General features: G+C 46.8%; 1 protein-coding gene across 1 annotated transcript; it reads left to right on the forward strand.

Annotated features, from left to right (window-relative positions):
- Positions 1-24,397: 24,397 nt before the first annotated feature.
- LOC309392724 (vomeronasal type-2 receptor 1-like) lies at positions 24,398-103,710 on the forward strand (the record flags this gene model as incomplete). Its single annotated transcript, XM_081954151.1, has 5 exons — positions 24,398-24,454; positions 27,344-27,432; positions 85,610-85,898; positions 93,772-94,566; positions 103,390-103,710. The coding sequence occupies 5 exons, from the start codon at positions 24,398-24,400 to the stop codon at positions 103,636-103,638; spliced, it is 1,479 nt and encodes a 492-aa protein (XP_081810277.1). The 3' UTR covers positions 103,639-103,710.
- Positions 103,711-144,179: the final 40,469 nt, after the last annotated feature.

Raw genomic sequence — 144,179 nt, forward strand, 5'->3', positions numbered from 1 at the left:
ACGTGTGTTGACAGGGGAGCAGAGTTCGACCCGGAGGCCACTCACATGTGGAGTGCCACAGGGATCGGTGCTCTCGCCCCTCCTGTTCAACACATATATGAAACCGCTGGGCGAGATCATCCGTGGTTTTGGAGTGGGATATCATCTGTATGCTGATGATACTCAGCTATACATTTCCACTCCGAACCACCCCAATGAGGCCGTCGAAATGATGTCCCGGTGCCTGGAGGCCGTACGGGTCTGGATGGATGGCAACCGACTAAAACTCAACCCTTCCAAGACGGAGTGGCTGTGGCTTCCGGCCTCCCGGTTCAACCAGGTGCTTCCATCTCTGGCCATCGGGGGCGTCCAACTAGCCCCCATGGAACAGGTGCGCAATTTGGGCGTCCTCCTGGATACCCGGCTGTCCATGGATAACCATGTAACAGCCGTGGCAAGGGGGGCGTTCCATCAGGTTCGCCTGATGCGCCAATTGCGCCCCTTATTGGACCGGGATGCCCTACGCACAGTCACCCATGCGCTAGTGACGTCTCGCCTGGATTACTGCAATGCTCTCTACATGGGGCTTCCCTTGAGATGCACTCGGAGACTACAGTTGGTCCAGAACGCGGCCGCGCGGGTGATTATGGGGAGGACCAGATACTCCCCTGTAACACCTCTCCTGCGCGAGCTGCACTGGCTGCCTGTGGTCTACCGAGTGCGTTTCAAGGTTTTGATTATGATCTTTAAAGCGCTCCATGGCACAGGGCCTAGTTATATGCAGGATCGCATCCTGCCCCACACATCCCTACGACCAATTCGCTCACACAGAGAGGGACTTCTCCGGGTGCCGTCCGCCAAACAGTGTCGGGGGGCGACACCCAGGAGCAGAGCCTTCTCTGTGATGGGCCCAGCCCTATGGAATGACCTCCCCCGTGACATCAGGATTACTTCCGATCTCCGCTCCTTCCGTGTACAGCTGAAGACCCACCTCTTTCAATTATCCGGCCTGGCTCAATCGCAATCGTAATTTTCCCATTCCTCCAAACTGTTTTTTAAATTGTTCTTAAATATTAATTTTATTGGGTTTTTTACAATTGGGGTATTTTAAAGTAGATTTTTAACTGTCTATTGATGTAATTTGTTTCCTCCTCCGTGTATATGTATATGTGTTGTGTATGTATGTACGTTTGGTGTTGTTATGTATTTTATGTTATATGCTCCATTGTACGCCGCCCCGAGTCCTACTTGGAAAGGGAGCGGCTAATAAATCCAAATTTATTATTTATTATTATTATTATTTTTCTTTTTAATAACAAATACAGGTGTGTTATAAGGGCTGGTGGATGGTTCAATATGGCCTAATTGCAATTGTTCATCCACCAGTGCATGAAGGGCCTGTAATTTCTCAATGGGAAGAGGCCATTGATCAATCCAAATAGGGGTGTTAGTTTTTAGCGAAAGCTTAAGAGAAAATAATGACATGATGTTAAGGAATATTCAAGGTAGCATTAAGTTGAGAAAGCAAGTCACGTCCCCAAAGATTAATAAACAAAGGTAAGACGTAAGGTTTAATGTAAGCAGTAAGAGAGGAATGAGAAGTAGATGCAAAAAGCCACTTGGTGCTAACCTTGGCCGATTGGGCTCCGCCCACACCTTGCACTGAAGGAGAATCAGTCAAAGGCCAGGAGGAGGGCCATTCGGATTGTTGGATGACAGAGACGTCAGCTCCAGTATCCACCAGTCCTGTAAAAGGACGTCCATTAAGAGAGACAGTAAGCAAAGGCTTATTAGGCTGGACAGGTTGATGTAAAGCATAAACTGAAGAAGTATCAGAAGAAGGCAGAATTAAAAGAGTTGCAACTATAGTATCAGCCGCTAGGTGGAAGCATCGGTCTCCGATGCCAGCGAGAGAAATGTTTTTTAAAGAGGAGGAGTCATAAAGAAAAGGAGCAGCAACCACACCTTCAAGGATGAGGGTGGAGTTAGGCATGAGCAAAAGTGGTTGGGAAGGCGGAAGTGGAGTCAATAAAGTAACTGACAGTGGGAGAGTAAAAACTGAGCCAGGATCATCATAAGTAAAAGCTTCTGAAAGTGCCACCGGATAGGCGGTGGGTAAAGAAAGCATGTCAGGGGACGAAGCATGCACCAAAGAGTGCCGAGAGGCAATAGACAAAATAGGAGGATCAGCCTTTGGAGTGGGGTTGGCTGAGAACCCCGAAATTAGTTTCCCGAGGGAGGGGTCTCAGGAGGGGGATTAGTACGGCATTGCGAAGCCCAATGAAAACCTTTGCGACAGCGAGGGCAGATGGTTTTAGGCTTCACCGTAGGGGTGGGAGGGGGACCCCGAGAACCCCTAGGTTGGCCTCCACCGCCAGGGAAACGGCACTGACTTTTAAAATGACCAGGCTTTCCGCAATTATGGCAGTTGCCTGGGCGGGAGAGAGCAAGTGTGTCAGATACCGTAGCAGCGGGCGGGGGAGGGATAGCAGCAGAAATGGAGGAGGAAATAGCCGCTGCAAGAGCCCCCATTTTATGAGACGTTGTTCCTATGACACGACAAAGTTGCAAGAACTCAGCGATAGTGACTCCAGGTTTATTAGCAACAGTTTGTAAAACTTTCTGACAATCCTCATTTGCATTAGAATAAGCCAATTTAACCAAAAGTTCTTTCCTTGCAGCCTCATTGTCAATTTGTCTTTCTAAGGCAGTCTGCAAGCGATTAATAAAGGAAGAATATGATTCATTAGATTCTTGCATAATTTTCAAAAAAGCCTGAGTGGCTTCAGTGGACGAGTCATCTACTCGTTTTAAAGCATTCATAGCAAGTAAATGAATCAAGGCAAAGGCACGCCGAGGGCAATTTTGTTGCTGAACAAGGGTAGAAAATGCGCCTGTGCCTTTAAGATGGTCAGCAGTAACTTGAGGCGGAAGACCTTTGAGGACTTCAGCGTCAGCTAGTTTTTCATATTCAGACAGCCAAACAACATATTGAGCAGGATTCATCAGCATAGAGAACAGAGTTTTCCAGTCATACAAAAGCATTACAGAAGTTGCAGAAACGAGAGAGTCTAACAAACCTTGAGTGTAGCGAGACTGTAAGCCATAAGCGGAAACTGCTTCTTTTAGATTTTTTAAAACACGCAGTTCTATGTTGGAATGAACAGGAGGACCGGGAGCACCCGGGGCAAACGTGAGGGGATAGGCAGCAGGGAATTCAGAAGAGTCAAGGGAAAAGGAGGGGGAGCGAACAAGGGAAGAGATGTGACCGCCCTGGGAAGAAGAAGGGTGGGAGGAAGAGGGGGGGGGGAACGGGCAGGAGAAAGAGAAGGGGGGGAAAGAGGGCAATCGGGAGCCGTAGGAGGAAGATAGGGAGGGGGAGGATCAGCAGTTGCAGGAACAGACAAAGAAACTGTGTCAGAAGAGAAAGAGGAGGGGGGGATGTAGCAGGAGGGAGGGAATCTTTGGGATAGACGATCTCAAGGGCAGACATAACAGCGCGCCAGGAAGAGATAACGCCAAAGGGGGCGCGCGGAGAAGAATGGAGATAAGTGCCAAGGCGTTCCCATGTGGAACGTTTAAGAGTTCCGGATTCAGGGTAAGCCGGGCAGTGGCGATAGACATAAAAAAGGAGTTGATCGATATCAGATTTAGAAAGAGGGTAGACAGTGGTGTCGTTGAGTTTCTGCAGACTATTGGCTTGCTTGATTAGAAGGGAAAGCTCAAGCCTATGAGAGGCGTGAGCCTTTGAGAGAGAAGTGCCCATACTTACGAAGCGCTTGCCCGTCAGGTGCGTAAGATGAGAATCAAGGCGCCGAACACGTGGACACGGGACTCGGCGTGAGACAGCCGAAGGCAATTCGGCACGTCGGGGTCACCAGTTGTGATTGTGCGGCTGGCTGCCACACGGTGACGACCTCGTCTGCTTTTGGGACCCTCGTGAGGGTGCACCTGAGCTAGGCTTGTGGACCCCCGAAGGGGTGAGAACCCTCGTTAGGGTGAGCCTAAGCTAGGTGGGTCTGGCTCTGCTAAGGAAGCACGAACACCAAGGTGTGTAAAAACGCACCAACCAGCTCAGCAGGATGCCAAAAGAACCCCTACTGGCTGATTGAGACGGTATTTATTAAGGCATACAAGAAGGGTTTTCGTAATACAACACACGATTACATGATTGGTTAAAACCTGTTGCAGGGCAAAACTTAAGCAGGCTAGAAGCTTTCCATAGGATGTGGTTTTCTCTCATGCCCGGAGTTCTCCGGACAGGCTTTGTGGTTTAGCGTTTCTGCGTAAATAGCAGGTGCTTTTAGCTTGACAAAGGATGTGGTATTTATGTCGTTAGGCATGTTAGCTACACCGATATGCATCCATTAATCTTACGTCCTTTGGAGAAGGAATCGAGAGAAGGAGGGGAACCATCTCAACAGATCTGGCCAATTTAATTACTCAGGGAATTAATGGTTCCAAAGAGTAGATACCATGGCATTTAATTAGCACTGCTAATTGGAAAATGCTGTATTCTTTTCAAAATAAATTCCTGTATTTGTGGGTTTGTAACTAGCCTGGTGGAATTCCACCTTTCTTCCGTCCCCATTGCACGGGGGTCTGTGTGCAGCTGGACAGGCAGCTAAGCCTCCCTATTCTCCTCCAATGAAAGGGAGCCTGGCATGGATCTGGATGCTGTATTGGGAGAAGAGGGCAGGTGAAACTGAGGAAATCAAATAGAAAGACGAGATAGGCAGCATTAACTGACAGCCAGCAAAGAAGCAGCTGGAACCTCTCCAGCGATGCTCTGTGTGAGGGAGGGAGGCCGTCTCCGGATGACCAGGGGTCTCAGTCACAACGGCTGCTTCCGTCTTCTCCAAAGGCTGACAGAAAATGGAGTCTGGCTTTAGACCTTATGGTTAGGCTTATCTGCCCCCGGCCACTAGGTGGGGCTAGAGCAACAACAGCACAATAGTTACTGTATTTTTCAGAATATAAGACGCACCTTTTTCCCTCAAAAAAGAGGCTGAAAATCTGGGTTATACATCGAATACAGCATTTTTTGCCTCCCGAAGCCCCGCCCCCTTCACCAAAATGGCCGTCCATACCCTTATGTAGGCTTTCAGAGAGCTCCTGGGGGCTGGGAGGACAGTAATAAGCAAAAAATGGACCATGTTTGCCCCCCCCCAACCCCCAGCAGCACTCTATAAGCCTACATAAGTTTTGTCATTTTTTTTTGAGAAAAAACAGGCTTGTTTTTTCAAACAATGGGCCATTTTTAGCTCATTTTTGCCCCTCCCCCAACTACAAGCACTCTGCAAGCCCCTCCCCCCAAGGCTATTCATGACTTTTTAAAGGGGGGGGCATTTTCACAAAAATGGACTGTTTTGGGGAGGTTTGCAGAGTGTAAAAGCTTTTCCCCCCCTCTTGGAAAGCTCTTTAACTGGTTGATGAGAATTACATTGATCAAGTGCTTTGCCAGCAGAAACAAAGTCTTAGGTACTGCAGATTGTCAGCGAATTCCTTCTCTAGCACATGGATAAATACATCTACCTACCTACCTACTCTCTCTATCCCCCTCCCTACTGTATTTCTCCCTCTATCTCTTTTTATTTCTATCTCTCTCTATCCCTTTATCTACTTCCCTACCTACCTACTCTCTCTCTCTCCCTACCTACCTACTGTATTTCTCTCTCTATCTCTTTTTATTTCTCTCTCTCTCTCTATCCCTCTACCTACTACTGTATTTCTCTATCTCTATATCTCTCTCTATTTTTCTCTCTCTCTCTATCCCTTTATCTACCTCCCTAGCTCCCTAACTACTCTCTCTCTCCCTACCTACCTACTGTATTTCTCTCTCTTTCTCTCCCTCTACCTACCTACCTACTTTTTTAAAAAAAAATGCCTCTTCAAAACCTTGGTGCATCTTATACTCTGGTGCATCTTATACTCCGAAAAATATGGTACATGTTGTGGCATGACAACCTTTATAAATTAGGAGGAGACCCTGAGACCATCTAGCCCAACCCCTCCTCTCTGCAGGAATCCCACTTCAAGCTTCTCTGACTGATGGCTGCTCAGTCTTTGCTCTCAGACAATCCATGAAGAGGAGACTGAACATCTCTGCTTCACTGGCTCAGCTCTAAAACAGCTCATCCTTTTATGATATTTTTTTTCTCTCATTCAGTTAAAATCTCCTCTCTTGTAACTGAATTCACTTTTTCCATGTCTGACACTCTGGAATAAGAGTGAGCAGATCTTACACTCGTGTGTAACAGAGTCAGTTATTGGAAGAGGGTTTTATCCAGTGGTGGGATTCAAATCTTTTTACTACTGGTTCTGTGCGCATGACTTGGTGGTCTTGTGACTGGGTGGGTGTGGCTTGGTGGGCATGTGACTGGGTGGGCATGGCTTGGAGGTCATGTGATTGGGTGGGCGTGGCTTGGAGGTCATGTAACTGGGTGGGCGTGGCTTGGAGGTCATGTGATTGGGTGGGTATGGCTTGGAGATCATGTGATTGGGTGGACATGGCTTGGTGGTCATGTAGCTGGGTGGGCGTGGCTTGGTGGTCATGTGACTGGGTGGGCATGGTTTGGAGGTCATGTGATTGGGTGGGCATGGCTTGCTGGTCATGTAACTGGGTGGGCATGGCTTGCTGGTCATGTGACTGGGTGGGCATGGCTTGGAGGTCATGTGATTGTGTGGGTGTGGCTTGGTGGTCATGTAATTGGGTGGGCGTGGCTTGATGGTCATGTGATTGGGAGGGTGTAGCCAATTTAACATCACTCATGTCAAGGGGTGTCTTGCCTGGCCTCTCCTTGCATCAACAAGGTACAATTTCCCTGTCTATTTATTTACTACTAATGAACATCCAAAATACACAATTGAATCCTATGTATAAATGCCATATGTGCCTCATATTACATAGTTTAGTGTGTGTATAGGCACAGAAAAAGATACATTATCTACTTTATACACTGTATGTGTATGTACACACACACACACACACACACACACACAAACCTCTCTTCTAAAACTATACACATTCAACCTCACTTATTGCCTTTGGAAAAACACACCCTGAGTTCACTTTCTGGCACACATTTAACTTTAATTTCTGCACATTAGAACATTACACAGGCCTTCAGATGTTCTTCCCTAGCCTGCACATGACTGTTAGAGCCAGGAGATGTCATGGATTGAGAAAAATGTGGCATGTTAGCACGGCTATGGAAAATTCCAACTCTGGAAGTACATCCTCTGTAAGTTCACCCAGTTGAAAGTTCATGATCTCTCCCCACACCCACAAATCCATCACATGTTCCAATCATCATCTTCCACGCTGGCATGTACACCCATCTTCTTCCGGCCAGGTGTCAAGATGCGAAGACAAAAGATGACCTTGGCTTCTACAAAAGAATGTCAACAATCCATTCTACAATCCTACTCCTTTCTATTCCCCCCTCCCAACTACTACACTATTGAAACAGCATAGAAAATTATAAGAAAGTGTGGCAGGCCAAAGATCCTAAAAAGAACATAACTACAGGCCTGACCCCACCTGAAATAAAAACTCATTTGGATGAAACCGGCCATTACATACAAACACACTCTTTCTCTCTCTCTCTCTCTCTCTCTCCCTCCCTCCCTCCCTCCCTCTTCCAATCATCTCTGTGCCTCACCTCATTGTTTGCTTTTAGCGGCAGGCCGATAGCCAAAGTCCTTTCCAAGTGTGCTCTGGGGATCCCCCCCTCCCAAAAAACCCCAGGTTGCTTCTGGAGGGGGCAGGCAGATGGGCAGCATTCCCCCCTCCCTGGGCGCCTGCAGCCTCGGATCCTGCAGCAACTCCCGGCCCTTGCACAGCAAAGGCAATGAACAACTTCTCACTCGCCCGAAGATTTTCTTTAGTGTGGAAGGGCCCAGAGTTGCTCCAAGGCTGCAGGCACCCAGGGAGGGGGTGGGTGGGGGAATGCTGTCCGTCTTCCCTCTCCCAAAGCAACCTCGGAGGTTTTCAGCTCCTCTGCAGAGACATTTTTTTAAAGAAACCCCCCCAAAAGCCACAAGATCCGGAGCTGCCAGTCTCCAGTAAAATGTGCATCTTGTCGCCTGGCCAAGCCCATCCCCTGCCCCACCTGCCACCCCCAAATTGCACCTCATTGTGAGCATCTCTCAGCCATTGTGTGCAGGGAAAAACCTTGCACAGTAAAGAAAAACTTCCCAAGAGTTCGAGAAATTGTTAATTACCTCACACTCACGAGAAGGTTTTCTTTACTGTGCAAGGTTTTTCCCTGCACACAACGGCTGAGAGATGCCTGCAGTGGGGTGCAATTTGGGCCCACCCCTCACCCCAAGGCAAGGCCCATAAACTCAATAAGACTCAATAAGCAAGGGGTTGCTTCCTCGACCGGCTCCACCGAAGATCCCCTTCATCCTTTTTGAGTTGGTCTGCTTTGCGCCCGGTGAACAATTGACCCAAACCGCTCCTGCCAAGTGGCGTCCCCCAACTCCCCGTGCCCGACCGTTAAGCCAACCAATGGTTATGCAACCGGAGCAAACTGGGCGCAAAGCTGGGTTGACAATGAGCCTCCGAGGTCTCCCTCCTGCCTGCTTGCCCAGCGCTCGCTCAGCTGCACCCTCTGATACCACGGCTGGATGCAGCCACTCACCTGTGACTGGAAAGCGAGGTCGGCCACCGCCTTCTTATCCAGGACTTGCTCAGAGACCTCCTACCCTCCTGCTCCCCCCCAAGCCTCCCCCCCAACATCCCTCACACCTGGGCACAGACACTCACCGGTTCTTTCTTCTTCTGTTTCCAAACTAAGCCCCGGTTGGTTGGTTGGTTGGTTGGTTGGTTGGTTGGTTAAAGTGCGCTTGGATCCGAAAGCTCCATCACTGGAGGCTTTTAAGAGGGAGAACTTTTCAGCTGCCAGCTGGCACAGAAAGCTCTCAGCCATGACCAGCACTGCTGTGGCTCCCGCCAGCTGGGTGGAGAAAAGAGCAGGTGGCGGCTGCTGCCTCAGTCTGGCACGAGCTGAGGGCCTGGTCTCCCAGCTTTCGGCCATGCCTCCATGTCGTTTTTGGGCGTGCAACACGCGTGAGATCCTAGCTGCAGTTTACTCATGAGCAACAATGGCCAGGAGAGGCAGGGAGAAAGGCCAATGGGGCTCACGAGTAAACTGAGGTTTCTAAGTGGGATCGAGCCAGGGGTGGGTTCTGGCTACTGCTACTGCCGGTTGCTCTGCGCATGCCCAGAGGCCAAAAACAATATGGCCTAGAGAACCGGTTCAGGGGTGTGGCCAGCCTGGGGTGCTGCTGGTTCCAGTGACCCAGGCCACCAGGTTACTACCATTTCAGCCAAACTGGTCCAAACAGGTAGGAACCCACCTCTGATCTGGAGATGTTTTCCATCAGGATTACAAGGGAGAAGATTAGCCTGACATATTTCTTCTTGATCAACCCATGATTTCTGGGAATCAACCTGTTGTTTTCAAAGAGTTTATAGATTATCTTTTTTTCTCTGTTCATTTTATTTGTTATCTGCTCTAAAATATTCCCTATAATTGACCAACTTTGTCTATTATATTTTCTCTATAGTTTGATAATTTTTTCTCAAACTTTTTCATTCACTTTTGATGATTATGGCAGTATTTGTATCCTATTTAACCATATTTGGAGATGAGATAATTGTAGAAGAAAGATTCAATGTGGGATTAGAAACAAAGATTTCTGTTTTTCATATTCCTGGATGTTCCCATTCTAGTTTCATCCCTTTCTGGAGAAGAATGAATTTTGGAATATTTCTCACAGAAAACTGTACTTGGACCAAAATGGAGAGATAACAGCAGATCTGGGCATTTTGGGCTTCTTGGTTCTCCCCAAAGAGGATGTCAAGAGAGAGACTCTGGCGGATTTTATAGGACAGAGACTTATTTTCAACCAAGATGCTCTTTCAGGGCTAAAGTTGCTCAATAAGGTGGGATAAATTTTGGTGTTTTTTGTCTATTTTCCAAAGCCTGAGGTCCCATTTCAAGTGGGCAAAGCCTAGAGTCTCCAGGTTGGTTGGCCTTCCATGCCAGTTGGTATCATCTAATGGAAGTTCTTCAACAGACAGGACCTAAGTGAAGGGGCTTTGCCATGTTTTATGGAAACCTTTCAAGATCGTATTGGTCAGAGGTTTCTTTCTTCATCACAGTTTTATTCTATCTTAAAAAAATCTAATGGAATAAAAGTTTCCTAAAATGTTTATAGTAAACTTTATTCTCAGTTTTAATATGAATATATCATCATACTTAAATCTTTTTTTCAATTCCATCCCTCTAGACTATTAAGTAGAAAAGTACCTTATTGCAATGTTAAATTCCAAAAGGAAAAGGGAGGAACTAAATGAAGAATCTGCCAGTTGTTATACCTCCTTCCTCTGTTTAGAAGTAGTCAGAGGTTTCATATTTACCTCAGTGAAGACCAGAGGCTACTTGTCTCAGACTTCCGGTTCTGGCTGCGGATCGCGGGCAAGTTTTGCTCGCCCCGTGCACTCCTGGTGGGCTCCCCACTGATCCGGGGGGCACAGGACGCCCTGGAGGGGCTCCTGCTGAGGGGACGGTGTAGCGGGGGACCCCCTGTGTCGGCGGCAGTTGGGGGGCTCCCCGCATCGCCCTAGGCACCGGGAGGCGAGAGGGGAGGCACCGCGGCGTCTTCGCGATGAGGCAGCTGGAAGAAAGCAAGATTTGAAGGACACAGCTGCTGTGCAGTGAGGTGGAAACTTCCCCCCGTTCCCCTGTTCGACTGAAGGAAAAATAAATTGCCAGCTCTTTAGAATTAACTTTCAACTTGATTTGGAGAAGTGTGATTGGAGGGAGGGGGATTTCCCCCCCTTGGACAAGCGGCTTTAAACGGTTTTGCTCTCTGCTCCCAGAGGAGGAGGAAGGGGGAAAGCCATGCAACGAAATCACGCTCATAGCAAAGGCAGATTTTGGACTGCAATTGTGTAAATGAGGTGATGATCTGAAAACTTTGAAAACTTTTGGTCTTTGCCTTCTGATCCCGGAGCTGGCAGGGCAAGATGGCACTCTTCCGTCGTCTTCATAGACACTGAAACTTGACTCCACCCATAGAAGCTTCAGGCATCTTTTCTTTGTCTCCGTGACACTCAGATAAATCTCTTGCTACATTTTACTCTGCTTGGAACAAAGGACTTTATTGCTTTATTGCCAGGAGCTGAATCCAGAAAAGGTTCCTATCTGCTTGGACTCCCTGCCTCGTAACCTCTCTTGGCGGTTTTCCTCCCTAATTGTTTCCTCTCTGTACTGACATTGTTATCTCTTTGCTTATTACAATGCCACCCAAAAGACCACCCCCGGGGAAGCCGGGATTTGCTGTCTCCACCCCAACATTTTCAGCGTCCAGCCCCAGTGGACAACAGACTTTAACTTCTTTGCTCCAGCCCAAGCCTTCTGAGGTGGACTTTCAGCAGATGTTCCAACAACTCTTAAAGGGGCAGGAGGATTTAAAAAACCAACTAAAGGAGATGAATGAGCAGCTTAGAGAGAACCAAGACCGGGCGATTAAAAACTTACAGAGTGGTTGAGGCTGATGATGAAGATCTAAGGGACATTATGACAAACTTATTGGCTGAATACATTAAAAAAGACAAACAACAGATGGGGTGGGACATAGACCTGGTTTATAGAGTAAACTCAGCATGTGCCAGAACACACAATGTTCCAAGGGAGGTACATATTAAACTTCTCAGAAAGACCACAAGAGATGAGATTCTGAGTGCACAAAGGGGGCAAGTACTAAAATACCAAGATAGAGAAATAGCCATTCTGAAACAGATCCCTAAGAAAGTGAGAGATAAAAGAAAAAACTATTCGCTATTAGCGAAGAAATTATACCAGAAGGGGGTGTGGTTTCGATGGCTGATGCCAGAAGGTATGCTAATATTCTGGGAGGACACGAGAGTTAGAATCAATACAACCACAGAGGCTCAGGCCTTCATGGAAAAAAATAAAGTCCTCTTAGATAAATCTTATGACACTGTACAGGACATACAGAACACGGGAGGTGCTGGAGCTCTGCTGGAGGGGGGAGAAGGGGCAACATCGAGAAAACTCAGATCACAAAAATGAATAAGAAAAGAGTCCTAACATCTTTTCTTTGGCATTCCTTGTTTTTCTGCTCAGTCCCTGCCTCAGTCCAAATGTGTGGAAAGTTGTCATCCTGGATTTGTCAAGAGGACTCGAGAAGGAGAGTCAGTTTGCTGCTACGACTGCGTTCCTTGTCCGGAGGGAACTTTCTCCACTCAGGAAGGTGGGTGAGACTGGAGGAAAGGAAGTGGAACTGATTCATTACATACATGAAATAATAAAGTTTGGTTCTGAACATCACACAGGAAATTATTCGGGTCCCAATTCTTCTCTCACTTTCATAGACCATTAAACAAAAATTGATTTTTTAAAAAAGTCTTATACTTCTTACCGTCTCTCACTAGAGATACTAATAAATGTATTCTAGACAATATCTCTTCGTATCACTTGTTGTCCAAATAAGGTATTTCCTGAAAGGTAAAAGGAGAGAATAGTAAGGGAATATGGTTTTTTTTCTCAGATGCAGGGAAATGCACCAAGTGTCCGGATGACAAATATCCAAATGAGGACAGAATCCAATGTATCCCCAAAGTTATAACTTTCCTGTCTTATGAAGAACATCTGGGCATCATCCTGGTCTCTTTTGCCCTGCTCTTGTTCCTAACTACAGGCCTTGTTTTAATCATCTTCACTAAATACCGAGAAACTCCCATTGTCAAAGCCAACAACCGGGATCTCTCCTACATCCTCCTGGTCTCCCTCCTGCTTTGCTTCTTGTCTTCTACTCTCTTCATTGGTCAACCAAGGAAAGCCACCTGCCTTCTCCGACAAACCGTCTTCAGCATCATCTTCTCAGTTGCCGTTTCTTCTCTCTTGGCCAAAACCATCATGGTGGTGCTGGCTTTCCTGGCCACAAAACCAGGAAACCGAGTGAAGAGATGGTTGGGGAAGAGCTTGGCCAACTCCATCATCCTTTCTTCTTCTGCAGTCCAAATTTTCATCTGCTCCATCTGGCTGGGAGCTTCTCCCCCCTTCCCTGACTCTGACCTCCACTCCCAGCATGGAGAGATCATCCTGCAATGCAACGAAGGGTCTGTTGTCATGTTCTACGTCACCCTCAGCTACATGGGCTTCCTGGCTGCCATTTGTTTCACGGTGGCTTTCCTGGCCAGGAATCTGCCTGGGGCCTTCAACGAAGCCAAGCTGATCACCTTCAGCATGCTGGTCTTTTGCAGTGTCTGGGTGACTTTTGTGCCCACCTACCTGAGCACCAAAGGCAAATACATGGTGGCTGTGCAGGTCTTCTCCATTGTGGCCTCCAGTGCTGGTCTGTTGGGCTGCATCTTCATCCCCAAGTGCTACATTATACTTCTGAGGCCAGACCTGAACACAAAGGAGCATCTCACAGCCAGAACAAATGTAAAAACATGAGAAAAAACACCATGATATTTAAGAATGGTATAATGTCCATTTATTTGAATGAATACCTGAATTATTTCCACTTAGATAATATGCAGGAATTAAAGAACATATCTACATGTTTCAAAATGGGAAATTGTTGAAGGATTCTAATTCTTATAACTGCCTTCCTTTTGACCTCAATAAATCTTGCTAAAGAGAACTCTGTGAAAGTCATTCAGAGGAATTTGTTGTTCACCAACTGCCAATGAATTTGACACCTTTTAAAAAACGTGTTTTTTTTAAAAAAAATGATTCCTATGGACAGCACTAAAAGTGTATGTGTGAGAGAATGAATAGGAAAAGTGGTAAGATAGATTCTATGGGAGCCAAGCTCCAACTACCATGTTGGTAGTTGGTAGCTGTTTAGATCGGATGGGAGGCCAGCGAGGGTCATGCGAGAGCCGTGGGAGAGAGGAGTGAAGCCGAGATGCCGGGGGCCGCTGGAGGCCACTGGAGGCCGTTAGAATATCAGCAGGACAAGAGGCAGAGGGTGAGGGTCTATGCCTGAGCTTTCCCGGCTTCTTTACCCTGCCCTTCGCTGCTAATATGTCCCCACCGCTGAACTGGGATCTCCGTCTTACTGCCTTCACGAACTGCTTCCTGGCTCCTACTGTGGACGTTCATTTTCTCCCCTCTTTCTTATGGGAGCCCTGACTTATAAACTTATACCAGCACTGCAATACCCTATTATGAGCTAAACCCTGTTACAGCCGAAAGATCACGATTTACCTGAGGTCAGACCTGCTACAACTGCGAGAGTCCCCCCTCTCGCAGGTATGCCCCCCTGCCCTTTCCAGGGCCCACCTTGATGATGGGTTCATTAACCCAGAGAGGTGGAGGAAGCGGGGAATTAGGGGGTTTTTAGTTAAATGTTTTTTAAATATTTTAGGGGGTTCCAGGGTGGGGGGGGAGGGCTATACAGGCCAGGAGTGTGGTTAGAGCCAGGCGAACAGGTGTGGTCAGGAGGGAAGTGAGCGGAGCGGGGGAGGTGAGGGAAAATAACATTCCTATAGAGGGCTCTGTGATACCTACAGTTGTAGGGAGGGGCAGGTTCGAGGACAGTCGAAGAACGTGTAGTCGGTTGGGAGACAGTGGTCGTTGGACACGCCCGGTCATTTGTACCAACCCCCGCATTCTAGGTGGTCAGGTTCTACAGAGCCAGGGCCTCAGGCTGATGTTGTGTAATGCGAGGTCCGTGATTAACAAGGCCCCCCTCATTAACGATCTGATTTCAGAGGGGGAGCCGGACCTCGCGGGAATAACGGAAACCTGGTTGGGCAATGAGGGTGGTTTGCCCCTCGTGGAAATGTGCCCACCAGGCTACCGTGTATTCCACCAGCTACGGGCCCAGGGCAGGGGTGGTGGGGTAGTGGTAATTATATGGGAGAATCTGGAACCGAGAGAATTCACTGTGCCGCAGATATCCAGGTGTGAGTCTCTGGGTGTGAGATGAGGCCCAGGGAGACAGCTGGGCCTGCTGATTGTGCACTTGGCTCCTCGCTATACATCAGTGGCCCTGCCCGAACTCCTCGAGCGGATCACTGAGATGGCGGTTGAGACCCCTAAACTTTTAGTTATGAGGGATTTCAACCTGCCGTCGATGGGAGAAGCATCCGAGGCAGTTCGGGAGTTCATGGCTTCCATGGCAGCCATGGATCTGACTCAAGTAATTCAGGGCCCCACGCACGAGGGAGGCCACACACTGGATCTTGTGTTTGTCTCCGACCAGTGGACGAGTGATCTAGGAGTAGGGGATCTAGCCATCACGCCCCTGTCATGGTCAGATCACTCACTTCTCCGGCTCGATTTCCCTGGTGCTACGCCCCCGCCGCGGGGAGGTGGAACCAGATTGTCCTAGATGGTTCCGCCCCAGGCGTCTGATGGAACCGGATAGGTTCCAGATGGAGCTTGGGCCACTTCCTGTGGACCTGACCCACTCCCGGATGGAGGACTTGGTGGCTGCATGGAACAGTGCGGCCGCCGGGGCCTTAGACCGGGTTGCGCCTTTGTGGCCTCTCCGGTGGCAACGAACCGCCTGGCTCCCTGGTTTAACGAGGAGCTAAGGGCGATGAAACGCCACAAGAGATGCCTAGAGAGCAGATGGAGATCCTCTCGCTCCGAATTTGACCGAACACAGGTAAGAACCTACTTAAAGACTTACCTTGTGGCATTAAGAGTGGCCAAACGTCGATATTGTGCCGCTCTTATTCTGTCCGCAGAGAACCGCCCTGCCGCCCTGTTTCAGGTGACCTGCTCCCTCTTGTCACAGAGGCAGAGGGAGCCCCCTTTGCAGGGCAGGGCTGAGGAATTTGGGGAATACCTGCAGGATAAAATCTCTCAAATCCGGTGGGAATGGGCTCCCTTCAGTGTTCCAGGGGGGACGTCCGAGGCGAGTCTTGAGAGACCATGCTGGGAGGAGTTTGACTCTGTTGCCACCAAGGATTTGGACAGGCTGCGTGGGCGACTGCGAGCCACCAAGTGTTTATTGGACCCGTGTCCCTCCTGGCTTGTACTGGCATCCTGGGAGGTTACACGAGGCTGGCTATTGGGACTTGTGAACGCTTCATTGAGTGAGGGTTTCCTGCCAGCTGCCTTGAAAGAGGCGGTTGTGAGGCCCTTGCTCAAGAAGCCTTCTCTGGACCCAATGGAGCTAGCAAATTATCGTCCTGTCTCCAACCTTCCTTTTTTAACGAAGGTTGTAGAGAGTGTGGTGGCTCAGCAGTTCCCACGTCACCTGGAGGAATCTGATTATCTAGACCCATGCCAGTCTGGCTTCCGACCCGGGCACAGCACAGAGACGGCCTTGGTCGCGTTGGTGGATGATCTCTGGAGGGCCAGAGATAGGGGTTGTTCCTCTATCCTGCTCCTATTAGACCTCTCAGCGGCTTTCGATACCATCAACCATGGTATCCTACTGCACCGGCTGGAGGGGTTGGGGGTAGGAGGCACCGTGTTGCGGTGGTTCTGCCCCTACCTCTCCGACTGGACGCAATGTGTGTTGGCAGGGGATCAGAGGTCGACCCTGAGGCCGCTCACTTGTGGGGTGCCACAGGGGTCGGTCCTCTCACCTCTCCTGTTCAACACATATATGAAGCCGCTGGGCGAGATCATCCGTGGTTTTGGGGTGGGATACCATCTGTACGCTGATGATACACAGCTGTACATTTCCACCCCAAACTACCCCAACGAGGCCATCGAAGTGATGTCCCGGTGTTTGGAAGCCGTACGGGTCTGAATGGGAGACAACAGACTCAGACTCAACCCCTCCAAGACGGAGTGGCTGTGGCTACCGGCCCCCCGGTTCAACCAGTGTATTCCATCGCTGGCCATCGGGGGCGAGCAACTGGCCCCCGTGGAGCAGGCGCGCAATTTGGGCGTCCTCCTAGACGCCCGGCTGTCTATGGAAGACCATGTGGCAGCCGTGGCAAGGGGGGCGTTCCACCAGGTTCACCTGGTGCGCCAATTGCGCCCCCTATTGGACCGGGATGCCCTCCGCACAGTCACTCACGTGCTGGTGACGTCCCGCCTGGACTACTGTAATGCTCTCTACATGGGGCTCCCCTTGAGATGCACCCGGAGACTGCAACTGGTCCAGAATGCGGCCGCGCGGGCAATCATGGGGAGAACGATGTTCTCCCATATAACACCTCTCCTGCGCGAGCTGCACTGGCTCCCTGTGGTCTACTGGGTGCGCTTCAAGGTGTTAGTTACCATCTTTAAAGCGCTCCATGGCACAGGACCTAGCTATTTGCGGGATCGAATTCTGCCCCATACATCCCTGCTACCAATTCGCTCTCACAGAGAGGGACTCCCCCGGGTGCCGTCCACCAGGCAGTGTCAGAGGGCGGCGCCCAGGAGTAGGGCCTTCTCTGTGATGGGCCCAGCCATCTGGAATGACCTCCCCCCAGACATCAGGATAACGACTGATCTCCGCTCCTTCCGCACGAAACTCAAGACCCACCTGTTCCAACTAGCCGGCCTGGCTTAACTAGAACTTTCTAACCTCCCTGGCAATTTTAATTATGGTATATGTAAATTTTGGGGTTTTAAACTATTTTAACTGTTTTAACTTATTGCTATTTATTTTAACCTAGTGGCTTTTTATTTGAATCCTATTTGTTAAACACTGATGTCACCTCCTCCATGCCACATCTGTATATCTGTTTTGATTGTACGTCGCCCCGAGTCCCTTTGCGGAGAGGGGGCGACTGATAAGTCAAATAAATAAAATAAATAAATAAATAAATATTTGATAATCTCCATGAGAACCATTGGCCATCCCACCAAGCCAGAGAAGGTGGCGGCCTCCAGGTCCTCTTGCTTAGATGTTCTCATCCAAGGAGACCTACTTAGTTCACCTTTCCCATAGCTGCTCCTGTCCTGTGAAAGAGGCTTTTCCATGAGATCCACCATCCTGTCTCCATCCTGTTTTTTGGGTGATAAGCACAGCAGAAACACCCGGTTCTTTTCCCCAGTGCATGGGCCAGGTTGAGACTGGAGTCCAGAAGATGTGGGTGGAGAAACCCCATAGGAGGGTCAGACTGCATCCTGAGGAGATTGGGCTCCTTGTAGCTACACCAGGTGAATAGTTGTAAGCAGGAGATCAGGTGTGTCTCAAACTCCATCAGAGGAAAGAAAGAGGGTCTCCCTCTCTACAAGGTGGGAAGCCCAGCAGTGCAACCCTTGAAGGCCTGATCTGGGGGGTTCCCCTCAGTCATCTCAGGCTGCTTCCAGCCCCAGAAGCCCTAGAAATAAGCCCTTCAGAAGGACTTTGCTCCCGGCTCCCAGGAAGCGAGCAGAAGGGAGAGAAAAGGGGACATTCTAATTATGGGATCCTGAACGTCTTTGAATATAAATTAGAATGGACTATGAGGCAATAAAGGTAGTCCTCCACTTATGACCACAATTTCTGTTGCTAAGCAAGTTCTGTTTCATTTTACAACCTTTTTGCCACAGTTGCTAAGCAAATAAGTGCAGTCGTTAAGTAAATCAAGTGGTCGTTAAGCAAATCTCCATGACTCTAATGTATGGCAGCTGTCATAAATGCATGCCAGTTCCCAAGTGCCAGAGTTTTCATCACGTGACCACGGGGTGCTGCAGCCGTCATAGGTGTGAAAATTCATCCTGAGTCATTTTTCTCAGTGTTGTTGTAACTTCAGTCACTAAATAAATCACTGTAAGTCGAGGACAACCTGTTGTTCTCAGGGCAGTTTTTGACAATGAGGCTCCTGCCCTTAAGATTCAATCAGAATAGAGCTGGAAGGGACTTTGGAGGTCATCTAGCCCAACCCACTGCTCAAGCAGAAGACCCCAGGCCATTCCATCCAAAGGACTGTCCTTCAGTGAGTCACAGCCAATTTTCCGACCTCTTGTGCCCCAGATGGTAAAGAAACCACTGCAGTTGCGGAAGGAACCCTGAGATCCTTAAGGGAAACAGGCATCTCCCATCGACTCCGTTTTTTGGGAGCGGCTGGGAAAGTGGCCAGTGGAGGCCACACGAGTGAAAGACGGCAACTCTGGCAAATACATGTTGGTTGCCAAGGCCCAAAGGTTGATCATGAGACTGTGAGAACGTTGCGATGGCCGTAACTATGAGGACCTTTTTCAGGTTGTGATGATGGTTGTGGGGGATCCGGTTCCAGCATCATCTGTTTTATTAATGGAAGACCTGCCATCTGGTCCTATTTTGGCATCGGAGATTTCTGCACACTCCGCCAAGGACCACGTCATCGCCTAAGTGCTCAACTGGGTGTGGAGGGGGTGGCCAAGGGGGCCAGTCAGCACAGTGTCCCTTCCCTTCCACAACATGAGTTCTCCGCCCAAGGGGGCTGCCTACTCTGGGGGGGGGGGTTGTGTGGTGGTACCCCAGAGGCTGCGGTGGCCAGTTTTGGCAGCTCTTCCTCTAGGCCAGCAGGCATCATGCGGATGAAGGCACTTGCCCGCAGTTATGCCTGGTGGCCCAACTTAGACAAGGGCATCACTGATTGGGTCGCATCTTGTCAGCCTTGCCAAGAGTCAAGGCCAGCCCCCTTCCACCCCAGCACGTGAGTGGGAAGCACCCAAGACACCTTGGTCGAGGGTGCATATTGACTTTACGGGGCCTTTTCACGGACAGACTTTTATGGTGGTTGTGGATGCCTACTCAAAGTGGCTTGAGGTGGGACTCATGACATCGACCACCTTGGATGCCATGATCAGGGCCCTTAATAGGCTATTTGCGACTCACAGACTGCCAGATGTCCTCATTTCAGACAACGGGCCACAGCTGACATCAAGGCAGTTCAAGCTCTTCCTGGTGGGTCACGGCATTCAACATGCCCTGATTGCACCATTTCATCCTGCTAGCAACGGGCAGGCTGAGCGGATGGTCCAATCAACAAAGGAAGCACTGGCAAGCATGGGCCTGGGGGATTGGCAAGCACGGATAACTGAGTACTTCCTGGTCCAACATGTCACACCAAGCTCCACCACTAATAGGAGTTCGGCCAAACTCTTAATGGGTTGCCGCCTGCAGACCGACTTGGACCGGCTGCACATGGACTATTCCTCAGACAACTTCTGCAGACTTGACCAACCAGCTCCGGTCATTCTCACTGGGTGACTTTGTCTATGCCCACAACTATGCCGGGGGCCCTTACTGGATTCCTGCATGTGTAGTGGAAATTATTGGGCTGTGTTTCTACAGGGTGGCACTCAAAGATGGCAGGTTGTGGTGCCACCGCATCGACCAACTGCATGGCTGCCTCAGAACCTCTGTCTGTCGCTAGCCAGAAGGGACTCCGCCACCAGAAATAACAGTACCGACAAGGGACTGTGGTGAATGACAGATGCCTGCTGACTCAGTTCCTCTTGTGTTGGAAGCACCAGGGACCGAGCCCTTGCTGCCGCCACAAGCTATACCTGAAGCAGCCACTCCGCCTAGTCTAGGCTCTGGAGCTAGTGGTCTTGAGATGGAACCTCGTAGGTTGGGACGGACACATCACCGCCCTGCCTACCTAAAAGACTACATATGTTGTTATTTTAATCACCATAATGCTCCATCTTGGTGGGAAGGGGTGTTATGTATTGTATATAGTTGTCAGCTGAAGTTCTCTGTCTGGTCCTCTGTTGGAGCGGGAAAATACTCTCTCCTGATTGGCTGTTTGGCTGAGCAGTTTCCTATAAAATGAGCGGTGTCAGCCAGGGAGTTCAGTTGCTTCACAGTAAATAAAGAGCTGTTAGATGTCACTCAAGCCTGGCCTCCCTTCAATCGCTCAGAACTTATCAATGGCCAAATCTGGCCTTAGATTCTACCTCAAGTTTATCTTTTCCAATAAACAATCGAGTCGGAAGTTCATTTAAGAGCACTTTATTACCTTGATAAAGTGTGTTCTCCCTATGAAAAGGAGGAACCTCCAGAAATGGATTTCACTTGCTTTTATAGTTTGTACCACCAAAAACTTCAAAGCAAAACTTGATTGGTTTAAAAATACCGTATTCTTCCATCTATAAGACGCACCCCCCCCCAAATGGGTGGAAATGTGTTCTGACCCCTCCCCTTCCTCCGTTGCCCACACAGAACACACACTCTGGAACAGTACAAGGGAACAAGGTTTATTGCACAAACCAACAGAAGGTTCCGTGGCAGCAAGCCACCAAGACAAAACTCACAAGAACAGAACACAAAAGCAGCTATCCAGCTTGCTAGAATTCCAGACTAGAACTTCTGGCATAAGTCTTCTGTTGACTGCTGCAAAGGGCGTATGCACAGTCAACCCTTTTTATAACCTGGAAAGGAGCCTCCTGGTGGCCGACCAGACTCTCGGATCCCTGCTCAGCGTCCGAACCCTGTCCAGGGTCCCCCATCTCCTCTGGAGCTGACTCGTAGGGACACTCACTCTCGGAGTCTGGTGGCAGCGGCAACAGCACCTGCTGGGCCACAACACTATCCCTCACCGCAGGGCCCTTCCCCCGGGCCTGACGCTCGGGATGCGGTCGTGAGGGAAATTGTACATGATAGGCCCGCACCAAAGCTGGAGCATGCACAGCCGTCACATCGGTCCAGGTCCCCCCGTCCAAGTCCTCGTCCGCCCAGTCGACCAAATACTGGAACCGACCCTTGAGCCATCTCGAGTCACGGATCCGGGTCACTCTGTGCGATGGTTGTGTGTGCACCTCACGCGACGATGGCAGGGGTGAAGAGGGACGTCGGAAAGGACAATCCAACCGCTCAGGGATCAGGAGGGAGTGATGGAACACCGGGTGTACTCGCATCGAGCGCGGGAGGGTCAGGCGATAAGCCACCGGGTTGATAACGGCCTCCACAGGGAACGGCCCAAGATACTGGTGGTCTAACTTCCTCGTAGGCCGATGGGACGGAAGATGCCACGTGGACAGCCACACGCGATCCCCCACAGCCAATTCCGGCACCGCACGGCGAGACCTGTCCACCACCCGCTTGTAATCCTCCTTCGCCTGATTCAAATAGCGGCGCACCATCTGGTGAACCGCCTGAAGCTCAGAGAGGAAATCCTGCGCTGCGGGTACCGGAGAGTCCACAGGGGTGAGAGGGAAAAAACGAGGGTGGTACCTTACGTTCGCCATGAAAGGCGTCGTCCGTGTGGAGGTGTGCTGCGAGTTGTTAAACACAAATTCCGCCACGGCTAGGTACTCCGCCCAATTGTTCTGCTGCTGGTTCACGAAGCAGCGCAGATATTGTTCCAGAATCCCAATCACCTTTGCCGTCTCCCCATCGGTTTCGGGATGGTGCACCAAGGATAAACACACTTGGACGTCAAGAGTGGCCATCAGCCCTTTCCAGAACTGGGCCGTAAATTGTGTACCATGATCGGAGATGACCCGGTCAGGTAGGCCGTGCAGCCGGAACACGTGCTGGATGAACATGCGGGCGGTGGCGCAGGCTGTCGGCAATCTCCGGCAGGGGATGAAATGCACCATCTTGGTGAGCATGTCCACCACCACCAGGACCGTAGTGAAACCGGACAACGGAAGCAGTTCCATCAAGAAGTCCATGGACACAGCTCCCCAGGGTCTGTCCGGGCTCGGCAATGGCTGTAGCAAGCCTGGAGGAGCTCCCGTTGCTGATTTGGCCTGTCGACACTACACACACGACGTGACGTACGTCTGCACAGCGTGTCGCAGGCGAGGCCACCAAAAAGTATGGGAAACCAGGAGCAAGGTTTTCAACAGGCCAAAATGTCCTGCTGCTGGAGTGTCATGACATTGGGAGAGAACCAATCCATGGAGCAGTCCTGCAGGCACGTAGAGCCGATCCCGATACCTCAAAAGGTCCTTGTCAAAGGTCCACGGGGATGTCGGCCCTACCTCTGCCCGCCGTTGTTCCACCCACTTGTCGTTCCGCTGTGCATCCCGTATCAAAGACCGTAAATCCACGGATTCTTGGATTGCAGCAAAGGACTCGACGGGTAGGACCGTCCGGGGGGGGGGGAAGTGAATCTGCAGGGTCTGAGTACTCCGGCTTTCTAGACAGGGCATCCGCCCTTTGGTTCAAGGCACTAGGGATATACGTGACCTTGAAATGGAACCGGGCAAAAAAATAGAGACCACCGGATCTGGCGTTGATTCAGCTTACGCGCTGTTGTCAAAAACTCCAAATTCCAATGGTCCATCCGGACTTCGACCTGATGCCTGGCCCCCTCCAGGTGATGTCGCCAGGCTTCGAATGCCGCCTTGATAGCCAGCAACTCCTTCTCCCAGATGGTATAGTTGTGCTCGGAAGGATTGAGTTTCTGAGAGTAATAAGCGCAAGGAAAAAGGGTACCATCAGGGGCGTGAGCCTGCAATAACACCGCCCCCACCGCGATGTCAGACGCATCTGCCTCAACTACAAAGGGGCGATGGGGATCAGGGTGTTTCAAGATCGGCTCCTTTGTAAAAGCGCGCTTCAAGGCCACGAACGCTTGTTGTTCCATGGACCCCCAGTGAAATGACACTTTCTTTTGTAGGAGCCGAGTGAGGGGCGCGGTCAAGAAATCAAAGCCGGGGATGAAGGACCGGTAATAGTTGGCAAACCCAAGGAGTCTCTGAACGTCTTTCATCCTTCGAGGAGATTGCCAACTTCGTAACGCCTCCACCTTGCCTGGCTCCATCGCAATTCCTTCAGGGGATATACGGTGCCCCAGGAACTCGATGGTGGTCGGCCAGAACTGACACTTCTCCAGCTTGGCAAATAAGTGATGCTCTCGAAGTCGCTGCAGGACCTGACGCAAGTGATGTTGATGATCCTTCCGAGACGTGGAGTAGATCAAGATGTCGTCCAGGTAAATGACGACAAACTGATCCAAAAAGTCCCGAAAGATATCATTCATAAAATGTTGGAAGACAGCTGGGGCATTGGTCAACCCGAATGGCATGACTGTGTACTCGAAATGTCTGTATCGGGTGCCAAAGGCTGTCTTCCATTCGTCCCCCACCCTGACTCGGACCAGATTGTAAGCCCCATGCAAGTCCAGTTTTGTAAACACTGCTGCCTCCCAGAGCCGCTCCAATAACTCGGGAATCAGAGGCAGCGGGTAGCGATTACGGATCGTGATGGCATTCAAGCGCCGGTAATCGCAGCAAAGTCTTAGATCCCCGGTCTTCTTTTTGACGAACAAAACCGGGGCACACAAGGGCGAAGACGAAGGCCGGATAAAACCCCGGGCAAGGTTCTTGTCAATGAAGTCCCGCAATGCAGCCAACTCCGGTTCAGACATGGAGTATAAGCGGCCCATCGGGAGTTTCGCATCAGGTACCAGGTCAATGGGACAGTCGTAAGGCCAGTGCAGTGGCAGTTGATCCACCTCCTGTTCGCTAAAAGCATCCGCGAACTCCGCTAAATCCGGCGGCACTGTCACCTCGGCCGAACTGGGCACCTGAGCCGCACAAACATGACGGGTGTGGTCGACGCATTGCAAAGACGGGAACAAGATGCGGTTCTGCGACCAGTAGATCTGGGGTCGTGCGCCCGCAGCCAAGCCAAGCCCAAAACCACAGGGAAATGCAGACCCGAAGCCATGTAAAATTGGATGGCCTCCTCATGCTCCCCGAGGATCAGGCACAAAGGCTGCGTGGCGTTCTTGATGGGCCCAGACAGAAGCACCCGACCGTCAATGGTCTCCACTCGCCTCGGAGGGTCTACTGGACACAGAGGGACGTCGTATTTTGTAGCAAACGCTGCATCCATAAAGTTTGTGGTAGCCCCGGAATCGACCAAGGCATGGGCTGGAATTCCCTGAGGACTACCTGACAAGAGAATGTGCGCTGCTAAAATCATATGCCATGGAGGCCCCTCCGCCTCTGTTCTGGCCTGTGCCCGACCCGAAGTCTTCCTCAGATCGGGCTTCCCCCGTTTCCCGATACGGAGGTTCGTCGTTGAGGGGAGGCCATAGACCGTGCAGCCCCTCTACCTCCCTTCTTGGGGCAAACCATAGCCAGATGTCCCGGATCCCCACAGTAAAAACACAACCCCCCTGCACGCCGTCTATCCATCTCCGTGCGTGACAAGCGGGGTCTGGCTGCACCCAACTCCATGGGCTCCTCCTGTGTGACAGGAGTCTCCTGTGGAACTGGCACTCTCGTAACCTCCCAGGACACTCGGCGAGGCCTCCGCCTCTGCAGCCGGCCATTAATCCGGAGGCATAAATGAACCAACGCATCAAATGTTGGAGGCCTGTCCACTCTCACCAGCTCGTCCTGCAGTTCATCTGACAGGCCGTCCTGAAAAGCATCCATAAGGGCTGGCTCATTCTACTCAGAGTCCTGACTGAGCAGCCGGAACTCGCTAACGTAGTCCAGTAAAGAACCACGCCCTTGGTGCAACTCTTTCAGGAGTCTGGAGGCTGTTTCTCCCTTGATGGGATCCTCAAACGTCAGCCGAAGATGAGTACAAAAGCCCTGAAAGTCGTTCAGCAGGGGGCTCGGCTGAGACAGCAAAGGAGTAGCCCACCTCACTGCTGTGTCTGAGAGCAAGCTAATAATAAATCCCACCTTCGTCTGGTCGGTGGGAAAGTCCTCCGCTCTCAAGCCGATAACAACCAGCATTGGCCCAGGAACGCCGAGAAAAGTTTTGGACTGACATCAAACTTATCCGGCATGGCCACTGGGAATTTCCTCCATTGCTGCTGGGGGGGTGGGGGGTTGACAGGAGCAGACAGCTGTGCAACTTGCGCTGTTAACAAGGCAAGTTGCTGTGCGAAGAGGGCATTCTCCGCCTGGAGTTGCTCCATTATTGCTGAATGGAGGTTCATTTGGGGCAGCAGTCAAACTGTTCTGACCCCCCTTCCTCCATTGCCCACACAGAACACACACTCCGGAACAGTACAAGGGAACAAGGTTTATTGCACAAACCAACAGAAGGTTCCATGGCAGCAAGCCACCAAGACAAAACCCACAAGAACAGAACACAAAAGCAGCTATCCAGCTTGCTAGAATTCCAGACTAGAACTTCTGGCATAAGTCTTCTGTTGACTTCTGCAAAGGGCGTATGCACAATCAACCCTTTTTATAACCTGGAAAGGAGCCTCCCAAACAGCAGCTGAGAGCTCTTACCGCTGGTAATTACGCCCACGCTCCTTATGTCTATGGGCTCTGCGGTAACGAGCATCCAGAAACTCCCTGCTGAGTTCTGACTCACTGTCTCGTGACTCCTCCCCGCTGCTCCAAGGCATGGCATTGGGAGCCCCCCTCCTCTGGCTCTCACCGCTGCTCCATGCCTCAGGCACCTCCTGGTGGCCGACCAGACTCTCGGATCCCTGCTCAGCGTCCGAACCCAGTCCAGGGTCCCCATCTCCTCTGGAGCTGACTCGTAGGGACCCTCACTCTCGGAGTCTGGTGGCAGCGGCAACGGCACCTGCTGGGCCACAACAAAATGTCTGTGCGTCTTATAGAGTGAATGTTGCTGAAGCCCTGCTCACCTGCCAGCCCCCACCGTTTGGACTCTGCCTCCCAGCAATTTGCCTCCTTGCAGCAAACAGCAAACAGCCTGGTCAGCTTCAGCACAGACTGATTTAGCACCAGCAGCTGATTGGTGGTTGGATCAGCCTCCCGAAATACCACTGTTCCAGGCTGCGGGGATCATTGTCGCCCATCACTGCCGTTGCAGCCTATCACTGCAACAGCCTATTGCCGCCTCCATGCACCCCATTTTCGGCCTCCATGTGTCATGTTTTTGGCCTCCGCACGCCCCATTTTCAGCCGCTGTGCATCCCATTTTTGGCCTGTTACAGGCAGCGAATCACTGCCGCCTGGAAGGAGGCTGATCCAACTGCCAATCGGCTGCTTCTGCTAAATCACACTGTGCTGAAGCTGACCAGCTCCCAGGCTGTTTGCTGGGAGGCAGAAGCAGATTCTTTTTCCTTGTTTTCCTCCCCAAAAGCTAGGGGTGTCTTAGTCAGGAGAGCCTTATAGTGCGAAAAATACGGTAATCATCTGTTCAATTACATCATAGGAATTACAGCATTTCCATAGAAAAGAGAATTGTATTCTGAATAAAGTAAAGGAACCATTTGAAAAGGGAAAACATCAAAATGGGGTTGGGAAAAATACATCCTCAGCGCTTCCCAAGGTTGGGCTGGACTATTTTCTTCTTTCACAGAGACTTGAGAACAGCTAAAAACGAAACTGTTGTCTACAATATATTGAATGCTCCCCTGCCAGTCCTGGTTCCCGAAAGAGAGGCTTTTTCTTGAAGGTTATGTGAAATGATCACCAATACAATTGAAAAAGCAAATTTAAAATACAAGAAAACAGTATTACAATAGCCACATTTCAAGTATTACAAAGTCCTTCCTCTGTGGCCCTCAGGTTACATCTGTTCTCTGTCGCTATCCTTTTAGTTGCAGCTGGGATCTCCGATGCAGATGGCTGTGAAAGATGGGAAGGAGAAGAAGCCGTTACGTTTTGGCACTGCCCCGATGCCTCCTGGGTAAGTCCCAGGCAGGCAGGCAAGACAAACAAAGCTTTCCCCAGCACTTGTTTGTGGGGTTTTAGAAGCAACTCACTCTGGGTGAGGTTAGGATGGTCCCTGGGTAGAAATTCTCTGTGTATAAAGCACCACAGAAGAAACAGAGTACAATCACCATGTGCTTTACTTCTCAATTATCTAACTGTAACAGGAAACAGGAAACTTAGAACAAAAGAGCATAGAGTGTACACCATAGTTCCAAACTTCTAAACACTTTACTGGCTAAATACTACTGTAGTTGTTGAATAAAAATACATTCCAGCAATGCCTTTGGAGGCATCCAGATCATGGTTGTCCCAAAGGTGCTCCGCCCCCCCCCCACCAAGAGGCAACTGGACTTTCTGGTTTTTCTGTGAAGACACTTCACTTCTCATCCAAGAAGCTTCTTCAACTCTGACTGGATGGTGGGGAATGGAAGGATTGATACTTATACTAATCCTTCCATTCCCCACCATCTAGTCAGAGCTGAAGAAGCTTCTTGGATAAAAAGCAAAACATCTTCAAAGAAAAATCAGAAAGTCCAGTTGCCTCTTGGGGGGGGGGGAGCATCTTTGGGATTCCAACAATGAGTTCCAACATCCCCCACTGATGGAAAAGATTCCCCTCTGGGACTAAGTCAGTGTTCCTCAACCTTCACCACTTTAAGATGGGTGGACATCAACTCCCAGAATTCTCTAGGCAGCATAGAGGTAGTCCTGAACTTACGACCACAACTGAGCCCCAAATTTCTGTTGCTAAGCAAGACAGTTGTTAAGCAAAGTCAATGGGGAAGCCAGATTTGCTTAACCACCTTGTTAATAACTTATTAATTGCAATGATTCACTTAACAACAACCGTGCAATAGACATTTAATAAATAATAAATATATAAACGGAGGCGAGAAAAGTTCCAAAATGGAGCAAAACTCACTTAACATTCAATAACATAAATTTCAGGCTCAATTGTAGTCGTGAGTAGAGGATTACCTCTAAAGAATTATCGGTTTTCCTAGGGAGCTGAAAAACCTGGTCATGACAGAGAGAAAAAAGGTGGATTCAAGTGCTTCTCATTCAGTGACTGCAATCGATCCAATGACTAAGTTATTAAATAAAATACATTAAGGGATAAAGAGAGGCTGCAAAGATTACTAATTGCTCTGGTCTCCTATGGAATAGAATAGGATAGAATAGGATAGGAATAGGAATAGAATAAATAGAATAGAATAAGGAATAGAGAATAGAATAGGATAGGATAGAATCTGAGTCAACTACTGTGTGTGCCTGCGTGATTACCCCCACCATTTTCCATCAACCCACTAGAAAAAATCCATCAAAATCCATCAAACATCTATTTAATTCGTCTGCCTACTTACACCATAGACTGCCTCCCAGCCTCCATCTTTTTTACCGTCTTCCTACTGTCTTCTCATCATCCCTTTATTTACCATCTGATGCGGAACCTGGCCTGCTGACTCATTTTAACATCCATGGCACCCTGGCCCTGGTTGCATCGCTCCCAGCATATATTTGAGATCGGATCTGCTCCAGCTGCGGGAGTCCCCCCTCTCGTAGATATGGCCCTTCGCCCTCTCAAGGGCCCACCTTAATGACGGGTTTGTTAACCCCGAGAGGTGGAGGAAGCGAAGACTCAGGGGTTTTTTAACCAAATGCTTTTTATCTTTTTTAGGGGGTTCCAGGGTGGGTGGGAGGGATCAGGCCAGGAGGAGGACTGTAGCCAGGCGAACAGGTGAGGTCAAGGAGGAAGTGAGCGGAGTGTGGAGGGGGAGGGAAAATGACATTCCTATAGAGGGTTGTTTTATTCCAACGGTCGTGGGGAGGGGTGGATGCGATGACCGAACAAAATCCCGTAGTCTGTTGGGAGACCGTGGCTGTTGGACACGCCCGGTCGCTTGTACCAACCCTCGCAGCTTAGGTGGTCAGGACCTACAGAGCCAGGGCCTGAGGCTGATGCTTTGCAATGCAAGGTCCGTTGTTAACAAGGCCCCCCTCATTAATGAGTTGATCTCAGAGGGGGAGCCGGACCTTGCAGGGATAACGGAGACCTGGCTGGGCCACGAGGGTGGTTTGCCCCTCGTGGAGATGTGCCCGCCAGGTTACCGTGCATTTCATCAGCCGCGGGCCCAGGGTAAGGGTGGCGGGGTGGCGTTAATTATACGGGAGAGTCTGGAACCGAGGGAGTTCACTGTGCCACAGATCTCCGGGTGTGAGTCCCTTGGTGTGAAATGGGGCCCAGGGAGGCAGTTGGGCTTGCTGATTGTATACTTGGCTCCTCGCTATGCATCAGCGGCCCTGCCCGAGCTCCTCGAGCTCATCGCAGAGACAGCAGTTGATACCCCCAAACTTGTGGTTATGGGGGATTTCAATCTGCCGTCGACGGGTGAAGCTTCCGAGGTGGCTCGGGAGTTCATAGCTTCCATGACAGCCATGGACCTGTCCCAATTAATTCAGGGCCCCACACACGAGGGTGGACACACACTGGATCTTGTTTTTGTATCTGGACAGTGGACGAGTGATCTGGGAATAGGGGATATAGTTATCACACCCCTGTCATGGTCAGACCACTCTTCTCTCCAGCTCGACTTCCCCCGCGCTACCCCCCACCGTGGGGAGGTGGAACCTGATTGTCCCAGATGGTTCCGCCCCAAGCGACTGATGGAACCGGATAGGTTCCAGACGGAGCTTGGGCCACTTCCTGTAGCCTTGACCCGCTCCCGGACGGAGGACCTAGTGGCCACTTGGAATAAGGCGGCTGCGGGGGCCTTGGACAGGGTAGCGCCTTTGCGGCCTCTCTTGCGGCAACGAACCACCCTGGCTCCTTGGTTTACCGAGGAGCTGAGGGTGATGAAACGCCACAAGAGATGCCTAGAAAGCAGGTGGAGGTCCTCACGCTCCGAATCTGACCGAACACAGGTAAGAGCCTATTTATGGACCTATCTTGTGGCTCTAAGAGCGGCCAAACGTAGACACTGTGCCGCTCTTATTGCATCCGCGGATAACCGCCCTGCCGCCCTGTTTCGGGTGACCCGCTCTCACTTATTTCAGAGGTCGCGGGAAGCCCCGTTACAGGGTAGAGCAGAGGAGTTTGGGGAATATCTGCAGGACAAAATCGATCAGATCCAAAGTGGATGGGCCCCCTTCAGTGGACCAGGGGAGACGTCGGAAGCAAGTCTTGAGACACCATGCTGGGAGGAGTTTGACTCTGTTGCCCCCGAGGACTTGGACAGGTTACGTGGGTGACTGCGAGCCACCTCATGTTTACTGGACCCGTGTCCCTCCTGGCTTGTACTGGCATCCTGGGAGGTTACACGAGGCTGGCTCCTGGGTCTGGTGAACGCTTCACTGGAGGAGGGGTCCTTGCCGACCGCCTTGAAAGAGGCGGTGGTGAGGCCCCTGCTCAAGAGGCCTTCCCTGGATCCGGAGGAACTAGCTAATTACCGTCCTGTCTCCAACCTTCCCTTTTTAGCGAAGGTTGTAGAGAGTGTGGTGGCGCAACAGTTCCCACGTCACCTGGAGGAAGCAGTCTATCTTGACCCGCGCCAGTCCGGCTTTCGACCCGGTCACAGCACGGAGACGGCCTTGGTTGCGTTGGTAGATGATCTATGGAGGGCCAGAGATAGGGGTTGTTCCTCTATCCTGGTCCTATTAGATCTATCAGCGGCTTTCGATACCATCGACCATGGTATCTTATTGCGCCGGCTGGAAGAGATGGGCGTGGGGGGCACCGTTCTGCGGTGGTTCCGCTCCTATCTCTCTGACCGGACGCAGTGTGTGTTGGCAGGGGAGCAGAGGTCGACCCTGAGGCCACTCACTTGTGGGGTGCCTCAGGGTTCGGTCCTCTCGCCCCTCCTGTTCAACGCACACATGAAGCCGCTGGGTGAGATCATCCGTGGTTTTGGGGTTGGATACCATCTGTACGCTGATGATACACAGCTGTACATTTCCACCCCAAACCACCCCAACGAGGCCGTCGAAATGTTGCCCCGGTGTTTGGAAGCCGTGCGGGTCTGGATGTGGGACAACAGACTTAAACTCAACCCTTCCAAGACTGAGTGGCTGTGGCTACAGGCGCCCCAATTTAACCAGTTGACGCCATCACTGGCCATAGGGGGCGAATTATTGCCCCCCGTGGAACGGGCGCGCAATCTGGGCGTCCTCCTTGATGCCCGGCTGTCGATGGATGATCATCTGACAGCCGTGGTGAGGGGGGCGTTCTACCAGGTTCGCCTGGTGCGCCAATTGCACCCTCTATTGGATCGGGACGCCCTATGCACAGTCACTCATGCGCTGGTGACGTCTCGCCTGGACTACTGCAATGCTCTCTACATGGGGCTCCCCTTGAGATGCACCCGAAGACTACAGCTAGTTCAGAATGCGGCTGCGCGGGTTATCATGGGAGGATCAAGATACTCCCATATAACACCTTTCCTGCGCGAGCTGCACTGGCTGCCTGTGGTTTTTCGGGTGCGTTTCAAGGTGTTGGTTACTATCTTCAAAGCGCTCCATGGCATGGGACCTAGTTACCTGCAGGACCGCATCTCACCTCATACATCTCTACGACCTATCCGCTCTCACAGAGAGGGACTCCTCCAGGTGCCATCCGCCAAGCAGTGCCAGCGGGTGGCGCCTAGGAGTAGAGCCTTCTCTGTGATGGGCCCAACCCTCTGGAATGACCTCCCTCCCGATATTAGAACGACTAATGACCTCCACTCCTTCCGACAGAAGCTCAAGACTCACCTGTTCCGACTAGCTGGCTTAGCCGATTGATAGTTCCTTCTTCCACCTCCTGGCAAACATTTTATTGGGGAATTTTTTAAGGGAATTTTAATTGTATTTGTATTTTAACTAGAATTGTACAGTATATTTTTTACCTCCTCCGTCTACGTTTATGTCTACGTCTACGTCTACGTTCATGTCTATGTATTTGTATATGGTTTTAACATGACTGTACACTGCCCCGAGTCCTGCCTAGGAAAGGGTGCGGTCTAGAAATAAAAGTTTATTATTATTATTATTATTATTATTATTATTATTATTATTATTAGGAATAGGAATAGGAATAGGAATAGGAATAGGAATAGGAATAGGAATAAGAATAGAATAAATAAGTAGGAATATGAATATGAATATGAATATGAATATAGAATAGAATAGAATAGAATAGAATAGAATAGAATAGAATAGAATAGAAAATATGGACTGGATCAAACTGGACTGGAGCGGAGCAGAAGAGAAGAGAAGAGAAGAGAAGAGAAGAGAAGAGAGAATTCTTTATTGGCCAAGTGTGATTGGACAGACAAGGAATTTGTCTTCAGTGCATAAGCTCTCATTGTACATAAAAAAAAGAAGTGATCAATCATGATCATAGTCACCATAAAAATAGAAACATCAATTTCTTCTGTGCCGTGTGCATGTGTGTTTGTGTGTTTTGCCCTCACTGGGTGGAGAGGGGTTGAACAGGTTTGTTCTTCTTAGCTGTTTTTCTTTCCACATTGTTAAAAAATATTACAGGTATTTATCAATTTACAAGAGTTCATTTAGCGACCATTCAAAGTTACAACGGGATTGAAAAAACTGACTTATGATCATTTTTCACGCTTGTGACCGCTGCAGCATCCCTGTGGCCACATGATCAAAATTCGGATGCTTGGCAACGGGTTAATATTTATGACGGTTGCCGTGTCCTGGGGTCATGTGATCCCCTTTTGCCGCCACCTGACAAGCAGAGCCGATGGGGAACCCTTATCCACTTAACAACCGTATTACTAACTTAACAACCTCAGTGATTCACTTAACAACTGCAGGAAGAACGGTCGTAAATGGGGCAAAACTCACTGAATAAACATCTCGGTTAGTTACATAACGTTTGGGTTCAATAGCGGTCGTAAGTCGAGGACTACCTGTACACACCATTGATCATAATGGTATTTAGCCCGAAATCTGTGCAATGAAATATATTTCGATCTCGTCCGGTCGTTCTTTGGCTCTCCGTCTCCCCTTTCCCACCCCTGGTTCTCCGTCCATAGATACCGCCATTGCAGCAAAGGCCTCGGCCTCGTCCCCCGCAGGGCCTCCCAGGATCCTGGCAGGGAAATGGGAACGGCGCCTCCTTCTGGCAACTCAGCCTGGCTGCAGGCCCACCAAAGCACCTGGGGCATTTTCTGGGCAACAGAGTTTGGCCCGAAGCAATTCCCTCTGTTGCCATGGCCACAAGGGGTCCACTAAAAAGGGAAAGGAGAAATGAAACGGGGAGGATGAACACCTGGAGGCATCAGTTCCTCCTAAGGAGCCCTGGCTCCTTCCCGCTGCTAAATCCCAAAGCATTCAAGGTAGATTGCTGCTCAACCTGGAGGCTCAGCCACCTCAGATGATCAATCTCCCATGTTTTTTTTTTAAAGACTCTTTTCTGGGCCTGGCTGGTCTAAAGAAAGGAGGGATTCGGGTGACATGATAGCCGTATTCCAGTATTTGAGGGGCTGCCACAAAGGAAGAGGGGGGGGGGTCAAATTATTCTCCAAAGCACCGGAGGGCAGGACAAGAAACAATGGATGGAAACTAAACAAAGAGGAAAAACAACCTAGAATTAAGGGGAAACTTCCTGACAGTGAGGACAATTAACCAGTGGAACATCTGGCCACCAGAAGTTGGGGCTGCTCCATCACTGGAGGTTTCTGAGAAGAGACTAGACAGTCACTTGTCTTGAGATGGTACATAGGTTCTCCTGCTTGAGCAGGGGGTTGGACTAGAAGACCTCCAAGGTCCCCTCCGGCTCTATTCTATTCTATTCTAGTCTAATCTAGTCTAGTCTATTCTAGTCTAGCCTCGTCTATTTTGGAAACCTTTGAATCCCAGCTTGAAGCCGTCTGACAGCTAGGAAAGCTTTCATCCAGGAAATTACCCCGGTGGAAATTGTGGCTGAAGGATTCTGTGCTCCCACTGTGTCAACTTTGATCACATCTGCAGGAGGAGAGATTATTTTGAGTTCTTGTTCAGAGAACTCCTGTTCAGTCGTGTCCAACACCTGTAGGCCATTGCTTTCCATGGTGCCCTGAGAAGCCCCGACTGTTGGGTCAGATTGATGTTATCAAGCCAACCTGTTCTTTGCTTCCCCTTCAGCTTCTTCCACTAACCATTCCTAGCACCACTGACTTTTCCAGTGAATTTGCATGCATGACGTGGCCAAATGGCTAAATGACATGTGCCTGAAACATGTGAAGAACGGTTGCAGGGATTGGGTATGGCTTGTTTAGAGAAGGCCCTGGAGTGACATGATAGCGGTCTTCCAGTATTTGAGGGGCTGTCACAAGGAAAGGGGGGGGGGGTTTCCAAAGTAGACAGGATTAGAAGCAATGGGTGGAAACTAATCAAGGAGAGAAGGAACCTAGAATTAAGGAGAAATTTCCTGACAGTGAGGACAATTAACCAGTGGAACAGCTTGCCACCAGAAGTTACGGGTGCTCCATCACTGGAGGTTTTCAAGGAGAGATTGGACAGCCAACTGTCTGAAATGGTGCAGGGTCTCCTGTTTGAGCAAGGGGGTTGGACTAGAAGATCTCTGAGGTCCCTTCTAATTCTCTTGTTGCTCTTCCACCTCTGCATTGGGGGGGGAGGAAGATTACCTTTCAGGCCACAGGTGTGCCTCATGGACAGAGCTCCCCACCCTGCTGGGAAGGAAAGGTTTGGTAACACAGAGACAAGGAAAGGATAAGGAGAGGGAAGGGAAGGCTATGGAATTCTCCCTTAAGGAAGAAGACTGGCAGGGTAAATAGAAACACCTGGGATGCTCTGCCTTACCACTCTGACAGGTGGCTCTGGCAGGGCCCCTTTCCCTCCTTTGGGGCTGTTCTGGATGGAGCAGATGAAGACAAGGGGAGAAGACAAAAGGGAGACACCACAGGGATCCCGGCAGGCATCTTAGGAAGTCTGGCAAAACAGGTGCTCCGGCCGTCCTGCCTCCTCGCTTCTTCCCACCTGATTCCTGCCTATTTGTGTTGTTTGGGTCAATGGTGCAGAGCCCTGTGACCCCCCCTCCGTCCTTGCTAGAGGTGTGGCAGGGGGGCTGCCCTCCTCCCCACACAGACCTCCCACCCTTAGGATGCCCTAACTGAGCGGTTGCTGGATGGCTGCAGGGGAGCCAAGCCTCTAGCAAGGGGTGGGAGATTCCCCTCAGCTGGCCTCCTGCCCCCTCCGTCAGCTCTCTTGGATTCGGGGGGCTTTGTAGCGCCCACCACATGGGGGTCCTGATGCTGTTGCTCTTGCTAAGTAGCCCGGGGTTTCTTTGGCTCTTGATTGGCCTCATTTTTCTCTCTTGCCAAGGCAATGTTGAAAGGATGGCAATAACTTTGAGGCTGGGACCTAGAATGCTTTTCCTCTCAGAAATGGGATTATTAGATTATTGTTTGGCTAATCACATTTTGATTAGAAAACCCACAAGGGATAAAAAAATAAGGGAACGGGAAGTCCTCCACTAACGATCGCAATTGAGCCCAAAATTTCTGTTGCTAGGTGACACTGCAATGATGCAATGACGGTATTTGGGGAGGGCGAACCAGGAGTGGGAATGCGGAGACGGAGAGCCAAAGAAAGATCGGACGAGATATGAAAATTTTAATTGCACACATTTCAGGCTAAATATCCTTAGGATCAATGGTGTGTTCAGGTAAATAAATTGTGGACTTCCGAGCACAATTAAGCCCAAAATTTATGTAAATAACCGAGATGTTTGTTAAGCGGGTGCTGCCCCATTTACAACCTTTCTTGCCGCAGTTGTTAAGTGAATCATTGCAGTTGTTAAGTGAATACTATGGTTGTTAAGAGAATCTGGCTTCCACATTGACTTTGCTTGCCAGAAGGTTGCAAAAGGGGATCGATCATCTTAGCCCGGGACGCTGTGACCGTCATAAATATGAATCAGTTGCCAAGTGTCCTAATTTCGATCATGTCATTAGTCTCTTTTTCTCAGTGCCATTGTAACTTTGATTGGTCACTAAATGAAGTGTCGTAAGTCGGGGACCACCTGTACTATTGATACATTATAAGATTCCCTACCTGTAGGATAAGCTATTTTTCCTTGCCAAGGAGGACTATGCTTAGATAATGGGATGCCCATAGTTTCTTCTCTTCTATGCCAAGAATTCCTTCTGTCTTAATTAGCATGTGGTCTCTCTCTTTGTGGACTCTTAAGTAACCTTATGACTTCTTTTTTTTTTTTCATTCACGTCCTAAATCAACAAATGACACTTTGGCCAACCTTGTGCTGCAACTGCCAAAAAAGCCCACACAGTCCTAGGCTGCATTAACAGAAGCTCAAGGTCACAAGAGGTGCTAATACCGCTCTATAAGGCCTTGGTAGGAACCCACTTGGAATCCTGCATCCAGTTTTGGTCGCCACCATGAAAAAAAGATGTTGAGACTCTAGAAAGAGGGCAGAGAAGAGCAACAAAGAGGATTAGGGGGATGGAGACATACTAAGAGCGATTGCAGGAATTGGGTATGTCTGGTCCAGTGAAAAGAAGGACTAAGGGGGATCTGATAAACAGTCTTCCAATATTTGAGGGGCTGCCCCAAAGAAGAGGGGGTCCACCTATTCTCCAAAGCACCAGAAGGCAGGAAAAAGAAGCAAAGGGTGGAAACTAATCAAAGAGAGAAGCAACCTAGAACTAAGGAGGAATTTCCTGACAGTTAGAAGAATTAAGTAATGAAATGACACCAGAGGTTGTGGATGCCCCAACACTGGAGGTCTTTAAGAAGAGATTGGAGAGCGACTATTCTGAAATGGTGGAGGGTTCTCTGCTTGAGCAGGGGGTTGGACTAGACGACCTCCAAGGTCCCTTCCAAGGCTCTTGTTCTGCGATTCGGTTATTCTGTTTAGCTTATATAACTGACTTTCTGTTCTATCCAGGTAAACTTTCCTTTCTACTTTCCTTTGATGAGTTAAACTACAACAAATTGTAACTTTTGACTTCCGGGTTCCCTCTTTGTAGGACAGAATCTTTTTGAACCGGAACATTCCCAGTAAATCAAATTGACCAAATGCTATGGATTGGGGCATGAGAGCGTTCAATGCCGCCTATTCATCCAGGTCCAAGGAGGAAGAGGAGGAGGAGGAATAAGGGGGGGGGGCACATCCAGGTTTCTAGCAAGAGGCACCCATGGAAAGTCTTCTGCTTTCCAACCACAGAGATTGTGGGTGGATCAGGAGTCAGCCTGAGGTTTCAGAATGGCTTCTGGTTGCCACTCGGATCCCTTTGCAAATTCCATTTTAAGCAGGTAAAAAAGCTTTGATGAACCAGACCAAGATCAGTCCAAAATCCACACTGACACCCCCCACCCCAAGATGCCTCTGGTCTGCCCACAAGCAGGCGGGAGGGACGTATCACTTGGCCAATATGGAACCAGGTAGGGGAGGTATTCAGCCAGTTCCCACGGGTTCCCTAAAACTGCTTGTTAATTGTATGAGCAGTTCGGCCAACCGGCTGAATTGCCTCGGTGTGCCCCCCCCCACCTCCCTCCTGAGGCTTCCTCGAACTTCGGGTTAGCATCATCAGTCTCTGGGCAGAGTCTCCCTTGACTTCCCCCAGTGCAGGAGAGCGTTCCAAGCAGAGAAGAAGCCCCAGTTGGTTCTTCAGGCCAAGATCCCCCGTCCCACTTTCCCCACCTCTCCCTTCCTCCGCAGAACTGGCTCTCCTCCTTCAGCTGAAGCCCCAAGGGACTCTGCCCGGAGACCGATGACGCTCAAGCAGGGAGAATTCTCATTGGTGCTGCCTCTAGTTCTGGCCCGGCCCTCCCACCTCCAAAATCCGAGACAAATGCTCCACCCCCTTCCAGATGCCTCCTCAGGGGTTGGGAGCATCAGGCCGGGGAGATACACACACACACTGCCAAGCCCAGAACGGGCCTTTTAGACGACGCAATGCCTGAGAAACGCGGAATGTGCAGAGAAATGCAGACTAAAACCAGTGAATCGCATTTTCCCAGGATCCAATGAAGCTCCAGCGGACCAATAGGAATTCTCGCTACTGTAGCGTCATCAGTCTCCGGGCAGAGTCTCCCTTGACTTCACCTGATGGAAGAGAGAGTTCTGTGCTGAGAGAAAAGAGAGGGAGGGGGAATATGTTCAGTCTTGGGGGAGGGGGCCCCCAGCTCAAGGGGGTTCATGACATCCCTTCCTTTTGCCCCCCCCCCTCCAGCATGGAGTGGGGCTGCAGTGGATGAGTGAAAGGGAGGTGCAGCCCCACAGCCAGCGGGAACTTGGGGTCTGTCTGTCTCTCTCTCTCCCCCCCCCCCCCCCCGAGTCCCCTGGCACACTGGGTGGCAAGTCAAGGGAAGGGAGGGGAAGAATCTCTTTTCTCTTTCAAATGGGTAAAAGGCAGCCATTCCTCCATTCAGGTCTGGGGAGAGAGAGTGTCAGCAAGGTTGTCCCATGTGCTGTTCACTCAGGAGTGCCAACGTCATTTCTGAAGGAGGCCACTTGGCTGGTGACCTCCCTGTGGAGATCTTTCCTGTCTTTCTCCAAACACCTGTTCTGTAGCTGTAATTCCTGGATGGCCATTCTGACATGGGTCAATCCTTCTCTGTTGTCCTCCAGAGTTTTCTGCAGGTCTTCCATTCTGGCCTGGTAAACACAGATCTGCTGCTGCTGAAGATTGTTGAGTTGCTTCTTCTCATTTCCCCTCACATTCTGAAGAATGGTGACTTTCTGCTTCAGTGGCTTTTCTCCACAAAGTGGAACTTTGGTCCACCTCAGCCAGTTTATGCTGCAGACTCTAGAGGTGCTTCTTGAGTTCTTAAGAAGGTTCCAGGCCTCTTTGAGGAGCTTCTCAAAGATTGTAAGGCAGCCTTCTCAAGTTTGAGGATGGCCACTTGGGTAGTAACCTCAGACATTTCTTTCTGGAGTTCTTCACCAAAGATTCTTTCTCTAACTCTAACTGGTGGGTCATCGTGTTGGCATGGTCCAAGCTTCCTTTGTTGTCCAGCAGAGGTTTCTACAGGTCTTCTGTTGTGAAGTTGATCCACTGTCTGCTTGAGAAAACTGTGCTGCTCTTGGGAGTCTTGCAGATTGGGAGTCTTGTCCCTTGGATCTGGAATCTGGTATTAGAGATCCAGAGAATCCAGGTTTTCCTGCACCTCCCCAGATGATGAAAGGGAAATCTATGCATAAAATATTCTTCTTCTTTAAAAGGCCTTGTGAGAAAGTGCCTGAAGAAACAATGGATCCAATTATATACATTCTCTAAGTATCCTACACATAGTCCTCAATTTACATGCATTCATTTAGCGACTGTTCCAAGTTCCACGGCCATTGAATAAAGCGCTTTATGATGGGTCCTCATACTTACGACTAGTGCAGCACATAGTCGCCACTTGGGTGCCTGGCAATCAACATGGATTTAGAACAAGTAAAATCAGTGGGCGAAATGGTGTTTGTTTCGTGACTGCAGGATTCACTCAACAACTGCAATGATTCGTTTAACAACTGTGGCAATAAACATTGTAAAATTCAGCACAACTCACTTAATGACTGCCTAGCTTAGCAATGGCATTTTTGGTCCCAATTCTGGTCGTAGGTCGAGGACTACCCATAGGATGCAATAGCAGGATGGTTTGGAGAAGCTTAAGCAGGCCGGGATTTAAGCAGGGATGGGAGACCACCAGGAAATGCCAGGGGTAGGTTGAGAAGAAGGCAGTGGCCACCCTATCTTGCTATGAAGAAAATTAGGTGGGGCCCCTTAGTGACTTTGTCCCAATCAGTAAGTGACTCTGAGTTCTAGTTCCGCCTTAGGCATCAAAGGCAGCTGGGGACTTTGAGCCAATCACCAGGAGGCTCTGATTTCAATTCCCAGGGCCCAGCTAGGAATTCAGGGCCAGACTCTATGCTGCCCCCTACAGTCAGTAAGTTTCAGCTGAACCCTGGCAGGAGGGAGGGGCTGTGACTGGGGGAGGGAGGGGCTCTCTGTGTCCAGGAGTTTCTCTCCTTTGCTCTCGGATGGGGCTGCTCTACCCCAGAAGGACCCAGGGGGAAACTTGGGGTCCTGCTGGAAGATAAGGTGGCAGTGGTGACCAGCAGGACCTTTGCCCAAAATCCACCTTGCTTTAACATTGACAAGGGTTAAGGCAGCAGACTAGGAAGCAGGAGATCCTGAGTTCGAGTCCTGCCTTAGCCCTGAAAGCTTGTTTGCTGACCTCGGGACAGATGCTCTCTTTCAGACAAGCCCACCTCACAGGGTGATTGTTGTGGGGAAAAGAGGAGGAAGAGGAAGACGAGTTGGACATGTTCACCTCTTTTAGGTAGTTGAAAAAATAATAAAACAATGGGGAAAAATCTAACAAAAATAAAAACGGACTTTCCTGCTTCTGTTTGCATGGAATCTGTCCTGGCCGTGTGCAGATCCAGGAATTTCTCTTCTCACCAGGGAGGAAGAGTTTTTTTTTAAATCATCCCTTCCATTTTCTCTCATTCCTTTTTTCGCTTCCTGTGGAGGCACCAGTGAGGACCCCAGACCCCCTCCCAGCCCTGGGACACAGCCGGTTTCTCTGTTTCTTTGGGAAAGGTTCCTTCCCCAAGCAGAGTCTTCCTGAGCCCCATCATCCATTGCCCTCCCTGCCTAGGATCAGCTGAATTCCTCCATTCAGACAATAGGAAAAAGGGGGTTAGGACAGAGTCTCTGGGTCAGTCTCCGTTCTTCCACATGGAAAGGTCACACTGATCCTGTCCCCAAAGCCAAATTCCCCCTCGGTTCCTGGACACCTCCAGCCTCCGTTGCTCAGCTGAGGTTGCAGCAGGGCCAGAGAGGCTGCGAATTGGGATGGAAGGGACCACAAACCCTCTTCAAGCCTCCCCAGCCACAACAGACTCTCAGGCACAGACTGTGGCCTCCCAGAAGCTCCTCAATGGGGCCTTTATGGGGCATCAGGAAGGGTCATATGGGATCAATCTCACAACACTCATCCTAGCATAGTGGTTCCCATCTGCTGTCCCTGGTGGCAGATCTAAGACTGTGAATCCCACTGCTGACACCAGTTTCTGTGGAATCAAACGCAGGACCCAAAAACCCAATAATCCAAGCTCAGTGGATTTATTTATTCAGTCTCCACTGGAGGAATTTCCCTCCATAAAATAGTGAGAGGAAATCTTACAGACAAAAGCATGCACACAAATTATACATTCCTGGAAAGGAGGAGAAAATGACAATCATACATGTGCATAGTTTATTTAATAGATGTAAGCTTGAATATTCATAATTAGTGAGAGTTCAAGTTACCTTCCCACCCTTGTATTGTTGCTACCCTCAAGAAAGAGTTATTGTGTAAATAAAAACAGTTTGGGTGAAATGTACTGAGAAATGAGGGCATCAACGTTGCTCCTTACATTCCTTCTATATTTCTGTCTTGCCAACATGCCATTTCTCCAAAAAAAATTGTCTCCTCACAACCTTCCACACACCCTTGATTTATTTCAAGAAAAAGAGTTGGCCCACTCATGCATGCAGAACAGATTGGGCCATTTTCTATGTTCAGACCAGTGGCTCCCAACGTGGGGCCCATGCTCCACATGGGGGCAATTTGATTTTTAATGGAAGAAATTTGAATCTTGTATAAACCAATTTAATGACCTTTTAAGCTTCCTCCGCGTGAGTAAAGTTCACTCTTTGAGTAAAGTAAAAATTATATGTCACAGGAGGGAGGGGGGATCAGGATTTTAAAGATGCTTAGGTGGAGCATGGCCAAAAAAAAAGATTAAGAATTACTGGTTTAGACTGTGGAACATGTTAAAAGTTGAAATTCCTCAGTCTCACATTTACACATTTGTTCTGGCTGTGAGATGCTCCTTTGTGTTCAGGTCTGGCCTCAAGAGGATAATGTAGCACTTGGGGATGAAGATGCAGCCTAGCAGACCAGCACTGGAGGCCAGGATGGAGAAGACCTGCACAGCCACCATGTATTTCCCTTTGGTGCTCAGGTAGGTGGGCACAAAAGTCACCCAGACACTGCAGAAGACCAGCATGCTGAAGGTGATCAGCTTGGCTTCGTTGAAGGCCCCAGGCAGATTCCTGGCCAGGAAAGCCACCGTGAAGCAGATGGCAGCCAAGAAGCCCATGTAGCTGAGGGTGATGTAGAACATGACATCGGCCCCTTCGTTGCATTGCAGGATGATCTCTCCATGCTGGGAGCGGAGGTCAGAGTCAGGGAAGGGGGGAGAAACTCCCAGCCAGATGGAGCAGATGATAATTTGGACAGCAGAAGAAGAAAGGATGATGGAGTTGGCCAAGCTCTTCCCCAACCATCTCTTCACTCGGTTTCCTGGTTTTGTAGCCAGGAAGGCCAGCACCACCGTGATGGTTTTGGCCAAGAGAGAAGAAACAGCAACAGAGAAGATGATGCTGAAGACCGTTTGTCGGAGAAGGCAGGTGGCTTTCCTTGGTTGACCAATGAAGAGAGAAGAAGACAAGAAGCAAAGCAGGAGGGAGACTAGGAGGATGTAGGAGAGGTCGCGGTTGTTGGCTTTGACAAGGGGTGTTTCTCGGTGTTTAATGAAGATGATTAAAACAAGGCCTGTAGTTAGGAAGAAGAGTAGGGCAAAAGAGACCAGGATGATGCTCAGATGTTCTTCATAAGACATGAAAGTTACAACTTTGGGGATACATTGGACTTTGTCCACATTTGGATATTTATCATCTGGACAATTGGTGCATTTTTCTGCATCTGAGAAACCAAAAATTAATTTTCTTTAAAATTCTGTCCTTTTATTTTTTGTTAAAACTAGCATAAAAAGGATGTAATCTTTTTAAAAAGTAGCTAGGTATATGAAGTTGAGGAAATTCCCAGGGTGTTAATTATTTCTGGTGTAATGTAACTCATAGGAAGCTATATTATTAGAGGTTAATAATGAATCATATAATCTTTTTAGGCAAACATCTTGTGTCCTGCCACATGGCAGTTATTATACTGGACTTAGAGGAAATCTACAGTATCTTTTAACATCTGGAAGTAAGCTGGAATTCAGGAGAAATGTCCTAACAGTGAGAACAATTAACCAGTGGAACAGCTGGCCTTCAGAAGCTGTGGGTGCTTCAACATTGGAAGTTTTTAAGGAGAGACTGGACAGTCACTTGTCTGAAATGGTATCGGGTCTCCTGCTTGAGAGATATGACTAGAAAACCTCCAAGGTCCCTTCCAGCTCTCTACTGATTGATTGATCTACATGACAGGCAGAATATTTGTGTAATGAGTCCCCCTCCCATAACTATCCACAGCACCACATTATGGACCAGTGACACCTTCTCAATGATCCTCAAGGGGAGGATCCAATATACAGTGAATTGCAAGGTCTTTCAGAAGGTGGACCTAAAACAATTCATCAAGTTTCAAAGAATTCAGATCTTCCTAGAAAGGTGAACTTAGCAGCACATATCCAGACTAGAAAGCAGGGTGTAGGAATGGAGGAAAGGTTACGCACAGACATGCGCAGCACACTACCATGATCTCAGTAGCTGGTTACCTCAGATTCCTATGAGCTCCTAATTAGCAGTGCCAGACATCATCTAGATATGTAAGACTCTATCCTGGCTGGGATGTTCTTAGAGATTGACAAGGAGAATGCACCAATAAGATGCTGTTGCTATATGCTCTTTGCTTTGCTTGTGAAAACAGTATAAAAAGAATAAACTCTGCAAGAGGCAGACAGAGAACTTGGAATGAACCCTGTGATGTCTGGACTTTGAATCCATCAGCAGGGGAGATGTTTCCTCTGTTGTTAGTAAAGCTTGCCCAGTCTGCAACCCCCTCCTCCCACCTGCTGGAAGAGTCTAGAAGAAGAGAAGATAGAAAACAGTTAAGAGAGAGGACGCCAAGAGTAGTGATTTACCTAATTATGTATATACTGTAAAATGCTGTTATAATTGTGATAAGAAGGGTCACATTGCCAGGTTTTGCAAAAAGTCAAGACCACAGAAACCTCTACAATCTAGAAAACATGAGATTAATGTGACTATAGATAATAATGCATCATTTAACCACAATTTGTGGATTATTGACAGTGGGGCGTCGATGTGCATTACTAAAGAGAGAAACAACTTTGTAAAGTTGGTCACAAGTAAACAACATGTTTCTTTAGCGAATGGGTGGAGGCTAAAGGTATCGGGTGAAGGTATTGCTAAATGTCCATGTATTGCCGAAACATTGCATATGTTATATGTACCACAAATTAGGTTTAATTGGCTTTCAGTTGGAGTTTTGGTTAATCATGGCTACATTGTAACATTTAAAAGGGATAATTGTTTTATTGAAAAAGGGGGTATTAAGGTTACTGCTAAGCTATAAGATGGGTTATATGTAATGTCTGATTCCTATGTTGTTAATTCTGTGTATTCGAATGTTAAACCCCACAATGAATGTATTCATTTAATGCAGAGGCGAATGGGACATATCAGTTTCAAAATGTTGCAAGAAACAGTGAAGTTAGTTGATGGAGTGAAGATAAAGCCATGTAGTCAATATATAAATTGTAATATTTGTAATGAACAGAAGAGTAGAGCTACTCCGGCTAATAGGTTAAATGGGTTTAAGACCAAGAAACCACTAGAAGTGGTATTTGCAGACTTAATAGGGCCAATGAAACCTAGTTTGGGGGGTGCCTGTTATGTACTAAGCATTTTAGACCACTATTCCAGATATGGTTTTTGTTTTTTGTTAAAGAACAAAACAGAAACATTTCAACGGTTCACTAATTGGGTTAAATTTGTAGAGAGGAAAACAAATCATAAGATTATCACCGTAGTGACTGATAATGGTACAGAATTCATAAACTCCAATTTTACAACTATGTTTCAAAAGGCTGGTATACAACATAAATGTTCTGCACCTTATCACCCACAGCATAATGCATTTGTGGAGAGAAGAGGGCAGACATTGCAATCTATGGTTAGAACGATGCTGGCTGATGCTGGATTGCCTGAATCATTGTGGCGTGAGGTGATGATGTGTGGAAATCATATTTTAAACAACGTAATTAACACCACAACTGGTGAAATACCGTTTACCAGATGGTAGGGCAAAAAAACCAGACCTCAGTTACATACATATATTTGGAACTCCAGCATGGGTTCATATTCCCTCGCAATTATGACATAAAGGACAGGAAAGAGCTCAACAGCTAATTTTATTGGCTATAATTCTAACCCCAGGTCCTACAGATTCTGGCAAAAAGGATCAACAAAGGTTGTTAGCAGTGCAAATGCCAAATTTATGGAACATATAGGGTGGAAAAGGTTAGATCCAAATAATGAAGTGATTATAGAAACCAAGCCTAGCACTCATGAAGATGATGAGAAACCAGCATTGAATAATAAAAATGAGTTGTCTACTGAAGAGGGAATAGTAGAGAAGGAACAAGTAAAAATAGAAAGTCCGGTAATAAGTTCTGGGTTACCAAGTCGTTCTACACAAGTAACTAAGCCACCTGATAGGTATCAGGCAACTATGGCTTATCAGATTAACAAAGTTCCTGCAACATACCATGAATTGACCACATTTCCTCTAGAAGATCAAAAGGAATGGAGAACTGCAATGACTAAAGAGCTTAAGTCTTTGCAGAATATGAAAGTATATGAAAACACTGATTTACCTCCAGGTAAGATAACAATCGGTAGTAAGTGGAAATATAAAATAAAAACTGGAGTAGACGGAGCCATAACATATTAAGGCTAGGCTAGTGGCACAGGGTTTTGACCAAACAGCCACAGATTACGGTGAAGTGTTCGCACCTAGTCTGAAATCCACTACACTTAGAGCCGCTTTAGTTTGGGCTGCAAAAATAGGTATTTGATTAAACACTTAGATGTAGAAACAGCTTATCTACATGCACCATTACAACACACAATCTATATGAAAAAAACCAGCAGGAATCAAAGACAATGACACGTCTGAATGTTGGCTTCTGAAGAAGAGTCTTTATGGCTTAAAACAGTCTGGTTATGAGTGGAACCAGTGTGTAGTCAATGCTTTAACTAGCATCGGATTTAAAGCTGGTTTAGCTGATCCATGTCTGTTTAGAATGGAAAGGGATGGAAAAGTTTCATTACTTCTTTTATTTACCGACAATATAGCATTGTTAACTAAGACAGAACAAGAGGCTATTAATATAACGGAACAGTTGAAGAAACATTTCACCATAAAAGATCTGAGTGAAATACGTCAGTATTTAGGATTAAGGATTGATAAAACCAGGGGAGGGTTTAAAATATCACAGACGGATAAAATAAACAATTGGTTGAAACAATTCAAGATGGAACTATGTAAACCAATTAGCTAGGTATAATTCAGACCCAACTGAGAGGCATTGGCAGGCTGTAAAAAGGATTTTAAGGTATGATGCACTATGCATTATACCTTGAACCTAATGAGGAGCTAAAGCTGACCACATATGCTGATGCGAGCTTTGCTACAGATATAGACACAAGAAAGTCAACGTCAGGAATAGCTGTATTTTTGGGTAAGGCATTAGTAGGATGGAGATCTTTTAGGCAGAAACATCTGACTCTGTCTACTATGGAAGCACAATTTTCATGTCTATCACTACAATGTACTGATATAATTTATTGTTTTTGATTGATCTAGGAATAGAAGTAAATGATTCTATTACCATATATGAGGACAACCAAGCAGCTATTCTATTCAAATGGCTACTAATTTGGCAGTTAAAACTAGAATGAAGCATACAGATTTGCGCTATTAAATGTATGGGAGAGTATTAAAAATAAGCTAGTGGAATTAACATACTGTATGTCAGAGGATAATATAGCCGACCATTTCACAAAGGCCCAGAGTGCAATTAAACATAAAGAAAATTGTGAATGATATGGACTGAAATTGTGAATATATATTGGCTACCCAAAGGGGAGAATGTTGGGAGCATACTCCTAGTGTTGGGTAGGCAATATATATCTATATACAATAACAAATGGTGGTTGTTGCTTTAAATGGGTGAATGTACTTACCAGCTGTAATTAACTTTACAATAAGAGGGAATCAAGAGAGCTCACTCTCTCTCTGCTTGTCCTATGCTTGATAACTACTTGCTCGCTTGATGACTGGAACATGAACTGCGACTGTAAGCAATTGTTTGTTCTTTGAATTGTGTTTGGACATATATCTACTATCACTGCTTGTGAAGCAATTATTATTAGTAAAGCTACTTGTTTTTACTAGCAATGTCTGAAACTCTATTCGTGTGTTTTTTCTACTAGCAACATTCTTTTTCTCTAGCTGTACATTCCGCTGCACTATTTTGGGTATCTCCCAATGGAGATACCGCTAACACCCTCCTTCAAAGTCTTTTTGATTTATTTCCTGTTAGATAAGAAATTATGCAGGTTAAAAAAAAAAGGTGAGCTTGTGTCTTTTAACTTGCACTTCCATGAAAATGTTTAGATGGATACAGTTCCACAAAGCCTCCCATTTTCCTCAATGTGACCCACCTTCCTGAGTGGAGAAGGTCCCCTCCGGGCAAGGAACACAGTCATAGCAGCAAACTGGCTCTCCTTCTCGAGCCCTCTTGACAAATCCAGGATGACAACTTTCCACACATCTGGACTGAGGCAGGGACTGAGACGAAGAACAAGGAATGCCAAAGAAAATGTGTTAGTAGTCAACATTCATGGAAAATAGAGATAGACACTGACATTAGCCAAATAGCCTCTGGTCTTCATGTAAGTAAATATGAAATATTTGACTTCTAAGAAGATACAGGAGGTATAACTAAGTACTGGTAGATTCTTCACGTAGTTCCTCCCTTTTGCTTTTGGCATTTAACATTACAATAAAGTACTTTTCTACTAATAAAGTCTAATAAAGTCAGGAGGGATGGAATTGAAAAAAGATGTACATATGATGATTCATATTAAAACTGAGAATAAAATTTATTGTAAAAGATTTAGGAAACATTTATTCCATTAGATTTTTATTATGAAATTAATATGATGAAAAAAGAAACTTCTGACCAGTACGATCTTGAAAGATTTCCATAAAACATGGCAAAGCCCCTCCACTTAGGTCCCATCTGTTGTAGAACTTCCATTAGATGACAGCAACTGGCATGGAAGGCCAACCACCCTGGAGACTCTAGGCTTTGCCCACTTGAAATGGGACCTCAGGCTTTGGAAACAGAGAAAGGACACCAACATTTCTCCCACCTTATTGAGCAACTTTAGCCATGAAAGAGCATCTTGGTCGATAGAAAGTCTCTGTCTTTCAAAATACGCCAAAGTCTTTCTCTTGGCAACAAGAACCAAGAAGCTGTCAATGCTCAGATCTGCTGTTATCTCTCCATTTTGGTCCAAGTACAGTTTTCTCTGAGAAATATTCCAAAATTCATTCTTCTTCAGAAACGGATGAAACTAGAATAGGAAAATCCAGGAATTTGAAAAGCAGAAAACTTTGTTTCTTATTCCACATTGAATCTTTCTTCTACAATTGCCTAATCTCCAAATATGGTTAAATAGGATACAAATACTGCCCATTATCTTAATTAGTTTGAAAAAGTTTGAGAAAAAAATGTCAATCATATACTGACAAAATATAGAGAAAATATAATGGACACAATTGTTCAATTATAAAGAACATTCTAGAGCAGATGACAAATAAAATGAACATATAAAAAAAGATGATCCATAAACCGTTTGAAAACAACAGATAGATTCCCAGAAAGCATGGGTTGATCAAGAAGAAACCTGTCAAGCTAATCTTCTCCCTGGTCATCCTGATGGAAATTATCTCCAGATGTGCTAATTCTAATTAATTGCAATGCGACATTAACACAATTTTGAAAATTTGAAAGAACAAATCTCCCATCAACTCTTTTGTCAGCTTGAAAAGTTAGTGAGGATCCTTTCTGAGTTTCTTTCTCTCCCATTATGCAGCTGCAGGATTCTCCCCTCTTCTCTGATCCTTCCCTATGCAGCCTCTCTTCCCCTCATCCCAAAAGTCATTCACACATATCATCACACTTCCTAAGTAGATTATGGGAACTCTGGTGATAGAACTGGATTTCAGTAAAGGACTCACAAGCAATTTTTGTGATATGGTTGGAAATCTAAGGATTGGTATGAAAGTGGATAAAAACTGTCTTCAAAATGAAACTCAAATAATGTTTAACCCTTTTTAATCTTTCCATAAAACCTGAATGTGATGGATAACAATTTGCCATTGGTCTTCAATTTTTTTATGTTGCCATTAATATGGTCATTAAAACTATTTTAAAGTAACCAAATTTGATGTGATTTAAAGAATATAAAGTCTTTCAACTTAGGAGCCTTATTTTGAAACTTCATTCAAAAATTTTCCAAAACTTGTATTTTACCTTTTGGAATAAAATAAAATTTTATAAAGGAATAAACAATATTTATGATTAGCACACAGTAAAAAAATATCTGCTTTTTAGCTACTAGGACTTGACTAACAATAGAGTCTCATATAAGAAGATTAATGATGAACTGGAAGAAAAATGAGGGATATAAAATTTGATATGTATGTTTGTGAAAATGATCTAAAAATCGTTGTTAACTGGAAACAGAATCTGAGTCAGCAGAGAGATGTTCATGGAAAGAAGGCAAATGCAACCATAAGAATCTGAGGAAGTGAACGTTCTAGTTTGGGGAGACCCCAACTCAAGGACCAGGTCCCCTTGCAGGCATCACACGTGGAGGAGAATTTGCACAAAGTCTACGTGAACTTCAGGGAAGGACAATGAAGCCAAGGAAGAGTTGAAAGGAGCTGCTCTTAGCCTTGAGGAAAGACAACAAGGAAAAGAGCTGAAGACCAGGAGGAGTCTGGGAGCCCCTTTTCCAACTCACAGAATCTCTCGGTTGGAGAAGGGAAGATACAGCCAGTGGTGGGATTCAGCTGGCCCGGCCCAGTTCGGGCGAACTGGTAGTAAAAATTCTGCCTGGCCACGCCTCTCACCACCACTACTTGCCTCGCAGGCCTTGGCTGGTGTCTTAGAGTCATAGCTGCAACTGCTCTTTGGCTCCCTTGCCTCGACCACGTGTCCATGCAGCCCAGCCTGGTTGCCTGTCTTTGCCGTGGCCTCCTGCTCGTCTTGGTCTGCTCCCAAATGCCCACCTCAGGCTGATCCCGACAACTCCAGCAGCGGCCATTCTTCACCTTTTCCCTCTTTCTTTTCCTTTCTCTTTTCCTTTTTCCTTCCTTTCCCATTCCCTCCGTTTTTCATCCTTTCCTTCTTTCCCATTTCCTTTCCCTCCCTCTCTCCCTCCCTCCCTCCCTCCCTCCCTTCCTTCCTTCCTTGGGGTCTGAGGGAGAGTCAGGGGATACCTTTTTCTCCTGTTGGGTCCCCTCCTTCTCCCCTGGATTCCTCCTCCAAAGGATCTAAGATTAATGGATCCATATCGGGACCCCCATACCTGCCATGGCTGCAGCCTTGGAGACCCCAAGATCTTTTCATCCTCCTTCCTTCTCGATCTGGAGGAATAGGCAGCATTCATGGCCTGGGCCAGAGTCTTTATGAGACTGTAATGGTGGTAGGCATGTTGCGCCCCTTTTCTGTCCCATTTCCCCTGGGTCTCCAGTGGGGCTTTCTGGATGCATCTTCTGCCTTTGACAGAAAAGACATTCTTTGAAAGAGAACAATGAAAATAATGATCTTGAAACTTTTCTTTCACAAAGAAAAAGGGTTTAAAGGCATCATCCCTTGGCCTTTCTTTTTCCAGATAACCAAACCTCCAAATACTATGGATGTATTTGAGAAGTCTGCGCTTGTTTATTTCATACCGTGCAAAATTTGTGAGGATCCAGACTTTCCCCTCAATGGGTCCTGGCAAACGCATAAGTGTTAAATGGAAAGGAAGAATTCTGTCCCAAATGGAATCATATTCTATGAAGTGAACAAAGACGTTGACTTGTCTCCACTTAGAGAGGGAATCCCTGAGGTGTGCAGTATATCCAATCTTTGAGAACAGTTGTGATATAACCACACAAATTCCATTCCTGACAAGCACAGGAGGGAAACTCCTCATGAAATTCTCTCCCTTTTCTGTGTCTGGAGCAAAGAGGCCAATCAGGGTCCATCTAAAATGGAGGAGCAGCTGGACAATTGCTGGGTTCTGGAATCCTTCTTTGGGGACCATCTGGTGGTAAAAGGGGAATCGACTTTTATCACCCAGAGCCTCTGAAGCTGTTGCAAGATTGATCTGAAAAAGGAATTGAAAGGATTAGAGCCGTGATGGGGAACCTGTGGCATGCAGAGCGTCCTCTCCTGGCACTCCAGCCGCGCCAGCCCAGCTCCACTAGCATCCACATGCAGGCGCAACTCCTGCCAGCCAGCTGGTTTTTGGGGCTTTGTGGAGGGTCAGGGCGGGGGACGCATGAGTATGCAGTGGGGGGGGAGCGCTCACGTATTGCAGGAAACTCCGGCGGGTGGGAAGGGAGTGTGAATGGCCTCCCCCCCCCAGTGCTTCCTGGCTCAGTTGGAGGCTTCCTTCAGGCTTCAAACAGTTTCAGGGTTTTTTTGGGGGGGGGGTTGCTTCCAGGTTGGTGCAGGAGGCTTTCCAGGGCCAAAATGGGGCATGGAAAGTGCAGGGTTTTTTCCCCCGTTATTCCCGAATTGTGAGCTCTTAGGAAAGAATCCCCTCCTTGTGGGTTGCTAACAGTGGTGGGTTTCAAAATTTTTTAGAACCTCTTCTGTAGGTGTGGCCTGTTTTGTGGGAGTAGCTTGGTAGTCATGTGACTGGATGGGAGTGGCCTTGCAGTCATGTGACCGGGAGGGAGTGGCCAAGACGATGTCAGCATTCCCAGTCAAGATAGAGGTATAAATTACACAGAAAACCGCCCTGCCGCCCTGTTCCGCATGACCCGCTCCCTCCTTTCACAGAGGCCGCGGGAAGCCCCTTTGCAGGGTAGAGCAGAGGAATTTGGGGAATATCTGCGGGACAAAATCTCTCAGATCCGCAGTGAGTGGGTCCCCTGCAGTGGTCTAGGAGGGACGCCAGAGGCGAGTCTTGAGGGACCATCTTGGGAGGAGTTTGACTCTGTTACTGCCGAAGATATGGACAGGTTGCGTGGTCGACTGCGAGCCACCACAAGTTTACTGGACCCGTGTCCCTCCTGGCTTGTACTGGCATCCTGGGAGGTGACAAGAGGCTGGCTCCAGGAGTTAGTCAACGCCTCCTTGAGAGAGGGGTTCTTGCCAGCCGTCTTAAAAGAGGTGGTGGTGAGGCCCCTACTCAAGAAGCCTTCCCTGGATCCAGCTATATTAGCTAACTATCATCCTGTCTCCAACCTTTGCTTTTTGGCAAAGGTTGTAGAGAGTGTGGTGGCACAACAGTTCCCACGCCACTTGGATGAAATTGATTATCTAGACCCGCGCCAGTCCGGTTTCCGGCCCGGCCACAGCACGGAGACGACTTTGGTCGTGTTGGTGGATGATCTCTGGAGGGCCAGAGATGGGGGTTGCTCCTCCATCCTGGTCCTATTAGATCTCTCGGCTGCTTTTGATACCATCGACCATGGTATCCTATTGCGCCGTCTAGAGGGGTTGGGGGTGAGGGGTACCGTTTTGCAGTGGTTCTCTTCCTACCTCTCTGGCCGAGTGCAATGTGTGCTGACGGGGGGCAGAGATCGACCCTGAGGCCGCTCACTTGTGGAGTGCCGCAGGGGTCGGTCCTCTCGCCTCTCCTGTTCAACATATATATGAAGCCGCTGGGTGAGATCATTCGCGGTTTTGGGGTTGAGTACCATCTGTACGCTGACGATACTCAGCTGTACATATCTACCCCGAACCACCCCAACGAGGCCGTCGAAATGATGTCCCGGTGCCTGGAGGCCGTACGGGTCTGGATGGGCAGCAACAGACTCAAACTCAACCCCTCCAAGACGGAGTGGCTGTGGTTACCGGCGCCCCGGTTGAACCAGTGGGTTCCATCACTGGCCATCGGGGGCGAACAGCTGGCCCCCGTGGAGCGGGAGCGCAATTTTTGGCGTCCTCCTGGATGCCCGGCTGTCAATGGATGACCATGTGACGGCCGTGGCAAGGGGGGCGTTCCACCAGGTTCGCTTGGTGCGCCAATTGTGCCCCCTATTGGACCGGGGCGCCCTGCGCACAGTCACCCATGCACTGGTGACGTCCCGACTGGACTATTGCAATGCTCTCTACATGGGGCTTCCCTTGAGATGCACCCGAAGGCTGCAGTTGGTCCAGAACGCGGCCGCGCGGGCAATTATGGGAGGTACCAGATACTCCCATGTAACACCTCTCCTGCGCGGGCTGCACTGGCTACCTGTAGCTTTTCGGGTGCGTTTCAAGGTATTGACTATCATCTTTAAAGCGCTCCATGGCTCAGGACCTAGCTACCTACGGGATCGCATCCTGCCCCATACATCCCTGCGGCCAATTCGCTCTCACAGGGAGGGACTCCTCCGGGTGCCGTCCACTAGGCAGTGCCAGCGGGCAACGCCCAGGAGTAGGGCCTTCTCTGTGATGGGCCCGACCCTCTGGAATGATCTCCCCCCTGACATTAGAATAACGACCGATCTCCGCTCCTTCCGTAATAAACTAAAGACCCACCTGTTTAATTTAGCTGGCCTGGCCTAACTGTAGCTTTTGTGTCCCTCTAGCCTGTATTTTAAATCTTAAATGTTTAGGGATAGATTTTATAGGTTGTTTTAATTTTTAACTATATTGTACAGCCTATCATATAATTTGTTTTAATGGGTATTTATAATTATTTAAGTTTGTATATTGTTTTATTGTGATCTGTACACCGCCCCGAGTCCCTTTGGGGAGAGGGGGGCAGTCTATAAATTAAATAAAATTAAATTAAAAAGAAAGGAAAGAGGCATCCATACATCTGAATTTAACTTCAAAGCAATGGCAACAACTTAAATTCATTAAATAATAATGTTTGTTAGGGCTATGCACTGTTTTTGAATATTTAGGAATGCAAAGCCCACAGCATCTACTTGGTACTTTTTAAAGCAGCGGCAACTTTTTCCTGGATTCATGAAACATCTACTTTAAAGAGTAGTGGGTGGGTACTATATTTACAGTCTTGTATTCTCTTCCGTACTTTGTTTGGAACAGAATCCAAAGTACCATGCAGTCCTAGCATTTGTACTAAAGCTAGGCAAGTTATTTTACAGGGCTCTGAGCACTCCTCCAGATCTGGTCAATGAAGCAGATGTTCCAAAGGACTCCCACAACTTTCCAATGCTTGGAAATCCCACCAAATGATTTAGACAGGCCTATTTCATACTTTCTTCTATATGGCAATCAGGGTGGTTTTACATATGGTTCACAGGTGGTCTATTTCCCAAGTACTTAGAGGGCCAAGAACTGGCTTTCCTAGATTGCAGCTTTAGCTTCCTTGAATGTTAACACACCTTCAGGCCATTCAAATATAGACTAGCTCTGATCCTGGAACCATATCACATGCTTTATATGTTAATATCATAATCAATGTAATCATTATTGCTAAAATAACAGGCAGCAGTTAGAGTAGTTTGTAACAAAACATGGGCAATAAACAAGAAGTTGATTCACCACCACCACCCCTATTTTAGCTTGTTTCTGTCTTATCTAATATTTTCCTGCAATCCTTTCATAATCCAGACTACTAAAAAGAGTTCTACATAATTAGCCTTCTAAAATAAGTTTGATGTCCAACAGATTTCCTACTTATTAATATGAACAGGTTCTGGCCTGTTGCTTAAAAAAATAAATCCATACCACAATCTACAGGAAAATGCAGTCTGTAAGTATAATTTCTTTTGTGCTACTACTAACAACACTACACATAAGCACCATACAAAAGGCTAGTAAGATTATTTGCAGAACAGTGTGCTCTCTCACACTTGCCTTTGTTGTTTAAACCAGTTTGTATATAATATACAATATACTGTATATGTAGAGGGGAAACTACTTGGATTGGCCACCCTCTTAAGATCTTGGGCTTGGAATTATGTGCACCAAAAACAATACCTATTTGTTTCAGAGTATTTTCAGATTGACAGGCTGACATGTGCTGAACTATCTGTTCTTTGTTTTGTGTACACAAACATAAAGTACAATCGGTGCAACTGTTAACTCTTTATACTGTATATAAGCTCTGAAAATGTAAAAGGGAGAAAACATAGGACTCCCTAGTCTGTCCCAACTGCATTTCAGCTTCTACAACTTCCCTCCACCCTCAAAATACAGGGCCAATAAGTTATATTCCAATCTTACACAACAGAAACAACCCCCCCAAACACACACACACACACACACACACACACACACACATTGTTTACATTTCTTTGAAGGCTTTATCAGCACCTGTCCCTGCATAAAGAGGCTCAAGGAAAGATGATTAATTTCTTATTGGACTTGGAAGTACTTAGAAATAGCAAAGGTTCCCACTGCTTTCCAGTGTCTCAAAAGCCCATCATAAAGGTGAGAGTCCATCCTTCTGCTTCTCAGTGCAGAAATCCCTAATATGTTCCAGTAGATTTCAAAAGCATCACATGGAAGCAGAAACAGCCAATGTGGACCCTCAAGAGTAGTCACTGCTATATAAGGTTTCTTTAGTGCTGTGAGCTATACAATTTAAAGTTTCTGCATACTGCCATCAAGCAATTTAAGCCGAAATATACCTCTGAATAAACAGGTATTTTGCCTATGGCATTTGTACTTTACTGCAACAAGCAAGCACTCGCCCTCTAAATAAGTTAGACAGTCATAATATTAAAACTTGATAAGTGTTCTTAACAAGAAATTCACAATGGTAGCATCAAACATACATTCCAAAAATACTTATGATATTTGCACAACCACCTGCTTTGCAGTTCTTGTCTTCTTAACTGATGGGAGACTGAAACTCAATATTCCCAATAAAAAAAAATAGTATGTTGGAGTACTGAAAAGCCAAATGGAAAAATGCAAAGAAAAAATATTAGACTTCCTGCTAAGAAGTAACAATTTACATATAGTATGCACAATTCTTTTAGTTAAATTATTGCTGAACAATTTATAATAGTTGCAGCACAATATTATTCTAAGATATTTGCCACTACTACCCTACGTCCTAAATATTCACTATTGTCTCCCCCCACCCCCCACCCCGATTTAAGGGCATGTGAAATAGTTTTGATGAAAGTTGCATGATATGAAACTTCTCTCCTTTGAAATGTTTGGTTTTAATTCTCCAATGAATCACAAGGAATGTTTCACGCTTCCTTGTTACACAGCATTTGTTTTAGCTTTCCATAGCTGTCCCCAAAACCAACCAAGGAAGATAAAACCACAGAAATCTAATACTGTTGTGCCCGGCTTTGCACTAAATTATCTGTATAGTAAGCCAAAAATAGTTTAAGATTATAATTAGCCCACCTGTTTCCCCCATTAACATGCAAATACATTTTTCTTGTTTAGAGACTGCATGAGAGATTTCCCAGTCCTTGCAAAATATCACATTAAATCCACATAACTACTCAAGTTTGTTTTTAGCATGCGCAAGGAAGGAGCAGGCACTATCTTTCAACAATTAGAAGTCCAACAATAACCTTTCATTCTTACATCAAGTTGAGCTGACTTGCCCTTCACAGAGCTAAGGTGTACTGTTTTTCCCAAGCAAACAGGAATGCTTTGTAAGGTGAATTATTATTCCACCAACACAGCATACCATAATCACATTCCTCTCCGCCAAGGGTTGCTAACTTATCTTTGCTTTCAATCAAGTGCAGATTTTCCTATTCCCCCCCAACCTTTAAAGAAATAATAATTACTTCCTCACTCAAGCCTCAAGATTTGGGGGCATTCAGAATAAATCTTCCCAGTTTCCACAACTCACAGAAAACCGAACCTTACTTAGGAATAAACCCAGCTGGTTTGGGGTCTTTGTATCTTGTACTTTTCAAGTAAGGTGCAACCACACAACTCTATGCATGTTTATCCAGCGTAACTATTCAGAGACTCTTCTCCCCTAAAAGTTCAGCCAGACTTGCCATTCCCAGTCAAACCACAGCAAAAGCAAAGAGACTGTTCTCCTTGCCCTCCTGAGGGCAGCTGGTCACCGCTTCCATGAGACCCATCATCCCCAGAGCTCCCCTAAGTAAACCACTGACCTCTTAGCCAGGTAAGTTTGTTTTTTTTAAGAAAGGGGGCACTACGAGGTGGAGGAACAGGAGAGCCACTTACCTCCCCCCCTGTTGAACTTTGCTAAATGGGGTGCCCACTCCGCCTTTTGCCCCTCGGTGACAAAAAAAAGCAGGAAAGAGAGCGGGTGCTTATCTGGAGAGAGCCACATCGCTCGGGGCTGCGCAGGTCTGACTGTCCAGCCTCTTTAAGACAGCTGGTAAACTCCAGGTCAAAGTCCGGCAGAGGCAGGAATGCAAAAACGATGTCTACTACTCCCTTGCAAGGGGAGCGAAGGAAACCCCCTGGGTCTCTGATCCTGACTCACCTGTCTGGAGCCACCGGAAGCTTTAGACTCTGATGGCGGTGCTGGTTTCCCACGGCTTCGGCATCCCTGAAAGGCGACTCTGCCTTCTAGCTTTCCTTCTCTCTTCCCTTCAAAAGCTGTGAGGTGTTTTCTTAGCACCGGTTGCCCAGCTGGCACGGCCCCGCATGCTTGCCTCCTCCTCCTCCCTCCTCCTCTTCCTCCTCATTCCCCAAAGACTCTTCTCCTCCTTCCCGGAGCTCAGTGGGAGCCGGGCACAAGGGTTGGGAGGCCACTTTTGAAACCACACCTTGGAAAATTTCACTGGGAATGGAGGCAGGGAACCAGTTGGGGGGGGTGGATGTCCTGCAACTTGCCTAGGAGGCTGGCCGCTCTGCGCAACCTACCTCCTGCTGCCCCCGTGCTTTGCGGGCAGCCAGGACTCCTACTCTAAGCAAGGTCCTAGGAGGCCTGCCACGCCGTGCAACCTACCCGCCACGAGCAGCGACGTAACGGGCAGGGGGAGCGCGCGAGGGGGCCGGGGCAGGCATTCTGGTACTGTCCCACAAGACAAAGGGATTATAAAATGTATGGTAATTTAATTTTAATTTTTAATTTTATTAAATTTATAGACCGCCTCCTCTCCCCGAAGGGATTCGGGGCGGTGTGCAGACCAGAAATAAAACAGCATACAAAAATTAAATATTTTTAGATACCCATAAAAACAGATTAAATAATAGGCTGTAGTTAAAAATTAAATAATAGGCTGTAGTTAAAAATTAAAACAACCTAAAAAACCTACCCCTAAAAATTTAAAATACAGGCTAGAGGGACACAAAACTACAGTTAGGCCAGGCCAGCTAAGTTGAACAGGATGGTCTTAAGTTTCTTACGGAAGGAGCGCAGATCGGTAGTTATTCTAATATCGGGGGGGAGGTCATTCCAGAGGGTCGGGTCCATCACAGAGAAGGCCCTACTCCTGGGCGTCGCCCGCTGGCACTGCCTAGTGGACGACACCCAGAGAAGTCCCTCCCTGTGAGAGCGAATTGGCCGCAGGGATGTATGGGGCAGGATGCGATCCCGCAAGTAGCTAGGTCCTGTGCCATGGAGCGCTTTAAAGATGATAGTCAACACCTTGAAACGCACCCGAAAAGCCACAGGTAGCCAGTGCAGCCCGCGCAGGAGAGGTGTTACATGAGAGTATCTAGTACCTCCCATAATTGCCCGCGCGGCCACGTTCTGGACCAACTGCAGCCTTCGGGTGCATCTCAAGGGAAGCCTCATGTAGAGAGCATTGCAATAGTCTAGTCGGGACGTCACTAGCGCATGGGTGACTGTGTGCAGGGTGCTCTGGTCCAATAGGGGGTGCAATTGGCGCACCAGGCGAACCTGGTGGAACGCCCCCCTTGCCACGGCCGTCACATGGTCATCCATTGACAGCCGGGCATCCAGGAGGACGCCCAAATTGCATGCCCGCTCCATGGGGGCCAGCTGTTCGCCCCCGATGGCCAGTGATGGAACCCACTGGTTGAACCGGGGCGCCAGTAACCACAGCCACTCTGTCTTGGAGGGGTTGAGCTTGAGTCTGTTACTGCCCATCCAGACCCGTACGGCCCCCAGGCACCGGGACATCATTTCGACGGCCTCGTTGGGGTGGTTCGGGGTAGATATGTACAGCTGAGTGTCATAGATTTCAGGAAGCTCTTCTACCGTACCGATTAGAACTGGGAACAACCCACCCCTGATTGCAAACAGCTATTTCCAGTGGGGTAAACAGGACAAAGCAAGTGGGGAAAATAGTTTCCTTTGCTATATTTCCAGTCTGAATTAGACCATGGCAGGGTCCCTACAGACGAGATCTTTCAAAGATCATTATGTATGAATAGAAAAGCAACTAACTTAGCTCTGTTCTTAAATGCTAAAGCTGTTGTACATAAAAAACAGATAAGCTCTGATCAACTACCAGAGCCATCATTTTGACAGTTTTGTTGTACTGTAGTCTGTCCCCATGAAATGCAAGCATGGAATAAACTGAGCCTGGTTTGTTCTTGGTCTTTTAAGCGGCCACAAACTACTAGCAAAAGTGGCATTTGATCACAAGGCAAGGAATGTTTCCCCTTTTGCATTGGAGCATCCAAGAAGGGACAGGAAAGACCAAGAAAAAGAAGGAAAGAGGGGAAGGAAGAATGAAAAGGGAAGGAAAAAGAATTTGTGTGACATCAATTTATGTTTCCATAGCAATGACGTTCTGTGCAAGCTATGTGAGCTGTAAGATGTTTGGAGAAGTTTTTGGTGTGTGCCTGTTTTTCTCTCTCTGCCTGCTCTGTTAAGGTGGGAGACAAAAAGGTCATCCAGTCTTTTGCTTTCTGCAGAAATAGAAGCTGATAATCCATAGCTTCGTCTTCAGAGTTTCACTGGACTTATCAGATTCTGAGCTGCATTCAAAAACCTTGCACAATGAAGAATGCTGTGTTATATTTGGGGTCAGATCAAGTCCACAATATTAGATTTTAATAAATCCAATCTTGTTCTCATGAAAGCATCAGAATCATTTGTTAATTAGACATTGTTTAAAATTTTAAAGGCAGAATATTAGCAAGATTGTATTGTAAAAGTGGAAAATAATTAATAAATTAAAAAACTATAAACAATGTAAATCAAATCACTGTATCTCACCCCTAAAATTTATTTCAATTAGATTAACATGTGCAAATGCCAACTGAGGTATTCTATTCCAATAAAGGGCCTACTATAATTTTGAGGATTGCTGCATCTTTTAATGCTTCTATATCCCACATTCTTTGTGGAGGAATCTTTTTAGCTTCTTCTCCAGTTGTACAAGAAACAGGGAGACCTCAGTTCCTCATACAATTTGTCAATAATACAATCCAAAATTGGTCTTTAATTGAAATTTTGTCTGTTCTAACAGCCACAATTTTTGGAGTCTGTCAGTTTGCATAGATTAAATTTAATGCCAATACCCATATTTTCTGATTTTAGACAAAGCAGAAATTGTGTAAATTCCCAAATCAGCTCTGAGGGGCAGCAGCTGGAGTCCTTTTGTCCACTCCAAGATACTCCTCGGAGGCTGTGATTGGGTTGGTTCTGCTGGTGGTTTCTCTCTGAAGCCCCAAACATCAGACTGATGTAAGAACATGGGGGAAACCTTGGCCTCATATACTTCAATAATTGGGGCTGAGGAAGCTGGAGAGCTATGAGGTTTTCTTTTAAGCACCACTTTCACTCTTGTCTTTGATCTAACTGAGCTCCTTTGATGATAAGGGAGACAAGATTCAGTCTCAGAGAAAACAACCCCAGGTAAAGAAAGGTCTTACTTGCTCTATTGGCTGACCATCTATGGCTAGGATGTCATTTCCCAAAGACCATAACTTTTGACCTTGATTTATTAATTATCAGATAATTATGATATGTTCCAATAGGTATTTAGCATGCTAAACATATGAACCTATAACAGAACTTATAACAAAATAAAAGGTTTGGAAAGGACCTTTGAGGTCTTCTAGTCCAACCCTCTGCTCAAGAAGGAGACCCTATACCAGGGGTCCTCAAACTACGGCCCACAGGCCAGATATAGCCCACTGAAGCCATTCATCCGGCCCACATGGGACCGCGACGCTGCCCCGCCCAAATCACCCCGCCCACCCTCCAGCCCCCACCCACCAGCTGAGCGCAGGCCTTACCTTCGCAAGCCCCACGGACTGAAGCTGCAAAGGAAGACCAAAGTTTTTGGCTGGCAGAGTACTTCTGGGGACTGGGGAAGCCAAAAATGGGATGCACAGAGGCCCCAGGAGGGGAAAATGGTGCCCTCTGCCTCAGCTTCTTAGCTCGGGCTGAGTGGAACATAGAGCCATGTCACCTGGCATACGTGGCCTTGCCCGTTGCTCTTCCGGGTTTCTAGTGTGCATGTGTGTGCAACAATCAGCTGGCCTCTGTGTGTACAGTAGTGCCAGGAACTGGAAGCGCTGGTCTTCCGGTTTCTGCAAGTGCATTCGCACCAACCATCTGATTGTCATGTGGGTGTGTGCCAGAAACCAGAAGAGGAGCTGCCTGGTGCACATGTACGCACTGGCATGTACGCTGGGCAACTCCTCTTCCAGATTGCGTCCCTGACAAGAGCACTTGGTGCTGAAAAGGTTCTCCATCCATGCACTATTCCAAGGGTAGTTTTACCAAGGGATTATAAAGCAGTACCAATACTTCACGTGATTTGGATTCTATCCTTCTGTTCATGCAGCCTAGGATTGCAATGGCTTTTTTTGGCTGCTGCCACACATTGCTGGCTCACATTTGAGAGATTGTCCAATAAGATTCCAAGATCCCTCTCACAATTCCTGCTATTGAGCCAGGTTTCACCTAATCTGTACCTCTGCATTTGGTTTTTCTAGCCTCAGTGTAAGACTTTACTTTTCTCTACATTGAATATCATTTTCTTAGGTAGGTCCAGGGTTCAAGTCTATCTAAATCTGGATTGTGAGCCTATCTTCTGGGGTGTTGGCTATTCCTGCCAGTTTAGTGTCACCTGTAAATTTGATGAGTTCCCCATCTATCCCTCATCCAAATCATTGATGAAAATGTTGAAGAGTATTGGGCCTAAGATAGAACCTTGGGGTCCCCCACTCCTTCTTTCCCTCCATGTAGATGTAGTTCCATCTGGGGGTGATGCTATCTATCCCATATATTTTTAGCTTTTGAAGAAGTAGATAGTGGTTTACTTTGTCAAAGCCTTTCTAAAATCCAAGTACTGGAAACTATATGCACTGCATTTCGCTGGTCCACTAATTTAGTAATTTTTGTTAAAGAGTGAAATAACATTTATTCATGATCTGTGTTTGGATCCTTCATTTGTTGAAGTAAGTTGTCAATATCTAGACTGAATAACAAGGGTTCAAATATGCATCCTTCCCTTCCTCCTTGGTAAGTATCAATCCTTCTTCTAATTGCTCCATTGAGCCCAAACCTCCCTCTCAAACAAGGACCTGGAGAAAGAGCCTGGATCAGGGCCAACAGGCTGAGCTCCATTTTGAGGGCAATCAATTTCCTACATAATATTTCTCTGTTAATTACGACAAATGAACTAGCATCTAGAAAGCCAGCAAACTGTGTTTCACTTCAGTGATATAGATGAGATATTTCAAGACAAATCTGTTAACAATATTAGATTATTGACATGCAATATTTATTATAAAATCTATATAGCTGTTCACTACCTAAAACCTTCTGATTCTTCTGTAAGGAATGCATTTTTCTCAAGTTTAACTAAGAGGATCATGGCATAAATTTTAGCCACAATATATGCTAGTCTATTTGACCTATAATTGCTACAGTCCTTTTTATTCCACTTTTTGGATAGATAAAATGCTACTACTGCCAATTTCAATCTGACTGGATAGGGAAGACATTTTTTATATGTGAAAATGAAGATGCTAAGAGGTCCCAAACCATCTGGGATATTTTTTTTATCAGTCAGTTGGTAGAATGTCTTATGCAGGGAATGTATTGCTTGTATTTCAGGCCTTTTATGATTAATCTCAACATGAACATAATGGGGACTTCCGGTTCCAGCGGCTACGGCGACGGGCAAGGACTTTGCCCGCTCCCGCTCTTCGGTGGGCTTCCCCCGTCTTCGGGGGGGCACAGGACGCCCCGAAGAGGCGCCCTGCCGAAGGAGAGGCTCGCGGAAGGCTCTGGCACCGGCGGCGGCTGGTGGGGGCTTTTCCGCTTTGCTCCAGGCACCGGGGAGCAGTTTTGGAGGACGCGCCTGCGTCTCGCCCCATGCCGATCGGAGAATGCAAAACTGAAGGAAGCAGCGGCGGTGCGGTGAGATGCTTCCTCTCTTCATCCCCTTACTTTTGAATTGAAAGGCTTTTCAGTACTTTTAAAAGTTAATCTTTTGGAGTTACTCTTTGAGGAGCGGCTAGAGGGGAGGGGGATTCCCCCCCCCCTTGGACAAGCGGCTTGTTAAAATTCTGCTCTCGCCCCCTGGGGAAGGAGGAGGGGGGAGAGCCAACTAACGATGCCTCACCCCAGTTAAAGTGCGTTTCATGGGACTTAGATCCAGAACTTATTGATGACCTGAGAACTTTTTGAACTTTAAAATTTTCTATGCCTCTGAGCCCAAAGCTGGCAGGGCAAGATGGCTCACTTCCGTTGTCTTCATGAACTGTGAAACCTGACTCCACCTTTAAAATTCAGGCTTCCGGTCTTTGTCTCCGAGTCGCCCAGAGGAATCTCTTGTGGATTGCTATTTTCTGAACTCTTTGGAGAAAAAACTTTCATCTATTGCTAGAGTGATTAAAGAAACTCCCACCTGTCTGGATCCTCTGCCTTCTGGACCCGCCTGCCTGCTCTACTTCTCCAGCTGCCCAGTTCCTACACTGACTGATCTCTCTGTTTTATAAACCATGTCTCCAAAAAGACCACCTCCTGGAAAACCTGGCTTTGCCACTTCTGCTCCAACATCTGCAACATCCAGCCCAGCCACACAGTCAAAGATAACAGAACTGATGCAACCTAAGACTACAGAGATAGACTTTCAACAAATGCTTCAACAAATCTTACAAGGCCAGGAGGAAATTAAGAAACAGCTAAGGGAAATGAAAGATGAAATTAAAGAGAATCAAGTTCAAATTTATAAGAACTCACAGAGACTGGACCTTGTGGAGGGTGGGGTGGCGGAGGCGAAAGGGGGGGTAGAGGCTTTACAGAAGGGGAACAAAGAACTTGATATCCAACAAATGAAAACAGAGTTTGAGAGAATGTCCTTTTATCTTAGATTTCAAAATGTAATAGAAGCAGATGGGGAAAACATAAGGGACATTATGACTAATATTCTAGCTGAATACATACACAAAGATAAACAGCAGATGGAATGGGAAATAGATCTGGTCTATAGAGTGAACTCAGCATATGCCAGAACACACAATGTACCCAGGGAGGTTCATATTAAATTCCTTAGGAAAACCACAAGAGATGAAATTCTGGGTGTACAAAGTGGGCAAACACTGACATACCACAACAGGGAGATAACCATTCTGAAGCAGATTCCCAAAAAAATTAGGGAAAAAAGAAAAAGCTATTCGCAATTGGCGAATAAACTATACCAGAAGGGGGTGTGGTTTAGATGGTTGATGCCTGAAGGTATGCTGATATTCTGGGAGGAGACAAGAATTAGAATCAACACACCCATAGAGGCACAGGCCTTTATGGAAAAAAATAAAGCGAACCTAGAAAAAACAGAAGATACCACAACGGTCACACAGGACACGGGAGGGGCCGGAGCTCTGCCAGCGGGGGGTGAAGGGGAAACACTAAGAAAGCTCAGATCACAAAAATGAATAAGAAAACCACAATGTTATAAACAGACCGAAAGTAATAATGAAATTATATCTAGACTATATATCATAATTATATAAATTGATTGAAAATTATTTTTTCTAGAATTAATATGCTGATTTTTATCATTATGTATTAATGTTTGATATTTAGATGTAACCTATGAGTTTGGAGGGAGGAGGCGTCTGCCACACTTGCAACTGCCAAAATTTGTAACCATTCCACTTACCCTTTTCCTTATAAATGTTTTAAAAAACCAATAAAACTTTTTGGGAAAAAAAACATGAACATAATGGGGTGAAATATAGACATTTTTACTAATATGGAGAAAAGCAGCTCTTGAATTCCATGGATCAGACATGATTGCATCTATTGCTCACCCACCACCACCCACCCCTCACTTTACCAGATGGAGAAAAACACAGACAGACCTGTGGGACTTTGTAGGTGCCTCCTAATGTTGACATCTGGATTGAGATGGCTCTTCTAGCTCCATCAAGAAGAGCCAGAAGGTTCGCCTTCCTTCCACAGCTGTAGTTGGGGACATTGACTTCTCCAGTGGACAAAATGTCCAGCAAGGCATCTGAAGTGCGGAAAGTGCTCAAATGGTTGTCATGGAGGTTGTAACCAATTGTGAGATTGTGCAGGAACTGGGAAATCTTGTTGACCGTCTGAATGTTGAAAATGAATCCTAAGCTATATAAAAATTTATCATAACTCCTATTGTAAAAAAAAAATGTTATAATTAACAGCAACAACAAATACTTTTGTCATATATAATATATATAATCCTCCACAAGCCTATTAAGCCTTAAGCCAACATTGATCCAAAACCAATGATCAGTTACCCAAATATGGAAATTGGCTGAGATATGGCAACTACAAGTGGTTCAACCACTACTTTAAATAAAATTCATTATTCAAGTGACAAATTAAGGATTGAACTGAGAGAGGAAAATAATCTGCAGCCCTTTCAGCTTTTTTTTCAGACCCCTTTTTGAGTCTCTTTCACAAAATCAGACAAAAGAGAGACGCCATGGAAATCAAAATCATTTAGGAAATTAGACATATCCCCCAATATAGGAATAAATGAAAAATAAAAAACAGAAAAGAAGGAGAGTGTTAGAATGGAGGGAGTGCAACTCCAGCAGCCTGAATGACTTACGAATCATGTAAAGCAAACTGAATAGAAGGAGCCACATTGAAAAGCAACTTTATATGCAATTTTTCCTCTCCACTGATGACTATACCGATGAGATGGTCTCCTGGGCTGTAAAAGCTCCTTGGTTGTTTTCCATCCTGGTGCTTCAAACTCAGCGGACATTTCATTTTCAGCTTCCCAGAGACTGGATGGGACACTAGCAGCATCAGAAGCAGAAGGAGCTCCATCATTCATGGGGCAAATCAATCCATCTCCTTTCTGTTTCTAAATAAGAATCAGAAGAATTCAAAGGACTCTCACAAGGTGGAATATGAGCCAGTGTCTTTCCTGATTGAAACACAGAGAAACACTCAGCTTCATCTGGAAAGGACAGAGACAGACATTCAAGAGCACAGACCCTGCCTGTCCCAATACTCCACATTTCTCTGCCCAAAGTCTCCCCTGGAGGATTCAGCCAAACTTTTATCATAATTCTCCCTCTCAGGAGGGATCCCTGGATAATTCAACTAGTTCTTGGACTCAGAGGTTGTTGGGAAATTCTGTAGAGGGAAATGAAAGGGAAACAATCCCCATGTAATTCATAATAACAGGGGCAGAGATGGAATTAAATCCATCATCTAGAATTGAGAGGTTTGGGGTCTCCATGCCCCAGAGGAAATACACGGCACCTGTGGCTGAAGATAAAAAGAAATGTGACATTTGTTGGCATAGTGGTTAAGGAGAAAATCCCAGAGGCCTGTTTATGCCAGAGCATGAAAATAGACCTAAAATAGCTGCCTGCTGAGTTGGAGCCAAAATGTACTTTATTTTGAAAGCTAATGCTCAAAGGCACCACACAAAAGGGCTGATGAAATAGTGTGGCCAGACTCCAAGAACAAAATCAACTTTAGTGAAAAAGTGGATACCAGAAGTTTGCAGAGTTAAAAAAAATCACACACACACACACACACACACACACACACACAAACACACACACAAGTTAGGAAAAAAACAAGTGAAAGAGATGGAGAAATCAAGTCTGCCCCTCACCCCAGATGAGGAGGGGAGGGGGTGAAGGGGAGCTCAGGACTCTAGTGTTATAGATGAAAAAGCTGATCTACAAAATCCAACTTCCATCCCAGGAATGCAGAAGCTCATATCCCATGTTCCCTTGCCGCCCTTTCCCATGCAGAGGCCAGGCAAGGGAGCTCTTGCAGGGATGCCAGACTCTGCCCGGCTGAGTGGGGAGCCCCACTTAGGAGGAAGAAGCTGGAGAGCCTCATGTTGGGGAAGGGAAGCAGATCTGCAAAATCCCCCTCCAGGTTCCATCTTCTGGGTCTTGGGAAGGGGGAGACCATATCCCATGTTGCACGGCCACCTCTTTCTATGTATGGGGCACCCAGGGGAAAGCAAAGCCCAGACCCACGGAGAAAGCCCAGGATGGCCAGGAAGGAGGAGGGGATGTGGGGCATTCCTGGGATGAGACCAACCTGGTTTATGGATCCCAGGGTTGAATGTTGGGGGTTTCTCCAGCCTCGCTTGGGCTCCGTGTCTTTCCAGGAGAAGCTCCTGTCGGGGAGAAGCCATGCAGGGCTGGGTCTTCCAAGGGGGATCCGGGGTTGTCCGGGAGGAAAAGGCAGCCAGCCTCACTCTGGAGGGGACCCTCTGTGACTCTGAGGAAGATGGGGGTCCCTGTAGCCCCTGCAGAGCCCCCACATCCCCCAGCTGAGGAGACCCTCTTCATTGCAGCCTTTTCTGGGGAGGGAGCTTAAGCCCCCCCCCCCCTCTGCAATTCTGGGGTTTTTTGCCTTTTTCTCATCATCCCCAAAGCTTTGAATGTTGCTCTTTATTTGACCCCCCCCCTTTGGCTTGGCTTCTTCAGCCTCTTCTCCATCAGGCTGAGGGCAGGGAAGCTCCCAGGCAACCCCTCTTCCCCCCTCCCCCCATTTGATTGGCTACAGGGTTGTCATCATGAAGGGGGCGGGCCAGGAATAGAGGCAACCCCTAAAGAGAGGGAGGGCGGGATTTTTGTCTTCCTTGACAACCGGAGGATTTGAATGCGAAATCTGCTTTCTTTTAGGAAACCCTGCTCAGATGAAGCTCAGAATTAGAGGGAGGGAAGGGTCAGAGGAAACGAAGGAATATTTTAAAATATATTTTAAAAAACCAAGTAAAATGTAGTCTGACAGAAGAAAAATAAAGAGTGAACAATGAAAAAATGATCAAACTCAGTAGAAAAAGTTGTTTAGCTCCCTAGAGGGTGATCCATGAGATATACAGCAATTAAAAGCATAGAATGATAAAAATTCAGCCTTAAGCAAATCTATTGGAGACGCAGGGCAGAAAGATGGGAAGATGAAGGGAAATTGGACATTAAAGAATACAGTGTTGTCAAACAGCTTATAGAAAATAGCTAAACTAGATATAGTGTTAACATTTCTTTCTGCTCTGGTTGAAAGAATTTAGAATTTCTCTTTAATTTTAAAAAATGTGTAAGCTTTCCTATTTCTGAAATAAAAATCTCACCCCAGCAATTGAAGGGAGAGAAATTCCCAAATCAAAATCAAGCTTCTAGTGCTATGTGAGTCTGGAGTCTGGTATGTCATTAATGTGGGATGGGTGGCTCTATAAATCATTTAAAATAAAGAGATTTCTGGGACTGGAGCCCAAAGTCCACAATCTCCAACTGCCTCTTCAGCCCAGACTGACCTCACATTGCTCTGAACCGATTCAGTTGTGTTATATGAATGGGCCTCCTTCTCCTTTTCTTATCCTGGCTTATGATGGATGGTTAGAAGGAGCCATTTGTCCGTTCCAGAGCAAAATCGAGAACAAGGCCATTTTTGCGTGTGCCGGGGCACGGCTGAAATGCTTCTATCGACACGCTCACATAATGTGTGTCACAGGGGTGACCTGCCCATTCTCAGAGTGGCTGGCATGGCAAGTTGGGTCAACTGTAAAACTAAGGTGACCAACTTTCTTACAATGAAAAGGAGGACAAATAAATTGGAAAAAATATATCGTAAATAAAAGAAATATTTTATTCATTGCAACAATAATACACTAAAATATGATATATGCATAATAAAAACATTTGCAACATTTTATATTGTAATTATGCTTACATGCCTGTTAATTATTATTTAAATGAGTACTTTTCCATTGAATTAATATTTTTTGTCAATGTATCATCTTCTAACAATATATTGGAAATATCTGAACAAGAAATATCCTTCATATTGAATTTTACGGCAAGTGCTGCAGCTAGAGTATCAACATTCAATCTCGATTTCTCACTTGTCGAAAAATCATTGGCAATTGAAAAAAACTCTTTCAACTGCTGCATTAGTTCCAGGGCAGCACAACGTAAATTGAACAAGTATAAATAAATGTTCACATGGAATATGTTCATTTTTGAAATGGCTGAAAATATCCACCCATCTTTTATCAATTTCAACATGTTGATTTTCCCATTGTATTAATTTTTCAGAATTTAAATATACATTCAGTCTTCTAATTTCTTCAAAGAGACAATTGTCGTCTATTTTAATGTCTAGCATTTCTTTAAATAAAAATTCAACACAAGATTCAATATCTGTTCAATATACTTGCGATGAAGTAAAAAAAACACCATTAAAAACTGTTTAATAAAACGTGAATTGTACTTACCTCTGTATAATTGAATATTCACTGAGAAAGAAATAATTACCGTGAGTCATTCACTGAAATAGACCTCAAATTAAATGAAAACGTGAATGAGAATTTAATCCTGTATGCTCTACTTCCCTCCTCTACATCTAGGAGATAAATGTGTCTGTCCCAGTTCTTGTCAAGAAAGTTAAAGTCCCCCATTACTATTAGAGTGTGCTTTCTGCTGCATATCTTAGTTAACCAATTAGCAAAATTGTCATTTATCTCCTGTCAACCATCCAAGTAGCATATGTGGAGGGGGGGGGACACACGACCTCCTGGGACATAATTTTACCAAAAGTATAATTTTACTTAGATCCATATAGTTACAGACCAGTGGTGGATTCCTACTGGTTCAGACTGGTTCGGCCGCAGACGTAGTGGTTTGGTGGCCTGGGTCGCTGGAACCAGCAGCGACTCAGGCCTGCCACGCCCTCGAACTGGTTCTCCTGGTGGTTCCATAGGCTCCGCCATCTTGTCTTTCACTTTTGAACATGTGCAGAAGCATTTTTCTTGCATTGCGCATGCCTGTGCAGCATGCATAAAGCATACGTGTGAGAGGCGTGCACGAGGCGTGCACAAGCGAACTGGCAGTTGAGCCTGCCGGAACCCACCCCTGGTACAGATGAAGTGAAGCCAATTCTAAAGGTGGCCACAGGCAGCTGCGTAGGTAAAGTTCTCCTTTTCCCGCTGTCCATTGTTTGCCAATCCAACACAATCTTTGTGTTTTGGAAAACAGCCTGTGCCGTTTAAAGAGGACCCGTAACATAACCTTGAAGTGAATGAACTTCCACAGGGTGTGGCTGGCTCTCTTGAGTCCTTCCCCCCTGGGCTTCCACCCCCTCCCTTCCGATTCTGTTGCCAAGCTGCGAGGAAAATTGCAGGCAGGGATAGAATCCAAATCAGTGTTGAGGTTTCCTCTGTTTGGAGAGGGGGGTCTGTAGAATACACCTATGGCAATGTCATTCCTTTCCCCTTTTATAGTAACCCAAAGGGATTCAAGGAAGCCTTCATCCTTTTTTCCTGCATCTCTAATGAAGTGTAGCTACTTCTTCTATAAAACGCAAATCTGCCATCTCTTTGATTACATACTGTTAAGCAATTGAGCTCCCCGTTAGGAGAGCGAGTATGCAGAGAAGTGTAATGAGAGTGATATGGAATAACACGCACAAACCAGCATACAGAGACACTGAATAGTATAAAAATATAGTAGTTTACTATGTAGAAATATAGAGGTATTCAGAGTCCGGTTAACAGTCCAAGTCATACACGGTTCAGTAATTCAGTTATCAAAATAATCAGTCTAACACTCAAAGTAGCTAACAGTAGCAAACCACAATACCTCAGTATACACCGACCAGTGTCTAACAAACAGAGAGCTAACAGCCATTCTGGCTCCCTCTTATGGCTGCATTGAGGTAACAAACCAATTACATTTCTTAAGCATTTACAGTAACAGTAAAGTAATCATAGCTTATATACATTGCCAAGCCAAGCCTAGGGTTACATCCCCAACAGATACGTTTCTTTCGAATAATTTAAACCCTCCAGCTAGATGTTGCATGTTCTACATCTGTACAGGACACGGTGGCTCAGTGGCTAAGATGCTGAGTTTGTCAATCAGAAAGTTCGGCAGTTCGGCGGTTCAAATCCCTAGCGCCACATAACAGAGTGAGCTCCCGTGACTTGTCCCAGCTTCTGCCCACCTAGCAGTTTGAAAGCACGTAAAAAGTGCAGTAGAAAAATAGGAACCACCTTTTGTGGGAAGGGAACAGAGTCCCATGTGCCTTTGGCATTGAGTCATGCCAGCCACATGACCATGGAGATATCTTCGGACAGCACTGGCTCTTTGGCTTTGAAACGAAGATGAGCACCACCCCCTAAAGTCGGGAATGTCATTCCTGGGAATATGTGAAATGGAAAAGCACATTATTATATAATAAATAATAAATACATTTCCATAGTATTTGGAGCTTTCTTCCACAGTTGAAAAAAAGCCCCAAAGATCATGCATTTGAGGGTAGTTTCTTTGTCGACCGCCAGTTTCACAAGCATTATTTCCGCTGTTCCCTTTCCAAAAACGCCTTTTCACAGGAATTCACAGTCGTGTAAAGAAAAGGTTTTTCAGGGACCAAGGCTTTGCTTCTTGCTTTCTAAGGAAGCCTCGGTTAGAACCAGTTGCTCCTGTCCTGCAAAATAGGATTTTCTATGAGATCCGCTATCTTCTCTCCATCCCCTTATTGGTTATTTTGCAACCGGTTCTTTTTGCCCAACATATTGGACTAGCATGAGCCTGGAGTCCAGGAGACGTGGGTGGAGAAAACCTGGGGAATGAGTCACACTACATCTTGACCAGAATGGACTGCCTGTGGCTGCACCATGTGAACAGTGGCAAGCAGGAGATTGGGAGTATCGCAAACTCCCTCAACCCTCCCAACATGACAACATCTAGGAGAAGAGCTGACTCACTCCAGAATTCCCAGTTTTTTCTTTCCGTAGAAATGGAGAAGGTTCAATGACCACAACCACCCCTGCGGTCTGTGGAAACCCTTTCTGAGAGAAGCAATAAACAGTTTTGCTTTCTCAAACTTTGGTCTACCTTTTCACACTTGAACGACAGTCCAACAAGTTATTTGTTTCCAACTGTAGACCAATAATGGATCTGCGTCTACATGGAGGGACGTAAGCAGTGGGGCACCACGAGGTTCCATCTTTGGCTCTTCAATGTCTTCATAAACGACTTGGATGAGGGAATACAAGGGGAACTTACCAAATGTGGAGATGATACTAAGCTGGCAAGAATAGCCAACACCCTAGAAGATAGGCTCAAGATCCAGATGGGTCTTGACAGACTTGAACACTGGGTCCTATCTAACAAAATGAAATTCAATGTAGAGAAAAGTAAAGTCCTACACTTAGGTAAGAAAAACCAAAAGTACACATATAAACTGGGTGAAACCAGGCTTCATAGCAGTGACTGTGAGGGGGATCTTGGAATCTTGGTGGACAACCAGTTAAATTTGAGCCAGCAGTGTGCAGCATCGGCAGCCCTGCACATGCACACACTGGGAACAGGCTCCCGTTGTTCTTCTGCCTTGCTGATGGCAGGCTCCGGAGGCTCCGGAGGCAGCAAATAACTACCAGATGGCCTTGGCCTCCTCTCTGCCTCTGATACACAGCCCTCGTCCAAGCCTTCCCCAGACTCCAGGACTGGCCCATGTTCCTCCCCAACCTCCTCACTGTCCGAATCTGCTGCCAGCTCTGCTGACCGCTGGTGGGCCACAACACTTAGCGAGTAATAAGAACCAACCAGGATGGCTTCCAAACCAGGATCAGGGTCTTTGGGGTTATATGTCAGTCCAATTAAGCATGGGATATTTCACTTCTGATGGCCATAAGAAATCATGGTTTGTGCACTACACAAAATCAGTCAATAACCAATGATCTCCTCAAGTCTGTTTCTTGTTCTCAGAATGGAGGTACCATCTTCAGACCATTCTGGAGGGTCCATGGGGGACCCCCATCTTCCTCAGAGTCATGGAGGCTCCCTTCCAGGGTGAGACTGGCCGCCTTTTCCTCCCAGGCAATGCTCGATCCCCCTTGGAAGACCCAGTCCGGCATGGCTTCTCCCCCACAGGAGCCTCTCCTGGAAAGACACGGAGCCCAAGCGAGGCTGGAGAAACCGCAGGGGCTGCGTCCCCCCAACACTCAACCCTGGGACCCATAAACCAGGATAGTCTCTTCCCAGATCCCCTCCTCCTTCCTGGCCATCCTGGGCCTTCTCTGTGTGTCTGGGCTTTGCTTTCCCCTGGGTGCTCCATGTATGGAAAGAGGTGGCAGTGCAACATGGGATATGATCTCACCCCTTCCCAGGACTCAGAAGATGGAACCTGGAGGGGGATTTTTTAGATCTGCTTCCCTTCCCCAACAGGAGGCTCCCCAGCTTCCTCCTCCCAAGATGAGCTCCCCATTCAGCTGGGCAGAGTCCTGTCTGGCAACAGAGACAAAGAGGTCACAGAGGTGGGGGCCCTTAAACTCCATATCATTTGAACCTTCCTGAAGTTTTGCTGTGACCCAGCAAAACAGATATAGTGCCCTTGCTGACCTTAATGGGGACACTAAAGAGATAGATCAAGGTAGTTGTGATAATGATGACTCAAATAAGCAGGGGATCATGGTCCAAAACGAAGAACCTTCTTCGGAAATGCAAAATGGGGAACCAGGTATCACACATCAGTCGCAGAAGAAGATCAAGGTATGTAGAAAGAGAAGTCACCTTCTGGTTGGTGATTCAATCGTAAGGGATGTAAATTTAGGAGAGGATATGGAGGTTTTAAAAGAGGTCAGGTGTCTGCCAGGTGCTACTGCCAGCAGAGACAAGAGACGTATTCTTAAGATAGTCAAGAATGCAAGTAAGGATTGTGACGTTGATGCTATTATACATCTTGGCACTAATGATCTGTCCCAGAAAGATGTACTTTCTGTGCAGAATGATTTCCAGAACTTGGGGTATGAACTTAATAGTATAGGTTGTAGGCTTATCTTTTCAGAGGTTTTACCTGTATATAAGGAACAAAAAGGTAAGGGCCAGCGTGTAGCAGAGTTTAATGTTTGGCTAAAGGAGTGGTGTAAAAGGGAAGGCTTTGGTTTTATTAGTCATGATGCCTGTAGCTGGTCCAATGAAAAACTGTACAAAAGAGATGGGTTGCACCCATCCAAGAAAGAGACTGAGTTACTTGGCATTAAATTCACAGATTTTCTTGATAAACATTTAAACTGAAGAGGGGGACAGAGAATTAATAGATACAGAACATTTCTGTCCCCAGGAAACTAAAATTCATAGGGTTATAAGTGCATGTAACATAGATGTATGTGTGGGTAAGATTATCGCTCCTGCTGTCAAGCAAAACCAAGCATTTAATAGTGATTGCCATACCATGTGCCTGAATCACACAAGTGGCAAGAAAATAGGGGCAGTCAGGCATAACACAGGTTATGTAGACAGTAAACACAAGGTCAATCAAAATGGACTCAAAAGTCTATACACCAATGCACAGAGTATGAGGAATAAACAGGGCGAATTAGAAATTCAAGTAAAAGAGGGCAGATATGATATTATTGCCATTACAGAAACTTGGTGGGATGAAACCGACAAATGGAACATACAGCTAGAAGGATTTAAATTATTTAAAAGAAATAGACCAAATAAAAGAGGAGGTGGAGTTGCACTATATATAAGAAATAACTACGTCTCTACAGAAACAGAGCACAACAATGATGAGAACAATCTTGAATGCATTTGGGTCAATATTAAAAGTTGTGGGGGAAATGACATTGCCATAGGTCTATACTACAGGCCACCCAACCAAGCAGAGGAAGTAGATGAACTTTTTGCTAGTCAGCTAACTAAGGTATGTAGGAAGCACACCACAATAGCAATGGGAGATTTTAACTACCCTGACATCAACTGGGAAACAAACTCTGCACCAAGTGGAAGATCCAACAGGTTCCTAACAAACCTAGCAGACAACTTTGTTTTCCAAAATGTAGAGAAGGGAACAAGGGAATCAGCCATATTGGACTTAATTCTCACTAACAGAGAGGAAATGATAGAAGGTGTTGAAGCCATAGGAACCCTCGGGGCAAGTGACCATGCAATATTGGAATTCAACATTATCCAAACACAAGTAGTAGAACAAAGTCAAACTAGAGTCTTGGACTTTAAGAAAGCTAATTTCAAAAAACTTAGAGAGAGCTTGGGAAAAATTCCATGGATGAGAATCGTCAAGGGGAAAACAACTCAAGAAGCTTGGGAAATTTTGAAAAATGAGTTTACAAAAGCCCAGTCTAGCACAATACCAATGAAGAAGAAAAATAACAGCTCCCAAAAGAAACCAGCATGGCTGCATAAAGAATTATCTGACAAACTGAAAGACAAAAAAGGTAAGTATAAAAAGTGGAAGGAGGGGGACATAACTAAGGCAGAATATCAGCAAATAGCCCAAGCCTGTAAAGATGAAGTGAGGAAAGCTAAGGCTCACAATGAAGAAAGGCTTGCCACAAAAGTAAAAATTAACAAAAAAAGCTTCTTCCAACATGTTAAAAACAAGAAAAAAGTTAAGGAAACAATTGGTCCATTGCTAGGAGAAAGTGGCAAGAAGGTGACAAGCAACAGGGAGAAAGCAGAACTATTTAACTCATGTTTTGCATCTGTCTTTACACAAAGGGATAAAACAGTCCAACCTATCAAAAGCAGCACCACAAAAATCAGATTAGGAATACAAATTGAAATAGGGAAGAAAATGGTAAGTGAGCACCTGTCTACCCTAGACGAGTTCAAATCACCAGGACCGGATGGATTACAACCCAGGGTTCTGAAGGAACTAGCAGACGAGATCTCAGAACCACTGAATTATATCTTTCAGAGATCCTGGAACACTGGGGAACTACCAGAGGACTGGAAAAGAGCTGATGTGGTTCCCATCTTCAAAAAAGGGAAAAAATTAGATCCAGGAAACTACAGACCTATCAACCTGACCTCAATACCAGGAAAGATTATGGAAAAAATAATAAAGCAACGAATTTGCGAACACCTAGAAGCAAACAAAGTAATAGCCAAAAGCCAACATGGATTTGTCAAAAACAGATCATGCCAGACTAATCTTATTGCATTCTTTAGCCCTGTTTACTATCCCTGGTTTACCATCTATCGACCATCTGCTTTTATTGTCTCCCTACTGTTTTTCTACTGCCCACCCATCCTTTGACCATCTTCTGACCATCCGGTGACCATCTATAGACCATTTACAGACTGATGGATTGGTCTGCTACACCCATAATCCCCACCTAGGACTTATGGCCTTTTATCATCAGTATCCAGGCCCTGGCTCCCTATATCCCTCTGCATTTCCCTTTTCTCCTGGATTCAGTGCTGTATGCAGCACCTATTTTAACATCTTTGTAAAGTAATTTTAATATCTGTAGCACCCTCAATTCGATCTGTGGCCCTGCTGAACCATGGTTTACTTTTACTCTAGGGTAGACCTGATTTTATTGCGGGAGTCCCCCCTCTCGCAAATATGGCCCTCTGCCCTTTCAAGGGCCCACCTTGATGACGGATGTATTAATCCAGAGAGGTGGAAGAAGAGGATGCTCCGGGGGTTTTTGTGTAAATGTTTTTTAAATGTTTTAAAGGGATCCAGGGTGGGGGGTGGGTCTAGCCATACCAGGAATAGGAGTAGAGCCAGGCGAACAGGTGGGGCTGAGGAGGAAGGGAGCGGAGCGGGGGAGGGGAGGCAGTATAACGTTCCTTTAGAGGGTTCCTATATTCCAACGGTCGCAGGAAGGGGTAGATGCGAGGACAGAAGAAGATCCTGCAGTCGGTTGGGAGACCGGGGGCGTTGGTTACGCCCGGTCGTTTGTACCAACCCCCGCATCCTAGGTGGTCAGGGTTTACAGAGCCGTGGCATGAGACTGATGTTATGTAACGCAAGGTCCGTTGTTAATAAGGCCCCCCTCATCCATGATCTGGTTTCTGAGGGGGAGCCGGACCTTGCAGGGATCACGGAAACCTGGTTGGGCCACGAGGGGGGTGTGCCCCTCGTGGAAATGTGCCCACCAGGATACCGTGTATTCCATCAGCCTCGTGCCCGGGGTAGGGGTGGTGGGGTAGCGGTCATTATACGGGAAGTCTTGACACCGAGAGAATTCATCGTACCTCAGATATCCGGATGTGAGACTCTAGGTGTGAGATGGGGCCCAGGGAGTCAGTTGGGCCTGCTGATTGCATACTTGGCTCCTCGCTATGCTTCAGCGGCCCTGCCTGAGATCCTCGAGGTGATTGCGGAGGTGGCAGTTGAGACCCCTAGACTATTAGTCATGGGGGACTTCAACTTGCCATCGACGGGTGAATCATCCGAGGTCGCTCAGGAGTTCATGGCTTCCATGACAGCCTTGGACCTGACCCAAATAATTCAGGGCCCCACACACGAGGGAGGACACACGCTGGACCTTGTTTTTATCTCTGGTCGGTGGAAGAGTGATCTGGGAATAGGGGATCTGGTTATTACTCCCCTGTCATGGTCAGATCACTCGCTTCTCCGACTCGACTTCCCTGCCGCTACCCCCCATCGCGGTGAGGCGGAACCAGAAGATCTTAGATGGTTCCGCCCCAGGCGACTGATAGGTTCCAGATGGAGCTTGGGCCACTTCCTGTAGCCCTGACCCGCTCCTGGATGGAGGACCTGGTGGCCACATGGAATAGTGCGGCAACCGGGGCCTTGGACCGGGTTGCGCCCTTGCGACCTCTCCAGTGGCAGTGAACCACCCTGGCCCCTTGGTTTACCGAGGAGCTGAGGGTGATGAAGCGCCACAAGAGACGCCTAGAGAGCAGATGGAGATCCTCTCGCGCCGAATCTGACCGAACACAGGTAAGAGCCCATTTACGGACCTACCTTGTGGCACTAAGGGTGGCTAAACGTCGATATTATGCCACCCTTATTGCGTCTGCAGAAAACCGCCCTGCCGCCCTGTTTCGGGTGACCCGCTCCCTCCTATCACAGAGGTCGCGGGAAGCCCCTTTACAGGGGAGGGCAGAGGAATTTGGGGAATATCTGCAGGACAAAATCGCTCAGATCCGGAGCGAATGGGTCCCCTTCAGTGATCGTGAGGAGACACCGGAGGCGAGTCTTGAGGTACCTATCTGGGAGGAGTTTGACTCTGTTGCCGCCGAGGATATGGACAGGCTACGCGGGCGACTGCGGGCCACCACATGTTTATTGGACCCGTGCCCCTCCTGGCTTGTACTGGCAACCTGGGAGGTTACACGTGACTGGCTCCTGGGTCTGGTGAACGCCTCGCTGGAGGAGGGGTTCCTGCCAGCCGCCTTGAAAGAGGCGGTGGTGAGGCCCCTACTTAAGAGGCCTTCCCTAGACCTAGTTGAGTTAGCCAATTATCGTCCTGTCTCCAACCTTCCCTTCTTAGCGAAGGTTGTCGAGAGTGTGGTGGCGCAGCAGTTCCCTCGACACCTGGAGGAAATTACTTATCTAGACCCGCGCCAGTCCGGTTTCCGACCGGGTCACAGCACAGAGACGGCTTTGGTCGTGTTGGTGGATGATCTCTGGAGGGCGAAAGATGGGGGCTGTTCCTCCATCTTAGTCCTGTTAGACCTCTCAGTGGCTTTCGATATCATCGACCATGGTATCCTGTTGCGTCGTCTGGAGGGGATGGGGGTGAGTGGCACCGTTTTGCGGTGGTTCTCCTCCTTCCTCTCCGGTCGGACGCAATGTGTGTTGGCGGGAGAGCAGAGATCGACCCTGAGGCCGCTCACGTGTGGAGTGCCACAGGGGTCGGTCCTCTCCCCTCTCCTGTTCAACACATACATGAAACCGCTGGGCGAGATCATTCGTGGATTCGGGGTTGAGTGCCATCTGTATGCAGATGACACTCAGTTATACATTTCTACCCCGAACCACCCCAACGAAGCCGTCGAGGTGATGTCCCGGTGTCTGGAAGCCGTGCGGGTCTGGATGGGCGACAACAGACTCAAACTCAACCCTTCCAAGACGGAGTGGCTGTGGTTTCCGGCGCCCCGTTTTAGCCAATGTCTTCCATCTCTGGCCATTGGGGGGGGAACAACTGCCCCTGGTGGATAGGGTACGCAATTTGGGCGTCCTCCTAGATTCCCGGCTGTCGCTAGATGATCATGTGACAGCCGTGGCTAGGGGGGCGTTCCATCAGGTTCGCCTGATGCGCCAATTGCGTCCCTTACTGGAGCGGGACGCCCTTTGCACAGTCACTCATGCCCTAGTGACTTCTCGCCTTGATTACTGTAACGCTCTCTACATGGGGCTCCCCTTGAGATGCACCCGAAGGCTCCAGCTGGTCCAGAATGCAGCCGCGCGGGTTATTATGGGGAGTACCAAGTACTCCCATGTAACACCCTTCCTGCGCGAGCTGCACTGGCTACCTGTGGCCTTTCGGGTGCGTTTCAAGGTGTTGATCGTCATCTTCAAAGCGCTCCATGGCTCGGGAGCTAGTTATTTGCGGGATCGCATTCTACCCCATACATGTCTGCGACCAATCCCCTCTCACAGAGAGGGCCTCCTCCGGGTACCATCCGCTAAACAGTGCGGGCGGGCGGTGCCTAGGAGTAGGGCCTTCTCTGTGATGGGCCCAACCCTCTGGAATGACCTCCCCCCCGATATTAGAACCACCTCTGATCTCCGCTCCTTCCGCAAGAAACTCAAGACCCACCTGTTTCGAGTAGCTGGTCTGGCCTAATTACAATTATAATCGTAACGGTATTTAACATCTATTCAAACCTTCCTGGATGGCTTTTTAAATTTTATATTGGGGTTTTAACGGGTTTTAAAATTGCTCTTAATATTTAAATTGGTTTTGGGATTTTATATACAGACAGCGTGTGTGAGTTGTTTTTGTTCTATGTCTTATGTTATTTTTTGTTGTTTTGATTATGAATGGTCTGTACACCGCCCTGAGTCCCTACGGGGAGAGGGGGCGGTCTATAAATTAAATAAACTAAACTAAACTAAACTAAACTTTGATAATGTGAAAAAATTAGTGGACCAGAGGAATGCCGTTGATATAGTTTACTTGGACTTCAGTAAGGCTTTTGATAAGGTAGACCATAACCTACTACTAGATAAAGTAGAAAAAGTGGGTTGGACAGCATCACCATCAGATGGATTCGTAACTGGCTGACCAACCGCACTCAACGGGTAGTCCTCAATGGAACTGCATCTACATGGAGGGAAGTATGTAGTGGAGTACCCCAAGGCCCTGTTTTAGGCCCAGTACTCTTCAACATCTTCATCAATGATTTGGATGAGGGAATACATGGGGAACTCATCAAATTTGCAGATGACACCAAGCTGGCAGAAATAGCCAACACTCCAGAAGACAGGCTTAAGATACAGAAGGATCTTGACAAACTTGAACATTGGGCACTATCTAATAAAATGAAATTCAATGGTGAAAAGAGTAAGGTTCTACATTTAGGCAACAAAAATGGAATGCACAGACTTCCGGTTCCGGCAGCTGACGGCGACGGGCAGAGACGACCCACCCCGCGCATCCCCGGTGGGCTCCCCACTTCTTGGGGGGCACAGGACACCCCGGAGAGGCGTTCTGCCGGAGGAGCGGCACGGCGGGAGGATCCCTGCATCGGCGGCGGCCGTCGGGGGGCTCTCGCTTCGCTCCAGGCACCGAGGAGCGCGAAGGGGAGGCGCGCTGAAGCGTCTTCGCTGTGAGGCTGTCCGGAAGAAAAAAAGACAGTTGAAGGATGCAGCGGCGGTGCGGTGAGGCGTAGACTCCCTTCGTACCTATTACCAATCCTAAAACTTGTCAGTTGTGTTAAATGGAACTTTTGTTTAACTTGGAGAAGTGCGGCTGGAGGGGAGGGGGATTCCCCCCCCCCCCCCGTTGGACAAGCGGCTAGAAACAAAAGTGCTCGTAGCCCCAGGGAAGGAACAGGGGGAGAGCCAAACCAAAGAGGTCACACTCCAACTAAATGGATCTTCAGACTTAAACCCTTAGGCTTTAAGAAAATGTGATCTTTGGGAACTTTGAACTTTGAAAACTTTGTTGCCTCAGTACCCGAAGTTGGCAGGGCAAGATGGCACACTTCCGTTGTCTTCATGAAAGCTGAACTTGACTCCACCTCTTAGCTTCAGGCTTCCAGTCTTTGTCTCCGTGCTATTTGGATAACTCTCTTGTGGATTGTTTGCTTTTGAACTTTCTGGAGTGAAAAACGTCTGTTCCCTGCCAGGGTGATTAGAGAGTTCCCTTCTGCCTGGTCTCTCTACTCCCCGGACTCCCTTGGCTGCTCTACCACTCTGATTGATCCCTCTCTATATTGACTGGACCTTTTATCACTAACAATGACATCTAAAAGACCACCTCCTGGAAAGTCTGGCTTTGCTGCCTCTGCCCCGACATCTGCAACCTCAAGTCCAAGCACCCAATCAACACTGACAGCCTTTAAACAAGCTAAAAGTACGGACTTGGAGTTTCAACAAATGTTTCAGCAAATTCTACAGGGACAAGAGGAAATAAAGAAACAGCTAAAGGACATGAAAGAAGAAATTAGAGGGAACTAGGAAAAAATTAATAAGAACTCACAGAGACTGGATCTAGTGGAGCAGGGGGCGGCTGAGATGAGGGGGGGGGGTGGAGGGCGTGCAGAAGGGAAACAAAGAGCTTGACACCCAACAAATGAAAATAGAGTTTGAGAGAATGTCTTTTTATCTTAGGTTTCAAAATGTGATGGAGACAGATGATGAAAACATAAGGGACATTATGACAACTATTCTAGCTGAGTATATTCAGAAAGAAAAACAACAGATGGGGTGGGAAATAGACCTGGTTTATAGAGTGCTAGAACACACAATGTCCCCAGGGAGGTACACATTAAATTTCTTAGGAAAAGCACAAGAGATGAAATTCTGAATACACAAAGGGGACAAGCCCTGATATACAAAGATAAGGAGATAACCATACTGAAACAGATCCCCAAGAAAGTGAGGGAGAAAAGAAAATATTATTCGCAATTGGCAAATAAATTATAACAGATGGGGGTGTGGTTTCGTTGGTTGCTGCCTGAAGGTATGTTAATATTCTGGGAGGAGACAAGAGTCAGAATTAATTCACCCATAGAGGCGCAGGCCTTTATGGAAAAAAATAAATTACTTCTAGAAAAACCAGAAGATATCCCAGTAGATGTACAAGACACGGGAGGGGCCGGAGCACTGCCAACGGGGGGAGATGGGGCGACATCAAGAAAGCTCAGATCACACAAATAGTAAGAAAATTCACATGACACAAACTGATTGAAATTATTAATGAACCTACCACACTGACTATATGTTATTATGTAATATTTGAATGTTATGCAAATGTACACCATGAGTCTGGAGGTGGGGTATACCTACCGCAGTTTGCGGCTGCCACAATTTGTAACTTTCCCCATACCTTTTCCTTTTTGTAAAACACCAAAAAACCAATAAAACTTTGTTTAAAAAATATATGGAATGCACAGGTACAGTATAGGTGGTACCTTGCTCAGTAGTAGTAACTGTGAAAGGGATCTTGGAGTCCTAGTGGACAACCATTTAAATATGAGCCAGCAGTGTGCAGCAGCTGCCAAAAAAGTCAACGCAGTCCTAGGCTGCATCAACAGAGGGATAGAATCAAGATCACGTGAAGTGTTGATGCCGCTTTATAATGCCTTGGTGAGGCCACACTTGGAATACTGCATTCAGTTCTGGTCGCCACGATGTAAAAAAGATGTGGAGACTCTAGAAAGAGTGCAGAGAAGAGCAACAAAGATGATTAGGGGACTGGAGACTAAAACAGATGAAGAACGGTTGCAGGAACTGGGTATGTTTAGCTTAAGAGAAAGAAGGACTAGGGGAGACATGATAGCAGTGTTCCAATATCTCAGGGGTTGCCACAAAGAAGAGGGAGTCAAACTATTTTCCAAGGCACCTGAGGGTAGAACAAGAAACAATAGGTGGAAACTAATCAAGGAGAGAAGCAACTTAGAACTGAGGAGAAATTTCCTGACAGTTAGAACAATTAATCAGTGGAACAGCTTGCCTCCAGGAGTTGTGAATGCCCCAACACTGGAAGTCTTTAAGAAGATGTTGGATAGCCATTTGTCTGAAACGGTATAGGGTTTCCTGCCTAGGCAGGGGGTTGGACTAGAAGACCTCCAAGGTCCCTTCCAACTCTACTATTGTATTGTATTGTATTGTATTGTATTGTATTGTATTGTATTGTATTGTATTGTATTGTATTGTATTGTATTGTTATCCCTGCAAGAGCCCCTTGCCTGGCCTCTGCATGGGAAAGGGTGGCAGGGGAACATGGGATATGGGCTTCTGCATTCCTGGGTCTCTGAAGATGGAAGTTGGATTTTGCAGATCAGCTTTTTCATCTGCAACACAAGGATCCTGAGCTCCCCTTTCCCCATTCCTCCCTCCCTCCCTTCTTCCTTCCTTCTTTCCTTCCTTCCTTCCTTCCTCCCTCCCTCCTTCCTCCCTTCTTTCTTACTTTACTTTACTTTACTTTAATTGGATTTGTTAACCGCTCCCTCTCCCTTAGCCTTCGCAGCCTTGATTTCTCCATCTCTTTTCACTTGGTTTTTTTCTAACCCCCCCCCCCTTCTCTGATTTTTTTTTTAACTCTGCAAACTTCTGGTAACTAATTTTTTCACTTAGAAACTGGCTGCACTATTGCATCAGCCCTTTTGTGCAATGTCCTTGAGCATCATCTTTCAAAATAAAATAAATTTTGGCTGCTGCTGAGCAGGAGCTTTTTCAGATCTGTGACTTGCTCAGGAATTAACTGGCCCCTGGGATTTTCTCTTTAACCACAATGCTAACAAATGTCACATTTATTTTTGTCTTCAGCCACAGGTGCCGTGTATTCCCTCTGGGGCCAGTTTCAACCATGGAGACCCCAAAACTCTCAATTCTAGATGATGAATTTAATTCCAACTCTTCCTCTATTATTATGAATCACATGGGGATTATTTTCATTTCATTTCCCTCCAGAGAATTTCCCAACAACCTTTGAGTCCAAGAACTAGTTGAATTATCCAGGGTTCCCTCCTGAGAGGGAGAATTATGATAAAAGTTTCAGCTCTGCTCTTTGGCCGAATCCTCCAGGGGAGTCCTTGGGCAGAGAAATATGGAGTTTAGAGACAGGCAGGGTCTGTGCTGTTGAATATCTGTCTCTCTCCTTTCCAGGTGAAGCTGAGAGTTTCTCTGTGTTTGAATCAGGAAAGACACTGGCTCATATTCCACCTTGTGAGAGTCCTTTGAATTCTTCTAATTCTTCTTTAGAAACAGAAAAGGGATTCATTGATTCACCCCATGAATGATGGACCTCCTGCTGCTTCTGCTTCTGATGCTGCTGGTGTCCCATTCAGTCTCTGAGAAGCTGAGAATGAAATGCCCACAGAGTTTGGAGAACCAGGATGGAAAACAACCACAGAGCTTTTACAGCCCAGGAGACCATCTCATCGGTATAGTCGCCACTGGAAAGGAAATATTGCATACAAACTTGCTTTTCAACGTGGCTCCATCTCTTCAGTTTGTTTTCCATGATCCGTAAGTAATTCAGGGTGATGGAGTTGGACTCCCTCCATTCTAACACTCTCCTTGTTTTCTGTTTTTATTTTCATTTATTCCTGCATTGGGGGATCTCTCTCTTTTGTCTGATTTTGTGAAAAAGACAAATCCAAAAATGGGTCTGAAAAAAAGCTGAAAGGGCTGCAGATTATTTTCCTCTCTCAGTTCAATCCTTAATTTGTCACTTGAATAATGAATTTTATTTAAAGTAGTGGTGGAACCAGTTGTAGTTGCTGTACCTCAGCCCATTTCCATATTTGTATAACTGATCATTGCTTTTGGATCAATGTTGGCTTAAGGCTCAGTAGGCTTTTGGAGGCTTATATATTTTTTAAAAGTATTTGTTGCTGCCCATTATAATAACATTTTTTTTTACAATAGGGATGCTTATGGTTTTCCAGGTGCCTTAAGATTAATTTTCAACATTCAAACGGTCAACAAGAATTCCCAGCTCCTGCACAATCTCACACTTGGCTACAACCTCCATGACAACTATTGGAGCACTTTCCGCACTTCAGATGCTTTGCTGGACATTCTCTCCACTGGAGAAGCCAATGTCCCCAACTACAGCTGTGGAAGGAAGGAGAACCTTCTGGCTCTTCTTGATGCAGCTTACAGGGAGATCTCCATCCAGATGTCAACATTAGGAGGCACCTACAAAGTCCCACAGGTTTGTGTGTGTGTTTCTCCATCTTGTAAAGCGTGTGGTGAGGGGTGGTGGGTGAGCAATAGATGCAATCATTATTTTCTCCATGAAATTCAAGAGCTGCTTTTCTCCATATTAGCAAAAATGTCTATATTTTACCCATTTATGTTCATGTTGAGATTAATCATAAAAGGCCTGATGTGCAAATAATACATTCCCCGGAGAAGACATTCTACCAACTATTTAACTGATCAAAAAATATCCCTGATTCTTGGGGCCTCTATTGGCATCTTCATTTTCACATATAAATAATTCCTTTCCTATCCAATCGGATTGAAGTTGGCATTAGTAGCATTTTATCTATCTAAAAAGTGAAATAAAAAGGACTCTAGCAATTATAGACCATATAGACTAGCAGATATTGTGGCTAAAAATTTATGCCATGATCCTCTTAGTTAAACATGAGAAAAATGCATTCCTTGAAGAAGAACCAGAAGGTTTTACGTAGAGTTAAATGTGTCAAGTTACTGAGGATGTAATAGCTATGTAAAGTTGTAAGCTGTAATCAGTAAACTAATGCAATGTGGCTGATGCAATGTGGCTGATTCATTGCAGCTGTGCTATTGGCTCTTTAAGACTCTGGTGGGGTCCACACAAGTCATTTACTGTTTTAAGAGGAGTCTATATATAGGTGGTCATTAGAGGGTGTTTCTCTCTCTCAGCCTGTATTCAGTTCTCTCCTTGTGCCTGTAGTGAATGGAAAGGGAATTTATCTCCTGCTTGTATATGTCTGTATATCGTTTGTAGATAAACCACTGTTAATTGTCTTAAGGCCCTGTGTGCTGTGTTATTGTTCCTGGGTTTATCACATACTACTAGTCACACTGCCAAAACTCTGACGAATGCTATATAGATTTTATAAGAAATAATGCATAGATTATTATCTAATATTGGCAACAAATTTGTCTTGAAATATCTAATCTATGTTAGTGAGGAAAAACAAGGTTTGCATGCTTTCTAAATGTTAGTGCAGCATTTGACTCAATAAACAGAGAAACAAGGAAACAATGGATTAACCTCAAAATGGAGCTTAGACTGTTGCCCTGATCCAAGCCCTTGTTTGAGAGAGAGGTTTAGGCTCAATGGAGCCATGAGAAGAAGGATCTATGCTTACCAAGGGGGAGGGGAAAGATGCATATTTGAACCCTTGTTATTCAGTATAGATAGGAATGACTTACCAGGACTTATGAAGGATCCAAAAACAGATAATAAATAAATGTTATTTCATTTCTTGACAAAAATTACTAAATTAGCAGACAAGAGAAATGCAGTGCATGTAGTATATTTGGATTTAAAAAGGCTTTGACAAAGTAAACCACCATCTACTTCTTGGTAAGCTAAAATATGTGGGATAGACAGCATCAGCGCCAGATGGACTCAGCCTGTGGTCCTCAACTGAACTACATCTACATGGAGGGAAACAAGCAGTGGGGAATCCCAATGTTCCATTTTAGGCCCAGTACTCTTCAACATCTTCATGAAGGATTTGGATGAGGAATAGATGGGGAACTCACCACATTTACAGATGACACTAAACTGGCAGGAATTGCCAAAACCCCAGAAGATAGGCTCAAGATCCAGATGGGTCTAGATAGACTTGAACCCTGGGCCCATCTTAGAAAAGGAAACTCAATGTGGAGAAATGTAAGGTTTTACACTGAGGCTAGAAAAGCCAAATGTACAGGTACATATTAGGTGAAACCTGGCTCAATAGCAGGAACTCTGAGAGGGATCTTGGAATCTTAGAGGACAATCTCTCAAATGTGAGCCAACAATGTGTGGCAGCAGTCAAAAAAAGCCATTTCAATCCTAGGCTGCATCAACAGAAGGAGAGCATCAAAATCACATGAAGTATTGGTACCACTTTCTAATGCCTTGGTAAAACCATCCTTGGAATAGTGCATTGATGGCGAACCTTTTCGGCACCAAGTGATCTTGTCAGGGATGCAATCTGGAAGGGGCGTTGCCCAGTGTGCATGCCGGTGCGCACATGTGCACCAGGCAGCTCCTCTTCTGGTTTCTGGCACACACGCAATGATCAGCTGGCTGGCATGCATGAGCACACGCAAACTGGAAGACCAGCTCTTCCAGTGTCTGGCACTGCCATGTGCACAAAGACTAGCTGATCGGCATGCACACATGCACATAAGAAAGCTGGAAGAGCAACGGGAAAGGCTGTGTGTGCCAGGCGACATGGTTCTATGTGCCACTTAGCCTGAGCTAACCCTAACCCTAACCCTAACCCTAACCCTAACCCTAACCCTAACCTACAATAACAGTGCTTTCAATGATACAAACACCTTTTTATTGAAAGGTGTTTATTAAATATTTGCATTTGGTGGGTTTTTGATTAATGTGACCTTTGCTGTTGAATGCAAGCTTATAATTTTTCTAACCTTGACTCATACTTTGTAAATTTGAGAGCAACACATGCAGCACTCAGATCATCTGTTAGTCCAGGGGTGTCAAACTCGATTTCAATGAGGGCCCCATTGTGGTTGACTTTGGAGGCCATGGTGGGCATGGCCAGCTCCCACTGCTGCTGTCCTCACTCTCCTTGGTTGGCCATGGTGTGTGCAAGAGGGCAAAGTATGTGGTTTAGAGGGAGGCCTATTCCCTCTCATTATGAGACCTAGTGCTTTGTAACCAAGGCATCCTCAATGATAGGATGGGAGACCACCAGGAGAGGCCAGGAGGAGGGGACAAGAGGATGGTAAAAGGCAGCAGGGCTGTTGGTGATCAAGTGCTAAGGCAGGATTTACTTCACACCCTCACTCTCTCTCATCATAATCTCCTTCCTTCACTTCTTTTTCCTTTCCCTCTTCATTCTTCCTTCCCCTCTTTCCTTCTTTTTGCTGCCTTGTTCTCTTCCCCTCTTTGTTTCTTTTCTTTGTCTTTCCAGTCCCTTCTTGGATGCTCCAATGCAAAAGGGGAAACATTCCTCGCCTTGTGATCAAATGCCACTTTTGCTAGTAGTTTGTGGCCACTGAAAAGACTGAGAACAAACCAGGCTCAGTTTATTCCATGCTTGCATTTCATGGGGACAGATGACAGGACAGCAAAACTGTCAAAATGTTGGCTCTGGTAGTTGATCAGAGCTCCTCTGTTTTTTTATGTGCAATAGCTTTAGCATTTAAGAACAGAGCTAAGTTAATTGCTTTTCTAGTCATACATAATGATCCTTAAAAGAGCTCTTCCGTAGGGACCCTGCCATGGTCTAATTCAGACTGGAAATATAGCAAAGGAAACTATTTTCCCCACTTGCTTTGTCCTGTTTACCTCACTGGAAATAGCTGTTTGCAACCAGGAGTGGGTTTTCCCAGTTTTAATCGGTATTGTAGAAGAGGTTCCTGAAATCTACCGTACGTTTTATAACCCCTTCGTCCTGTGGGGCAGTACCAGAATGCCTGCCCCAGTCCCCTCGCTCGCTCCCCCTGCCCGTTACGTTGCCGCTCGTGGGGGGTAGCTTGCACGGCGTGGCCGGCCTCCTAGGACCTCCCTGAACTTGATTAGGAGTAGGAGGCCTGGCCGCCAGCAAAGCACAGGGGCAGCAGGAGATAGGTTGTGCAGAGCGGCCAGCCTCCTAGGCAAGTTTCAGGATCCCCCCCCCCCCCCCGCGACTGGTTCCCAGCCTTCCTTCCCGGTGAAGTTTTCCAAGGTGTGGTTTCAAAAGCAGCCTCCCAACTCTTGTGCCCAGCTCCCACTGAGCTCCGGGAAAGAGGAGAAGAGTCTTTGGGGAGTGAGGAGAAGGAGGAGGGAGGAGGAGGCAAGCACGCAGGGCCATGCCAGCTGGGCAACCGGTGCTAAGAAAGCACCTCACAGCTTTTGAAGGGAGGAGGGAGAAGGAAAGAGAGAATGGGGAGTCGCCTTTCAGGGATGCCAAAGCCGCAGGAAACCAGCACCGCCACCAGAGTCTAAAGCTTTCAGCGGCTCCAAACAGGTGAGTTGGGATCAGAGACCCAGGCGGTTTCCTTCTCTCCCCTTGCAAGGGAGTAGTAGGTGTTGTTTTTGCATTCCTGCCTCTGCCAGACTTCGATCTGGAGTTTACCAGCCATCTAAAAGAGAAATGGATGGTCAGATTTGCATGGCCCCGAGCGATGTGGCTCTCTCCAGGTAAGCACCCGCTCTCCTTCCTGCTTTTTTTTTTTTTTTTTTTTTTGTTGCTGAGGGGCAAAATGCGGAGTGGGGCACCCCGTTTAGCAAAGTTCAATGGGGGGGAGGTAAGTGGCTCTCCTGTTCCTCCACATCGTAGTGCCCCCTTCCTTTAAAAAAAACAAACTTACCTGGCTAAGAGGTCAGTGCTTCACTTAGGGGAGCTCTGGGGATGATGGGTCTTATGGAGGCAGTGACCAGCTGCCCTCAGGAGGGCGAGGAGAACAATCTCTTTGCCTTTGCGGTGGTTTGACTGGGAATGGCAAGCCTGGCTGAACTTTTAGGGGAGAAGAGTCTCTGAATAGCTACGCTGGATAAACATGCATAGAGTTGTGTGGTTGCACCTTACTTGAAAAGTACAAGATGCAAAGACCCAAAACCAGCTGGGTTTATTCCTAAGTAAGGTTCAGTTTTCTGTGAGTTGTGGAAACTGGGAAGATTTATTCTGAATGCCCCCAAATCTTAAGGCTTGGGTGAGGAAGTAATTATTATTTGTTTAAAGGTTGGGGGGAAGAGGAAAATCTGCACTTGATTGAAAGCAAAGATAAGTTAGCAATCGTTGGCGGAGAGGAATGAGAGTATGCTATGCTGTGTTGGTGGAATAATAATTCTCCTTACAAAGCATTCCTGTTTGCTTGGGTAAAACAATACACCTTAGTTCTGGAAAGAGCAAGTCAGCTCAACTTATTACACAGTTTATTGTATATTATACTCTACAAAGTGGTTTAAACAACAAAGGCAAGTGTGTGAGAGGACACTGTTCTGCAAATAATCTTACTAGCCTTTTGTATGGTGCTTATGTGTAGTGGTGTTAGTAGTAGAACAAAAGAAATTATACTTACAGACTGCATTTTCCCATAGATTGTGGGATGAATTTATTTTTTTAAGCAACAGGCCAGAACCTGTTCATATTAATAAGTAGGAAATCTGTTGGACATCAAGCTTATTTTAAAAGGCTAATTATGTAGAACTCTTTTTAGTAGTCTGGATTATGGAAGAATTGCAGAAAAATGTTAGATAAAACAGAAACAAGCCAAAATAGGGTTGGTGGTGGTGAATCAACCTTGTTTATTGCACATATTTTGTTACAAACTACTCTAACTTCTCCGGTCGCACCCGAGCTGGTGGAGCGCCGGCAACCGCCGGCCCATCGCCAGGGAGACAGTCAGTGAGGTGAACCGCGTGGTTGCTCGGATCGCAAGGGTGCAGCCCGACCAGAGAAATTTCTCTTCTCAGAAATGTCTTCTCAGTGGAGCTGTGGCAGTCTGCCTATCCCTTTCTGGAGCTCCACTGAGAAGACATTTCTGAGAAGAGAAATTTCTCCGGTCAGGCTGCACCCGTGCGATCCGAGCAACCACGCGGTTCACCTCACTGACTGTCTCCCTGGCAATGGGCCGGTGGTTGCCGGCCCTCCACCAGCTCGGGTGCAACCGGAAAAGTTTTTCTTCTCAGAAATGTCTTCTCAGTAGAGCTGTGGCAGCCTGCCTGTCCCTTTGAGCTACTTCGACCCCGGGGAGGGGGGGGGACTCCAGCCTCACACACACACACGTTGCCCAGTAACCCTAACCTAGGTAACATCATCAGTGCTAGAAGGGAGTGGGGTGGGGGGGAAGGAGGAGAAAGGACAAAAAGGAGAAAGAAAGGGAGAAAGAGGAGGTGGGGGTTACTGGGATCCTTGCTGCTTTCTGAGCTTGGTGGTTTTCTTACAGACATTTCATTACCAAACTAGGTAACATCATCAGTGCTAGAAGGGAGTATGGTGGGGGGGAAGGAGGAGAAAGGACAAAAAGGAGAAAGAAAGGGAGAAAGAGGAGGTGGGGGATAGTGGAATCCTTGCTGCTTTCTGAGCTTGGTGGTTTTCTTACCGACATTTCATTACCAAACTAGGTAACATCATCAGCACTAGAAGGGAATGGGGTTGTGGGGAAAGGAGCAGGAGGAGAAGTCGAAGGACAAAAAGGAAAAAGATAAGGAGGGAGAGGACTGTGGGGTCCTTTGGTGCTCCCTGAGCTTGGTGGTTTTTAATTATTTTTAGGGAAATTTTATTTATTTATTGTTTATAGAATGTTTATTACAAGAAATGTTATTCCTTTTTGCAAATGTTTTATTTGTGATGCAATATGTTGCTTTTAAGTGTACAGGTTGGTGCATAGTTTATGTGTCTCAAGGTGGCTGCTTTTCTATGGGTAGGCCAGGTTGGTGCAAGGCAGCTTTGCCAGACTTTGTGTGTTTCTGTGTGATACCTGGTTGTTTAGGTAATTGTGAGGTGGTTGCTGGTTCTGTGAGCTTCCTGGCACTGTCCTTTATAATTTCCCACAATGCCTTGATGGTTTTTATTCCAGTGGCTTTGTCTTTCCTGTTCTTAGGGTTAGGGAAAAAAAACTGGTTTCATCTGCAGTCTTTTGGGGGAAAATTGTTATTTTTTGGTGTTTTCCTGGCACTGTCATAGTTTGTGTGTGTGGGTGTGTAATGTCCCGCAGTTATCTACACATTAATAATGATCAAGTACTAATAATATTTCCTTATACATTTTAGTGACCTTTCCTTTCATAATTAGTGTTTTCTTTCATACTTTTAGATTTCTAATTGATGTTTCTGTAAGTTAGCAATTGATAAAACAAATTCCATGTGAAAAAGTATTCGAAGCCTTGATTTTAATTGTTAATTTATTCATTCTTGCACATTCTAATATTTATTCATTTTCATATCTTTGTTTTTTCCACTGTTGTGCAAACACAATTCCAACAGCTGTTAACATGTGTAAAATTAAATATGTATTTATTCCCTTTGAAATACAAGTAATAAGTAGTAAGCTACTTACCTTCTGTAAGTAGCTCTTTTATTGTTTTGTGTACTTATTTTAATCTTATTTAAGTAGTAAGTGCACAAAATAATAAATTTCCTTTTTTATATCTTCTTTTTGTAGATCATCCATTGGGGCATAAAATTCAGTGACATCGTCTTGGCCACTCCCATCTGGTCACATGACTGCAAAGCCACTCCCACCCGGTCACATGGCCGGCAAGCTACTCCCATCCAGTCACATGGCCAGCAAGCCACTCCCACAAAGGAGGCCACACCCACAGAGTAGGTTCCAAAATTTTTTGAAACCCACCACTGCTGCCAAACCACTCCCACCCAGTCACATGACTGTCAAGCCACTCCCACCCAGTCACAAGGCTGGCAAGCCACTCCCACAAAAAAGGCCACACCTACAAAAGAGGTTCTAAAAATGTTTGAAACCCACCACTGTTAGCAACCCACAAGGAGGGGATACTTTCCTAAGAGCTCACAATTCGGGAATAACGGGGAAAAAACCCTGCGCTTTCCACGCCCCATTTTGTCCCTGGAAAGCCTCTTGCAACAACCTGCAACTGTTTGAAGGCTGAAGGAAGCCTCCAACTCAGCCAGGAAGCACTGGGGGGATGGGGGTAGCAGGCCATCCACACTCACTTCCAGCCCACTGAAGTTTCCTGCGCAATGTGAGTGCCCACCCACACTGCATACTCGCACATTCCCCGCCCTGGCCCTCCACAAAGGCCCGAAAACCAGCTGGCCGGCAGGAGGTGCGCCTGTATGTGGATGCTAGTGGAGCTGGGCTGGGGTGACTGGCGTGCCAGGAGAGGACGCTCTGCATGCCACAGGTTCCCTATCATGGCTCTAATCCTTTCAATTCCTTTTCCAGATCAAATATGGAACAGCTTCAGAGGCTCTGAGTGATAAAAGTCGATTCCCCTTTTTCCACCAGATGCTCCCCAAAGAAGGATTCCAGTACCCAGCAATTGTCCAGCTGCTCCTCCACTTCAGATGGACCCTGATTGGCCTCTTTGCTTCAGACACAGAAAAGGGAGAGAATTTCATGAGGACTTTCACTCCTGTGCTTGTCAGGAAAGGAATTTGTGTGGTTATATCACAACTGTTCTCAACAACTGGACACACAGCAGCCCTCAGGGATTCCCTCTCTAAGTGGAGACAAGTCAACATCTTTGTTCACTTCATAGAACTTGAAAACATTTGGGAGAGAATTCTTCCTTTTCATTTAACACTTACACGTCTCCCAGGACCCATTGAGGGGAAAGTCTGGATCCTCACAAATTTTGCAGGGTACACAATAAACAAGCGTAGACTTCTCAAATACATCCATAGTATTTGGAACTTTGGTTATCTGTTGAAAGAAAGGTCAAAAGATTCTGCCTTTAAACCCCATTTCTTTGTGGAAGTAAAGTTTCAAGATCATTATTTTCATTGTTCTCTTTCAAAGAATGTCTTTTCTGTCAAAGTCCGCAGAAGATGCACCCAGAAAGCCCCACTGGAGACCCAGGAGAAAAGGAACAGAAGACAGATCAAAAATGACTACCTCCATTACACTCTCACAAAGACTCTGGCCCAGGCCCTAAATGCTGCATATTCCTCCAGATCAAGGAGGGGAAGGAAGAAGGGAGAAAAGATCTTGGGGTCTCCAAGGCTGCAGTCATGGCAGGTATGGTGTCCACTGTTCCCTCTAAGGTGAGCAGCCGCGCAGGTGGCAAGAAAACACCGCGCAGCAGTTTCCAACTGCCGCGCAGTGATTTCTAGTCACAGGCGCCGGAGGCTGGGGAGGTCCTTTGCAGACGGCTAGAACTGGCTGCCCGCAAAGGACCGCCCCGGACTTGTTTTGATGAGCTCGGGGCGACTGAGTTCCTTTGTAGGCAGCCAATCCTAGCTGCTTGCGCCTGGCACTGCGGCTAAAGTAAACCCCCAAAGCTCCTGCCGCTACCGGAATATCTGCTGCCGCCGCCTCCTCCTCTAACAGCACCACATTTGCTGCCCAACGCTGCGGCCGAGGTGAAAAGCCGCCAAAGCTCCCCCCAGCGCCCCCGCCCATGGCAGCGGCGCCTCCCCCTCCATTCAGAGCACCTGAGCTGAGCCCCGCGTTACCCCTGCCCCCTCCTCCTCTGCTGTGCTTTTGAGGAGCCATGAGGCCGCGGGCCAGTAGGAAGGTGGCGGAGGGGGCAGGAGCAGGGGGAAAAGGCCTCATGGCTTCTCAAAACCACAGCGGCGACGGAGGAGGCGGCAGGGGTAACACGGTGCCCAGCTCAGGTGCTCCGAGTAGAGGGGGACGCACCGCCACCGCTGCCACGGGCGGGGGCACCAGCGGGAGCTTTGCCGGCTTCACCTCAGCTGCAGCGCCGGGCAGCAAATGTGGTGGTGCTGTTGGAGGAGGAGGAGTAGGAGGAGGAGGCAGCTGTTATTCTGGTGGCGGCAGGAGCTCGTCGGCATCTTCAGCGGCAGCCCTGCCCCCTGTGAAAAAAACCGAAGATGGAGCAGATCCACGCTGATGACGTCGCCACAACATGACTGGAGGAGGAATTCTGGGAGTTGAAGTCCACAAGTCTTCAAGCTGTCAGGTTTGAAGACCCTGGGTTTTTTTTTCTAAAGGGTTAGGGGTGCCAGGATCTTGCAACTTGACAGCTTGAAGACTTGCATGCTTCAATGCCAGAGTTCCTGAGCCAACATGACTGGAGGTGGAATTCTGGGAGTTGAAGTCCACAAGTCTTCAAGCTGTCAGGTTTGAAGACCCCTTAGGGTTTTTTTCCCTAAAGGGTTAGGGATGCAAGGATCTTGTAACTTGACAGCTTTAAGACTTGCGTGCTTCAAATGCCAGAGTTTTTGAGCCAACATTTTGGTTGCTAAGCAGGAGCGTTGTTAAGTGATACTATATAACACTTTTAATTAAGCGGGTACCTTGAATAAACATATCTTTGAGTTTCAAATAATATTGATTTCGTTGTTGTCTTAAGTGACACCTGTGAAAAAAATTCAGGTGCTGCTCAGGCATGAAAATGTGCTGCTCAAACACTATAATTTTCTGCTCACACTGAAAAAAAATTAGAGGGAACATTGATGGTGTCCCGATATGGATCCATTACAGTGACGTGCAGTCAGGGGAGGCAGGGGAGGCAGAGCCTCACCACTCTCATCATGAAAATAAAAAAGAATTACTCCAGAAAGCCGTGAAAGTGGCTGGGAGAGGCGCGCGGCTTGGTTTAGCCTCCCTGGACATCTCAGCAGCAGCCTCAAGTGTGCCGATCTCGCCATTTTTTACATCGGGTGAGCCCAGGATCCTTGCAAGGGGAATGGGACGTGTGCAGGAGGCTCCTCAGCTCCAGCCTCAATCAGCGCAGCCGCGGTCCCCTTCATCTTGCCTCAGGAAGGAGGGGAATGGGACCATGTGTGCAGGGGAAGGGGATCGCGGCTCTGCTAATCTGAGGCTGTGTGCTGAGGAGCCGCCTGCACACGTGGTCCCATTCCCCTTGCAAGGATCCCGGGCTCGCCCGATGCAAAAAATGCCTAGGTACCGTGTTTCCCCAAAAATACAACCTGTCCCGCACTCACTGACCTAGCGTTATCCTGAAAGCGCCAAGTTACAGGAGCCGGGGGTGGGGGGAGCGCTCACGTTGCTTGCCGCTTTCAGTATACCGCTAGGTTGGGGAGTGGCATTCTATCCGGCCAGAGGGGAGAGTTGCCAGGCGGCTGCTCTCTTGTGATCTGGCTCCCGAAGAGCCGGGCACAGCCTCAGGGGCGAAGCAGCCATGAGGTAACTATGCTCACGAGCAGCCGCCCCGCAAATCCCCTCTCCAGCCGGGAAAAGCACCATTCACCAAGCACTTGTGCAGCTCTCCCAGGCCACTGCCGCTGCTGCCGCCGCCCGCCGCCGCTGCTGCCGCCGCCCGCCGCCGCCCGCCGCCGCTGCTGCCGCCGCCCGCCGCCGCTGCTGCCGCCGCCTGCCACCGCCACCTGCCGCCACTGCTGCTGCCGCCTGCCGCCGCTGCTGCCGCCGCCCGCCACCACTACCGCTGCCACCCACCGCCGCCTGCCGCCGCCGCCCGCTGCTGCCGCTGCAACCCGCCGCCGCCCGCCGCTGCCCCGCTCCACTCCGCGCATAACTTCCAAACTCCAAAACTTCCAGCATCGCCTGCTCTAGGAGTGCTCTCTATGGGCCGGCTGCTGGAAGACTCTGTCTGGAAAACTCTCTGTCCGGCAGCCGGCCCACCATAGAGAGCACTCCTAGAGCGGCCGATGCTGGAAGTTTTGGAGTTTGGATGTTATGCACGGAGCGGAGCGGGACAGTGGCGGGCGGCGGCGGGCAGCAGCAGCCAGCGGCGGTGGCCTGGGAGAGCTGCGCAAGGGCTTCGTGAATGGCGCTTTTCCCGGCTGGAGAGGGGATTTGCCGGGCGGCTGCTCAGGTCACTGAATGGTGCTTTTCCCGGCTGGAGAGGGGATTTGCCGGGCGGCTGCTCAGGTCACTGAATGGTGCTTTTCCCGGCTGGAGAGGGGATTTGCCGGGCAGCTGCTCGTGAGCATGGTTACCTCATGGCTGCTTCGCCCCTGAGGCTGTGCCTGGCTCTTCAGGAGCCAGTTCACAAGAGAGCAGCCGCCCGGCAACTCTCCCCTCTGGCCGGACAGAATGCCACTCCCCAACCTAGTGGTATACCGAAGGCGGCAAGCAACGTGAGCGCTCCCCCCACCCCCGGCTCCTGTAACTTGGCGCTTTCAGAATAACGCTAGGTCAGTGAGCGTGGGACAGGTTGTATTTTCGGGGAAACACGGTACCTAGGCATTTTTTACATCGGGCGAGCCCGGGATCCTTGCAAGGGGAATGTGACCACGTGTGCAGGTGGCTCCTCAGCGCACAGCCTCAGATTAGCAGAGCCGCGATCCCCTTCCCCTGCACACATGGTCCCATTCCCCTCCTTCCTGAGGCAAGATGAAGGGGACCGCGGCTGTGCTGATTGAGGCTGGAGCTGAAGAAACTTCTCCGTTTGGGCTGCGCCGCTGCGATCGGAGCAACCACATGGTTTGATGACGTCACCAGCCTCACCAGTCATAAACGTCACCGCACGTCACTGATCCATTAATCTTAGATCCTTTGGAGGAGGAATCCAGAGGAGAAGGAGGGGAAGCAACTCAACAGATCTGGCCAATTTAATTACTCAGGGAATTATTGGTTCCAAAGCGTAGATACCATGGCATTTTTATATTTAGCACTGCTAATTGGAAAATGCTGTATTCTTTCAAAAATAAAATCCTGTATTTTAGTGTGTGATGAGCCTGGTGGAATTCCACCTTTCTTCCGTCCCTATTGCAGGTGGGTCTGTGTGCAGCTGGACAGGCAGCTAAGCCCCCCTATTCTCCTGCAATGAAAGGGAGCCTGGCGTGGATCTGGATGCTTTATTGGGTGAAGAGGGCGGGTAAAACTGAGGAGATGCAAAGAGTGGAAATCAAATAGAAAGACGAGATAGGCAGCATTAACTAACAGCCAGCAAAGAAGCCGCTGGAACCTCTCCAGCGATGCTCCGTGTGAGGGACGGAGGCGTCTCCGGATGACCAGGGGTCTCGGTCACAACGGCTACTTCTGTCTTCGCCAAAGGCTGACAGAAGATGGAGTCTGGCTTCAGACCATTTAGTTAGGCTTATCTGCCCACGTCCACTAGGTGGGGCTGGAGCAACAACAGCACAACAGTTACCGTATTTTTCGGAATATAAGACGCACCTTTTTCCCCTCAAAAAAAAAAAGGCTGAAAATCTGGGTGTGTCTTATACATTGAATACAGCATTTTTTGCCTCCCGAAGCCCTGCCCCCTTCACCAAAATAGCCATGCATACCCTTATGGAGGCTTTCAGAGAGCTCATGGGGGCTGGGGAGGGCAATAATGAGCAAAAAATGGACCATTTTTGCCCCTCCAACCCCCAGCAGCACTCTACAAGCCTCCATAAGGCTATGCATGCAATTTGTTTGACAAAAAACGGACTTGTTTTTGCAAAAAACAGGCCATTTTTTGCTCATTTTTGCCCCCCACCTAGGAGACTCTAAAAGCCCCCCCAAGGCTATTCATGACTTTTTTTAAAGGGGGGGGGTTTGCTGAGTGTAAAAACTATTTTTGTCCCCTCTTGGAAAGCTCTTTAACTGATTGATGAGAATTACATTGATCAAGTGCTGTGCCAGCAGAAACAAAGTCTTAGGTGCTGCAGATTGTCAGCGATTTCCTTCTCCAGCACATGGATAAATATACCAGGAAACATCTACCTACCTACCTACTCTCTCTCTATCCCTACCTACCTACCTACTGTATTTCTTTATCTCTCTATTTCTCTCTATTTCTCTCTCTCTCTCCCCCTTTATCTACCTCCCTACCTCCCTACCTACTGTATTTCTCTCTCTTTCTCTCCCTCTCCCTCACTACCTACTTTTTTAAAAAATTGCCTCTTCAAAACTTTGGTGCGTCTTATACTCCAGTGCATCTTATATTGGATACAGTACATGATGTGGGGTGACAATCTTTATAAATTAGGAGGAGACCCTGAGACCATCTAGCCCAACCCCTCCTCTCTGCAGGAATCCCAGTTCAAGCTTATCTGTCTGATAGCTGCTCAGTCTTTGCTCTCAGACGATCCATGAAGAGGAGACTGAACTTCTCTGCTTTACTGGCTCAGCTCTAAAACAGCTCATCCTTTTATCATATTTTTTCTCTCATTCAGTTAAAATCTCCTCTCTTGTAACTGAATTCACTTTTTCCATGTCTGACACTCAGGAATAAGAGTGAGCGGATCTTACACTCGTGTGTAACAGGAGTCAGTTATTGGAAGAGGATTGTATCCAGTGGGGGGGATTCAGATCTTTTTACTACTGGTTCTGTGGGCATGGCTTGGTGATCTTGTGACTGGGTGGGTGTGGCTTGGTGGTCATGTGATGGGTGGGCATGGCTTGGTGGTCATGTGATTGGGTGGGTGTGGCTTGGTGGTCATGTAACTGGGTGGCCGTGGTTTGATGGTCATGCGACTGGGTGGGCATGGCCAACCTGACATCACTCCCGTCAAGGGGTACCTTGCCTGGCCTCTCCTTACGTCAACAAGATACAATTTCCCTGTCTATTTATTTATTTAATTAACATCCAAAACACACAATTTAATCCTATGTATATATGCCATATGTGTACATACATATTACAAGGTATAGTGTGTGTATAGTCACACAAAAAGATACATTATCTACTTTATACACTGTATGTGTATGTTCACACACACACACACACACAGAGAGCTCTTCTAAAACTATACACATTCAACCTCACTTATTGTGTTTCGAAAAACACACCCAGAGTTCAGAGTCCACTTTCTGCCACACATTTAAATATCACTTCTGCACATTAGAACATTACACAGACCTTCAGATGTTCTTCCCTAGCCTGCACATGACTGTTAGAGCCAGGAGATGGCATGGATTGAGTAAAACGTGGCAAAGCTCACTTAACAATGCTCTTACTTAGCAACCAAAACATTGGGCTCAATTGTCATAAGTCAAGGACTGTCTCTGCCTTCCTCTGCATGGCAGCCTTGTCCTAGTAAACTCCTTCCCTTTTCTGGCAATTTTCCTCTCTGTTAGAGGCACCAAGATAATCCAAAGGATATAAGGCCTCCAGCTGGAGCAGGGGGTTGGACTAGATGGCTTACAAGGTCCCTTCTGACCCTACTAGAGCAGGGGTTGGACTAGAAAATGACCTCCAAGATCCCTTCCAGCCCTTTCAAACATTGTTGTGCTGTTTGAAAGAGTCTCCTGAAGCCATGGTTTGTGTCCTTCCTTCCTCTCATTTTCCCTCTTTACCTCCTGAGAGTGAGGTGGCGCTGCTTTGCCTGGGAGTTTTCTGGGCTCTGGAAGGGGCAGCAGGGGGGGGGGGGTTGGGTTCCCCAGAACTTATTTGGGAGAAGCATCATTCTGAACTCCGCGTTGGGGACCGTGTGCGTGGGGTGTCCACTGAGGGGCTTTTAGCCGGAGGCACCTCTGGCCAGGTGGGAAATTGGAGTTGCTCGGGTGAGCCAGGAGGAACGATTGAAATCTGTTGGCTGAGCTGGTCTATCCCCCCTCCCTCCGGTTGGACCTGACCAAACTTTCCTCCCTCCCACCTGTCACCGCGGAGCTGCTGCAGCCTCTCCCCAAACACACTGCAGTATTCGGGTGGGGGGTGTTCCTCTGTTTGGGGGGAGAATTTGGTTGCAGAAACGCAAAGGGGTGGGCAGCCTTGGAAGGCCTGTTCACCCTTCCCCTTTTCCTCTCAGCCCTGCAAAACCAGAAATCTCCCCCCCTCCAAGCAGCAACTGAGACTGTGCAGAGGGGGGAAGAGGGGGGGCAGGAGAAGAAGATCTGAAAGATCCCAATTCTGCAGCAAGAGGAGTTTCTGCAATGGGGAGGGGGAGGGGGTAGCCCCAGCTTCCAAAGGCCTTTTAGCCATAATTGCCATCAGAGCAGATGTTGGGGAGGGGGTCAAGGAGGAACGGGGTCCCCTGACTCTCCCTCAGACCCCCAGGAAGGAAGGAAGGAAGGAAGGAAGGAAGGAAGGAAGGAAGGAAGGAAGGAAGGGAGAGAGGGAGGGAGGGAGGGAAGGGAGGTGGAAAGGAAAGGAAATGGGAAAGAAGCAAAGGATGAAAAACGGAGGGAATGGGAAGGGAAGTAAAAAGGAAAAGAGAAAGGAAAGGAAAGAGGGAAAAGGTGAAGAATGGCTGCTGCTAGAGCAATCAGGAGCAGCCTGAGTTGGGCATTCGGGAGCAGACCAAGACGAGCAGGAGGCCATGGCAAAGACAGGCAAACAGGCTGGGCTGCATGGACACGTGGTGGAGGCAAGGGAGCCAAAGAGCAGCTGCAGCTATGACTCTAAGGCCCCAGCCAAGGCCTACGAGGGAAGTTGTGGTGGGGAGAGACGTGGCCAGACAGAATTTTTACTACCAGTTCACCCGAACTGTGCCAGACCGGCTGAATCCCATCACTGGCTGTATCTTCCCTTCTCCAACCGAGAGATTGTGTCAGTTGGAAAAGGGGCTCCCAGACTCCTCTTGATCTTCAGCTCTTCTCCTTGTGGTCTTTCCTCAAGGCTTAGAGCAGCTCCTTTGATCGCTTCCTTGGCTTCCTTATCTTTCCCTGAAGTTCACGTAGATTTTGTACAAATTCTCCTCCAAGCTTGTTGTCTGCAAGGGGACCTGGTCCTTGAGTTGGGGTCTCCCCAAACTAGAACGTTCACTTCCTGAGATTCTTATGGCTGCATTTGCCTTCTTTCCATGGACATCTCCCAGCTGACTCAGATTCTGTTTCCAATTAACTACGATTTTGAGATCATTTTAACAAGCATACATATAACATTTGGTATCCCTCATCTTTCTTCTAGTCCATCATTAATCTTCTTATATGAGACTCTATTGTTAGTCAAGTCCTAGTAGCTAAAAAGCAGATATTTTTCTACTGTGTGCTAATCATAAATATTGTTTCGGGAAACTTGATATTCCTTTATAAAATTTTATTTTATTCCAAAAGGTAAAATGCAAGTTTTGGAAAACTTTTTAAATGAAGTTTCAAATATGGCTCCTAAGTTGAAAGACTTTATATTCTTTAAAGCACATCAAATTCGGTTACTTTAAGATAGTATTAATGACCATATTAATGACAACATAGAGAAATTGATGACCAATGGCAAATTGTTATCCATCACATTCAGGTTTTATGGAAAGATTAAAAAGGGTTAAACATTATTTGAGTTTCATTTTGAAGACAGTTTTTATCCACTTTCATACCACCCCTCAGGTTTCCAATCACATCACAAAAATTCTTTGTGAGTCCTTTACTGAAATCCAGTTCTATCACCAGAGTTCCCATAATCTATTTAGGAAGTGTGATGATATGTGAGAATAACTTTTGGGATGAGGGGAAGAGAGGCTGCCTAGGGAAGGATCAGAGAAGAGGGGAGAATCCTGCAGCTGCATAATGGGAGAGAAAAAAACTCAGAAAGGCTCCTCATTAACTTTTCAGACTGAGAAAAGTGTTGGTGGGAGATTTGTTCTTTCCAATTTTCAAAATTGTGCTGATCTCGCATCACAATTAATTAGAATTAGTACATCTGGAGATGTTTTTCATCAGGATGACCAGGGAGAAGATTAGCCTGACAGCTTTCTTCTTGATCAACCCATGCTTTCTGGGAATCTACCTGTTGTTTTCAAAAGGTTTATGGATCATCTTTTTTTCTTTGTTCATTTTATTTCTCATCTGCTCTAGAATGTTCGCTATAATTGATCAACTGTGTCCATTATATTTTCTCTATATTTTGTCAATATATGATTGACATTTTTTTCTCAAACTTTTTCCTTCACCTATGAAGATATTGGCAGTATTTGTACCCTATTTAACCATATTTGGAGATTAGATAATTGTAGAAGAAAGATTCAATGTGGGATAAGAAACAAAGTTTTCTGTTTTTCAAATTCCTGTATTTTTCTATTCTAGTTTCATCAGTTTCTGAAGAAGAATGAATTTTGGAATATTTCTCAAAGAAAACTGTACTTGGACCAAAATGGAGAGATAACAGCAGATCTGAGCATTGACGGCTTCTTGGTTCTCCCCAATACTCTGGCGTATTTTAAAAGACAGAGGCTTTCTATCAGACAAGATGCTCTTTCACAGCTAAAGTTGCTTAATAAGGTGGGAGAAATGTTGGTGTCCTTTCTCTGTTTTCCAAGTGGGCAAAGCTTATAGTCTCCAGGGTGGTTGGCCTTCAATGCCAGTTGGTGTCATCTAATGGAAGTTCTTCAACAGGCGGGACCTAAGTGGAGGGGCTTTGCCATGTTTTATGGAAACCTTTCAAGATCTTACTGGTCAGAAGTTTCTTTTTTCATCATATTAATTTCATAATAAAAATCTAATGGAATAAATGTTTCCTAAATCTTTTACAATAAATTTTATTCTCAGTTTTAATATGAATATATCATCATGTAGTCATCCCTCCTGACTTTATTAGTAGAAAAGTACTTTATTGTAATGTTAAATGCCAAAAGCAAAAAGGAGGAACTATATGAAGAATCTGCCAGTAGTTAGTTATACCTCCTGCATCTTCCTAGAAGAAGTCAAATATTTCATATTTACTTACATGAAGACCAGAGGCTATTTGGCTAATGTCAGTGTCTACCTCTATTTTCCATGAATGTTGACTACTAACACATTTTCTTTGTCATTCCTCATTTTTCTGCTCAGTCCCTGCCTCAATCCAACTGTGCGGAAAATTGTCATCCTGGATTTGTCAAGAGGGCTCGAGAAGGAGAGCCAGTTTGCTGCTATGACTGCGTTCCTTGCCCGGAGGGGACCTTCTCCACTCAGGAAGGTGGGTCAAACTGCGGAAAATGGGAGGCTTTGTGGAACTGGATCCATCTAAACATTTTCATGAAAGTGCAAGTTAAAAGACACAAGCTCACCTTTTTTAATTTTTAACCTGCACAATTTCTTATCTAAAAGGAAGTGAATCAAAAAGACTTTGAAGAAGGGGCTGGGAGGAGACGGGAGGAGGGGGTGGCAGACTGGGCAAGCTTTACTAGCAATAGAGGAAACATCTCCCCTGCTGATAGATTCAGAGTCCAGACATCACAGGGTTCATTCCAAGTTCTCTGTCTGCCTCTTGCAGAGTTTATTCTTTTTATACAGTTTTCACAAGCAAAGAAAAGAGCATATAGCCTCAGCATCTTATTGGTGCATTCTCCTTGTCAATCTCTAAGAACATCCCAGCAAGGATAGAGTCTTACATATCTAGATGATGTCTGGCACTGCTAATTAGTTGAGCTCATAGGAATCTGAGGTAACCAGCTACTGAGATCATGGCAGTGTGCTGCGCATGTCTGTACGTAACCTTTCCTCCATTCCTACACCTTGCTTTTTAGTCTGGATATGTGCTGCTAAGTTCACCTTTCTAGGAAGATCTGAATTCTTTGAAACTTGATGAATTGTTTTAGGTCCACCTTCTGAAAGACCTTGCAATTCACTGTATATTGGATTCTCCCCTTGAGGATCACTGAGAAGGTGTCACTCGTCCATAATGTGGTGCTGTGGATAGTTATGGGAGGGGGACTCATTACACAAATATTCTGCCTGTCATGTAGATCAATCAATCAGTAGAGAGCTGGAAGGGACCTTGGAGGTTTTCTAGTCATATCCCCAGGTCAAGCAGGAGACCTGATACCATTTCAGACAAGTGACTGTCCAGTCTCTCCTTAAAAACCTCCAATGTTGAAGCACCCACAGCTTCTGGAGGCCAGCTGTTCCACTGGTTAATTGTTCTCACTGTTAGGAAATTTCTCCTGAATTCCAGCTTACTTCCAGATGTTACAAGATACTGTAGATTTCCTCTAAGTCCAGTATATTAACTGCCATGTCGCAGGACACAAGATCTTTGCCTAAAAAGATTATTTGATTCATTATTAACCTCTAATAATGTAGCTTCCTATGAGTTACATCACATATTACACCAGAAATAATTAACACCCTAGGACTTTCCTCACGTTCATATACCTAGCTACTTTTTAAAAAGATTACATCCTACTTATGCTAGTTTTAACGAAAAATAAATGGACAGGATTTTAAAGAAAATTGATTTTTGGTTTCTCAGATGCAGAAAAATGCACCAAGTGTCCAGATGATAAATATCCAAATAAGAAAAGAGTCCAATGTATCCCCAAAGTTATAACCTTCCTGACCTATGAAGAACATCTGGGCATCATCCTGGTCTCTTTTGCCCTACTCTTCTTCCTAACCACAGGCCTTGTTTTAATCATCTTCATTAAACACCGAGAAACTCCCCTTGTCAAAGCCAACAACCGGGACCTCTCCTACATCCTCCTGGTCTCCCTCCTGTTTTCCTTCTTGTCTTCTTCTCTCTTCATTGGTCAACCAAAGAAAGCCACCTGCCTTCTCCGACAAACGGTTTTCAGCATCATCTTCTCAGTTGCTGTTTCTTCTCTCTTGGCCAAGACCATCACGGTGGTGCTGGCTTTTCTGGCCACAAAACCAGGAAACCGAGTGAAGAGATGGTTGGGGAAGAGCTTGGCCAACTCCATCATCCTTTCTTCTTCTGCTCTCCAAATTATCATCTGCTCCATCTGGCTGGGAGTTTCTCCCCCCTTCCCTGACTCTGACCTCCACTCCCAGCCTGGAGAGATCATCCTGCAATGTAATGAAGGGGCCGTTGTCATGTTCTACGTCACCCTCAGCTACATGGGCTTCCTGGCTGCCATCTGCTTCACGGTGGCTTTCCTGGCCAGGAACCTGCCTGGGGCCTTCAACGAAGCCAAGCTGATCACCTTCAGCATGCTGGTCTTCTGCAGTGTCTGGGTGACTTTTGTGCCCACCTACCTGAGCACCAAAGGAAAATACATGGTGGCTGTTCAGGTCTTCTCCATCCTGGCCTCCAGTGCTGGGCTGCTGGGCTGCATCTTCATCCCCAAGTGCTACATTATCCTCCTGAGGCCAGACCTGAACACAAAGGAGCATCTCACAGCCAGAAGAAATGTGGAAATGTGAGACTGAGGAATTTCAAATTTTATCATGTTCCACAGTCTAAACCAGTAATTTTAAATCTTTTTGGGGACATGCCCCTCCTAAGCATCTTTAAAATCCTGTGACATATAATTCTTACTTTACTCAAAGTGTGAACTCTGCTCACAGGGAGGAAGCCTAAAAGGCCATTAAATTAGTTTAAACAAGGTTCAAATTGCCCCCATTAAAAATCAAATTGCCCCCCTGTGAAGCATTGGCTCCACGTTAGGAACCACTGGTCTCAACATAGACAATGGTCCAAGCTGTTCTGCATGCATGAGTGGGCCAACTCTTTTTCTTGAAATAAAGAAAGGGTGCGTGGAAGATTGTGAGGAGACAATTTTTTTGGAGAAATGGGGGCATGTTGGCAAGATAGAAATATAGAAGGAATGTAAGGAGCAACGTTGACACCCTCATTTCTCAGGACATTTTGCCCAAACTGCTTTTATTTACACAATAACTCTTTCTTGAGGGTAGCAACAATACAAGGGTGGGAAGGTAACTTGAACTCTCACTAATTATGAATATTCATGCTTACATCTATTAAATAAACTATGCACCTGTATGATTGTCATTTTCTCCTCCTTTCCAGGAATGTATAAATATGTGTGCATGCTTTTGTCTGTAAGATTTCCTCTCACTATTTTATGGAGGGAAATTCCTCCAGTGGAGACTGAATAAATAAACCCACTGATCTTGGATTATTGGGTTTTTGGGTCCTGCGTTTGATTCCACAGAAACTGGTGTCAGCTGTGGGATTCACAGTCTTAGATCTGCCACCAGGGACAGCAGATGGGAAACCCCTATAGGGGGATTGTTGTGAGATTGATGCCATATCCCTTCCCCCTGCCCCATAAAGGCCCCATTGAGGAGCTTCTGGGAGGCCACAGTCTGTGTCTCAGAGTCCATTGTGGCTGGGGAGGCTTGAAGAGGGTTTGTGGTCCTTCCATCCCAATTCGCACCCACTCTGGCCCTGCTGCAACCTCAGCTGAGCAATGGCTGGAGGTGTCCAGGAACCGAGGGGGAATTTGGCTTTGGGGGGCGGGATCAGTGTGAACTTTCCATGTGGAAGAACGGAGACTCACCCAGAGACTCTGTCCAAACCCCCTTTATCCTATTGTGTGAATGGAGGAATTGCCTGAGCTGATCCTGGGCCAGGAGGGCAGTGGATGATGGGGCTCAGGCAGACTCTGCTTGGGGAAGGAATGTTTCCCAAAAAAACCCAGAAACCTGCTGTGTCCCAGGGCTGGGAGGTGGGTCTGGGGTCCTCACTGGTGCCTCCACAGGAAGTGAAAAAAGGGAGTGAAAATGGAAGGGATGATTTAAAAAACCCTCTACCTCCCTGGTGAGAAGAGAAATTCCTGGATCTGCACAAGGCCAGGACACATTCCATGCAAACAGAAGCAGGAAAGTCCGTTTTTATTTTTGTTAGACTTTTTCCCACTGTTTTATTATTTTTTCAACTAACTAAAGGAGGTGAACATATCCAACTCGTCTTCCTCTTCCTCCTCTTTTCCCCACAACAATCACCCTGTGATGTGGGGTTGTCTGAAAGAGAGCGTCTGTCCCGAGGTCAGCAAACAGGCTTTCAGGGCTAAGGCAGGACTCGAACTCAGGATCTCCTGCTTCTTAGCCTGCTGCCTTAACCCTTGTCAATGTTAAAGCAAGGTGGATTTTGGGCAAAGGCCCTGCTGGTCACCACTGCCGCCTTGTCTTTCAGCAGGAGCCAGGAGTCCAGCAGGACCCCAAGTTTCCCCCTGGGTCCTTCTGGGGTAGAGCAGCCCCATCCAAGAGCAAAGGAGAGAAACTCCTGGACACAGAGAGCCCCTCCCTCCCCCAGTCACAGCCCCTCCCTCTTGCTAGTGTTCAGCTGGAACTCACTGCCTGTAGGGGGCAGCATAGAGTCTGGCCCTGAATTCCTAGCTGGGCCCTGGGAATTCAAATCAGAGCCTCCTAGTGATTGGCTCAAAGCCCCCAGCTGCCTCTGATGCCTAAAGCGGGACTAGAACTCAGAGTCACTTATTGATTGGCACAGAGTCACTAAGGGGCCCCACCTACTTTTCTTCATAGCAAGATAGGTTGGCCACCACCTTCCTCTCAACCTACCCCTGGCATTTCCTGGTGGTCTCCCAACCCTGCTTAAATACAGCCCTTGTTAAGCTTCTCCAAACCATCCTGCTGCTGCATCCTAGGGGTAGTCCTTGACTTACAACCAGAATTGGGACCAAAAATGCCATTGCTAAACTAGGCAGTCATTAAGTGAGTTGTGCTGAATTTTACAATGTTTTTTGCCACCGTTGTTAAACGAATCACTGCAGTTTTTGAGTGAATCCTGCAGTCATGAAACAAACACCATTTCGCCCACTGATTTTACTTGTTCTAAATCCATGTTGATTGCCAGGCACCCAAGTGGCGACTATGTGCTGCACTAGTCGTAAGTATGAGGACCCATCATAAAGTGCTTTTTTCAATGGCCTTGGAACTTGGAACAGTCGCTAAATGAATGCATGTAAATTGAGGACTACGTGTAGGATACTTAGAGAATGTATATCTTGACAAACTTGAACATTGGGCACTATCTAATAAAATGAAATTCAATGGTGAAAAGAGTAAGGTTCTACATTTAGGCAACAAAAATGGAATGCACAGGTACAGTATAGGTGGTACCTTGCTCAGTAGTAGTAACTGTGAAAGGGATCTTGGTGTCCTAGTGGGCAACCATTTAAATATGAGCCAGCAGTGTGCAGCAGCTGCCAAAAAAGCCAACACAGTTCTAGGCTGCATAAACAGAGGGATAGAATCAAGATCACGTGAAGTGTTAATACCACTTTATAATGCCTTGGTAAGGCCACACTTGGAATACTGCATTCAGTTTTGGTCGCCACGATGTAGAAAAGATGTGGAGACTCTAGAAAGAGTGCAGAGAAGAGCAACAAAGATGATTTGGGGACTGGAGACTAAAACATATGAAGAATGGTTGCAGGAACTGGGTATGTCTAGTTTAATAGAAAGAAGGACTAGGGGAGACATGATAGCAGTGTTCCAATATCTCAAGGGTTGCCACAAAGAAGAGGGAGTCAAACTATTCTCCAAGGCACCTGAGGGTAGAACAGGAAGCAATGGGTGGAAACTAATCAAGGAGAGAAGCAACTTAGAACTGAGGAGAAATTTCCTGACAGCTAGAACAATTAATCAGTGGAACAGCTTGCCTCCAGAAGTTGTGAATGCCCCAACATTGGAAGTCATTAAGAAGATGTTGGTTAGCCATTTGTCTGGAACGGTATAGGGTTTCCTGCCTAGGCAGGGGGTTGGACTAGAATACCTCCAAGATCCCTTCCAACTCTGCTATTGTATTGTATTGTTTTGTATTCTATTGTATTCTATTCTATTGTATTGTATTGTATTGTATTGCATTGTATTGTATTGTATTGTATTGTATTGTATATAATTGGATCCATTGTTTCTTCAGGCACATTCTCACAAAGCCTTTTTAAAATGAATAATATCTAAAAAAAGTTTTCATAGATTTCCCTTTCATCATCTGGGGAGGTGCAGGAAAACCAGGATTCTCTGGATCTCTAATACCAGATTCCAGATCCAAGGGACAAGACTCCCAATATGCAAGTCTCCCAAGAGCAGCACAGTTTTCTCAAGCAGACAGTGGATCAACTTCATAACAGAAGACTTGTAGAAACCTCTGCTGGACAACAAAGGAAGCTTGGACCAAGCCAACACGATGACCCACCAGTTAGAGTTAGAGAAAGAATCTTTGGTGAAGAACTCCAGAAAGAAATGTCTGAGGTTACTAGCCAAGTGGCCTTCCTCAAAGTTGAGAAGGCTGCCTTAGAACCTCTGAGAAGCTCCTCAAAGATGTCTGGAACCTTCTTAAGAACTCAAGAAGCACCTCTAGAGTCTGCAGCATGAACTGGCTCAGATGGACCAAACTTCCACTTTGTGGAGAAAAGCCACTCCAGCCAACTGAAGCAGAAAGTCACCATTCTTCAGAATGTGAGGGGAAATGAGAAGAAGCACCTCAACCATTTGCAGCAGCAGCAGACCTGTGTTTACCAGGCCAGAATGGAAGACCTGCAGAAAACTCTGGAGGACAACAGAGAAGGACTGACCCATGTCAGAATGGCCATCCAAGAATTACAGCTGCAGAATTGGTGTTTGGAGAAAGACAGGGAAGATCTCCACAGGGAGGTCACCAGCCAAGTGGCCTTCTTCAGAAATGATGTTGGTCTGAGTGACCAGCACATGGGACAACTTTGCTGACACTCTCTCTCCCCATACCTGGAATGGAGGAATGGTGGCCTTTTACCCATTTGAAAGAGATTCTTCCCTTCCCTTCCCTTCCCTTGACTAGAGAGAGAGAGAGAGAGAGAGAGAGAGAGAGAGAGAGAGAGAGAGGGAGAGAGAGAAACCTGGATGTCCCACCCCCTTAGTCCCCCTCCTCTTCCTTCTTGGACCTGGATGAATAGGCGGCATTGAATACTCTCATGCCACAATCCAGAGCATTTGGTCAATTTGATTTACTGGGAATGTTCCGGTTCAAAAAGATTCTGTCCTACAAAGAGGGAACCCGGAAGTCAAAAGTTACAATTTGTTGTAATTTAACTCATCAAAGGAAAGTAGAAAGGAAAGTTTACCTGGATAGAATATCCTGCCCCCTTTACACAGAAAGTCAGTTATATAAGCTAAACAGAACAACCGAATAGCAGAACAAGAGCCTTGGAAGGGACCTTTGAGGTCGTCTAGTCCAACCCCCTGCTCAAGCAGAGAACCCTCCCCCATTTCAGAATAGTGGCTCTCCAATCTCTTCTTAAAGACCTCCAGTGTTGGGGCATCCACAACCTCTGGTGTCATTTCACTGCATAATTCTTCTAACTGTCAGGAAATTCTTTCTTAGTTCTAGGTTGCTTCTCTCCTTGATTAGTTTCCATCCATTGCTTCTTTTTCCTGCCTTCTGGTGCTTTGGAGAATAGGTGGACCCCCTCTTCTTTGGGGCAGCCCCTCAAATATTGGAAGACTGTTTATCAGATCCAATTATTATTGCGTCCGCAGATAACCGCCCTGCCTCCCTGTTTCGGGTGACCCGCTCCCTCTTGTTTGAGAGACCGCGGGAAGCCCCTTTGCAGGGCAGAGCAGAGGAGTTTGGGAAATATCTACAGGACAAAGTCGCTCAAATCCGGATGGGATGGGCCCCTTTCAGTGGTCCAGCTGAGACGCCCGCGGCGAGTCTTGAGGGACCGCTTTGGGAGGAGTTTGACTCGGTTGCCATCGAGGATTTGGACAGGTTGCGTGGACGTCTGCGACCTACCACATGTTTATTGGACCCGTGTCCCTCCTGGCTTGTACTGGCATCCTGGGAGGTTACACGCGACTGGCTCCTGGGCCTAGTGAACGCTTCGTTGGGTGAGGGGCTCCTACCGACCGCCTTGAAAGAGGCGGTGGTGAGGCCCCTGCTCAAGAAGCCTTCCCTCGACCCAATGGACCTAGTCAATTATCGTCCAGTCTCCGACCTTCCTTTTTTAGCGAAGGTTGTAGAGAGTGTGGTAGCACAACAGTTCCCACGTCACCTGGAGGAGAATGATTATCTAGACCCGCGCCAGTCCGGCTTCCGACCCGGGCACAGCACGGAGACGGCCTTGGTCGCATTGGTTGATGATCTCTGGAGGGCCAGAGATAGGGGTTGTTCCTCTATCCTGGTCCTATTAGATCTCTCGGCGGTGTTCGATACCATCGACCATGGTATCCTGTTGCACCGGGCATCTAGGAGGACGCCCAAATTGCACCGGCTAGAGGGGCTGGGAGTCAGGGGCACCGTTCTACGGTGGTTTGGCTCCTACCTCTCTGACCGGACGCAACGTGTGTTGGCAGGGGAGCAGAGATCGACCCGGAGGTCACTCACATGTGGGGTGCCTCAGGGGTCGGTACTCTCGCCTCTCCTGTTCAACACATACATGAAACCGCTGGGCGAGATCATCCGTGGCTTTGGGGTGGGATATCATCTGTATGCTGATGATACTCAGCTATACATTTCCACCCCGAACCACCCCAATGAGGCCGTCGAAATGATGTCCCGGTGTTTGGAGGCCGTACGGGTCTGGATGGATGACAACCGACTAAAACTCAACCCTTCCAAGACGGAGTGGCTGTGGCTTCCGGCCTCCCGGTTCAACCAGTTGCTTCCATCTCTGGCCATCGGGGGCGTGCAACTGGCCCCCATGGAACAGGTGTGCAATTTGGGCGTCCTCCTAGATGCCCGGCTGTCCATGGATGACCATGTAACAGCTGTGGCAAGGGGGGCATTCCATCAGGTTCGCCTGATGCGCCAATTGCGCCCCTTATTGGACCGGGATGCCCTACGCACAGTCACCCATGCGCTAGTGACGTCTCGCCTGGACTACTGCAATGCTCTCTACATGGGGCTTCCCTTGAGATGCACTCGGAGACTGCAGTTGGTCCAGAATGCGGCCGCGCGGGTGATTATGGGGAGGACTAGATACTCCCCTGTAACACCTCTCCTGCGCGAGCTGCACTGGCTTCCTGTAGTCTACCGAGTGCGTTTCAAGGTTTTGATTATGATCTTTAAAGCGCTTCATGGCACAGGGCCTAGTTACATGCAGGATCGCATCCTGCCCCATACATCCCTACGACCAATCCGCTCACACAGAGAGGGACTTCTTCGGGTGCCGTCCGCCAAACAGTGTCGGGGGGCGACACCCAGGAGTAGAGCCTTCTCTGTGATGGGCCCAGCCCTGTGGAATGACCTCCCCCGTGACATCAGGACTACTTCCGATCTCCGCTCCTTCCGTGTACAGCTGAAGACCCACCTCTTTCAATTATCTGGCCTGGCTCAACCATAAATTTTTCTTACTCCTCCTGACAGTTCTTTTAAAATTTTAAAATTTTAAATTTTAAATTGTGTTTTACAATTGGGGTATTTTAATGGTGACTTTTAATTGTCCATGTGATGTAATTTGTTACCTCCTCCGTGCATGTATGTCCTGTATATATGTATGTTTATGTGTTGTATATGTTTTATATGCTCCATTGTACGCCGCCCCGAGTCCTGTCTGGAAAGGGAGCGGCTAATAAATTTAAATTTATTTATTTATTATTTATTATCCCCCCTTAGTCCTTCTTTTCACTAGACCAGACACACCCAATTCCTGCAACTGTTCTTAGTATGTCTCAACCCCCCTAATCCTCTTTGTTGCTCTTCTCTGCCCTCTTTCTAGAGTCTCAACATCTTTTCTTCATTGTGGCGACCAAAACTGGATGCAGGATTCCAAGTGGGTTCCTACCAAGGCCTCATAGAGCGGTATTAACACCTCTTGTGACCTTGAGCCTCTGTTAATGCAGCCTAGGACTGTGTGGGCTTTTTTGGCAGTTGCAGCACACGGCTGGCCCATATTTGATTTGTTGATTCAGGATTTAGGACGTGAATGAAAAAAAAAGAAGTCATAAGGTTCCTTAAGAGCCTACAAAGAGAGAGACCACATGCTAATTAAGACGGAAGGAATTCTTTGCATAGAAGAGAAGAAACTATGGGCATCCCATTATCTAAGCATAGTCCTCCTTGGCAAGGAAAAATAATTTATCTTACAGGTAGGGAATCTTAGAATGTTTCAATAGTACAGGTGGTCTCCGACTTACGACACTTCATTTAGTGACCAATCAAAGTTACAATGGCACCGAGGAAAAAGTGACTAATGACATGATCGAAATTCGGACACTTGGCAACTGGTTCATATTTATGACGGTCACAGCGTCCCGGGCTAAGATGATCGATCCCCTTTTGCGACCTTCTGGCAAGCAAAGTCAATGTGGAAGCCAGATTCTCTTAACAACCATAGTATTCACTTAACAACTGCAATGATTCACTTAACAACTGCGGCAAGAAAGGTCGTAAATGGGGCAGAACCCGCTTAACAAACGTCTCAGTTATTTACATAAATTTTGGGCTCAATTGTGGTCGTAAGTCCACAATTATTTACCTGAAAACATCGTTGATCCTAAGGATATTTAGCCTGAAATGTGTGCAATTAAATTTTTCATATCTCGTCGGATCTTTCTTTGGCTCTCCGTCTCCCCATTCCCACTCCTGGTTCGCCCTCCCCAAATACCGTCATTGCATCATTGCAGTGTCACCTAGCAACAGAAATTTTGGGCTCAAAAGCTTTCTAGGTCCCAGCCTCAAAGTCATTGCCATCCTTTCAACATTGCCTTGGCAAGAGAGTAAAATAAGGCCAATCAAGACCCAAAGAAACCCTGGGCTACTTAGCAAGAGCAACAGTATCAGGACCCCCATGTGGTGGGCACTACAAAGTCCCCCGAATCCAAGAGAGCTGACGGAGGGGGCAGGAGGCCAGCCGAGGGGAATCTCCCACCCCTTGCTAGAGGCTCGGCTCCCCTGCAGCCATCCAGCAACCGCTCAGTCAGGGCATCCTAAAGGTGGGAGGTCTGTGTGGGGAGGAGGGCAGCCCCCCTGCCACACCTCTAGCAAGGACGGAGGGGAGGGTCACAGGGCTCTGCACCATTGACCCAAACAACGCAAATAGGCAGGAATCAGGTGGGAAGAAGCGAGGAGGCAGGACGGCCGGAGCACCTGTTTTGCCAGACTTCCTAAGATGCCTGCCGGGATCCCTGCGGTGTCTCCCTTTTGTCTCCTGGCCTTGTCTTCACCTGCTCCATCCAGAACAGCCCCAAAGGAGGGAAAGGGGCCCTGCCAGAGCCACCTGTCAGAGGGGTAAGGCAGAGCATCCCAGGTGTTTCTATTTACCCTGCCAGTCTTCTTCCTTAAGGGAGAATCCCATAGCCTCCCCTTCCCTCTCCTTGTCCTTTCCTTGTCTCTGTGTTACCAACCTTTCCTTCCCAGCAGGGTGGGAGCTCTGTCCATGAGGCACACCTGTGGCCTGAAAGGTAATCTCCCCCCCAATGCAGAGGTGGAAGAGCAACAAGAGAGTTGGAAGGGACCTCAGAGGTCTTCTAGTCCAACCCCCTTGCTCAAACAGGAGACCCTGCCCCATTTCAGACAGGTGGCTTTCCAATCTCTCCTTGAAAACCTCCAGTGATGGAGCATCTGTAACTTCTGGTGGCAAGCTGTTCCACTGGTTAATTGTCCTCACTGTCAGGAAATTTCTCCTTAATTCTAGGTTCCTTCTCTCCTTGATTAGTTTCCACCCATTGCTTTTAGACCCGCTACTTTGGACCCCCCCTTTCTTTGTGACAGCCCCTCAAATACTGGAAGACCTCTATCATGTCATGCCAGGGCCTTCTCTAGACAAGCCATACCCAATCCCTGCAACCGTTCTTCACATGTTTTAGGCATATGTCATTTAGCCATTTGGCCACATCATGCATGCAAATTCATTGGAAAAGTCAGTGATGGTAGGAATGGTTAGTGGAAGAAGCTGAAGGGGGAGCAAAGAACACGTTGGCTTGATAATATCAATCTGACCCAACAGTCGGGGCTTCTCAGGGCACCATGGAAAGCAATGGCCTACAGGTGTTGGACACGACTGAACAGGAGTTCTCTGAACAAGAACTCAAAATAATCTCTCGTCCTACAGATGTGATCAAAGTTGACACAGTGGGAGCACAGACTCCTTTAGCCACAATTTCCACCGGTGTAATTTCCTGGATGAAAGCTTTCCTAGCTGTCAGGCGGCTTCAAGGCGGGATTCAAAGGTTTCCAAAATAGAATAGAATAGACTAGAATAGAGCTGGAGGGGACCTTGGAGGTCTTCTAGTCCAACCCCCTGCTGAAGCAGGAGAACCTATGTACCATCTCAAGACAAGTGACTGTCCAGTCTCTTCTCAGAAACCTCCAATGATGGAGCAGCTCCAACTTCTGGTGGCCAGCTGTTCCACTGGTTAATTGTCCTCACTGTCAGGAAGTTTCCCTTTAATTCTAGGTTTTGTTTCCTCTTTGTTTTATTTCCATCCGTTGTTTCTTGTCCTGCTCTCTGGTGCTTTGGAGAATAATTTGACCCCCCCCCTCTTCTTTTGTGGCAGCCCCTCAAATACTGGAATATGGCTATCATGTCACCCAAATCCCTCCTTTCTTTAGACTAGCCAGGCCCAGAAAAGAGTCTTTTTTAAAAAAAAGCATGTGTCTGTGAATGCATGACAGTAGTTTGGTTCAGGCCTTGTTGAAGCTGAAACGAAAGTAGGCCATAAGAATGTGACCTTTTAACCTAGTGCCTGCATGAGAATGTGACCTTTAACATACATAATGCTTGCATAGGTTGATGGTTAACTGCAAATATCTAACTGTGTATAGGATGTTTGCTGACCACAATATTTAACTAACTGTTTATCTAGCTTAGCATAGCGTTTGTATAGGTTGTTGGTTAACTGCAAATATCTAACTGTGTATACGATGCATTATTAGGGATGTTTTTGAAAACCCCTTAACTGCTACATACCTATTAATTGTTTTCTTGTGGAAAATTACTGAAGGTATTTCCTTGTATGTGTCCACTCCCCCACCCTAAAAAAACTGCTTAATAAAAGGGTCTGTACAGAACATGTCAGGAGGAATGTAGCTTACATCCTCCAAGCACTGTGCTTGCCTACCTCGAACTAACTCTTTGTGTGGTGTCTTAATTTGCGGCCTTCGTCCACGTGTGGACCCCCCAAATTCCCGGTGAGGACCGGGGCTCGTTCTCCCACCCAAGGGAGAACCCTGAAGGCCCAGACAGGCGAACCCGGGCTCAAGTATGTCGCGAACCTTGCAGCGACATCTGGGGGCTCGTCCAGTCCTGTATTAGCGACATCTGGGGGCTCGTCCAGTCCTGTATTGGTGTCTTCGTGGGCACGATCGTTGTCTAGCGGTGTGCTCTCCTTCACTCCTGTGAACTTACCCGGCCGGACGCGCCACTGTGCACACGTAAGTCATGGGCTCCTCGGGCTGAAAGGTTTCTGCTCATCACCGAGAGGAACTTTTCGCTCTCGTGAAGCGTACTAATTCTCTCCAAAAGATTAATAGCATCACTGTCTATCCGCTTTCTCGAAAATCTATCGCTTACTCTCTATCCTAATTCTCCTTCAGACGATTCTTCCGTTTCTTTTGTTCCTAATCTTTCTCCTTCGGACGAAACCCCGAAGGTTTCACCACCTCCTTATGAGGCCCCCAAAGTCTCAGTCGCTTCCTCCGCTCCCCTGCGGAGACTTCTGCTTCTTTTCCTACTGAAACTCCTACTGACTTTCCTGACGTAGATCCACGGGCTGGCTCCTTTTCTGCCTTTGTTGCCTTGTATGTATGTATGACATGAAGGAAGTTCCTACTAAAGGTTTGCCTTCAACCTGAGTAAAAACCCTCTGTACATTTTTCTGACCAACCTACTCTATTAGTCCTAAAGTAAAAACCTGGCCTCCAGAAGGCAGTTTTGATTTAGATTTTGTCAACAAATTTGCTGATTTTCTGGCCACCATCAGATGAATCAAGGGCCCCACCCAGATGCAAGTGATGTGTTAATGAAAGTCTCCATACATCTTGGATCTTTAAAAATATGCCAGCATGAGCCAACCTAGAACCCTGGCTGAATGCAAACAATGTGTGGACAAACATCTCTGTACATTGTTTTTATACATCTTGATATTTAAACATGCCAGCGCGTGCTGGGATATCAAGATAGAATTTGGATCTTTAAAAATTAGCCAACGTCCGTTGGCAGATCCAAATTAGAAACGAACACCCCAGGGCAGAGACAGGCATTAACTATCTAGTGCTTAAGGAGATAGAACAGCCGGGTCACTTCAAGCAAAAGTAAGAAATTTAGCAGGTAACAAAAAGGTAAAGCCTGTCTGAATGGAAGACCTAGGTAATTGGACTGATTTTATTAACATTATTTTTTCTATTCCAAAATTTGATTTTTTTAATTTATTTTCAAAATATTTTTTTTTCAGTGTCTTTTAATTGACTATGTGGTCTGTATGACTTTTCTGCTTGCCTATTGTTCTCAATTCTTTGCTTTCATAAGACTGTTTTTTTTTTTGGATGGAAGATGAAATTGTTTATAAGGACTCTTATGAAAGTTTCCTACCTTGCAATATTGTTGTTTTTGTAACACTAAAAATTGTTTTTTGCTATTTTATTTTTTCACATCTTTTTTTAATAAGCTTTTTAACTATATTTCTGACTTTTATTATGTGTGTCAATTTATTTTTAATTTTTTAGAAACTATGTTTTTTTTTCTTAGATTTATTTTTGATTATTTTTTTTCTCATCAAAATGCCTGGGGACTGGCACAATTTTGCCATATGCCACTCAACCAGGCCAAGCAAATTGTTTTATTTTGTTCCTAGTGTTTTGGGGCATCCCCCTCTGGGGACAAAGAAGTTAATTTTTATGATTTGGCCTCTAATCACTATGGCAAATGGATGTCACCTATGTTTTCTTTTTTTTTGGCTCCTTAGAAATAAATTCATTTATTTAGTTAGGGGGTTGGACCAGAAGACCTCCAAGGTTTTTTCCAACTCTACTATTGTATTATTATTGTATTATCTATTTTTAATTTTTGGCCACATTTTTTTCCCCCAGCCTTTATTGCCTTGGGCAAACTTTTTTTTTAAAAAACTGACAATGGCCTGGCCTATTTTTCATTGGCCTTTTTGTAATTTTGTACTAATTGCACCAGTTTTAATTTTTGGGGTTTTTCCTTATAATTCCACAGGTTAAGCCATTGTGGAACGTGTTAATTGGTCCTTCAGGGACTGTTTTTTCAAACATATAAAAAAGGAGGGATTTTGGGTACCTAGTAATTTGGTGTACCCCAATTTGGCTAATTTGGCATAGGTAACATAATAGATTTAAAAAGTTTGTTTGCCTCCCCCACAAGGGGGACGAGGATATGCTGTGCTTGTTTTTACAGATTTTTATGGATTCTAGTACGTGATGTTTGTCTAGACAAGAATATTGTCGTACCAGTTCCCAAATCCAGTTCCAGAGATGACCAAGATGACTTTACAGACAGCACAGTGGCCAATACGATCTTGCCAAAACAGCTGTGAAGTGATATGAAAAACCAAAAACCACCAAAGCAGTGCTGAAACAACGACACGACAACTTATGTGCTGCCATTTTTGCCAAGTTTTTAGTCATCATTAGTCATCATTTGTTTATGTTTACTTGTTTTGTCATCTCACCAAAAAACTCATTTGAACAGTGACTGCAATAAAATCTATGTGTGCAACTAACATTACACACACTGACTTGAACTGTACATGAAACATTTGCTTTTTATATGCTTGGATCCTGTTTGAATTTTGCCTGCAGTAATTCAACACTTCATTGGTTCGAATTATAAGACTATCTTTCATTGAGGATTAATTGCTTATGATCCTCCCTCTGAAAAATGTAACATGTGTTAATGTAGTTAACTGTATATTTTTAAGTAATAAGCCTTATTGTCTCTTATTTCTTCCTCCTATTTTGCTCTTAATAACAGTCATGCCTTCCCTAATGCTGATCCGGAGTGCTGGATGTGCCTTTTTTTTCCAACCACCATTTTATGAGGCCATAGGTTCTGCCATACCTTTTCAATCTATGGTTGCTCTCCAGAATTCTCTTACTTCACTATCTGAAGTTGTTTTACAGAATAGAAGAGGATTGGATTTGTTATTTTTAAAACAGGGCGGCTTATGTGTAGCTTTAAAAGAAGAATGCTGTTTTTATACTGATAGTTCAGGCATTGTGCTTGATTCTATGGCAGAATTAAATACCCGATTGAAAGAGAGAGAGTCAGAACGCTCCAAGTCTCACACATGGTATCAAGGAATGTTTAACTTTTCTCCATGGCTTACAACTTTGTTTTCAGCCCTTATAGGTCCTTTGATTTTGATTTTGATTGCTTGTATCATTGGTCCTTGTGTTATGGGAAAACTGCTCAGGTTTTTACGTACTCGCCTGGGTGATATAGATAAAGAAGTTGATGCTACTCGCAAAGATTTAAACCTACTGCAAAATTTGTTACCCTCCTCGCATGACACCTTCAAACAACCGTTGTTAACATTTTCGGATTCAGACTCCGATACAGAAAGTGAGCTTCAATTCCCGGATAAGGTGAATGGTTCTTCTCACTGCCTGCCGGAGGGTGGGCTGTTAGAGGAACGCATAGCCTTGGAGGGATATTGACCTCTTTTTAAAACAAAACAGAGGAGATGTGAATGCATGACAGTAGTTTGGTTCAGGCCTTGTTGAAGCTGAAACGAAAGTAGGCCATAAGAATGTGACCTTTTAACATAGTGCCTGCATGAGAATGTGACCTTTAACATACATAATGCTTGCATAGGTTGATGGTTAACTGCAAATATCTAACTGTGTATAGGATGTTTGCTGACCACAATATTTAACTAACTGTTTATCTAGCTTAGCATAGCGTTTGTATAGGTTGTTGGTTAACTGCAAATATCTAACTGTGTATACGATGCATTATTAGGGATGTTTTTGAAAACCCCTTAACTGCTACATACCTATTAATTGTTTTCTTGTGGAAAATTACTGAAGGTATTTCCTTGTATGTGTCCACTCCCCCACCTTAAGGAACCTGCTTAATAAAAGGGTCTGTACAGAACATGTCAGGAGGAATGTAGCTTACATCCTCCAAGCACTGTGCTTGCCTACCTCGAACTAACTCTTTGTGTGGTGTCTTAATTTGCGGCCTTCGTCCACGTGTGGACCCCCCAAATTCCCGGTGAGGACCGGGGCTCGTTCTCCCACCCAAGGGAGAACCCTGAAGGCCCAGACAGGCGAACCCGGGCTCAAGTATGTCGCGAACCTTGCAGCGACATGTGTCAGCCTCTGTTTCGCTATTCGCTTTCGGCTGCCATTGAAACGGGGGGGGGGGGCATGGTATTTGGGAGGGGAGTATTTGGTACAGGAGAGATTGTTAAAGTGGGAGTTTTGTTCTCACCATCTACTGCGCATGCTGAAGACTGGGGTTCAGAGTTGGTCAAGGCCAACAGTCCTGCATACCAATCTGATGATGCTTCTTGGAGATGCAACCCACATGACACCTGAGGGATTTACGGATTGGACAATGGGATGGGGGTTGTCGGGGGGAGGGGGTTGGACAAATATTGATATGTATGATTCTGCACGCTTCTGCCTCAGACCTTGCCTTACTTTGCTGCTATCTTTCCATAATCAGTAAAAGTACTTTTAATTCTGAACAATGGAGCTAAGTGTTTTCTTTCTTGGTTGCTTGACTCTTGGCAAGGCTGACAAGATGCGACCCAATCGGTGATGCCCTTGTCTAAGTTGGGCCACCAGGCATAACTGAGGGCAAGTGCCTTCATCCGCATGATGCCTGGCTGGCCTAGAGGAACAGCTGCCCAAACTGGCCACCACACGACTCCCCCAGAGTAGGCAGCCCCCTTGAGCGCACAACTCATGTTGCTGGGTGTGGAAGGGAAGGGACTCTGTGCTGACTGGCCCCCTCGGCCACCCCCTCCACACCCAGTTGAGCACTTGGGCGATGACATGGTCCTTGGCGGAGTGTGCAGAAATCTCCGATGCCAAAATAGGACCAGATGGCAGGTCTTCCATTAATAAAACAGAGGATGCTGGAACCGGATCCCCCACAACCATCATCACAACCTGAAAACTGTCCTCATAGTTACGGCCGTCGCAACATTCTCACAGTCTCATGATCAACCTTTGGGCCTTTGGCAGCCAGCGTGTATTTGCCATGGTTGCCGTCTTTCAGTTGTGTGGTCTTCATTGGCCACTTTCCCATCCGGCTCCCAACAAATGGAGTCAGTGGGAGAAGCCGGGTTCCCTTAAGGATCTCGGGGTTCCTTTCGCAACTGCAGTGGTTTCTTTTCCATCTGGGGCACAAGAGGTCGAAAAAGTGGCTGTGACTCACTGAAGGACAGTCCTTTGGATGGAATGGTCTGGGGTCTTCTGCTTGAGCAGCGGGTTGGACTAGATGACCTCCAAGGTCCCTTCCAGCTCTACTCTGATTGAATCTTAAGGGCAGGAGCCTCGTTGTCAAAAACTGCCCTGAGGACAACAGCTCGTCCTCGACTTACAGTGATTTATTTAGTGACGGAAGTTACAACAACACTGAGAAAAATGACTCAGGACCAATTTTCACACCTACGACCGCTGCAACACTCCCTGGTCGCGTGATCAAAACTCAGGCACTTGGGAACTGGCGTGTATTTATGACAGTTGCGGTACCTTAGGGTCATGGGATCACTATAAGATTTGCTTAACAACCGCTTGATTTACTTAACGACTGCCCTCATTTGCTTAGCAACTGTGGCAAAAAAAGGTTGTAAAATGACACAGAATTTACTTAGCAACAGAAATTGTGGTCATAAGTGGAGGACTACATATTGCCTCATAGTCCATTCTAATTTATATTCAGAGACATTCAGGATCCCATAATTAGAACTTCCCCTTTCTTCTCCCTTCTGCTCGCTTCCTGGGAGCCTGGAGCAAAGTCCTTCTGAAGGGCTTATTTCTGGGGCTTCTGGGGCTGGAAGCAGCCTGAGATGACTGAGGGAAAGCCACCAGATCAGGCCTCCAAGGGTTGCACTGCTGGGCTTCCCACATTGGAGAGAGAGAGAGAGACCCTCTTTCTTTCCTCTGATGGAGTTTGAGACACAGCCGATCTCCTGCTTGCAACTATTCACCTGGTGCAGCTACAAGGAGCCCAATCTCCTCAGGATGCAGTCTGACTCTCCTGTGGGGTTTCTCCACCCACACCTTCTGGACTCCAGTCTCAACCTGGCCCATGCACTCGGGAAAAGAACTGGCTGTTTGTGCTGTCCTTATAACCCAAAAAACAGGATGGAGACAGGATGGTGGATCTCATGGAAAAGCCTCTTTCACAGGGCAGGAGCAACTATGGAAAAGGTGAGCTAACTAGATCTCATTGGATGTGAACATCTAAGCAAGAGGACCTGGTGGCCCCCACCTTCTCTGGCTTGGTGGGATGGCCAATGGTTCTCATGGAGATTATCAAATAACATGGTAGTTGGAGCTTGGCTCCCATAGAATCTACCTTTTCCTATTCATTCTCCCACACATACACTTTTAGTGCTGTCCATAGGAATCATTTTTTAAAAAAAACATTTTTTAAAAGATGTCAGATTCATTGGCAGTTGGTGAACAACAAATTCCTCTGAATGACTTTCACAGAGTTCTCTTTAGCAAGATTTATTGAGGTGAAACGGAAGGCAGTTATAAGAATTAAAATTCTTCAACAATTTCCCATTTGGAAACATGTACATATGTTCTTTGATTCCTGCATACTATCTAAGTGGAAATAACTCAGGAATTTGTTCAAAAAGATGAACATTATACCATTCTTAAATATCATGGTGTTTTTCTCATGTTTTTACATTTGTCCTGGCTGTGAGATGCTCCTTTGTGTTCAGGTCTGGCCTCAGAAGGATAATGTAGGATTTGGGGATGAAGATGCAGGCCAGCAGACCAGCACTGGAGGCCAGGATGGAGAAGACCTGAACAGCCACCATGTATTTCCCTTTGGTGCTCAGATAGGTGGGCACAAAAGTCACCCAGACACTGCAGAAGACCAGCATGCTGAAGGTGATCAGCTTGGCTTCGTTGAAGGCCCCAGGCAGATTCCTGGCCAGGAAAGCCACCGTGAAGCAGATGGCAGCCAGGAAGCCCATGTAGCTGAGGGTGACGTAGAACATGACAACAGCCCCTTCATTACATTGCAGGATGATCTCTCCAGGCTGGGAGTGGAGGTCAGAGTCAGGGAAGGGGGGAGAAACTCCCAGCCAGATGGAGCAGATGATAATTTGGAGAGCAGAAGAAGAAAGGATGATGGAGTTGGCCAAGCTCTTTCCCAACCATCTTTTCACTCGGTTTCCTGGTTTTGTGGCCAGGAAAGCCAGCACCACCATGATGGTTTTGGCCAAGAGAGAAGAAACAGCAACTGAGAAGATGATGCTGAAGACTGTCTGTCGGAGAAGGCAGGTGGCTTTCCTTGGTTGACCAATGAAGAGAGAAGGAGACAAGAAGCAAAGCATGATGGAGACAAGGAGGATGTAGGAGAGGTCCCGGTTGTTGGCTTTGACAATGGGAGTTTCTCTGTAATTAGTGAAGATTATTAAAACAAGGCCTGCAATTAGGAACATGAGCAGGGCAAAAGAGACCAGGATGATGCCCAGATGTTCTTCATAAGACAGGAAGGTTATAACTTTGGGGATACATTGGATTCTGTCCTCATTTGGATATTTGTCATCCGGACACTTGGTGCATTTTCCTGCATCTGAGAAAAAAAAAACTATATTCACTCATTATTCTCTCCTTTTACCTTTCAGGAAATACCTTATTTGGACAACAAGTGATACCAGGAGATATTGTCTAGGACACATTTATTAGTACCTCTAGTGAGAGACGGTAAGAAGTATAAGACTTTTTTTTAAATTAATTTTTGTTTAATCGTCTATGAAAGTGAGAGAAGAATTGGGACCCAAATAATTTCCTGTGTGATGTTCAGAACCAAACTTTATTATTTGATGTATGTAATGAATCAGTTCCACTTCCTTTCCTCCAGTCTCACCCACCTTCCTGAGTGGAGAAGGTCCCCTCCGGACAAGGAATGCAGTCATAGCAGCAAATTGGTTCCCCTTCTCGAGCCCTCATGACAAATCCAGGATGACAACTTTCCACACACCTGGACTGAGCAGAAAAACAAGGAATGCCAAAGAAAAGATGTTAGGATTCTCCGTCCATGGAAAATGGAGGGAGAAATGGATGGAGACAAGTAGCCTCTGGTCTTCACTGAGGTAAATATGAAACCTCTGACTACTTCTAAACAGATGCAGGATGGATAACAACTGGAAGATTCTTCATTTACCGTATTTTTTGCCCTATAAGACGCTCCGGAATATAAGACGCACCCAATTTTAAAGGAGGAAAATCTAGAAAAAAAAGATTCTGAACCAAATACTGTAGTAAAATATTTTATATCAACTGTATAAAGTTAACAGCAGTTTAAGAACAATTTTATGTGAACCATGTAACATAATAAGAACTATCTTTACTCTCATTAACAGTCAGTAAAGTCAGTAAACAGTGAAAGTAACAAAAATAAGGCTGTAATGTCTGTCTGTCTCTCTCTGTGTGTGTAGCTCTTTGTCTCTCTCTCCCTCCCCCTCTCTGTCTCTCTCTGTCATTCTTTCTGTGTGTCTGTCTGTCTCTGTATCTCTGTCTCTGTCTCTCCTCCCTCCTCCATCTGTCACTCTGTATGTGTGTGTCTGTCTGTCTCTCACTCTCTCTCCCTCCCTCTCTCTCTATCTCTCTGTGTTTCTCTCTCCTCCCTTTCTCTCTGTCTGTCACTCTGTGTGTATATGTGTGTGTGTGTCTGTCTGTCTGTCACTCACTCACACTCACTCTGTGTGTGTGTGTGTGTGTGTGTGTGTGTCTCTGTCTGTCTGTCCCTCTCTCCCTCCCAACTGGAGAACAACCATTTCTGTCCCCTTACCAGCCCATCCGGGAAGATGAGGAACGCGAGGGTGATCCCCCCCTTGCGGATGGGCTCCGAACCAGCGGAGCCTCGTCCTTCTTTTTAAGCAGGCAGCTATCAGAGAGAAGAAGGCAGCGCGGCTTGTGCAGCAGCTGAAGATCGCCTGCTTAAAGATCGCCTGCTTAAAAAGAAGGACGAGGCTCCGCTAGTTCGGAGCCCAACCGCGGGGGGGGGGGAGGGATCCCCCTCGCGTTCCTCATCTTCCCGGATGGGCTGGTAAGGGGACAGAAAAGGTTGTTCTCCAGTCCCAGGTTTCAGCTTCCTGGCTTCAGTATCTCTTTCCAGCTTCTTTTGTTGAGCCTGGAATTAAGGTTCTTTTTTATGTCTTAGGAAAGATCGCCTGGTTAAAAAGGAGGAGGCTTCACTGATCCGGAGCCCATCCAGGAAGATGAGGAATGTGAAGAGGATCTCTCTCCCCGTGGATGGAGCCTCCTCCTTCCAATTGGGGGGATCCATGCAGAGGATTTCTCCCCCACTCCCCAATTGGAAACGAGGTCGCTGTCAAAGCAAGGCAGTGCCCCCCGCAGAAGAAGGAACAGGAGAGGAGTTCGCGCCAGCCGCCGGCTGGCCAGACGACCCCCCCCCCCCGTTGGCTGCTTCCTCCTGAGCTGTGCCCACGCCCCTGCCCGGCCTGCCTGCTGAGGAGGAGTAGGAGGCGGGGGCACATTGCTGAGAAGTGGGCAGGGCAGAGGTGGGCGCAGCGCTGCTGCCCTTGCCCTTAAGGGACATGCTGGCTGGCCTTGCTTCATGGCGCCCTGACCGCCAGCTCCTCCATGCACAGCCCACTTCCCCCCCCAAAAAAGAATGTTTTCTTTTTTAAAAACGCCTCTGCTTTTGGAGGGGAAAGACGGGCAGCTGTGCAAAGGCTTGTTTTAAAGCTGCAGGCTCCAAGGCTGCAGGTGCCCAGGGAGGGCGGCAGGGGCAAATGCTGCCGCCTGCCCACTCCCAAAGCAACATCGCAGGTTTTCAAGATAGTTCGGACAGGTGTTTTTTTAAAAGAAAACCATGAAAAAGCCGCAAGATCTGGAGAGAGATCCGGCCAGCCCGAGAAAACATTTCTGAGAAGAGATCTCGCCATTTTTTGCATCGGGGCATGCTGCAAGGGGGGGAGGAAGTGAAGACCTTTTCCAGGTGGCACAAAGGACTTCACCGGACTTGCTTTAGTGAGTACGGGCCCGCACCTCCACCACCACCAATCCGGAAAAGGTCTTTGCTCCCTCTCTCTTGCAGCAAGCCCCAATGCAAAAAAACGCCAAGGACTTGCGAGTGAGTGACAGGGGCGGGGCTTCCGGGTTCATTGACCAACCAGCAGAAACCCACCACTGCCCAGGTGGCTACATTCGGCCTATAAGACGCACCCAGATTTTCACCCTCTTTTTTGGAATAAAAAAGTGCGTCTTATAGGGCGAAAAATACAGTAGTTCCTTCCTTTTCCTTTTGGAATTTAACATTGCAATAAGGTACTTTTCTACTTAATAGTCTAGAGGGATGGAATTGAAAAAAAGATTTAAGTATTATTATTATTATTATTATTATTATTATTATTATTATTATTATTATTATTATTATTATTTATTAGCGTTTATATACCGCCCCCTCTCCCGAAAGGGACTCGGGGCGGTGTACAGTCCGTATCCAAATACAACCGATTAAAACATAGAAATAGTTACATAAATACATGTATGAGAGGAGGATAAAATATACCAAACTGTACAGCTAAATAAATAAATCAATACAAAAGTTTAAAATATCAGGTTAAATTTAAAACATTATCCCTCTAAAAACCAGTACGAATGTGTATGCCAGGAGGTAGACGTTATAAATTATGCCAAACCAGCCAGTCGGAACAGGTGTGTCTTCAGTTTCTGTCGGAAGGAGCGGAGGTCAGTAGTGGTTCTAATGTCGGGGGGGAGGTCATTCCAGAGGGTTGGGCCCATCACAGAGAAGGCCCTACTCCTCGGTGTCGCCCGTTGGCATTGCCTCGTGGACGGCACCAGGAGAAGGCCCTCCCTGTGAGAGCGGATTGGCCGCAGGGATGTATGTGGGAGGATGCGATCCCGCAGGTAACTAGGCCCTATGCCATGGAGCGCTTTAAAGATGGTGATCAGAACCTTGAAACGCACCCAAAAGACCACAGGCAGCCAGTGCAGCTCGCGCAGGAGAGGTGTTACGTGGGAGTACCGAGTACTCCCCATGACTACCCGCGCGGCTGCGTTCTGGACTAGCTGCAGTCTTCGGGCGCGTCCCAAGGGAAGCCCCAAGTAGAGAGCGTTACAGTAGTCCAGGCGAGACGTCACCAGTGCATGAGTGACTGTGCGTAGGGCATCACGGTCCAGAAGGGGGCGCAATTGGCGCACCAGGCGAACCTGGTGGAACGCCCCCCTTGCCACGGCTGCCACATGATCATCCATTGACAGCCGGGCGTCTAGGAGGACGCCCAAATTGCGCGCCCGTTCCACAGGGGGCAATTGTTCACCCCCTATGGCCAGTGATGGAATCAGCTGGCTGAACCGAGGTGCCGGTAGCCACAGCCACTCAGTCTTGGAGGGGTTGAGTTTGAGTCTGTTGTCCCCCATCCAGACCCCGACGGCTTCCAAACACCGGGACATCACTTCGACAGCCTCGTTGGGGTGGCTTGGGGTTGAGATGTACAACTGAGTATCATCAGCGTACAGATGGCACTCAACCCCAAAACCACGGATGATCTCACCCAGCGGCTTCACATATGCGTTGAACAAATGGGGCGAGAGGACCGACCCTTGCGGCACCCCACAAGAGAGTGGCCTCGGGGTCGACCTCTGCCCCCCAGTCAACACATATTGCATCCGGCCGGAGAGGTAGGAGCCGAACCACCGTAAAACGGTGCCTCCGACTCCCATCCCCTCCAGCCGGCGCAGTAGGATACCATGGTCGATGGTATCAAAAGCCACTGAGAGGTCTAATAGGACCAGGATAGAGGAGCAGCCTCTATCTCTGGCCCTCCAGAGATCATCCACCAACGCGACCAAGGCTGTCTCGGTGCTGTACCCGGGTCGGAAGCCGGACTGGCGTGGGTCTAGATATACGGATTCGTCGAGGTGACGTGGAAATTGCTGCGCCACCACATTCTCAACAACCTTCGCTAAAAAGGGGAGGTTGGAGACTGGACGATAATTAGCTAGCTCTGTTGGGTCAAGTGAAGGCCTCTTGAGCAGGCGCCTCACCACCGCCTCTTTCAAGGCAGTCGGTAAGGAACCCTCGCCCAATGAGGCGTTCACCAGGCCCAGAAGCCAGCCTCGTGTCACCTCCCAGGATGCCAGTACCAACCAGGAGGGGCACGGGTCCATTGAACATGTGGTGGGTCGCAGCCGTCCACGCAACCCGTCTAAATCCTCGGGGGCAACAGAGTCAAACTCCTCCCAGAGTGGGCTCACAAGACTCACTGATGACGGCTCGTCCGGTCCACTGGGGGGGGCCCATCCGCTCCGGATCTGAGCGACTTTGTCTTGCAGATATTCCCCAAACTCCTCTGCTCTTCCCTGCAAGGGTGCCTCCCGCGTTTCCTGCGACAGGAGAGAGCGGGTCACCCTAAACAGGGCGGCAGGGCGGTTATCCGCAGATGCAATGAGAGAGGCACAATGTCTACGTTTGGCCGCTCTCAATGCCACAAGGTAGGTCCGTAAATAGGCTCTTACCTGTGTTCGGTCAGATTCGGAGCGTGAGGACCTCCACCTGCTCTCTAGACGTCTCCTATGGTGCTTCATCACCCTAAGCTCCTCGGTGTACCAGGGAGCCTGGGTGAGTCGTTGCCGTAGGAGATGTCGCAGAGGCGCAACCCGGTCCAAGGCCCCCGCCGTCGCCCTATTCCAGGCGTCGACTAGGTCCTCCGACCGAGCGCGGGTAAGGGCTACAGGTAAAGGCCCAAGCTCCGTCTGGAACCTATCCGGTTCCATCAAGTGCTTGGGGCGGTACCACCTTGAACAAACTGGCTCCGCCTCCTCGCGGTGGAGGGTAGCTCCAGGGAAGTCCAGCCGGAGACATGAGTGATCTGACCATGACAGGGGCGTAATCTCTAAATCCCCTATTCCCAGATCACTCGTCCACTGCTCAGATACAAAGATAAGGTCCAGTGTGTGGCCGCCTTCGTGTGTGGGGCCCTGAATTAGTTGGGTCAGGCCCATGGCTGTCATGGAAGCCATGAACTCCTGAGCCACCTCGGACGTTGCTCCCGCCGACGGCAGGTTGAAATCCCCCATAACCAGAAGTTTGGGTATCTCAACCGCCGTCTCCGAGACCAGCTCGAGGAGCTCGGGCAGGGCCGCTGACGTATAGCGAGGAGCCAAGTATACAATCAGCAGACCCCACTGCCTCCCTGGGCCCCATTTCATACCCAGCGACTCACACCCTGGTATCTGAGGAACAGTGAACTCCCTCGGCTCTAGACAATCCCATATAACTACCACCACCCCACCACCCTTACCCAGGGCCCGAGGCTGATGGAATGCACGGAAACCCGGTGGGCACATTTCCACGAGGGGTAAACCACCCTCGTGACCCAACCAGGTCTCCGTTATCCCTGCAAGGTCCAGCTCCCCCTCCAAGATCAACTCGTTAATGAGGGGGGCCTTGTTGGTCACGGACCTTGCATTGCAGAGCATCAGCCTCAGGCCCTGGCTCTGTAGTTCCCGACCACCTAGGCTGCGGGGGTTGGTACAAACGACCGGGCGTAGCCAGCAGCCATGGTCTCCCAACCGAGTATGATGATATATTCATATTAAATCTGAGAATAAAGTTTACTATAAAAATTTTAGGAAACTTTTATTCCATTAGATTTTTTAAAGATAGAATAAAATTGTGATTGTAGCGGCAAAGTAGGGGGCCTAAGCCTCCATGCTTGCCAAAGACAGGACGTAAGACCACGAAGGTACAAGAGAAAACAGGTTTATTGATGCATCCGAGTTCAGAGCGTTAACACAGCAAAGTCTGAACTGCCCTGGTTAGGCCCAGGACAGAGGTTTTATACCCACCTGAATTCAGGGGGTTTACACAGACGTGTACTTCTAAGGAAAAGGAGGTACAGGGGGAGTATACATACCATATTTGTTAATGTTGAACACTTTACATTAATATGTTGCAAATACATTTTGGAAAAATACATAAAGAGAAGTGAAACAGTGGACATCAGCAACCCTATTATGCAAGAATTTATTAATACGCTAACTGGCAGTTTCATATCTTACACAAACAATATCTGTTTCCTTTGTCCATCTCTTGAAGCATTTTGCAACTTATGTTCCAGTAAGATTTGTAACCGAAATGAGGAAGTAAGAATCACAAGTTATTCATCATCATTATTATCAGATATTCATCATCATCATTATTATTAATTCGGTAGGTCAGATCCTGAGGGGGTCTAGGGGCTTTCTTGCCCTCCAGGTAGGTTCACTTTGCACCTGCTGCCTCATGATGAAGAAAGAAACCTCTGACCACTAAGATCTTGAAAGGTTTCCATAAAACATGGCAAAGCCCCTTCACTTAGGTCCCATCTGTTGAAGAACTTCCATTAGATGATACCAACTGGCATGGAAGGCCAACCACCCTGCAGACTATAGACTTTGCCCACTTGAAATGGGACCTCAGGCTTTGGAAAACAGAGAAAAGACACCAAAATGTCTCCCACCTTATTGAGCAACTTTAGCCCTGAAAGAGTATCTTGGTCGATAGAAAGTCTCTGTCTTATAAAACACGCCAGAGTCTCTTCCTTGACATTCTCTTTGGGGAGAACCAAGAAGCCCGAAATGCCCAGATCTGCCGTTATCTCTCCATTTTGATCCAAGTACAGTTTAAAGTGAGAAATATTCCAAAATTCATTCTTCTCCAGAAAGGGATGAAACTAGAATGGGAACATCCAGGAATATGAAAAACAGAAAACTTTGTTTCTTATCCCACATTGAATCTTTCTTCTACAATTGTCTCATCTCCAAATATGGTTAAATAGGATACAAATACTGCCATAATCTTCATAAGTGAATGAAAAAGTTTGAGAAAAAATTACCAAACTATAGAGAAAATATAATAGACACAGTTGGTCAATTGTAGGGAACATTTTAGAGCAGATAACAAATAAAAGGAACAAAGAAAAAAAGATTATTCATAAACTCTTTGAAAATAACAGATTGATTCCCAGAAATCATGGGTTGATGAAGAAGAAATCTGTCAGGCTAATCTTCTCCCTTGTAATCCTGATGGAAAACACCTCCAGATCAGAGGTGGGTTCTTACCTGTTTGGACCAGTTTGGCTGAAACGATAGTAACCTGGTGGCCTGGGTTGCTGGAACCAGCAGCAACCCAGGCTGGCCACGCCCCTGAACCGGTTCTCTCGGCCATATTGTTTTTGGCTTCTGCGCATGTGCAGAGCAACCGGCAGTAGCGGTAGCTAGAACCCACCCCTGGCTCGATCCCACTTAGGAACCTCAGTTTACTCGTGAGCCCCATTGGCCTTTCTCCCTGCCTCTCCTGGCCAATGTTATTCACGAGTAAACTGCAGCTAGGATCTCCCGCATGTTGTAAGCCCAAAAATGACATGGAGGCATGGGCGAAAGCTGGAAGGGGGGGTGCAACACACGGGATGGGACCTGGCCAGCCCTGCTGTTGCAGTAGCTGCCTAGGCGAGCCACTCCCCACCTCCCTAGACCAAGCCCTCAGCTCGTGCCAGACTGAGGCCGCAGCCGCCACCTGCTCCTTTGTCCACCCAGCCGGTGGGAGCCACAGCAGTGCTGGTCATGGCTGAGAGCTTTCTTTGCCAACTGGCAGCTGAAAAGTTCTCCCTCTTAAAAGCCTCCAGTGATGGAGCTTTCGGATCCAAGCGCCCTTTAACCAACCAACCAACCAACCAACCAACCAACCAACTGGGGCTTAGTTTGGAAACAGTAGAAGAAAGAACCGGTGAGTGTCTGTGCCCAGGCGTGGGGGATGTTGCGGGGGGAGGCTGGGGGGGGAGTGAGCGGGAGGGTAGGAGGTCTCTGACCAAGTGCTGGACAAGAAGGCGGTGGATGACCTCACTTTCCAGTCGCCGGTGAGTGGCTGCATCCAGCTGGAGAATCTGAGGGGGCAGCTGAGCAAGCGCTGGGCAAGCAGGCAGGAGGGAGACCTCGGAGGCTCATTGTCAACCCAGCTTTGCGCCCAGTTGGCTCCGGTTGCATAACCATCAGTTGGCTTAATGGACGGGCATGGGGAGGTGGGGGACGCCGCTTGGCAGGAGCGGTTTGGCTCAGTTGTTCACCAGGCGGCAAAGCGGACCGACTCAGAAAGGATGAAGGGGATCTTCGGTGGAGCCGGTCGAGGGAGCAACCCCTGGCTTATTGAGTCTTATTGAGTTGATGGGCCTTGCCTTGGGGTGAGGGGTGGGCCCAAATTGCACCCCACTGCAGGCGTCTCTCAGCCGTTGTGTGCAGGGAAAAACCTTGCACAGTAAAGAAAACCTTCTTGTGAGTGTGAGGTAATTAACAATTTCTCGAACTCTTGGGAAGTTTTTCTTTACTGTGCAAGGTTTTTCCCTGCACACAATGGCTGAGAGATGCTCACAATGAGGTGCAATTTGGGAGTGGCGGGTGGGGCAGGGGATGGGCTGGGCCAGGCCACAAGATGCACATCTTACTGGAGACTGGAAGCTCCGGATCTTGAGGCTTTTGGAGGGTTTCTTTAAAAAAAATGCCTCTGCAGAGGAGCTGAAAACCTCTGAGGTTGCTTTGGGAGAGGGAAGACAGACAGCATCCCCCACCCCCCCTGGGTGCCTGCAGCCTTGGAGTAACTCTGGGCACTTCCACAGTAAAGAAAATCTTCTAGCGAGTGAGAAGTTGTACATTGCCTTTGCTGTGCAAGGGCCGGGAGTTGCTGCAGGATCCGAGGCTGCAGGCGCCCAGGGAGGGGGGAATGCTGCCCATCTGCCTGCCCCCTCCAGAAGCAACCTGGTTCATTTTGGGGGGGATCCCCAGAGCACCCTTGGAAAGGACTTTGGTGATCGGCCTGCCGCTAAAAGCAAACAATGAGGGGAGGCGCAGAGCTGGTTGGAAGAGGGAGGGAGGGAGGGAGGGAGGGAGGGAGGGAGGGAGGGAGGGAGAGAGAGAGAGAGAGAGAGAGAGAGAGAGAGAGAGTATGTAATGGCCGGTTTCATCCAAATGAGTTTTTGTTTCAGGTGGAACTCCTAGCTTTGAAAGGAGGAAAAGAAGGGATACAAAGAGAAAGAAAGGGAGAGAAAGAAAGAGAAGGGAGAAACAAGAAAGAAAAGAAAAAAGAAATAAAAGGTAAAGAAAAAAGAAAGAAAGAGAGAGAGGGAGGGAGGGAGAGAGGGGTGGAGGGAGGGAGGGAAAAGACAGTGAATAAGATATAGATGGGTGGATGGATGTATATATACATACATGGAGGGAGGGAGGGAGAGAGAGAAAAAAGAAGAGAGGAAGGAAGGCTCCAGAAGAGTCTTTGAAACAGCACAGCAATCTAGGATTGAAAGGGATCTCTGAGGTCATCTAGTCCAACCCCCTGCTCCAGCAGGAGACCTTATATCCTCTGGATTATTTTGGTGCCTCTAAGAGAGAGCAAAATTGCCAGAAAAGGGAAGGAGTTTACTAGGACAAGGCTGCCATGCAGAGATAGTCTTTGACTTATGACAATTGAGCACAACATTTTGGTTGCTAACCAAGTGCGTTGTTAAGTGAGCTTTGCCACATTTTACTCAATCCATGACATCTCCTGGCTCTAACAGTCATGTGCAGGCTAGGGAAGAACATCGGAAGGCCTGTGTAATGTTCTAATGTGCAGAAGTGATAGTTAAATGTGTGGCAGAAAGTGGACTCTGGGTGTGTTTTTCCAAACACAATAAGTGAGGTTGAATGTGTAGAGTTTTAGAAGAGCTGTTTGTGTGTGTGTGTGTGTGTGTGTGTGTGTGTGTGTGTGTGTGTGTGTGTGTGTACATACAGTATATATAGTAGATAATGTATCTTTTGGAGGCCTATACACACACTAAACTATGTAATATGTATGTATACATATGGCAAATATACATAGGATTAAATTGTGTATTTTTGATGTTCATTAGTAGTAAATAAATAGACAGGGAAACTGTATCTTGTTGAGGCAAGGAGAGGCCAGGCAAGGTACCCCTTGTCATAAGTGATGTCACATTGGCCATGCCCACCCAGTCACATAACCACCAAGCCATGCCCACAGAACCAGTAATAAAAAGATTTGAATCCCACCACTGGATACAACCCTCTTCTAATAACCGACTCCTGTTACACACGTGTGTAAGATCCGCTCACTCTTATTCCAGAGTGTCAGACATGGAAAAAGTGAATTCAGTTGCAAGAGAGGAGATTTTAACTGAATGAGAGAAAAAATGTGATAAAAGGATGAGCTGTTTTAGAGCTGAGCCAGTAAAGCAGAGAAGTTCAGTCTCCTCTTCATGGATCGTCTGAGAGCAAAGACTGAGCAGCCATCAGTCAGAGAAACTTGAACTGGGATTCCTGCAGAGAGGAGGGGGTTGGGCCAGATGGTCTCAGGGTCTCCTCCTAATTTATAAAGGTTGTCATGCCACAACATGTACCGTATTTTTAGGAGTATAAGAGGCACCAAGGTTTTGAAGAGGCATTTTTTAAAAAGTAGGTAGGTAGGTAGAGGGAGAGAAAGAGAGAGAAATACAGTAGGTAGGTAGGTAGAGGGATAAAGAGAGAGAAATAAAAAGAGAAAGAGAGAGAAATACAATAGGTAGGTAGGGAGAGAGAGAAAGTAGTTAGGTAGGGAGGTAGATAAAGGGATAGTGAGAGAGAGAAATAGAGTAGAGATATAGAGATAGAGAAATACAGTAGGTAGGTAGGGATAGAGAGAGAGAAATAAAAAGAGATAGAGAAATATAGTAGGGAGGGAGAGAGTAGTTAGGTAGGGAGGTAGGGAGGTAGATAAAGGGATAGAGAGAAAGAGAGAAAAATAGAGATAGAGAGAGAAATACACTAGGTAGGTAGAGATAGAGAGGGGGGTTAGGTAGGTAGAGGGATAGAGACAGAGAGAAATAAAAAGAGATAGAGAGAGAAATACTGTAGGTAGGTAGGGAGAGAGAGAGAGTAGGTAGGTAGGTAAATGTTTCCAGGTGTATTTATCCATGTGCTGGAGAAGGAAATCGCTGACAATCTGCAGCACCTAAGACTTTGTTTCTGCTGGCAAAGCACTTGATCAATGTAATTCTCATCAACCAGTTAAAGAGCTTTCCAAGAGGGGAAAAAAAAAGTTTTTACACTCTGCAAACCTCCCCAAAACAGCCCGTTTTTGTGAAAATGCCCCCCATTGTTTTTTAAAAAAGTCATGAATAGACCGGGGGGGGGGGGGCTTGCAGAGTGCTCCTGGTTGGGGGGGGGGGCAAAAATCAGCAAAAAAATGGCCCGTTTTTCACAAAAATAAGCCCGTTTTTTGTCAAACAAATTGCATGCACAGCCTTATGGAGGCTTACAGAGTGCTGCTGGGGGTTGGGGGGGGCATAAATGGTCCATTATTTGCTCCATACTGCCCTCCCCAGCCCCCAGGAGCTCTCTGAAAGCCTCCATAAGGGTATGCACGGCCATTTTGGTGAAGGGGGCGGGGCTTCAGGAGGCAAAAAATGCTGTATTCGATGTATAAGACGCACCTAGATTTTCAGCCTCTTTTTTGAGGGAAAAAGGTGCGTCTTATATTCCGAAAAATACAGTAACTGTTGTGCTGTTGTTGCTCTAGCCCCACCTAGTGGCCGGGGGCAGATAAGCCTTACTATAAGGTCTGAAGCGAGACTCCATTTTCTGTCAGCCTTTGGAGAAGACGGAAGCAGCCGTTGTGACCGAGACCCCTGGTCATCCGGAGACGGCCTCCGTCCCTTACACGGAGCATCTCTGGAGAGGTTCCAGCTGCTTCTTTGCTGGCTGTTAGTTAATGCTGCCGATCTGGTCTTTCTATTTGATTTCCACTCTTTGCATCTCCTCAGTTTCACCTGCCCTCTTCTCCCAATAAAGCATCCAGATCCATGCCAGGCTCCCTTTCATTGGAGGCGAATAGGGGGGCTTAGCTGCTTCTCCAGCTGCACACAGACCCACGTGCAATGGGGACGGAAGAAAGGTGGGATTCCACCAGGCTAATCACAAACCCACAAATACAGGAATTTATTTTAAAAAGAATACAGCATTTTCCAATTAGCAGTGCTAAATATAAAAATACCATGGTATCTACTCTTTGGAACCATTAATTCCCTGAGTAATTAAATTGGCCAGATCTGTTGAGATGGTTCCCCTCCTTCTCCTCTGGATTCCTCCTCCAAAGGATCTAAGATTAATGGATCCATATCGGGACCCCCATACCTGCCATGGCTGCAGTCTTGGAGACCCCAAGATCTTTTCATCCTCCTTCCTTCCCCTCCTCGATCTGGAGGAATAGGCAGCATTCATGGCCTGGGCCAGAGTCTTTGTGAAACTGTAACGGAGGTAGGAATTTTGCATCCATTCTCTGTCCCTTTTCCACTGGGTCTCCAGTGGGGCTTTCTGGGTGCATCTTCTGCGGCCTTTGACAGAAAAGACATTCTTTGAAAGAGAACAATGAAAATAATGATCTTGAAACTTTACTTCCACAAAGAAATAGGGTTCAAAGGCAGAATCTTTTGGCCTTTCTTTCAACAGAAAACTAAAGTTCCAAATACTATGGATGTATTTGAGAAGTCTGCGCTTGTTTATTTGAAATGCTGCAAAATTTGTGAGGATCCAGACTTTCCCTTCAATGGGTCCTGGCAGACGCATAAGTGTTAAATGGAAAGGAAGGATTCTGTCCCAAATGAAATCATATTCTATGAAGTGAACAAAGACGTTGACTTGTCTCCACTTAGAGAGGGAATCCCTGAGGTATACAGTATATCCAGTCTTTGAGAACAGTTGTGATATAACCACACAAATTCCATTCCTGACAAGCACAGGAGTAAAAGTCCTCATGAAATTCTCTCCCTTTTCTGTGTCTGAAGCAAAGAGGCCAATCAGGGTCCATCTGAAGTGGAGGAGCAGCTGGACAATTGCTGGGTACTGGATTCCTTCTTTCTGGAGAAGGTGGTGGAAAAAGGGGAATTTGCTTTTATCACCCAGAGCCTCTGAAGGTGTTACATCATTGATCTGGAAAAGCAATTGAAAGGATTAGAGCCGTGATGGGGAACCTGTGGCATGCAGAGCGTCCTCTCCTGGCACCCCAACCGCCCCAGCCCAGCTCCACTAGCATCCACATGCAGGCGCAGCTCCTGCCGTCCAGCTGGTTTTCGGGCCTTTGTGGAGGGTCAGGGAGGGGGATGCGTGAGTATGCAGAGGGGGGCGCACTCACATTGTGCAGGAAACTCCGGCAGGCTGAAAGTGAGTGTGGATGGCCTCCCTCCCCCCCCCCCCCCCCAGTGCTTCCTGGCTCAGTTGGAGGCTTCCTTCAGCCTTTAAACAGTTGCAGGGTTTGAGGGGTTTTTTGCTACCTGGTTGGTGCAGGAGGCTTTCCAGGGCCAAAATGGGGCGGAGAAAGCTCAGGGTTCCACCCCCCCCCCCCGTTATTCCCGAATTGTGAGTGGCCAAGACGATGTCAGCATTCCCAGTCAAGATAGAGGTATAAATTATCAGAAAAGAAAGAGGCATCCATACATCTGAATTTAACTTCAAAGCAGTGGCAACAACTTAAATTCATTAAATAATAATGTTTGTTAGGGCTATGGACTGTTTTTGAATATATAGGAATCTAAAGCCCACAGCATCTACTTGGTACTTTTTAAAACAGCGGCACCTTTTTCCTGGATTTATGAAATATCTACTTTAAAGAGTTTTGGGTGGGTCCTATATTTACAGTCTTGTATTGTCTTCAGTACTTTGTTTGGAACAGAATCCAAAGTACCGTGCAGTCCTAGCATTTGTACTAAAGCTAGGCAAGTTATTTTACAGGGCTCTGAGCACTCCTCCAGATCTGGTCAATGAAGCAGATGTTCCAAAGTACTCCCACAACTTTCCAATGCTTTGAAATCCCACCAAATAGTGACGTGCGGTCAGGGGAGGCAAGGGAGGCAGAGCCTCACCTCTCTTCATGAAATAATAATAATAATAATAATAATAATAATAATAATAATAATAATAATATTTAATGCTTCTAGACCGCCCCCTCTCCCGCAAGGGACTCGGGGCGGTGTACAGTTCATACAAAATATGTGCGCATGGGAGCTGCGGAGGGCAGAGGCAGAAATGTTGACAGTCGCTTTTGTGCCTTCGTCATCCTGAAACGCCGACATTTCTGCCTCCACCCTCCGCAGCTCCTGGGCGCGCATGGACAGAGGTAGGCAGAATGGCGCCAATCCGTCCCTGTGCAGAAATGTCGGCGTTTCCGGATGACGTCATCCGGGAGCACCGACAACATCAGCATGTACGGAGGTAGCCACAGCGACACCGAGGCGATCCAGGCGGACGAAAGAGCGAGCGAGGCAGCCCGATCCTCGGTTGCTCGCCCGCTGGATCGGATCGGCGTCATTTTGCTACCTCCGTCCGTGCGCGCCCGGGAGCTGCGGAGGGCGGAGGCAGAAATTTGTGCCTCCAGCACACATGGTCCCATTCCCCGCCTTCCTGATGACGTCACCAGCCTCACCAGCCATTAACCTCACAGCACGTCACTGCCACCAAATGATTTAGACAGGCCTTATTTCATACTTTCTTCTATATGGCAATCAGGGTGGTTTTACAGATGGTTCACAGGTGATCTATTTCCCAAGTACTTAGAGGGCCAAGAACTGCCTTTCCTAGATTGCAGCTTTAGCTTCCTTGAATGTTAACACACCTTCAGGCCATTCAAATATAGACTAGCTCTGATCCTGGAACCATATCACATGCTTTATATATTAATATCATATTCAATGTAATCATTATTGCTAAAAAAAAAACAGGCAGCAGTTAGAATAGTTTGTAATAAAACATGGGCAATAAACAAGAAGTTGATTCACCACCACCACCCCTATTTTAGCTTGTTTCTGTCTTATCTAATATTTTCCTGCAATTCTTCCATAATCCAGACTACTAAAAAGAGTTCTACATAATTAGCCTTTTAAAATAAGCTTGATGTCCAACAGATTTCCTACTTATTAATATGAACAGGTTCTGGCCTGTTGCTTAAAAAAATTAATTTATACCACAAACTACAGGAAAATGCAGTTTTCACATAAGCACCATACAAAAGGCTAGTAAGATTATTTGCAGTGTGAAGTCCCAGCAAGATTTCCAGGCAGCTCTTAAAAAGCTTCAGTGTGCTAAAGATGACAACTAAATTTCTAACATGGAACGTCAACGGTTTAAATTCACCACAAAAAAGGAAAAAAATATTTCACTACTTGAAACAATTTAAAAATGATGTAATTTGCTTACAAGAAACACATATTAGAATGCAGGATAAGAAATACTTGGTGAATGCAAGACTGGGATCGCATTTTGTAGCATCTGCCCCAGAGAAGAAAAATGGAATAGTTATATATTTAAGAAAAGATTTAAAAGCTGAACTAGTTGAAGCAGATCCTCAAGGCAGATACATTGCAATTGAATTATTAATAGAAGGGAAGAAAATACTCTTAACAGGAATATATGCTCCCAATCAATAACAAGAAAAAATTTATAAGTTGCTTCACACCAAATTAACACAATGGGGCTATAGATCCTGCGTTTTACTGGGCGATTGGAATGGAGTACTGGATCCGGTTCAAGACAAGAAGAGGCTTTTGCAAAACACACGAATACGAACAAGATTACCTAAATCTTTTTTTGATATGATGGATGACTTTGAATTTTTTTTTTAAACAAAATTTTATTGATTTTTAGGGAATAAAAAGGAAAGGGGTAATGGAAAAGGTTACAAATTTTGGCAGTTGCAGTGTGCGGCAGGTGTTCCCTCCCCCCATACTCATAGTATACATTTAGACAAAATTCAATACAAAATAGCAATATTTAGTCAGCATGTAAATTCAGGTAATAATTTCAATCACTTTATATCAAGCAGATTTTCTTGCTCATTTCTGTGATCTGAGTTTTCTTGGTATTGCCCCTTCTCCCCCCGCTGGCAGAGCTCCTGCCCCTCCTGTGTTCTGTATGTCTGGTGCAAGATCATCTGGTTTATCTAGGAGTGCTTTATTTTTTTCCATAAAGGCTTGTGCCTCTATAATTGTGTTAATTCTAATTCTTGTATCCTCCCAGAATATTAGCATACCTTCAGGCATCAGCCATCTGAACCACACCCCCTTCTGGTAAAGTTTCTTCGCTAGTTGCGTATAGTTTTTCCTTTTCTCCCTCACTTTCTTGGGGATCTGTATCAGAATGGTTATTTCCCTATCTTGATATTTCAGAACTTGCCCCCTTTGTGCACTCAGGATTTCATCTCTTGTGGTCTTTCTAAGAAATTTAATGTGTACCTCCCTGGGTACATTGTGTGTTCTAGCATATGCAGAATTTACTCTATAAACCAGATCTAGTTCCCACCCCATCTGTTGCTTCTCTTTGTGAATGTATTCAGCTAAAATGCTTGTCATAATGTCCCTTATATCTTCATCATCTGTCTCAACCACATTTTGAAATCTAAAGTAAAAGGACATTCTTTCAAATTCTATTTTCATCTGTTGGATCTCAAGCTCTTTGTTCCCCTTCTGCACCCCTTCCATACCCCCCCTCATCTCAGCCATCCCCCCCTCCAAAAGATCCAGTCTCTGTGAGTTTTTACTGGTCTGGTCCTGGTTCTCTTTAAGTTCTTCTTTCATCTCTTTTAATTGCCTTTTATCTCCTCTTGTCCCTCTAGGATTTGTTGAAACATTCGTTGAAAATCAGTTTCAGTAGTTTTAGGCTGCATCAAAGATGTTATCGTTGGTTGTGTACTGGGACTAGATGTTGTAGATGTCGGGGCAGAGGCAGCAAAGCCGGGCTTCCCAGGTGGTGGTTTTTTACGTGACATTTTATGAACAATAAAGAGTTCAGAGTCAATACAGAGAAAGATCAGTCAGAGGGATAGAACTGCCAAGAGAGTTCAGGAGACTAAAGGTCCAGGCAGAAGGAGATTTTTCTGGTCACACTTTCTGGCAATGAAGTAATAAGTCTTTCACTCCAGGGAATCCAAAAAATCCAAATCAACAAGAGATTTGTCTGAGTAGCACGGAGACAAAGACCGGAAGCCTGAAGTTCTCTAGGTGGAGTCAATTTTCACTGTTTATAAAGACAACGGAAGTGTGCCCTCTTGCCCTGCCAGCTTCGGGGTTAGGAGGCATAATAAAAAGTTTTCAAAGTTTCCAGATCATCATTTCATTTATAGGGTTACAGTCCGAAATTCGCCTTTGCTATGAGCGTGGCGTCATTAGTTGGCTCTCTCTCCCTGCCTTCTCCCCTAGGGCTGAGAGCGAAAACAGTTTACAGCCGCCTGTCCGAGGGGGGGGAAATCCCCCTCCCTCCAGCCGCGCTTCTCCAAACCGAGTTGAAAGAGAGTTTTAATTAGCTGGCAATTTCTTTACAAGCAGGCAAAGGGAATGGAGAGAAGTTTCCACCTCACCGCACCACAGCCGCGTCCTTCTGATCGCTCATTCTTCCAGCTGCCTCCTCACGAAGACGCCGCAGCGCCTCCCCATCATGCTTCCCGATGCCTAGGGCGATGCGGGGAGCCCCCCCGGCCACCGCCGACTCAGGGGATCCCCCCATGGTGCCGCCCCTTCGGCAGGAGCCTCTATGGGGCGTCCTGTGCCCCCCAAGGGGTGAGGGGCCCACCAGGAGAGCGCGGGGCGAGCAGAGCCTGCGCGTCGTGATCAGCAGCGGAAGCGGAAGTCCGAATGACTTTGAATTGAGGGATATCTGGAGAGAACGGAATGTTAAAGAACGGGACTTTACCTTTTTTTCCGATAGGCATCAATCCTTTTCCAGAATTGATTTTATACTAATTACAAATGATCTTTTTTCCAGGGTAAAGAAGACTAAGATATGCCCGAGAATTCTAACAGATCACAACCCGGTTTGGATGAAACTTGAATATGGAGACAAACCCAGTAGGTCTTGGAGATTAAATGAAAATTTATTTAGATATGAGAAAAATGTTACGGAATGTAAAAAACTATTGAAAGAATATTTTGCTTTTAATATGCATAAGGGGATATCAATGGAAATGGTTTGGGACGCAAGTAAAGCATACATGAGAGGCGTTTTAATAAATTTGAATAATGTTCATAGGCGCAGACAAAGGGAAAAACAAAGGGAATTAGAGGAAGAGATTAAAAAAAAGAGCAGGAGTTAATGTCTAAACCAGATGATAAGAAGACAAAAGAGATAATTACTTTACTGCGAGGACAGTTCAATATGTTAATGTCGGATCAGATAGCCATTAATCTTTTATATGCTAAACATAATACTTTTTGTAATGCCAATAAACCGGGTCGATGGCTAGCATACATGTTAAGGAAAAAACAAAGATCCCATAATATAGAGAAAGTAGAATATAAAGGGAAGGAAGTTTTTCAACAGGATATGATCAAAAAGACTTTTTTTGAATTTTACACCAGATTGTAGGCTGGTGACAAAATACAAGGGTCAGATATAGACCGATATCTGGAGAGAGAGAAAATTCTTATACTTACAGATGAGCAAAGGGGAAGATTGAATCAACTTGTAACTGTAGAGGAAATCCTCCAGGCAATTAAGCAGTTAAAAGTTGGTAAGGCGCCTGGCACAGATGGCCTGACAGTGGTTTATTATAAAAAGTTACAATTAGAAATGATGGAACCTCTTAGGGAACTATTTAATAAAATTCAAATGGAAGGCAGGGTTCCACCATCGTGGAAAACAGCTCTTATTTCATTGATTCCAAAAGAGGAACAGGATCCTACCCAGCCAAAAAACTATAGGCCTATTTCATTACTTAATACAGACTACAAAATTTTTGCTAAAATATTGGTGAATAGGTTGATGCCAATTGCGCAACAAACAATTCACAATGACCAGTCTGGTTTTATACAGGGAAGGCAAATGAAAAGTAATGTAAGACAAATTATCAATATAATGGAACACTTGGGAAAGTATAACCAGGTCCCGGCAGTGCTTCTATTCCTAGATGCGGAGGAAGCATTCGATCAAGTTAATTGGCAATTTTTAATAAAAACATTACAAAGGATGCAGTTCGGAGAGTATTTCATGCAGTCTA

The sequence above is a fragment of the Natrix helvetica genome (assembly GCF_964273705.1).
Source record: "Natrix helvetica genome assembly, chromosome: 5".
In the NCBI taxonomy this organism is placed as follows: Eukaryota; Metazoa; Chordata; class Lepidosauria; order Squamata; family Natricidae; genus Natrix; species Natrix helvetica.